General features: G+C 41.3%; 1 protein-coding gene across 7 annotated transcripts; it reads left to right on the top strand.

Annotated features, from left to right (window-relative positions):
• Positions 1-3,107: 3,107 nt before the first annotated feature.
• Positions 3,108-76,032, top strand: SNX10 (sorting nexin 10). Of its 7 annotated transcripts, none has more exons than XM_022584694.3 (7): positions 3,108-3,253; positions 50,152-50,198; positions 62,061-62,147; positions 65,955-66,055; positions 66,631-66,729; positions 73,497-73,709; positions 74,165-76,032. In XM_022584694.3, exons 2-7 carry the CDS (start codon positions 50,175-50,177, stop codon positions 74,244-74,246), a joined length of 606 nt encoding a protein of 201 aa, XP_022440402.1. In that variant the 5' UTR covers positions 3,108-3,253; positions 50,152-50,174; the 3' UTR covers positions 74,247-76,032. The 7 variants fall into 7 exon arrangements, with proteins under 7 accessions (XP_022440402.1, XP_022440427.1, XP_022440418.2 ...); XM_022584710.2 differs by lacking the exon at positions 3,108-3,253 and adding an exon at positions 3,289-3,379; XM_022584703.2 differs by lacking the exon at positions 3,108-3,253 and adding an exon at positions 18,691-18,849.
• Positions 76,033-121,896: the final 45,864 nt, after the last annotated feature.

Below are 121,896 nucleotides of genomic sequence, written 5' to 3'. Positions count from 1 at the left end.
AGGAGATGGATGAGAACTCAATGTCTTTTTATTGACTCTTGAGTTAGAGGCAGGGCACAAAGCTGGCTTTCCCTAATAGGTCTAACTAAGGGCACTTTACCTGGAGATGGAAGAGATTCAAGAAGAGGATCACGTTATAATAACAGGATTATAATGCTGTCAGAATCTTGGCTCCCTGTACACAGATGCCGAAATGAGATATGGAGACAGAGTTTTGGAGGAGAAAGAAAGGGTGGCTTCATTCTTTGCCAGGCAAAGAGGGGAACGCAGCAGGCTGGCATGTCAAGAACTGTGCTCCCCTGCCTGGGGAATAGGGAGAGGTCTTATAGTCAGGGCTTGTGGTCAGGGGTATGGGGTAAGGCTCAAGGCAGTAACAGTCCTGCATTCTTCTTTCTTCTGCAGTTTCAAAAGGGTGGGGTTGCTAACAAGATTAGGGGGTGTGCAGGGTCTCAGGTGGTCTCCTAATATTTTTTAATTAATTAATTAATTAATTATTTTTGGCTGCATTGGGTCTTTGTTGCTGTGTGCGGGCTTTCTCTAGTTGCAGCGAGCGGTGGCTACTCTTCCATGCAGTGTGTGGACTTCTCATTGTGGTGGCTTCTCTTGTTGCGGAGCATGGGCTCTAGGGGCGCGGGCTTCAGTAGTTGTGGCACACAGGCTTAGTTGCTCTACGGTATGTGGGATCTTCCCGGACCAGGGGACTAGGGCTCGAACCCATGTCTCCTGCATTGACAGGTGGATTCTTAAGCACTGTGCCACCAGGGAAGCCCCCAGTCTCCTAATCTTGATGAGCTTCTCTGGTCCCTTTAATCTTGTCTCAGATGGTTTCCTGGCTGCTCCTCCCTTGATTTGCAACTGTTGAATCTGCCCTTTGGACCTCAGGGAAGATCATGGAGGCTGGAGTCTTGCCTACAAGAAATGGGGGACAAAAAGGCCTCCGTACCTGGGAGCCCCATAGGGCCCCGCTTGGTTTCAATAATAATAAATAAAATTTATCGAGCACTTAAAATGTATCTAGCACAGTTCAGGAGCTTTACCGGATTATTTCACTCAACCCTCACAACAACCCTATGAGGGTGGTTCTATTATCATCATTATTATCATCTCCCCTTTATTATCATCTATTATTATTATTATTATCTCCCCTTTTCAGATGATAAAATGAGGCCCACAGAGTTATTTCCCCAGGATCACATAGTGAGAGGTAGTAAAGCTGGGGTTTGAATCAGTTAACCTGAACCTAGGGGCTACTGCAGAGGCAGGATTGGGGCAGGTAAGGGAATTTCTTCTTAAAAGCAATTTTATGGTGGTTTTATTAGCATGCTAGGATTTCTTAAGCACAAGAGAGTCCCAGTTTTTTACCTGCCCACTGATAGTATAACAAAAAGTCACAACCTAAAAAAATTGGTGGTCACTTAGCTCAGTCCCCTGGATTCAGGTTGCACAGTACAATTCTTAAACTAGAAACAGCACCTAGCAGCTACCCTGATGGAGTGGATTAAAATCCATTGCGTCATTCTATTCTTAATTCTTTTCATATTCTTCCTTTCTTTTAGGGCCATAATTCTAACAGATATTTAAATGACCTCCTATAGACTCTCTAAAGGTTTTTTTTTTTTGCTGCTCTGCCCACATTTGTAAGGGTGTGCTCTTGATGATAGTAATCCAGAAAGATTTTAATTTTGCAGAAGCTCTTAGGATCTTAGACACATATTGCATTTTGTTTTCCAGTCAATGCTTTTCTTTGTGGAGCATAGGGAAAAGAATTTGAAAAATACACTTTAATTCGATTTTCAGAAGTGATCATGTTTACAGTCACTTGTGTGTTATAACTGGGGTGCAATTTTAGGAAATTAAACACAGGTGATTCAAGATTCAGCGATGCAATGTCAGGATCCAAGATATTAAGACACAACGTTGTAGATTTAGAAGTCTTGTTGTTAAGCCAATTGGGGTATGGAGGATAGACGTGTACATTTTCAGGTGGGCCTGTAATGGCCCTGAATGGGCATCAGAGCTGGCTGTGTCTAATGGGAAAATTCATGCTTAAATAATGAAATGTTAGGCTCCTGTTAAAAAAAGAGACAATAGGCCCCAAATGGAGTCACTTATGCTAAGCACTTATGCGGAGACATCACCGAATGGGAACTTAGTACCTAACTTAATAGTAGTTTCAGCCTCTCCCAGTAAAGGAATGCAGTCAATCTGCAATTCCCTGGTCAGCACTGGCAAGGTGAATCTCCTTGATAGACCCCTGTCTTTTCCTAGAGAAAAGACATGACCTTGCCATGACCAATCTGCTTTTTGCTGTGATAACTTCCTTGTCTTGCCTCCTTATGTCTGTAAAAGTCTTTCATTTTGTACAGCTCCTTAGAGCTCCCTCCTATCTGCTGGATTGGATGCTGCCCTATCATGAATCACTGAATAAAGCCAATAAAATCTTTAAAATGTACTCAGTGGAATTTTTTTTTTTAAACACTACATTATTCTGCCATGTAGTCACCCATTAGCGGTTTAAGTGATTATTGCGGTTTTCCATGCAAACACGTGGGTCAGATGCAGCCCAAGGTGCCACCTGGAAAATGGTTTACTGATCCAGGCTCCTTGCCAGACCTCATTTCTTTCCCCCCAAAGTTTCCTTGTGAAAAATTTCAAACATACTGAAAAGTTGAAAGAATTTTTCAGTAAACATCCATACGCCCACCACCTACATTCTATCATTGACAGTCTACCGTTATCTACCATCCCTCTTCCTCATTCATCAATCCTCCCCTTAACTAAGGGGGCGGGGCGGGGTTAGCAAGCTGAAGGTGGCTTTCCAGTGGCGATTCCAAGGGCGCGACTCGCACCCCTTCAGCCTCAGCTTGGGGCCAAACACGGGTGCCTCCTCCGCAGCCCCGTTTCGCGGACGCGGGAAGGGGAAGCGGGCTCCGAGCGCGCTGCGCCCCCCGGCGGCCGCTCGGCTCTCCCTAGCCCCTGGGGCCGAGGGGCCGCCTCCAGGTCCGCGGCAGGGGGCGGGGCGGGCCGGCGCCCGGTAGCACCTGGGCTGGGCGGTGCGGTGGCCAGGGAAGCGGGAGGCGGGCGCGGAGCGCGGGCGCGGGCGCGGGGCCGCTACGTGCGCTGGGAGCGCGGGGCTGCGCTCTGTGCGCTCGCCGTCGCCTCCGACGCGCCTTTGAGTCAGCAAACTCCGCCGCCCGCCTGCCCGCCGGCCCGCCGGTCCTGCTGTGCCAGGCTCTGCCCGGAGGTGCAGCCCGTAAGTGACAGGAGACCTGCTGGGGAGGCCTCCCCTGCGCCGCCGGGGGGAGGATGCTGCTGGGAGCGAGCCGGCCGCCCTTTCCTTTCCTTTCCCGAGGCGTGGGGCCCTTCCTGCTGCGACCAGGTGCCACTCCCTGCGGGCTGGGAAGAGGTTTGGGTCTCCTGGGATTGGAGCCGGGCGCTGCCTTCTTTCCTGCCGGGGAGGAGAAATTGGTCGGCCTGTTTGCCAGGGGAGGGCAAGGATCGGATCGATCCGGCTAAAAAGACACCCCGGGGAGAGGGTGGGGCAGAGGTGGAATCCTGGATGCTAGGAAAAGTGCTGAGGCACCTTACACCAGGCCGGGTTGTGGGTGGGTATTTTTTAATCCACGAAAGGGTAGTTTTGAGTTTAGAAATTGGGAGGGGTACGCAGAGGGTTTTCGTGGGATTGTGGGATTGCGGGAAAAGGCCCGAGAGAAAATCCACGTTGACTGATTACTAGGTCTGGTGCCATGGGAAAGCAACAGCCTGTTTTTCAGTTCTGATGCATCATACTTCTTTTTTTAAAAAATTTAATTTAATTAATTTTTATACAGCAGATTCTTGTTCATTATCTATTTTATACATATTACTGTATATATGTCAATCAAAATCTCCCAATTCATCCCACCACCCCACCCCGCCGCTTTCCCCCCTTGGTGTCCATACGTTTGTTCTCTGATGCATTATACTTCTGTAAGACGGTCTGCAGGTGATTGAGGGGAATGGTCACGGGGACGTAGAGCCACACGTCCTGCTTGAAAGGAAGGGCTTCTATTTCTGCAAGGCACGTTTACGTGTAAGAATAATGGAATTAGAAAGCAGGAAGGAGGCTTTCATGTGATCTCCTTCAAACCTTTCATTTGAGGGATGGGAAACTAAGGTCTCAGGGAGGAGAGTCGTTCAGTTGTTCAGCTCAGCCGGGTGGGAGAAGAAACAGGCCTAGATTCTGGCGGACTTCTGACTCCAGCGTTCTCCCCACCCCTGGGGGCCTGAGGTGGGTGTAGGCTTGGAATACAGAAACAACCTCTTCTCCCCTGGGAGTGGGCTGGGTGAGTGAAGCCACTGGGGAGAACTGGCTGCTGCATCCTTGGACCAAACTCAGCTGGGGTGCCTCAGTCTGAGAATGGAGGTGAGTGAGGTGCTTCTCCTGCTTCTACCATCCCTTCCAGTGATGCCTAGTCCTAAGGCCTTTTTTTTTTTTTTTTTAAGGCATGGGAGATTTAAGGTTGCCTAATGGGACTGTTTTGAATAAAGATACAAAATAAAATACATCCAGAAGTAAATATATATAAGATGTGAAGTAAGGTGATTAGCACTGACCTATATTTCACTGGATCACCCTGTTTCGCCTGCCCGTCTATTTTATTCTCATTTCCGAGGTGACTATTGCACTAGGGAGGAAATTGGTGTTGAGAGTGGGGACTTCTTGCTCAGGTGACACTGCTTCTCACCAGATGTCTCTTGACTGACTGGCATTCTGCTTCTCCCCCCACCATACTGGGCTGTGGTAACTTCCTCTTGTTTTACTTAAGGGAAGGCCTCCCGGATCTTGGTATCCAAACATAGAAATAAACACCTTCATTCTTTCCCACATAGAAGTTTGTTGTTTAAAGACTAATGTTGTGTTCTACTGCAGCATTTCTACTTGATTTTGGAGCATTCTTTTTTCTTTTTTTTTTAACATCTTTATTGGAGTATAATTGCTTTACAATGGTGTGTTAGTTTCTGCTTTATAACAAAGTGAATCAGCTATACGTATACATATATCCCCATATCTCCTCCCTCTTGCGTCTCCCTCCCACCCTCCCTTGGAACATTCTTAATAATAGCTCCTCTCAGCCTTAGGATCTCTACTTTCATTTTAGAGGGCTCAGTTTTTTAGTTCAGCTCTTATGGGAAATGGCTTCTTTTTCCTCTTTTGGTGTCAGGGCTGTGGTTTAAGAACCACTTGCGAGGGGTTTAGAATTGACTGAGACCAGGTCCAGCCTTTGCAGTCTTCCATTTCTAAGAGTGGCAAAGGAGGGCTTTTGGCCAAAGTCATGGTTGACCTCAATGGAGAATACCCTGCATTTTGAACTGTTATCACCAACATCTTTTTTTTTTCTCTTAGAATCTAGTAGGTATGAATCAGCTTTTATGTTCTCTAAGCCCTGTTCAAACTAAGAGGTTATATGTGGTACTGGTTACAGCTTCTGGTTTCAGACTCATTAGTGTTGAAATCTGGGATAATCATTTGCTAACTGAGGTACTGTCAGCAGGGCACTTAACTCTCAAAGTCTGATTTATCCTTTATTCAGAGATTAAAAAAAAGGAACTGATAATCCTTGCCTCCCAGAATTGTTCATAACATTAGTTGACATTTAATGAGCACTGATTATGTGCTAGGCATTGGGAAAAGAGTTTTTATGTGGCAGGCTCATTAATCCTTACAACAAACTTCTTTTTTTTGTGTGTGAATGTTTGAAATTTATTTATTTTTTTATACAGCAGGTTCTTATTAGTTATCTATTTTATACATATTAGTGTATACATGTCAATCCCAATCTCCCAATTCATCCCCCCGCCGCTCTCCCCCCTTGGTGTCTATACATTTGAATCCTTACAACAAACTTCTGAAGCAGATTCTGTTTACATCTGGGAGAAAATGAGTTATCAAGATATCTATGGCTTTCCTAAACTCTTCAGCTCACAATCTTAACCACCCAGCAAATGCGTCCCAGATTTCTATAATATGGAATAGTTATTTAGGGCTTAGTGTGTGCCAGGCCTGGTTTAAAATACCATATGTATATTAACAATTCTTCAGATAGGTATTGTTTTAATCCTCGCCTCCTTTTTTCTTTTCTTTCCTTTTTTTTTAAAATAACAGAAGAAGGAACAGGCACAGAGCCTAAGTCAATTAGTAAATGATGGAGCCATGATTTGAATGAGGCAGCCTGGCTCTGGAATGGGTACTCTCCCTCAGCCACTCCTCTGTGAATGTAGGTAAAGGGCTTAGCCAGACCTCAATCAAGGGCAGCTCTTAATTGGCATTTTCATTTATTTTTCCCTAAGTAGCCACTTCCTCCTCCCAGTCTCTGCGGAGGAGATGCTTTTAGTTCTGGAAATGATTCAACTTCACTTAAGGTTTTGTGATTCTGCATACATTTCTGTTGTATTCTCTGTTATTTTTTAAAAGCTTATGATAGGTCTCAGTGATCTTGACCCTGGGAATACAGAGATAGGCTTTAGGGAGTCTGTGAACTCCCTGAAAATGTATGATTTCATACTCTTGTGCAAGAGTATATTATTCTGGGGGTGAGAATGCACAACTTACTTTAGATTCTTAAAGGGTCACCCATGGTAGAAAGAAAGGTTAGTAATGACTATTCTAGTCCAATATTCTCGTTTTACAAATGAGGCCCAGTGGAGAGGCAGCACAGTTTAATCTGAACTACGCAGCTAATTAGAAGTAGGAAGGGGACTAAAACTCAGGTCTCCTGACTTCCAGTCTCATATTCTTTCCATCACACCCCAATACCTCCTTTTGGAATGAGTGGTGGCAGGTGAATAAATTACGAAATGCCAAAAGACGCACAACTCTCCCACTAGGCTTCCCCACTGTGGGAGAGACCAGCAAAGCTTCCTGGAAGCGCTATCAAAATATATCATCCTTGGCATGCCATCTTGTTAGCTGAACCACTCTACAGTGATATAGGATGGGAATCTACAATGCTGAAAAATACAAGCCAAGAGGATAAAATTTGGGGAAAAGACTTGGAAAGAGTCAGAACGTGCATTGGTTGAGGCACAAGGAGGCCGTTTAGGCCTCTTCGTAGAATTGTAGTGTTGGAAAGTATTTGCTGAGAGATTTGTAAATTCAAGCAAAATTCCAGTAAGTCTGAGATTAAGGGTAGGGTGTGAATCACTGGGAAGCCAGGCCACCTCTTAGCCAAAGCTTGATGCCCCAGTGACTAAATAGGACTAATATTTAGTCTTATCAGAAAGGTTTAGTCCTAAACCTCATTAATATCAGGTAAGTGTGGATTAAAAGCAGCCATGGTGGGGCTTCCCTGGTGCCGCAATAGTTAAGACTCCGCACTTTCAGTGCAGCGGCCTGGGTTCGATCCCTGGTTAGGGAACTAGATCCTGCATGCCACAACTAAAGATCCCGCACGTGGCAATGAAGATCCCGTGTGCTGCAACTAAGATCTGGCTCAGCCAAATAAATTTTAAAAATTAAAAAAAAAAAGAAAGAAAAAAGCAACCATGGTGAGGGTATGGGAAAATAGATTGTCACCATATACTTCTCTGGGGAGTGTAAATTGGTACAACTTTTTGGAAAGGCACTTTGGCAGTATTTATAACATTTAAAACTTTGCATACTTTCTGATGTATCAGTTCCCCTTCTAGGACTTTATCCCTCAGAAATACTTGCCTCCTTGAACAAAGGAGGAAATTGCTATAAATGAGCTGATATGGAGAATGTCTATTATATATTAAGTAATGAAAGCAAAGTACAGAGCAGTAGGTATATTATGATCTCATTTTTTTGGGGAAAAAATAGTCTATAAGGATATGCCCCTAATCTGTAGACAGTGATTATGTTTGGGCAGTGGAATTGAAAGGGGTTAGTAGTATGGAGGATTTCATCAGTAGATTCCTATTTTTAAAAATCTAAATTTTGGGGCTTCCCTGGTGGCGCAGTGGTTGAGAGTCCGCCTGTCGATGCAGGGGACACGGGCTCGTGCCCCGGCCTGGGAAGATCCCACATGCCGCGGAGTGGCTGGGCCCGTGAGCCGTGGCCGCTGAGCCTGCGCGTCCGGAGCCTGTGCTCCACAACGGGAGAGGCCACAACAGTGAGAAGCCCGTGTACCGCCAAAAAAAAAAAAAAAAAAAAATCTTCTAATTTTGAAATGATTTTAACCTTACAGAACAATGACCAAAAGTAATAAATTTTTTTTTTTTTTGGCCTTTTTATGCTTCCCTGATTCCACTGAGGCTCCTGCAGCATTTGGCTAAAGTTCCCTGGGCATCAGAGAAAACATGGAAGGACGCACGCAACTCAAGCCTCGGGGGCCCAGAACCTTAAAGGGCTGTCATCAGTGTAGGGCACCTGTCCCTGCTGAACCAAGCAAGCTGGGGTGGATGTCCCTTCAGTCTTTTCAGTGCATTCCTCTGGTGCTTAGATGTTAAATAGTAAAATTAGACTATCTTTAGTTTTGGAGAAGAAAGACACATTCTCTTCTAACCTAGGTGTCATCTGAGGGCCTGCCAGTCCTTGTTCCTTAGAGAACCAATTAACCTTGGTGAGAACCCAGGAGCCCATGGCCCAGGGAATTCCAAAGGCCTCCCAGGTTTGCTGCTAATTCCCTGGGCTGTGTGTTGGGGGAGGGCTCACGTGTTCTTCCTGGTTTACCTTGGTCACAGCCCTGACATGTTGATGGAGAAATCCACCCCACCACGTGCTTTGCTGGTTCAGAGGACTTTGCTAAGCTAGTGGAGCAGTCACCTTGCGGGGCTCCTGAACTTCCACTTTCTCCTGGGTCCCTCTCTCGGTCTCTCAGCCCTGCCCCTCCCCCTCCTCCCTTTCCCATGAGCTCCAGGGTCTTTTCTCTTTATTTTGATGACTATGGATGCTCCCCAGTTCCTCTCAGACTTACAAACCCAAATGGTTCCAAGTGCGGAACAGAGCAGGGGGCATTGTATGTAGGGAAACTATGCTTCTTAGAAATGATAAACACAATACACAGGAAGGAGGTTTCTATTACTGATAATTATCCTCCCCTTTCTCACTGACACAGTGGCTCTGTTTGCTGTAGAGTGGCATTTGGGACAGCTGAGGAGAATGCAGGTGTTCCCACAGCCCTGGGTTCTGGTGTGTCAGAGCAGGAGACGTGGAGCCTTTCTGTGGGCTATCCCTGGGTGATCAGACCCCGAGAATCGGGACTCCTTCTGCCCAGGTGCACGTGAAAATTCCTACACCAGGAAATCAACTTAACCTTTTACAGGGAGGCACAGACTGGTCGCTGGCTTTTTGTAGCCAGCTCATTTCTCTGACGGTTGGGAAACCTTGAAAAAATGTGACCTCTGTTTTGAGAACTTTGCCAAACTGAGTCTGTGGACAGATATGAATCAGATGCCTAGGATTGCAGTCAGTGCTTCGGGCAGATAGTTTAAGGAATAATAAGTTTGGCATTTTACTCACTTTTAAAAGGACTTTCTCTCTGTCTTATCTCAGCCTTCTTGGGTCAAGGCCAGGCATTGGACACCCCTGGGTAAGTGTGTGCCGCAGGGAATGGCCAAGGTGTGTGCTTCACTGCGTGGGCTGTTTCAGAGCATATAGATTTAAAATATTCTGCTCCTGTAAATATTACTGTCCCACCTGACAAATCAGATACTTGAAGGGACATTTTTAAAAAGGCACAGTGCTCTGTGATCATCAGGAAGAGACCTCAGCATTTCCCCCTTCAAGGGTCTTGGAAGAATCTAGACAATAATGAGCAGTGACAGTAGCTGACACAGTGAGCTCCAGGTGCGTACCTCCACATTCGCTCATGTGATCTATCTTTACAGTGGATCCATGAAGCAGGCTCTTATCCTCATTTTACAGATGAGGAAGCTAAGGCACAGAGACATGAAAGAATTTCCCTGGGCAAGAGGCAGAATAAGAATTCGCAGCCAGGCTTTTTGGCATTCACTGTGCCCTTCCTACTCCTGTTAGGGGGACACTCCTTGCTCAAAAGTGAAATCTCCCTTCTTGCTGGCCCCTCAGATGACTTGCCAGTTCTTCCTATCTGGACTGATGTCACGTTGGGCAGAGTTGACTTGACCAGTAGATCACTACCCCTGGTGCTGCTGTCTTCGCATGTAATTGAACTTGCCTCCCCAGTGGCAGTTCTTTGTGACAGATGTGGCGAGCTTGGTGGGAAGACTATTTCCAGTGTGTTGCAGTGATTTCCTTTCTGAAAGAGAATTTATCACTCAGTGTAAAAGGGGAACATTTAATGCTGACTTTTGTCTCCAATTTGCATGCCTGTACCCTTTTCTTATCTCAGCCCCAAACTGTTCTCCAGGTGCCTGAAGACTGTTCCATGTGGATGTCCATCATCATCCTAGCTTGTTCCCAACTGAACTCAGCTTCTTTCTCTCTTACCTCTAAAAACAGACCTCCTTTCCAACTTCCCCATTGCCTATGACCCCAGCCTTCTTCCAGTCACCTGGCTGGTGAGTCATCCTTGACTCCCTTTCTTCCATCATGCTCTGTCTTCAAGTTATTCTTATTACGTACATCTTTTTCAATAAACTTGATTTTTTTTTTTGGCTGCACAGCTTGTGGGATCTTAGTTCCCCGACCAGGGATTGAACTGGGGCCCCCTGCAGTGGAAGCACAGAGTCCTAACCACTGGACCACCAGGGAAGTCCTTAATAGACTTGATTTTTTTTTTGGTTGTTATTTATTTATTTATTTTTAAATGACCATTTCGTATTTATTTATTTATTTATTTTTGGCTGCGTTGGGTCTTCATTGCTGCGCGCGGGCTTCCTCTAGTTGCTGCGAGAGGGGGCTACTCTTCGTTGTAGTGCACGGGCTTCTCATTGCGGTGGCTTCTCTTGTTACGGAGCATGGGCTCTAGGCGCACGGGCTTCAGTAGTTGTGGCATGTGGGCTCAGTAGTTGCGGCCCGTGGGCTCTAGAGCACAGGGTTAGTAGTTGTGGCGCACGGGCTTAGCTGTTACGCGGCATGTGGGATCTTCCTGGACCAGGGCTCGAACCCAAGTCCGTTGCATTGGCAGGCGGATTCTTAACCACTGCGCCACCAGGGAAGTCCCTAGACTTGATTTTTGAGAGCAGTTTTAGGTTCACAGCAAAACTGAGGGAAAATACAGAGACATCCTATGTCCTGCCTGCCTCCCCTCTCCCATTATCAACTTCAGCATCAGAGTGTACATATGTCATTACAGTCAATGAACCTGTACTGACACATCATTGTCACCCAAAGTCCACACTTTACATTAAGGTTCATTTAACTCATAGTGTTGTACACTCTGGATTTTGACAAGTATATGATGTGTCCACCATTATAGTATCACACGGAATGATTTCACTGCCCCCCAAATCCTCTGGGCTCTGCTTCTTGTTATTTTCAAATGCGCTTGGCCATCCCCCCTCCCACCTTGAGTTCATGATCTCTTCTGCTGGCCGCTGCATTCCAGCAGCCCTGTGATGAAGCTCACGGCCTATCAATCCATCTTCCACCCCATCCCCAGATGAGTCATCACCATCGTGGCAGGCTTCCGTGTACTACACCCCTGCCTTCTAACAGAAGTCAGCATTCCTCCTCTCATCATTCAGGACTTCCCCATCCTAGGATGCCCACTGAAGCTCTTCCAGACTTACCTCCTTGTGATATTCTGCCAACACAGTCCCTTCACTCTTGGTTGACTGGACCCCTAGGTATACTGAAAGTGGTGGTGCTGCTGCTTTTTTAAATTTTTGGACATGCCATGTGGCTTGTGGGATCTTAGTTCCCCAACCGGGGATCGAACCCGTGCCCCCTGCAATGGAAGCTCGGCGTCCTAACCACCGGACCGCCAGGGAAGTCCCATGTGGTGCTGCTTCTTAATCACCCCAGGCTGGTCCTGTTTTGTCTTCTTGTCCTCATGCAAGCATCGAGGCCTCATCAAGTGCTACGTTCTTCGTGAAGCTTCTCTCTCTCCACTGTCCTCCTTCCTGTAATCCTGTTACCAGTGCTATTTTTTTTGGCACATACAGTGAACTTTGCATTAGAAGCAAACTGTTTCATATCTGTGTCTGGACATCTTTAGGTCTTAGAACTCAGGGAGTGTGACTTAACCCTCGCCAGGACCAATCCTAGAACCATCACACAGTGGGCTCTCAGTGATTGCTCATTGAATTGGATTTTTGTTGTCCTCTAGTTATTCTTGGGGGTCGTCCTTTATAGCTAATGACCCTAAAGAGGTCATATGAAGGCACTACACTTCTCTCAACATTACCTCCTTTCTGAGGATGAAAAAGTCATTTCCAGATGTTTGGTTGTTGGCTTTCCCAGTTCATGTATAGACAGAACCCTGCCCCCAACCTGACATCCCTAAAGCATTTGAGACATTAATAACTCAATGTGTTGGTTGATATTCTCCACTCATTGCTATCTTTTAAGCATTTATCTCTAAGCATGTAGCTTGGATGCCGTGTTAGATGTAGGCAGGTACCGTGTCGTACCTAGCTGGGTTTGGACCCTGGCTCCTTCACTTACTAGCTGCGTGACCTTGGACGCTATTTCCATATTGGGGCTATTTTGAGGATGAGATGAGATCTTTCATGTTATAGTCTTTGTACAGTGTCTGGTGCCATAGTTAACAATCAGTTATTTTTTGTTGGGTTGCTGTTTTTGACTATGAATGGCGTATCTTTACCATCATTCTCCAGTCTCATCCTCCACAGCCTAGTGGAGTTAGGTCAGGAGGAAAGAGAGAAAACAATAGAGGACGGCACATGGCCTTCAAGACATTCCATCCTGGACTGTTGCTGGATAAATGCTTTCTTTTCTCCCAAGGTGAATGAGTAACCATGAGCAGAGGTGGGCTGCAGGAGGGGCCGGGAACGTGTTCTCTGTCCATCCTCCCAGCCCACGTGGTTGGACTGCTGAGAAACTTGATGGTGATGCAGAAAGGAAGAGAATTAGCTGGGCCTAATTCAATCAAACTTAATTGACCCTATTTTAAAAATTTTTTTTAATTTAATTTTTTTATACAGCAGGTTCTTATTCGTTATCAATTTAATACACATCAGTGTATACATGTCAATCCCAATCTCCCAATTCATCCCACCACGACCCCCACCACTCTGCCGCTTTCCCCCCTTAGTGTCCATACGTTTGTTCTCTACATCTGTGTCTCTATTTCTGCCCTGCAAACTGGTTCATCTGTACCATTTTTCTAGATTCCACATATATGCGTTAATATATGATATTTGTTTTTCTCTTTCTGACTTACTTCACTCTGTATGACAGTCTCTAGATCCATCCATGTCTCAGCAAATGACCCAATTTCGTTCCTTTTTATGACTGAGTAATATTCCATTGTATATATGTACAACATCTTCTTTATCCATTCGTCTGTCGATGGGCATTTAGGTTGCTTCCATGAGCTGGCTATTGTAAATAGTGCTGCAATGAACATTGGGGTGCATGTGTCTTTTTGAATTATGGTTTTCTCTGGGTATATGCCCAGTAGTGGGATTGCTGGATCATATGGTAGTTCTATTTTTAGTTTTTTAAGGAACCTCCATACTGTTCTCCACAGTGGCTGTATGAATTTACATTCCCACCAACAGTGCAAGAGGGTTCCCTTTTCTCCACACCCTTTCCAGCATTTGTTGGTTGTAGATTTTCCAATGATGCCCATTCTAACTGGTGTGAGGTGACACCTCATTGTAGTTCTGATTTGCATTTCTCTAATAATTAGTGATGTTGAGCAGCTTTTCATGTGCTTGTTGGCCATCTGTATGTCTTCTTTGGAGAAATGTCTATTTAGGTCTTCTGCCCATTTTTGGATTGGGTTGTTTGTTTTTTTAATATTGAGCTGTATGAGCTGTTTATATATTTTGGAGATTAATCCTTTGTCCGCTGATTTGTTTGCACATATTTTTTCCCATTCTGAGAGTTGTCTTTTCGTTTTGTTTATAGCCTCCTTTGCTGTGCAAAAGCTTTGAAGTTTCATTAGGTCCCATTTGTTTATTTTTGTTTTTATTTCCATGACTCTAGGAGGTGGATCAAAAAAGATCTTGCTGTGATTTATGTCAAAGAGTGTTCTTCCTATGTTTTCCTCTAAGGGTTTTATAGTGTCCAGTCTTACATTTAGATCTCTAACCCATTTTGAGTTTATTTTTGTGTATGGTGTTAGGGAGTGTTCTAATTTCATTCTTTTTTTTTTTTTTTTTTTTTGCGGTACACGGGCCTCTCACTATTGTGGCCTCTCCCGTTGCGGAGCACAGGCTCCAGATGCACAGGCTCAGCAGCCATGGCTCACGGGCCTAGCCGCTCCACGGCATGTGGGGTCTTCCTGGACCGGGGCACGAACCTGTGTCCCCTGCATCAGCAGGCGGACTCGCAACTACTGTGTCACCAGGGAAGCCCCTAATTTCATTCTTTTACATGTAGCTGTCTAGTTTTCCCAGCACCACTTATCGAAGAGACTGTCTTTTCTCCATTGTATATCCTTGCCTCCTTTGTCATAGGTTACTTGACCGTAGGTGTGTGGGTTTCTCTCTGGGCTTTCTATCTTGTCCATTGATCTATGTTTCTGTTTTTGTGCCAGTACCATATTGTCTTGATTACTGTAGCTTTATAGTATAGTCTGAAGTCAGGGAGTCTGATTCCTCCAGCTCCGTTTTTTTCCCTCAAGACTGCTTTGCCTATTCGGGGTCTTTTGTGTCTCCCTTCAAATTTTAAGATTTTTCGTTCTAGTTCCGTAAAAAATGCCATTGGTAATTTGATAGGGATTGCATTGAATCTGTAGATTGCTTTGGGTAGTATAGTCATTTTCACAATATTGATTCTTCCAATTCAAGAACATGGTATATCTCTCCATCTATTGGTATCATCTTTAATTTCTTTCATCAGTGTCTTATAGTTTTCTGCATACAGGTCTTTTGTCTCCCTAGGTAGGTTTATTCCTAGGTATTTTATTCTTTTTGTTGCAATGGTAAATGGGAGTGTTTCCTTAATTTCTCTTGCAGATTTTTCATTATTAGTGTAAAGGAATGCAAGATATTTCTGTGCATTAATTTTGTATCCTACAACTTTACTAAATTCATTGGTTAGCTCTAGTAGTTTTCTGGTGGCATCTTTAGGATTCTCTATGTATAGTATCATGTCATCTGCAAACAGTGACAGTTTTACTTCTTTTCCAATTTGTACTCCTTTAATTTCTTTTTCTTCTCTGATTGCCGTGGCTAGGACTTCCAAAACTGCTGAATAATAGTGGTGAGAGTGGACATCCTTATCTTGTTCCTGATCTTAGAGGAAATGCTTTTAGTTTTTCACCATTTAGAATGATGTTTGCTATGGTTTGTCGTATATGGACTTTATTATGTTGAGGTAGGTTCCCCCTATGCCCACTTTCTGGAGAGTTTTTATCATAAATGGGTGTTGAATTTTGTTGAAAGCTTTTTCTGCATCTATTGAGATGATCATATGGTTTTTATTCTTCAATTTGTTAATATGGTTTATCACATTGATTGATTTGCATATATTGAAGAATCCTTGCATCCCTGGGATAAATCCCACTTGATCATGGTGTATGATGCTTTTAATGTGTTGTTGGATTCTGTTTGCAAGTATTTTGTTGAGGATTTTTGCATCTATATTCATCAGTGATATTGCTCTGTAATTTTCTTTTTTTTGTAGTATGTTTGTCTGGTTTTGGTATCAGGTGATGGTGGCCTCATAGAATGAGTTTGGGAGTGTTCCTTCCTCTGCAATTTTTTGGAAGAGTTTGAGAACGATGGGTGTTAGCTGTTTTCTAAAAGTTTGATAGAATTCACCTGTGAAGCCATCTGGTCCTGGACTTTAGTTTCTTGGAAGATTTTGTTTATTTGTTTGTTTGTTTTTTAGCGGTACGTGGCCCTCTCACTGTTGTGGCCTCTACTGTTGCAGAGCACAGGCTCCGGACGTGCAGGCCCAGCGGCCATGGCTCACGGGCCCAGCCGCTCCACAGCATGTGGGATCTTCCCGGACTGGGGCACGAACCCGTGTCCCCTGCATCGGCAGGCGGACTCTCAACCACTGCGCCACCAAGGAAGCCCTCTTGAAAGATTTTTAATCACGATTTCAAATTCATTACTTGTGATTAGTGTTCATATTTTATGTTTCTTCCTGGTTCAGTCTTGGAAGGTTATACCTTTCTAAGAATTTGTCCATTTCTTCCAGGTTGTCGATTTTATTGGCATAGAGTTGCTTGTAGTAGTCTCTTAGGATGCTTTGTATTTCTGCAGCGTCTGTTGTAACTTCTCCTTTTTCATTTCTAATTTTATTGATTTGAGTCCTGTCCCTCTTTTTCTTGATGAGTCTGGTTAATGCTTTATCAAATTTGTTTATCCTCTCAAAGAACCAGCTTTTAGTTTTATTGATCTTTGCTATTGTTTTCTTTGTTTCTATTTCATTTATTTCTGCTCTGATCTTTATGATTTCTTTCCTTCTGCTAACTTTGGGTTTTGTTTGTTCTTCTTTCTTTAGTTCCTTTAGGTGTAAGGTTAGATTGTTTATTTGAGATTTTTCTTGTTTCTTGAGGGTGGCTTGTATAGCTATAAACTTCCCTCTTAGAATTGCTTTTGCTGCATCCCACAGGTTTTGGATTGTCATGTTTTGTCATTTGTCTCTAGGTATTTTTTTATTTCCTCTTTGATTTCTTCAGTGATCTCTTGGTTATTTAGTAATGTAGTGTTTAGCCTCCAAGTGTTTGTGCTTTTTACATTTTTTCCCCTGTAATTCATTTCTAATCTCATAGCATTGTGGTCAGAAAAGATGCTTGATATGATTTTAACTTTCTTAAATTTACTGAGGCTTGATTTGTGACCCAAGACGTGATCTATCCTGGAGAATGTTCCATGCACACTTGAGAAGAAAGTGTAATCTGCTGTTTTTGGATGGAATGTCCTATAAATATCAAGTAAATCTATCTGGTTTATTGTGCCATTTATAGCTTCTGTTTCCTTATTTATTTTCATTTTGGATGATCTGTCCATTGGTATAAGTGAGGTGTTAAAGTCCCCTACTATTATTGTGTTACTGTCGATTTCCTCTTTTACAGCTGTTAGCAGTTGCCTTATGTATTGAGGTGCTCCTATGTTGGGTGCATTTATATTTATAATTGTTATATCTTCTTCTTGGATTGATCCCTTGATCATTATGTAGTGTCCTTCCTTGTCTCTTGTAACATTCTTTATTTTAAAGTCTATTTTATCTGATATGAGTATTTCTGCTCCAGCTTTCTTTTGAGTTCCATTTGCATGGAATATCTTTTTCCATCCTCTCACTTTCAATCTGAGTGTGTCCCTAGGTCTGAAGTGGGTCTCTTGTAGACAGCATATATATGGGTCTTGTTTTTGTATCCATTCAGCAAGCCTGTGTCTTTTGCTTGGAGCATTTAATCCATTCACGTTTAACGTAATTATCGATATGTATGTTCCTGTGACTATTTTCTTAATTGTTTTGGGTTTGTTTTTGTAGGTCCTTTTCTTCTCTTGTGTTTCCCACTTAGAGAAGTTCCTTTAACATTTGTTGTAGAGCTGGTTTGGTGGTGCTGGATTCTCTTAGCTTTTGCTTGTCTGTAAAGCTTTTGATTCCTCCATCGAATCTGAATGAAATCCTTGACGGATAGAGTAATGTTGGTTGTAGGTTCTTCCCTTTCATCACTTTAAGTATATCATGCCATTCCCTTCTGGCTTGTAGAGTGTCTGCTGAGAAATCAGCTGTTAACCTTATGGGAGTTCCCTTGTATTTGTCGTTTTTCCCTTGCTGCTTTTAATAATTTTTCTTTGTCGTTAATTTTTGCCAATTTGATTACTATCTGTCTTGGCATGTTTCTTGTTGGGTTTATCCTGTATGGGACTCTCTGCTCTTCCTGGACTTGGGTGGCTATTTCCTTTCCCATGTTAGGGAAGTTTTCGACTATAATTTCTTCAAATATTTTCTTGGGTCCTTTCTCTCTCTCTTTTCCTTCCGGGACCCCTATAATGTGAATGTTGTTGTGTTTAATGTTGTTCCAGAGGTCTCTTAGGGCTGTCTTCGTTTCTTTTCATTCTTTTTTCTTTATTCTTTTCTGCAGCAGTGAATTTCACCATTCTGTCTTCCAGGTCACTTATCTGTTCTTCTGCCTCAGTTATTCTGCTATTGATTCCTTCTAGTGGAGTTTTCATTTCACTTATTGTATTGTTCATCTCTGTTTGTTTGTTCTTTAATTCTTGTAGGTCTCGTTAAAGATTTCTTGCATCTTCTCGATCTTTGCCTCCATTCTTTTTCCGAGGTCCTGGATCATCTTCACTATCATTATTCTGAATTATTTTCTGGAAGGTTGCCTATCTCCACTTCATTTAGTTGTTTTTCTGGAGTTTTATCTTGTTCCTTTATCTGGTACATAGCCCTCTGCCTTTTCATCTTGTCTATCTTTCTGTGAATGTGGTTTTTGTTCCACAGGCTGCAGGATTGTAGTTCTTTCTGCTTCTGCTCTGTGCCCTCTGGTGGATGAGTCTACCTAAAAGGCTTGTGCAAGTTTCCTGATGGGAGGGACTGGTGGTGGGTAGAGGTGACTGTTGCTCTGGTGGGCAGGGCTCAGTAAAACTTTAATCCACTTGACTGCTGATGGGTGGGGCTGGGTTTCCTCCCTGCTGGTTGTTTGGCCTGAGGCAACGCAACAGTGGAGCCTACCTGGGCTCTTTGGTGGGGCTAATGGCGGACTCTGGGGGGGCTCATGCCAAGGAGTACTTCCCAGAAATTCTGCTGCCAGTGTCCTTGTCCCCACGGTGAGACACAGTCACCCCCCACCTCTGCAGGAGACCCTCCAACACTAGCAGGTAGGTCTGGTTCAGTTTCTTATGGTATCACTGCTCCTTCCCCCTGGGTCCTGGTGTGCACCCTACTTTGTGTGTGCCCTCCAAGAGTGGAATCTCTGTTTCCCCCAGTCCTGTGGAAGTCCTGCAATCAAATCCCACTAGCCTTCAAGTTCTGACTCTCTAGGAATTCCTCCTCCTGTTGCTGGACCCCCAGGTTGGGAAGCCTGACGTGGGGCTCAGAACCTTCACTCCAGCAGGCGGACTTCTGTGGTATAAGTGTTCTCCAGATTGTGATTCACCCACCCAGTGGTTATGGGATTTGATTTTACTGTGATTGCGCCCCTCCTACCATCTTACTGTGGTTTCTCCTTTGTCTTTGGATGTGGGGTATCTTTTTTGGTGAGTTCCAGTGTCTCCCTGTCCATGATTGTCCAGCAGCTAGTTGTGATTCTCAATTGACCCATTTTTTATTGAGCTCTTACTATATGCCAATCATTCTGCTTAGTGCTAAGGTTATAAAGTGTGAATGATTTAGACCAGTCCCTGACCTCATGGCACTTCTGAGAGGACAGGCAATAAACAAGAAGGTAAATTAATTGATAAAAATAATACAGACTATGATACATTCTAGGGAAAAAAAAATAAAAGGATAGGGCATTACTGGGGAAATTTGCTTTAGTGGGTGGTCAGGCAAGGCTCCTCTGAGGAGGTGTCATTTAAACCAAGTAGCCACCTTGGTGGGTTGGGCCGGGGAGGTGGGGGGATGTCAGAGGGAACAAGAGGTGCAAAGGGCCTGAGGGGGGAGTTTCAGAAATTACCTGGTTAGGGTGAATTCAAAGTGTGATGGTGCAGAAGAGCTGGGGTTGGTTGGAGAACCAAAGGGTGTGGTGTATAGGGATTGTGCAGACACAGACCCTGTCCTCTGGACAGTGATTTTCAAAAATTTTCTACCATCAATATACTTGAAGGGGCATGCTATGCACTCCTGGGGTGGCACTGTTGGGGGTGGGTGATGGGGAATGCTGGGGTATGTGTGATTTGAAAAGAGCCCTCCATAATTTAAATATAACTCACCTTCTCCCCCTCCATAAATTGAGAAGCACTGCTCTTGATGAGCCACTCAGAAGCCTTGGGATCTGGGGACATTTACATCTCTTACTTTTCAATTAAATTTTGCAGGGTTATATAGGCACACTGTAGAAACACGGAATTCTGCCTGTTGCTGAGAACATTGGCACGGACGTTTGAGGATGAGTCACTGTTTAATTGGATCACTGTGTGGCCCATTTAAATAAATACTGTTTTTTGAAAAGAAAAGTTATTCACGTTCTTTGGACATTATTCGGAAATGCCTTTGGAGATGTCCTTTAAGATTTTAATGCATATGGATGTTGTCCTTTTGTGGAGAGAGGCAGTGGAGCAGAGAGGAGAGAACAGCTTCAGGAGTCCTCAGTGTGAGTCTGGACCACACGGTGCGGCTTTGGGTGGTCGTTTACCCTCTCTGGGTATTGGCTTGGGAAGTTCTCTTGTGCAAAATAAGACAGATAAGTCCTGTGCTACCTGTCTCACTGATTGTCATGGGACAATGTTTTAGAAACTGCAAAGTATCAGAAAAGAAAAGTTTCTGTATAAAAATTAAAATTTGTTTGCATATGTTATGGCCAGTAGCACATTATAACCAGGATGTAATCCAAGACCATAGAAAATAACTTTTCACTGCTCATAGTTGACTGGTCTCTAGAATAATCTAAAGGAGTATAATTTATAACTTTGCAGTAGGAATGGGCTTTCTAAGTATGGTACAAAACTTAGAAGACATAAGGAAAAGATTGATAAAATTCATTGCTTCAAAACAGTTGGCATAGCAAAACCCCTGTAAGCAAAACAAAAGACAGATTACAAATGGAAGAATATATTTGCGCTTCATGTTATGCATTTAGGGATTAATTTCCCTAATACGTAAAGAATTACAAATCAATAAGGAAAAGAACAGAACTCTATAGGAAAATGGTCAAAGGATATGAACAAATAATCCATATAAAATAAATTAGTGGCTCCTAAACACATGAAGAATGCTTGACCTCACACACAATTTAAAAAATACCAATTGAAGTGCATTGAAATATACTACATTTCACCTATCTGGGGTTGGCAAAAATAAAGGATTTTGATAACCATCCATGTTAGGGAAGATGTGGGAAAACAGAACTCATATATACACACTTGGCGAATGTGTATTAGTTCCCCACAGAGGGCATGTTGCCAGTATCAGAGTTAATAATTCACATGGCCTTGCTTGACTCAGACATTCCACTTATAGAAATGTATCCCTCAGACAAATTCACAGGTATTTGCTGAGCACTGTTTCTAACAGCAAAAGAGTATCTATCCGTGGGGGCTGGTGAAATGAATTATGCTGTGGCTGCACAGTGGACTAGTACACAAAAAGAGAACCAGGATGCTCTGTGGATAGCTGTGGAGCAGTCTATGTTGTTAAGTAAAGAGGGAGGCATGGGAAGGACTGTATGTGATGCTACCATTTACAGAAAAGAAGGCGGGGCAGGTAATAAATAGGAGTATATTCTACTTGCAGACGCATAAAATTTCCCTGGGAGGATACCAACGATGGCTAAGAGGCAGAAGAGAGAGAGTGAGAATGTTTATTCTTGACCCTTTTGCATTTTTTTTACATTTTGAAACAAAGGTTGTTTTCAAAAATAATAAAAGTAAAATACAAAGCAAAAAACAGAAAGTAGTGATGAGGTACGAATTGAACCGAGTGCAGTAGATTCATTAGCACTGTATTTGATCCTCAGATTATCAAACATCTTTATGTGTCCACCATGTACTATCACTATCACTGTTTGGGGATACTCCTTCAAAGAATTCTCAGTTGACTTGGGGGCACAGAACTAATGTCCACCTCAATCAGAGGCCAGTGAGAGGACCATATAATCAAGCCTTCAGGGGCTGGTGCAGCTGAAGTATGATGGGGACCATGGTGTTCAAGGTTTATGTACAACAATTGTAGGTAGAATAACGGCCTCCAAAGATGTTCACGTCCTAACCCCTGGAACCTGTGAATATTTTTCCTTGCATGGCAAAAGAAACTTTGTAGGTGTAATTAAGTTAAGGACCTTGATTGATGGGGAGATTATTCTGGGTTATGCAGGTGAGCCCAATCTGATCACGAGAGTCCTTAAAAGCAGAGAACCTTTCCTGGCTGTGCTCAGGGAGATGTGACCACAGAAGGGTCAAAGAGATGATGTGTCGCTGGCTTTGAAGATGGAGGAAGGGGCCATGAGCCAAGCCTCTGGAACCTAGAAAAAGCCAGGAAACAGGTTGTCCCTTAAAGTTGCCAGAAAGAACACAACGCTGCAGATGCCTTGATTTTGACCAAAAGAGATCTGTGTTGGATTTCTGACCCACGAAACTGTAAGATCATAAATTTGTGTGGTTTTAAGCCACTAAGTCAATGGCAATTTGTAACAGCAGCAACAGGAAACTAATACGAAGATGATGTAGAAATACCCCGAAGCTTTACTCGTGAGCTTTCTAATCTAGAAGGGGAGAGAAGACAAGAACCTAGCCAGTCCTCACGCCCAGCCAGTGTGGAAAGTGGTATGGAGATTTGCAAGGGGTCAGGGGAGGCCTGGGGAGAAGGTGGCAGTTGAGTTGTGCTGTGAGAGGCACTGCAGCTCCCTGCTTGGGGGCAGGGACTCTGGTGCTGCCTGCTGGCTCTGCCTCCTGCTAGCTATGGGGCCTTGAGACAGTCACGTAATCTCTCTGTGCCTCAGTTTTCTAATCTGTAAAGTGGGGATACTAATGATGCCTCCTGAAGGGGCTGTTGTGCAGAGGAAAGGAGTGGACGTGTGTAAAGTGCTTGGAGTAGTTCTTGGCCTCCCTAAGGGATGTGGGAGTGTTTGCAGTTGATGTTTTGCCCTCAGCTGGGGTGGGTAAGGCAGGGGCAGGCAGAGAGGGGAAGGGGGGCATCCAGGGATGCCAGGCCTCCTGCTGGGGAGAGGAGGAGGGGGGCGCTCGCCTCAGCGGCGGGAGCACTGGTGAGGAACATGGAGCCAGATGATGGCGGCCTTGGAAACTGGGCTGAGGCGCGTCCACTTAGTGCCTGGGGGGGTTCAGCAGGTAGAGTGACAATCAGTGCAGTTAGGGTGCTGGTCAGGTTTCTTTAAGTGGGGAGGCAGGCTTAGTTTCTGAGCCCTGACTCCAGAACCTGCTTCCCCCTCCCCTTGTCTTCTCTGTCTCCTTACCCTGAGTGGCCTGACCTCTAACCAAGATGATGACATCTCATCCTCCCTCTCTGCTCCCCGAGCCACCCTGGAGGTATGTCTGGATCAGGGGCCACCACCTAGTACCTGGTACTAGACCCCAGGGCTCAGTGTCTCTAGAGAGAGAACACTCTGGGGTCTATAATGGCTCTCCTGCATGGACACTCATGGTTACCTGCTTCTTCAAAGCCAGTTTTCTGCCTCTGCTCTGTCCCCGCAGAGAGAGGAGCAGAAACCCCAGCCCTGTGGCTTTGGCAGGTCCCCAGGGGCTGACGGCTGGGCCTGCCGTGTTGTCTTTCAGAAGCTGGCTTCCTTCCGGCCTCGGCCATTCTGGGCTTTGCCTCTCAGCACGTAGAGCTGCTGAGCCACCAGGCTGTTCGGGGTTCTTGGAGAGAATGGCCCTGGGGGAGGGGCACTTTAAGCAGAAATGGGAATCTGGATTTCCCAGACCCAGGGCCTCTTCCCTTTGTGTTCTCCCTCTGCCTTGTGGAAATTCCTCTTCTGCCACAGTTGCTCAGATTCCTCTTGCTGACTCTGGGCTGCCCAGGGCCCAGAGGTCAGGGATCCGTCCCGAAATAGGGCACCTACCTAGTGGCCGGTTCTGTGCCAAGTAGCTGGTTACAGCTAGTGATGAGACAGGCACAGCGCCTGCCCTGCTCTTGTGGGGACAGATAACAAACAGCAAATAAAAGCGTTATGTGATGTCAGCTTACAGGTAAACGGTAACGTCTATGACAGGGCCGAGTTGTGATTTGAAATGGTGGCCTTTGGTTGACCAGGACCTAGGCCTCCCCGTGAAGCAGTGGCCTGGCTGGTGGTCTCCTTGGTCCTGGGCGGTGGCGGGGCGACGGCTGAGAGCGCTGTGCTTTTCCTTTCCCTCAGCTGGTTTCCCCACCTGGAGCACAAGGTATCACATGGTACATCCTGCACCGTGCTGCCTCTCAGGAAAGAACCGAGGGGTCACATGAAACAAAAATGTGAAGTTAGCAAGGAAAAGGAGAGAGAAGCTAGGGGGTGTGTGTGTGTGTGTGTGTCAAAGAGGCATGAAGGGGTGTTTGTGTCAGCGGCATTTTAGGGATATTGGTGTTTCTCTCCCTTAGTCCTTCCTGAAGGGCTCCCTAGAAAACCACTTAGCAGATACCTGATTATTAAAAAAAAAAAAAAATTTTATCGTGGTAAGAACATTTAGCACGAGATCTACCCTCTTAGTAAAATTTTAAGTGAACAATACAGTATCATTAACGATAGGTACAAGGTTGTATAGCAGATCTCTAGAATGTATTCATCTAGCAGATACTTGATCTTGTTGGAACCCATAAATGGAATTCTTTCCTCCCCAAGGCCTCCCCAAGGTTTCACTCACCTGAGGCACTTTTCTTGGTCAGGAAGTTGCTTAACTGGGCTTTTCAAGATGGTTTTGTTTGTCTGGTGGGACCTGCTTTATCCGTAACTCTCTGAAAAGACTATGCAGAGGAATTATCTACCTATTAAAAAGGGGCAAATAGTTTAGGCCTTACGTGAGTTTGAGGCTCTGCCAAACCAGTGCAGCTAAGTTTGTTATTTCCCTGAACATTCATGTAGCAAAGCCCCACCTCCTACTTGTCTCTACTTTCTCTCTCCTCTTAAAGTTCGCTGTTCACTTGTGGCATAAAAATAAAAACATTATGAAATCGAGCCTGTCATCGTGATAATCAAATCATGAGACCCTAAGAACCTCACTTTTTGACAGGCAACACATATAATTTTCTTTTTCCTTTTTTTTTTTTTTTTTTTTTTTTGCAGTACGCGGGCCTCTCACTGTTGTGGCCTCTCCCATTGCGGAGCACAGGCTCTGGACGCGCAGGCTCAGCGGCCAGAGCTCACGGGCCCAGCCGCTCCGCGGCATGTGGGATCTTCCCAGACCGGGGCATGAACCTGCGTCCCCTGCATCGGCAGGCGGACTCTCAACCACTGCGCCACCAGGGAAGCCCCCTTTTTCCTTTTTTTTAAAAAATCTTTTTATACTAAAATAAGTTGCCTGTGGATGTGTTTTCAAAGGGTAGTCTATTCTCATAAAGGACTTAATCCTTCTTCTGGTTTAATATTTTTATACTAGGAGTGAGTATAATGTGGGATGGTGCTATGTGACTTGCTTAAAATATAGTGTTCTAAAACCCTTGGGCTTTCCTTATGATACTGACTTGTGAAGAAGCGCTGAGATTTGATAATGGTTTTTGTTTTTGTTTTTGCTGCGTTGGCTCTTCCTTGTGGTGCGCGGGCTTCTCATTGCAGTGGCTTCTCTTTTGGAGCATGGGCTCTAGGCACGCGGGCTTCAGTAGTTGCAGCAGGTTGGCTCAGTAGTTGTGGCACACGGGCTTAGTTGCTCCACAGCACGTGGGATCTTCCTGGACCAGGGATTGAACCTGTGTCCCCTACATTGGCAGGCTTATTCCTAACCACTGCACCACCAGGGAAGTCCCCTTGATAACTGTTTTTTGTTGTGTATATAGCTTCCTTTATTTCAATTGATTTCAGTTTTCTAGTTGTGTGTTAAGAACCTAGCCTGTGAATGGCATGTGATTCTGCTTAAAATATTTTAAGAAAAAAGGTATTCAAGGAAGGGACTAGAAAGCAGATTACAATAGCGGGAAAAGTAATCAAAAGAGAAATGAGCCATACGTAGTGAAAAGAATCAACCAAAATGAATCGAAAAGCGATTTATTGTTAACAGTGTATTAATTGGATTGATGAAGAGTCCATACCTCGCACTGCCCTCCTTCAAACGCGAAGATGCTGCTGTGTCCGTCTCACCACTGCAGCGCTTTGTACCTGAGATCCTTTTCCCGTTCCGAAAAAGACCTCTGCCTCAGCGTCATCCTGACCCTCCGAGTGAGCAGCTGGCGTGTGGTGCCTGCACACTGACGAACACTGGGCTGCCTGTGCTTCCTTAGTGCGTTGCCCAAGTGGCTGGGTGATTTCTGAGCACTGTTTTTTCCCTTTTATTTGTTCAATCAGTGTAAATGTGTGCAGAGGACCCATTAAGTGCCTGGTGCTGTGATAGAGGCCAGAGGCCCTAAATAAAGAACAGTGAGAGTTGTGTTGTCCCCAAGCCTGCAGTTTGCTGGGGAGACAGACATTAATTCAATACTTAAATGAATAAGGGTAAGACTATCGCTGAGATCAGAACTAGAGTTAGACCATGGTACAGCGGAAGTGTAACGAAGGGGATTTGCCTGTGCTGGAGGAAGTTAGGGCAAGCCCCCCTGAGTTAGTGAGAATGGAACCGAGATCTGAAAAGTCGGTAGCAGTTATCTAGTGACAGATGGGTCTGAATTCCAGCATTGCCCTTGAGCAAGTTGGTGACCTTGTGGTGGTGACCTTGAGCAAGTTACTTCCCCGGTCTAAGCCTTAGTGTCTTCATCTGTGAACTGGATGGTTGTGAGAATTAAATGACACAGTGCACAGCATATGCTCAGCATGGTGCCAGCATACAGTTGACGCTTGTAAATGGTAGCTGTTTTTTTTACTGTCTGTGCTTTCTGTTTATTTTGCTGGAAACTTTGAAAAGATACTTACTTAAATCTTTCCTTGTTCTGGTAGCAGGAGTCACTAAATAACTGAGAATAGTTTACTTGGAAAATGGAAGCTAAAGGGAGATTTAATGATGGTCTTCAAATAGGCCAAGTATCCTCAGCATCTAAGATGTGGGAAAGGGTCTTATAGAGCCTTTGGTGTGAAGTCACATTCATGATGGGGCTGCCTTGGAAGCAGTTGGAATATACTAGGATTTTAAGACACGAGTATTATTAGATCACATCTCCTACATTTCTCATGGCAGTCAATCATACGTAGCTAGGCTAATGTATATTTTCTGTTCTAACACCATATTCTATTTGCCCAGTGATTTTTGCTACAGTGTTTGTAGTTATGTATGGATATTTCTTATAGCTAAATGTGCAGGGGTCCCTGTGCATCCTTTGGGAAAGGCAAGTCTTGCTTTTCTCTCTTTGATCTGTGGAGATATACATGTATATGCATATATCCAGTCCAGCTTTTTACTGGATTGGATATGTAATTTTATGCATTTTCCATTGTCCTTACATTTTGAAAAGAAAGGTACCAGTGGTCAAACTTAATTTTTATTGCATGCTTGCCAAGTGCTTTAATTACTTACCTGATTTAGTTCTCACAGTAACCTTATGAAATAGGCACTATTAAGGATGCTTTCCCCCCCTACAAGAAAATGGAAGCTCAGAGAGGTTAAATAACTTGTTCAAGGTCACACAGCCATGAGTGGCATAGTTGGGATTGAACCCCGATGTGAGTGGCTCCAAACCTGAGCTCCAAACACTCTGATGCTGCCTTTCAAGCTAGTTTTTGAAGATTATCAAACCCCTGTGTCAGCAAGGTAGGTATGTGTCCAAAGATTTATTATACTTTTATATGGTCATGAGAAAGGCTTATGAAAAATGTTGGTGCCTCTGAAGAGCATGAGGAAGCTTATGGAATTTAGATTTATTCAGTGAATCAGAAGTGGACACTGTAGCAATGTCTTCTAGATGATTTTCCTGATTGTTATAAACCTTGGTTTTGCAGTACAGACCTTAAGGAACATTAGTGTATATCAAGCAAAAATTAAATATGCTTATGTGTGTTAAGGGTTTAAACTTAAAATAACATTTTAGTTTTTTCCTTATTCTTACCTCAATTCCTGTATTAATAGCTTTACCATCTTCAGGTCAACCATTGTTCGCTGCCTTGAATCTATTGGGGAACTACTTCACATTCATTTGGAAGCAAGGGGAGGATGCATTATAAATAAATAGTATATTCAGACATGGGTGCAGGCTCTGTGGGTGGAGTTGGAAAGGTATATCAATGAGACCTTCGGCCAAAAGAGCTGTTGGCTGTCAGTGCCTGATACTGCGGCAGACTGGCAGAGCTCACTTCTAAACCGATGTGCTCTGCACTTCTTGTTTTCTTTTCTGCTAATTCAAATCCTGCTTCAAAAAGTAAGTGTTCTTGATCAGAACTAAATAAAAATCCAACCTGACATGTCAGCTAAGGGAGGGAGAAATATCAAACAGCTGCTGGAGAGAGGGCTTGAGTGGTCCCTTCTCCAGCCTTGCTTTCTGTCCTAGTAATTGGTTTTTCCTGATTCAGCAAGAGGAATAAAGATGACTTGGGGGGGGTCTTGTTTATTTTATATATGTTATATGTACTTACATATTTATTTGATCTGTATTTTCAAATCACAAAGGTAATATATTAAAAGAAAAAGAAGTTAACAATCCAGGAGTGTATAAAGTAAAAAAAAAAAAAAGAAAGTCCCCTTCCCCTGCTCCAATTGCATTCATTTTTTTTTAAGTTAAAGATTTTTTTTTTATTGGAGTATAGTTGCTTTACAATATTGTGTTAATTTATACTGTACGACAAAGTCAGTCAGCTATACGTATACATATGTATACATATATTCCCTCTTTTTTGGATTTCCTTCCCATTTAGGTCACCACAGAGCATTGAGTAGAGTTCCCTGTGCCATACAGTAGGTTCTCATTAGTTATCTATTTTATAAATAGTATCAATAGTGTATATGTGTCAATCCCAATCTCCCAATTCATCCCACCCCCCACTTTCCCCCTTGGTATCCACACGTTTTTTCTCTACGTCTGTGTCTCTATTTCTGCTTTATAAATAAGGTCGTCTATACCAGTGTTTGCAGATTCCACATATATGTGTTATTATATTATATTTGTTTTTCTCTTTCTGACTTACTTCACTCTGTATGGCAGTCTCTAGGTCCATCCATGTCTCTACAAATGACCCAATTTCGTTCCTTTTTATGGCTGAGTAATATTCCATTGTATATATGTACCACATCTTTTATTTTTTTGAATTTTACTTTATTTATTTTTTATACAGCAGGTCCTTATTAGTTATCCATTTTATTTTACTTTTTTAATTTAAAATTTTTTTTATTTTTTAAATTTTATTCATTTATTTTTGGCTGTGTTGGGTCTTTGTTGCTGCATGTGGGCTTTCTCTAGTTGCGGTGAGTGGGGGCTACTCTTTGTTGCGGTGCACAGGCTTCTCATTGCGGTGGCTTCTCTTGTTGTGGAGCATGGGCTCTAGGCATGTGGGCTTCAGTAGTTGCGGCACACGGGCTCAGTAGTTGTGGCTCAAGGGCTCTAGAGCACAGGCTCAGTAGTTGTGGCACACAGGCTTAGTTGCTCCATGGCATGTGGGATCTTCCCAGACCAGGGCTCAAACCCACGTCCCCTGCATTGGCAGGTGGATTCTTAACCACTGCGCCGCCAGGGAAGTCCAGTTATCCATTTTATACATATTAGTGTATATACATCAATCCCAATCTCCCAATTCATCCCACCACCACCACCCCGCCGCTTTCCCCTCTTAGTGTCCATATGTTTGTTCTCTACATCTGTGTCTCTATTTCTGCCCTGCAAACTGGTTCATCTGTACCATTTTTCTAGGTTTCACATATATGTGTTAATATACGATATTTGTTTTTCTCTTTCTGACTTACTTCACTCTGTATGGCAGTCTCTAGGTCCATCCATGTCTCTACAAATGACCTAATTTCGTTCCTTTTTATGACTGAGTAATATTCCATTGTATATATGTACCACATCTTTTATGTTTTTGAATTTAAATTCTAAAATACTTTATTTTTTGAATTTAATTTTATTTTTTTATACAGCAGGTTCTTACTAGTCATCAATTTCATACACGTCAGTGTATACATGTCAATCCCATTTGCCCAATTCATCACACCACTACCACCACGCCCCCGCCACTTTCCCCCCTTAGTGTCCATATGTTTGTCCTCTACATCTGTGTCTCAGTTTCTGTCCTGCAAACCAGTTCATCTGTACCATTTTTCTAGGTTTCACATATATGCGTTAACATGCGATATTTGTTTTTCTCTTTCTGACTTACTTCACTCTGTATGACAGTCTCTAGATTCATCCACGCCTCTACAAATGACCCAGTTTCATTCCGTTTTATGGCTGAGTAATATTCCGTTGTATACATGTACCACATCTTCTTTATCCATTCGTCTGTCGATGGGCATTTAGGTTGCTTCCATGAGCTGGCTATTGTAAATAGTGCTGTAGTGAACATTGGGGTGCATGTGTCTTTTTTAATTCTTCTGGAATATTTTTCTCTGCATCTCCAAGCATATCAGTGTATACAAGTGTACGTACACACTGAAACAATGGGATCACACTGCATGTTGTTCTGCAATTTGTTGTTTCCACTTAATGCATCATGGGCATCCCCCCACCTCAGCACTTCCAGATTTCCCTCTTTTTTGAACAACGGCAAGGTATTCCGTGAATGCGGCTCCCTTTATTTAATCACTCCCTTAGGAATGGGCATTCGGTTGTCTCAACCTTTTTAGTTATAAACACGGCCACAGTGAGCAGCCTCACATGTGTGGCTTGGCGCCTGGGTGCTGATCTTTCTCGAGGGTCCCTTCCCAGAGGTGGGGCTGCCAGGTCGAAGGGTGTGTGAGCTCTAGACTTCGGAGCCAGTGACCCTGTGTTCCTGTCAGGGTGGAGGTGCGAGCTCTGGCCTGACTTGGATGAAATCCTGTCTTGGTTTCCATGAGGCGGGCAAAGCAGCGGCACCCGGAGCCCTGGGCCTGGACAGAGCTAGTTAATGGGTGTGATGCTTGTCCCAGCTGTTTCACCCTTTTCCAATTTACGAAGGTGACAAGTTTCAAATCTTGACTTTTGCTTCACTCCAGATGAATTCACAGAGAACTCCAGTATGCCAGGTCTGCTCCTAGAACAAGGCTGGTCTTGGTTTTCTTTCCCACTCCCCAGCCACCTGCATTTGTTTTCCTTCTTGGTATTTTGTTAACCGTTGGACTTTAAAATTGCTGACAAGATCACAAGATTAGCCTTCTTTGAAAATGACTCCCACTGGCTTAGTTTAATTTGGTCAGTTTTGTGACCCCTTTCCCCCTGAGCCCTTTCCTGGCCAGACTACCTTTGCCAAGGCTCCTTCCCAGGTGCACCGCAGCCCGGTGAGCTCATGGGTTCCGCACCGACAGCTTCCCACGGTTTCGGTGAGGCAGGCAATGAGTCACGCACCAGGAGGTAGCGAGGGAGGCTGGCTGACCGCCGTGCACCCTCGTGACTTCATTGTCCTCACTTCTCTGTGTTCAGCAACGACTTATGTTAAGGGGCTGAACAAGTCACTTAGATTTCTCACTTATAATTTTCCAAGTGGTTTTAATATTGGGCCCTGACATGTCTTAGGGGAGGGGTTATTTTTCTAGACGCATTGCTCATGCCACTCTCCCTCCACTGCATCTCCCATCTCCTGCCCACCCTCCTCCTCATCATGGCAGGCATCACTAGTTGATTGAATCATTGATTGATCCTGCCTCTTTCCCATAGAGCCAGAGGGCCTGGCACCCTAGGATTAGAGTTGGTACAACTGTGGGCTTAGTAAAACCTCCAAGGGCCACAGCTGAGAAGAAGGAGTGAGGGGAATGCAGAGATGAATGGTACCCAGATCTGTGGAATTCTTGGATTTTTAAAATGATAAAAGAAGGTTGAGGCCTAGCACAGGATCACTAACCTTTTTTTTTTAAAAATAAATTTATTTTATTTTTGGCTACTTTGGGTCTTCGTAGCTGCACGAGGGCTTTCTCTAGTTGCGGTAAGTGGGAGCTACTCCGTTGTGGTGCACGCGCTTCTCATTGCAGTGGCTTCTTTTGTTGCGGAGCATGGGCTCTAGGCACGTGGGCTTCAGTAGTTGCGGCACGCAGGCTCAGTAGCTGTGGCTCACGGGCTTAGTTGCTCTGCGGCATGTGGGATCTTCCCAGACAAGGGCTCGAACCCGTGTCCCTTGCATTGGCAGGCAGATTCTTAACCATTGAGCCATCAGGGAAGCCCCAGGATTGCTTACCTTTTGCTTTCCATATAAAGGGCATAAAAACCTCCTCACAACCTATTGGATACAATCCCTGTTGTTGTATAAAAGAATATTTTGATACCCCAAAAGTAGGAAAGGCATAATCTAAGAATAATGGAGAGTCCTTTAAATTGAAAGATTTTAGCTTTCTAAAAATTCAATGCATTGTCTTCTTTTCCCCATTTTACTGTGGACCGTTAAAAACTTGGTCATGGACCTAAATGCCATATAGGGACCCCTGTTATATATTTCAGACTGCTAGAAGTTTTTTCTTTATATTTTGGTGGGGGGGTCCTACAAAGCAAAAATTTAATTTCTTTAATCCAGGTGATATTGTTTATTGGTGTTGATGATGTGTTCTTGGATGAATATTTTGTTTCATTAATTTCATTATTTCCACATAATAGTACTGGTTGATCATTTTGCAGAATAACAAAAAGGGGTTTGTAGTACTTTGCTGATTGAATAAGGATCTGTTCTCACGGCAACTCTCCTGTCCAGAGTCGTTCACTCATTCTAGTTACTTGCTTTCCATCTGCTATTACGGGCTGGGCACTGGGGTGCAGCAGTGAACTGGGCAGAGTCTCTGCCCTCTTGGAGTCCACATCACAGGGGAAAAAAAAATACATATAAACAAATAATATAGATTCAGATTGTGTTGAGTGCCATAAGGAAAATAAAATAGTGTAACTGGAAAGAGGATGACTTTGGGAGGAAATTTTAGTTAAGGTATTGCAGCAAAGATGACTCTGGTGACATCTGAGTTGAGGACATAGTCAGAGAAGGTATAGAGAATAACATTCTAGAAAGAGGGACTAGTAAGTGCAGAGGCCCTGGGATGGAATGAAGTTGGTATATATGAGAGATGGAGAGAAGGCCAGAGGGGCAGAGAGTAAAGAAGAGAGGGGAAGCAGGCGAAGCAGGAATGTAGGCTGGGATCAGACCACATGGGGCGTATAAGACATGGCAAGGGCTTTGGAGTTTATTCTTATTGCAGTGGGCAGCCATGGGGGGACTTCAGGCAGGAGAGGCGTTTGATCTGAATTTTGTATTGAGAGGATCACTGCATGTGTGGCACATGGATTGTATGGGCAAGAATGCAAAGGCCACACACACACTGGAATGGGTCTGGGAACCCTTGATCAGGGAAGAATGAAGAAATTCGTTGGTCTAGAAGGGAACAGGGGACTCCCTTGTTCATAAAAAATAGAATTTTTGAAATTTCCTCCTAATTACTATTTTTTTGACTCTTCCTCACCTATACACTGGTCCTGTAAGTACCCCACAAATTCTTTTCCTTTAAAACTATCTTGAAGCCACCTAAATGTTCAACAATAGAGGAAAGGTAGCATCTACCCAGTGGAATGCTATGACTTATTATCTAGGAACATAGAATGCTATTTTTGTTGTAATGAAAATTGAAGAAAAGAATATATAGGTTTGTGAAAACACTTATGATGATAAAAAATATGCATGTGAGAAAAAGAAAGCAAAGAAATATACCAAAACTGTGGTGACGATTGTTTATAGCAGTGGATTATGCTAGGGTGACCAGAAATAACTTACCATTTAAACCACAGTACTTTTGAGCACTCTTAAAATGTGTGTGTATGTGTGTGTGTGCTATTAATAATTACAGTGTGATGAGTATAAACCAGGACTGTCCTGACTAACCCAGGGTATGTGGTCACCCTAATTATGGGTGGTAATTTTACTCCTCTGTTTTTCAAACTCCCTGAATTATACTACTTTAAATTTACTTTGAACTAAATTATGTAAAAATAATTACTTTGCTTTAGAATATTTACTCTCAGAGGTCAGAGACTATTTCTTTGGGCTCTTTTACTTGGTCTGTCCTCCTGACCATGTGGAATGATTATGTTGGTCTCCTTCAAGCTGGGAGGCTTCCCAGTTGTGATCATTTTTTCCCCCTAGATTTTCATGCAGGAAGGAACTAGAATAGCACTTGCAGATTCCAAGATGACCTTTTCCTGTGACTGATGAGATTATGACCCCAGTATGTTCAAAATGACCCAAGGGCTTGCTTAGATTACTTGGCAGATTAAATGTTAGTTTTGGGCATCTGCCTTTTAATTGCTTCTCCTAAAGTGTTCCTAATATAAATTTATATTTCACTGACTTTTATATAACCTTGTAGTAGTGAGCTGTAAAGATGGCAGTGTATTGGCTCACACTTATAGTACCAGGAAATAAAATCAGAGACAGATTTTTAAAGTATGTGTAATCTTTTCAAACTAAATCTGTATCAAGAATCAGTGCTGGGACTTCCCTGGTGGCATAGTGGATAGGAGTCCACCCGCCAATGCAGGGGACACGGGTTCAAGCCCTGGTCCGGGAAGTTCCCACATGCCGCGGAGCAGGTAAGCCCGTGAGCCACAACTACTGAGCCTGTGCTCTAGAGTCTGTGAGCCACAACTACTGAGCCCGCGTGCCACAGCTACTGAAGCCCACGTGGCTAGAGCCCATGCTCTGCCACAAGAGAAGCCACCGCAATGAGAAGCCCGCGCGCAGCAATGAAGACCCAATGCAGCCAAAAAAAAAGGATCAATGCCAAGGGATCATGGCACTGATATTTATCTGCATGGACTGTGGGGGAGAAGGTCGTACCGTCTAGTTAATGGTAAGACCAACAAATCAGTGATTCCTTTGCCTTTTAGCTTTTCCACCTTCAGATGCAAGAGAATGAAATACTTTGGTTAAGAAAACAGCGAACGTGCTCCTCCAACTGTTCACTACCTTGTGAAAGAGGGAGGAACTTTATATATCAAACAAGACAGGCCAAGGACCTGGGCCAGGTGACAGGAAGCCGCATGTCCCATCCCACCTTTGCCTGGAGTCTCACTTTCCACCACTCCCTGGAGCCCAGCCACAGCGAGCCACTTCCTGTTCCCCAAAGTGGCTTGCAACTTCTTGCCACCCTGGGGGTAAGCAGACTGTCCCCTTCACCTCGAACCCACCTCTGCCATCTTACCTCCATCCTTAGGGCAACACAATGGAAGCTTAAAGGGATGGCCAGCATGGGCACTGCAGCAGGACCGCCTGGGCTCAAATCTCAGTTCTGTCGCTTAGTAGCTGTATGACCTTTGACGAATGAATTGTTACCTTCTTGGTACTTCTGTTTTCTTAACTCTAAAAGGGGGATAATATTCATATCTGCTTCATAGGATTTTTATGAGGATATATGTAAAGTGCTTAGCATGGTGACTGTTGGTCAGAAGGACTCTCTGGGTGTTGGTTATTATTATTATCTTTTGAAGTCTGGCCTGTCCTATAAACCTGTGTCCACTAACCAACGTGGGATTTAGGGACTGCGGACCTAAGTTTGAGTCTGAACACTGCCCCGTATGTGTTGGGTGGCCTTGGATGGTTACTTAACTTCTTTGAATGTCGGTTTCCCCATCTGGAGCACAATATATCACATGGTTTCTGGGTGGGTCATGTGTGAACCATGTGTGAAGTGCCTGGCTTAGTACTTCACAACTGGAAGACAATCTATATGTGTTATTTTCCGTTCCCCTCCCCCCATAGCACTCTGTTTATCACCTGATGCCTTGTACCTGCTTGGTTGCATCTTCTCCATTAGACTATATATTCCTTAGTTTTCTTTGTTTCTACACAGCGTTCATTGATTCTTTTGTTTGATTTCCTCATTCATCTGTCCACTCAGTCATTTTCTTTATTCATGCATTCTCTCTCATTTGTTCAAAAATCATTTATGAGCAGTTGCTAAGTGCGTTGGGCCCAGGAATCTACCATGGTTCCAGCTCGGGTCCAAGAGAATAATGACAAGAGCCTGAATTAGGCCAGTGACATTGGGGGCTGTGAGAAGGGCATGGACTTAGCAGGCAGTTAGAGAGAGGATGGTCAGGGCTTGCTGACCAGCTGGATTTGGAAAGTAAGGGAAAGGAAGCAATCAAAGACAGCCTCTGGGATCTCACTTGAGTCAACGTGTGGGTACTGACACCACTAACTAAAATGGACGGCATAGGAGGTGGTAAATTGGCTGGTTTTGGAAGGGCCAGGAAGAGGTGCCATGTGACCACCAGCCTGGATTGGACACAGTCAGTTTGAGGTGCCTGAAGGATGTCCACTAGGAGGTTCTGATTGTGGACTCCTTTGCATGTGAGATGGGGGTGGTGGCCAAGATGGAGAACAAGTGTAGAGTGGAAGAGAAGAGGGCTGCCAGTGGCCCTTTGGGGCATTGCCCTGATTAAAGTGGAAGGTGACAGTGAGTCTGTGGCTTCTCCTGGGAAGCCATGTGTGGTTCCTCACCACAGAAACTGCTCATGTCCTCCTCCAACCACACACCGCTCACTGTCTGCCGGTCAAGACCAGCCTTTGGGGTGTCAGTGCGGAGGTGGGGAGAATGCTCTCTTCCCCACAGGGGGCCTCACTGTATCACCTGCAGGCCCTAAGCTGCAGCGAGTGTCTGTCTCCTTCCCCTGCAGCATGTCTCATAGAACCCTTCTTGAATAGATGCTGTGGTCCCTATCTCTTAGCAACTGTGGCACATCACTTTCTCTCTTGTCCAATTGGATATGCACAGATGAGGAAGCACACCAATAGCTACTTCCCCTCATACACACCTCTGCTGCTATTCCTGTGTCTGAGCCACCATCACCTCTGGTCTGCACCATGTCAGTAGCCTCCCAACGGGCCTCCCTGCTTCGGCTCTGGCCCCTGATAATCTATTCCCCACCCAGCAGCCAGAGGGATCCTGCTAACGCATAAGTCAGACTATGTCACTCACCTGCTAGAGATGCTCCCATGGCTTCCAGATTCCTCACTGTGGTCCACAGGGCACCTGCCTCCCTCTCTGAGCTCCTCTGTCTCATCCACCACACTCCGTCTGACCACATGGCATCCTTGGCTTCCCAGGTAGGCCAAGCTTGTTCCGCCTTGGGGCTTTGGCACGAGGTGATTGCTTCTCCTGGAGTGCTCTTTCCCCAGACTGCCTTGCACTGGCTCCCTCCTGCCTTTCAGGTTTCGGCTCAAATGTCACCTCCTCAGAGAAGCCTTCCCTGATGACCCGAATGTGAAGTCGTCCCCACCAAGTCCCCATAATGACTCTTGATCACATCATCCTATTCCATTTTCGTCATTAAGCTTGTTTATTATCTTTTTAAAAATTGAAGTACTGTTGATGTACAATATTATATGTTACAGGTGTACAATATAGTGATTCACAATTTTTAAAGGTCATGCTCCATTTTTAGTTATTATAAAACATTGATTACATTGCCCGTGTTATACAATATATCCTTGTACCTTATTTATTTTATACCTAATACTTTGTACCTCTTAATCCCCTACCCCTATATTGCCCCTCTCCCTTCCCTCTCCCCAATGGTAACCACTAATTTGTTCTTTATATCTGTGATTCTGTTTCTTTTTTGTTATATTCACTAGTTTTGTTGTATTTTTTCGATTCCACATATAAGTGATATCATATAGTATTTGTCTCTCTGTCTGACTTATTTCACTAAGCATAATACCTTCTGAGTCCATCCATGTTATTACAAATGGCAAAATTTCATTCTTTTTTTATGGCTGAGTTGTACATTTATTGGAGAACTTTCCTTCTCCTCCCACTCTGATGTAAGTGAAACCCGGGACCTGGGGTTGTCTTGTTTGTTGCCCCATCTCCAATGTCTGCGGCAGCGCCTGGTCTTTCATAGGTTGATGAATTAGGCAGGGCTGCCCATCTACACTGGGATGAGAAGAACCTGAGCTTGCTTGTTGGGGAAGGAGAAGGGACTAATGAAAAGAAAGAAGCTGTAGTTATTAAGGGGGTGGAATAATTGATGGGCTGAGGTCTTGGAGGAGGTCAGGGAGATAGGATCATGAAGACAGGAGAGAGCTTGATGCTTTTCTTTGAGACTAAGGGAAGTGGGTGAATATATGGGTAGATTTCAAGGGGGCAGAGGATCAAGATGAAGATTGTAAACCTGATGGTCTTACTATCTGATGAAGTGGGAGATACAGTTATCAGATGATAGAGGAGTAGACTGGGAGGAGGAAGGAGGCTGGGTATGAGAGATAATGGTCTGAAGCTGCTGGATGAGTGGAAAGACCCCTGAAACCTGGAGGGCCGCCCTTAGGCTGGAACTCAGAACCTGGTGATGGAGCCTGTCACAGAACGACTGGATTTTTCTTCAGTATTGGACAGGACAAGAGAGAAAGTGGAGGAGGCAGAGGCTATGTTGATCCATGTTTGGGAGACTGGCAGGTAGAAGGAGCTATGTGTCAATGGAGCAGGAAAGAAAGGATGCTGGAGGGGGGAGGATATTTGAATGGTAGAAGGAAGTGAAGTCCAGAGGGAGAATAAGAAGGGTAGGATCAAAAGTTCTGGTGGCTTTTCATTCAAGTGGAAGAGCAAATTGGGTGAGAATGAGGAAGTGAGAAAAGGAAGGGTGGGCAGGTGGTGGTCAGAGGGGACCTTTTAGTTTTCCATTCCTGGTTGGGATGTAGCCACATGGTAAATACATTGTTGGTAAACAAAGTGTTAGGTCACAGGAATGAAGGAGAACAGGCTAAGGTGAGACCAGGGAATGTTAGGTCACTCTGTGAATGAGGTCCTCCTTGGAGGGATCAGGAAAAAGTGGGGAGGAACACACAGAGGATGTCCCTAAAAATGTAGAAATGAAGAGCAGGAGCCTGGAGAGAAGGAATTGATGCTAGGAAGTGAGGAGAAGGGAGTTAGTTGGTCCTATGCCTAGGTTCTGGGTACTTCTTGGTAGGTTATTGTCTGGAAATAACAGTGACCAGGGAAATTTGGTTTCTCCTGGTCCTGAAAAACAGGAGTGTTGAGGAAATGAGCAGCTTTGACTTGGGAGGGTTATCATGGAAGGGGAGGGTGGAAGAACCAGGACCCAGCTAAGATAAAGCTGCTGAGATAAGTGCAAATGTGGAACATTTGCTGGCTCTAGACTGAGGGTTCCAGGGGCATATTGGAAGGCAGGGTTAGTAGAGATGGCAGAGGGACAGGAACCAGGTAGGGATGAGAGAACCCCAGGGGAGCGATGATGCCTGGAGGGCCTTCAGCTTGGCAGACGTTGTCGTTTGCAGGATGAGTGACACTAGGGCCACGAATGAAAGGTTTCAGATAGTACTTTACTTTTTTTTTTTTAAGTGGCTTTGTTGTGATATCTGCATACTATACAATTTCCCAATTGCAGTGTACAATTCAGTGGTTTTTAGCATATTCACAGATACTTGCAACCGTCATCACAGCCAATTTTAGAATATTTCACTACCTCATTTCACTGTCCTTTAGCTATCACCCTCTGTACCCCCAATCTCCACCCTTCCACCCAAGCCCCAAACAACCCGAATCTCTTTTCTGTCTCTATAGAGTTCCCTATTCTGGACTTTTCATGTGAATGGAAGTCATATAATACGTGGACTTTTGTGACTGGCTTCTCTCACTTACCATGGTGTTTTCAAGGTTTGTCTCTTGTTGTAGGATGTGTCAGTATTTCATTCTTTTTTATTGTTGGATAATACTCCATTGTATAGATATACCACACTTTGTCTATCCATTCGCCCATTACTGGACATTTGGGTTGTTTCCACTTTTTGACTCTTATGAATAATGCTGCTATTTATATACCAGTTCCTCTGTGGACGTATGTGTATATACCTAAGATAGAATTGCCGGGTCAAATGGTAAACTATGTTGAATTGTTTGAGAAAATGTGAGTGTTTTCCAAAGTGACCGCACCATTTTATATATCCACCAGCAATACGTGACAGTTCCAATTTCTCTACATTCTTGCCAACATTTGTTATTATCTGACTTTTTGATTCTAGCCAGCCTAGTGGAAGTGAAGTGGTATCTCATTGTGGTTGTGATTTGCTTTCCCCAATAGCTAATGACATCAAGCATCTTTTTATGTGCCTATTGTCCATTTGTATATCTTCCTTGGAAGAATGTCTATTCAGGATCCTTTGCCCATTTTTGAATTGTTAGTCTTTTTATTATTTTTTCCAGCTTTATTGAGGTACAGTTGACAAATTTGTGAGATATTTAAAGTGTACAACGTGATAATATGTGTATACGTTGTGAAAGGATTCCCCCACTGAGTTGATTAACACATCCACCACCTCACTTATTTACCTTTTCTTTTCTTTTTTGGTAAGAACATTTAAATGCTACTCTCTTAGAAAATTTCAGTTATACAATACAGTGTTATCAACCATAGTCACCATGTTATGCATTAGATCCTTAAGTCTTTTTATTACTGAGTTGGAAGATTTCTTTATATATTTTGGATAGTACAAGTTCCTTATTAGATAAATGATTTGCAGATATTTTCTCCCATTCTGTGCGTTGACTTTTCACTTTCTTGATGGTATCCTTTGAAGCTCAAAAGTTTTTAATTTTTGTGTAGTCGAATTTATCTGTTTTTTCTTTTATTGCTCATGCTTTTATTATCTCTAAGAATCCTTTGCTAAATCCAAGGCCATGAAGATTTACCTGTTTTCTCCTAAGTCTTAATAGTTTTTGCTCTTAACATTTAGGTCTTTGATCCATTTTGAGTTAATTTTTATATATGGCATAAAGTAGGGGTCCAACTTAATTCTTGGCTATCCTCTTGTCCCAGCACCGTTTATTTTTTATTTTTTTTACATCTTTATTGGAGTATAATTGCTTTACAATGGTGTGTTAGTTTCTGCTTTATAACAAAGTGTATCAGTTATACATATGCATATGTTCCCATATCTCTTCCCTCTTGCGTCTCCCTCCGAGGTGCTCCCTCGGTCACAAAGCACCGAGCTGATCTCCCTGTGCTATGCGACTGCTTCCCACTAGCTATCTATTTTACGTTTGGTAGTGTATATATGTCCATGCTACTCTCTTGCTTTGTCACAGCTTACCCTTCCCCCTCCCCATATCCTCAAGTCCATTCTCTAGTAGGTCTGTGTCTTTATTCCCATCTTACCCCTAGGTTCTTCATGACATTTTTTTTTCTTAAATTCCATATATATATGTGTTAGCATACGGTATTTGTCTCTCTCTTTCTGACTTACTTCACTCTGTATGACAGACTCTAGGTCCATCCACCTCATTACAAATAGCTCAATTTCGTTTCTTTTCATGGCTGAGTAATATTCCATTGTATATATGTGCCACATCTTCTTTATCCATTCATCTGATGATGGACACTTAGGTTGTTTCCATCTCTGGGCTATTGTAAATAGAGCTGCAATGAACATTTTGGTACATGACTCTTTTTGAATTATGGTTTTCTCAGGGTATATGCCCAGTAGTGGGATTGCTGGGTCATATGGTAGTTCTATTTGTAGTTTTTTAAGGAACCTCCATACTGTTCTCCATAGTGGCTGTACCAATTCACATTCCCACCAGCAGTGCAAGAGTGTTCCCTTTTCTCCGCACCCTCTCCAGCATTTATTGTTTCTAGATTTTTTGATGATGGCCATTCTGACTGGTGTGAGGTGATAGCTCATTGTAGTTTTGATTTGCATTTCTCTAATGATTAATGATGTTGAGCATTCTTTCATGTGTTTGTTGGCAGTCTGTATATCTTCTTTGGAGAAATGTCTATTTAGGTCTTCTGCCCATTTTTGGATTGGGTTGTTTGTTTTTTTGTTATTGAGCTGCATGAGCTGCTTATAAATTTTGGAGATTAATCCTTTGTCAGTTGCTTCATTTGCAAATATTTTCTCCCATTCTGAGGGTTGTCTTTTGCTCTTGTTTATGGTTTCCTTTGCTGTGCAAAGGCTTTGAAGTTTCATTAGGTCCCATTTGTTTATTTTTGTTTTTATTTCCATTTCTCTAGGAGCGGGGTCAAAAAGGATCTTGCTGTGATTTATGTCATAGAGTGTTCTGCCTCTGTTTTCCTCTAAGAGTTTGATAGTTTCTGGCCTTACATTTAGATCTTTAATCCATTTTGAGCTTATTTTTGTGTATGGTGTTAGGGAGTGTTCTAATTTCATTCTTTTACATGTAGCTGTCCAGTTTTCCCAGCACCACTTATTGAAGAGGCTGTCCTTTCTCCACTGTACATTCTAGCCTCCTTTATCAAATCCAGCACCATTTATTAAAAAGACTGTTCTTTCCCCATTGAATGGTTTTGGTACCCTTGATGAAAACAGTTGATCATAGAAATATGGGTTTATTTCTGGTCTGTCATTTCTATTCTGTTGGTCTATTTGTTTATCCTTGTGCCGGTCCCACACTGTCTTGAGTACTGTTGCTTTGTAGTGAGTTTTAAAATCAGGAAGTGAGAGTCCTCGTACTTTGTTCTTCTTTTTCAGGGTTGTTTTGGCTGTTTTGGGTCCCTTGCAATTAGATGTGAATTTTAGAATCTGTTTATCAATTTGTACAAACAATTCAGCTGGGATTCTGATTGATTGCACTGAATCTATAGATTATTTTGGGGAGAATTGCCATCTTAATAATGTTAAGTTTTCCAATCCATGAACAGGGGATGTTTTTCCATTTATTTAGATCTTCTTTAATTTCTTTCAACAGTGTTTTGTAGTTTTCAGAGTATACGTTTTGCACTTTTGGTACATTTAATCCTAGGTATTTTATTCTTTTGATGCTATTCTTCAGGTAGTGTTTTGATGGGAACTTTTGTGGTAATACTTTTGCAAAGTCTTCTTATCAGGTGAAGGGGTAGGGTGAGTGGAGAGTTAAAAAAAAATGTCTCTCCAACTGTTGGCCGGAGAGAGGAGCAGGGCATTTTCTATCATTCTTTAGGAGGCTGTGTGTTTAGGTCTTTCACGGTCCTGTGGCAGGGCACTGAGGGATACATCAGCCTGCAAAGAACTCCATAAACCCAAAAGCCGATGGTTTTGTGTGGTGGGCAAGGAGAGTGAGTAGCTGAAGATTGATCACTCTTGGTTAATAGGAATGCAATCCGTTTGGACTAATTCACATGAATATTTAAGTTACTAATACCCGTCCCCCAACTGCTGAGATTTGTCTGCTTTTCTAAAAGGGGAAAATGAGTAGCCCAGACGCATCAGTAATAGGAGAAACTTAGTAGCATAAAAAAAGGAAGGAGACTGTTTGGGAAGTGTGAAAAATATTTTTGGATTTGATCTGGGATGTTAAGGTTCTTGTGAGGAAACAGGATGTCACAGCACAAGTTGGGAAGTCCATTGTTACCTGCCTGTCTGCTCTAGCTGTCTGCTCCTCTCTCCTACATCTGCTTTTTATGGCTTTTTCCTTGCTCTGTTTATCCTAGTTGTGTTTTGCTCTCCCCTCAGTGGCTCTCCTTAGCATGTGTATGAAGGGAGGTGGAAGTCAGGCCCAACATGCACATGCCTGTGTCTGGAGCATCTGTAAATCTAAGGTAGCATTTTTCCTAAATGCCACCAAAATGGTTGTGATGCTAAAATTATATATATATATATATATATATATATATATATATATATATATACACGTACACTTTTTTTTTTCTTTTTCTTGTCTCTGGATTTCAAACCCTAAATTTGTCCTAGCATCATATTCATGACCATAAATGGAACCCATTGTAGAGATTATATCATAGAGATTAGCAAGTTAGTGGTTTCATTATTTTATGTGTTATGAACCAGTATTGTTTTAGACTGCTAACCCTCTTTAATATATTTTTGTGTATGTGTGATAAATGCTGGAAAAATTTAATGGTAATTTTATTTGTCTTTCCAACATTAACTGATTTTCAGATTTCTGCTTTTTTTTTCCATTTTGGTTTTGCCTTTTTAAAGTTCTAAGATCAGACTGAGGAAGAACAGCTTGGGCCTGATTTACACATGGTTCTGCACACCTTGCCGGCCCTCCTCAAAAGTGCATGGCTGCCCCACTTCAATCCATTCTCATGTTTTGGTGTAGCTCTTTTTTCTTTTTCTTTTTGGTTGAGCTCTTTTGATTGCACAAATTGGGATCTCCCTCAAACTACCTCGAGTACGGGGTTGCTTATTGTAAGGACACTGTGCATGGGAACCCAGGAGACTCTGGGCACTTAAGCCACTGGGGAAGTAAGAACTCTGGGTTACGGCGCTGGCACCAGGCAGCCCTGCGGACATCAGCAGCTGAAGCGGGCTTCTGTAATTCAACTTTTCTGGTGGCCAGTTTCTTTAGTATCTCAAGAGATCTTTTATTTACGTCATGGCTTCTGTTTAAGTATACGCTCTGGTCCCTTAGAACTCCAGTTAAGACATCGTTATCTCTCCCTTTTCTCATCATCATTTCCTAGCTTCAGGACCCAGAGAACTGCCTAGTCTTGGTGCTTCCTAGCCTAAATGCTGGGAGGGAGCTGGTGCCCAGCCCTCCCTGCTTTCCATGCCAGGCCATGCCTCAGGCACCTGGCTAACCTGTGCATGGGCCTCCCTGGAGTCTGATGCCCATCACTGATGCTGTTTCCTGTGTCTGAGGAGGGCCCCCCAGGTGCTAGAAAACAGGGCTACCTGTAGAACTACCCCTCCAGCAAGACCCTGGCCAAGAACTTCCCCCTAGGGGAGATTTGGGAGGGCTATACTGGCCCCCCCTGCCCCGCCCCTATCCCCACTACAGACCTGCAAAGGACATAGGTAGCACCGAGAGCAGGTCTGGGAAAAACTGGCAGTAAATTAAACTTTGAATTTTGAATAACCCCACTGATGTCATATCCTTGTACAGATGAAAGTAAGAAGCCAGTGATTTTTTAAATTTAAGTAGAAAAATTGCTGAACATTTAGGAGGAAATGAAACAAACACTGAAAGTGAAATTAACTATTGTTTTTATTGGAGGGGGGAATAATAAAAGTAATTGAATACATTGTTTACTATCTTTTAAAAAATATATGGTTTTCTGGGAGTTCCCTGGTGGTCCAGTGGTTAGGGCTTGGTGCTTCCACTGCCGTAGGCCTGGTTGGGGAACTAAGATCCTGCATGCCGAGCCATATGGCAAAAACCCCATATATATATAGTTTCCTTTTTCTTTTCCCACTTTCTTATTGGGATGTAGTTGATTTACAATATTTCAGGTGTACAAAGTGATTCAGTCATATATATATATATATATATATATATATATACACACACACACACACACACACACACACACACACACAGAGACATTTTCAGATTCTTTTCCATTATAGGTTATTACAAGATATTGATATAGTTTCCTGTGCTATACAGTATCCTTGTTGTCTACCTATTTCATATATAGTAGTGTGTGCCTGTTAATACCAAATTCCCAATTTATCCCTCCCCCCGCTTTGGTAACTGTAAGTTTGCTTTCTATGTCTGTGAGTCTATTTCTGTTTTGTAAATAAGTTCGTTTGTATCATCTTTTAAGATTCTGAATATAAGTGATATCATCATGGTTTTATTACTTTAACAAATGCATTGTAAACTTTTGGAAAAATACAGAAAAGAAGGAAATAAAACAGAAATGACCACTGTTGACTTGTCACATGTAGGCTTCGGTTCTTAAATAAATAAGTAAAGAAATAAAAACATATGTAAAAAGATCACCTAATACTTCTTGAACAGTCCCTATCATTTAGTATTCTTCTGTAACATAATTTGGAATGGCTACGAGGTGGCCTCTTATGCAGCCCTACCATAATTCACTTTTCCTAGTGTACTACTTATGGACATTTAGGTTTCTATTTTATTTGATTTTTTAAATGAAAAATACTGCATTGTGAACATTCATATAAAAATTATTTGCACATGTCTGACCAGTTTTTTTACGTTGAGATTCCAGATGTGGAATAATTGAGTCAAAGAACATAAGTAATTTAAAAATGCTTTCGGGACTTCCCTGGTGGCGCAGTGGCTGAGAGTCCGCCTGCCGATGCAGGGCACACGGGTTCGTGCCCCGGTCCGGGAAGACCCCACATGCCACGGAGCGGCTGGGCCCGTGAGCCATGGCCGCTGAGCCTGCGCGTCCGGAGCCTGTGTTCCGCAACGGGAGAGGCCACAACAGTGAGAGGCCCGCGTACTGCAAAAATAAATAAATAAATAAATAATGCTTTTGAAACATATGGCCAAATTGTCTTTGAGAAATATTGAAATAGCTCACATTCCTACCAGCAGCATTCAGTCTCATTTCCCATGATGCTTGCCAGCAATGGATATCATTGAAGAAACATTCTAATTTGATAGACAGAAATATGGCATCTCATTTTTATTTGCACTTACAGCACGGTTAAACATTCGAAATAGATTATTGACCTTTTTATAAAAAAAAAAATGTTACTTTTAATTGTGGTAAGAAACATAAAATTTACCATTTTGCCTGTTTTAAGCATACAATTCAATAGTGTTGAGTATATTCACATTGTTGTGTAACAAGTCTCCAGATCTTTTTCATCTGGCAAAACTGAAACCCTATACTCATTAAACAAGAACTCGCCATTTCCCCTTTCTCCCAGCCCTGGCAACCACCGTTCTACTTTCTGTTTCAAGGTTAGCTGGGGTCAGCTCTCCACACTGCTTCCTGTAAGTCTTTCAGTGAGGCAAGAATTCTCCATATCCATTATTTTGACAGGCATAGGGGCTAGCCTGGGGAATTTGGAAATCTAAACAAATGAAAAATTTTACAACCCACCAGGAGGGCATAGTTTATCAGGGGGCAGTTTCTGACTAGCGGCTTCTGTTTGCTAAATTATAGACATCTAACCTTTTCTCTCAAACCATTCTATGGTGCTATCATTTAATTTCCTTCCCCCCATCAGTAAATGCCATGGCAAGGTCCAGTACCTGATGACATTTTCTATTGAGTTATAAAGGTAGCATCTTTTCCTATGTTTGAATCTGCTGTTTATTTTACATGAAGTAAAAATCTTCCATAATTTATGTTTGAGTCATTATTTCTTCTGTTGAATAACAAAAATTCAACCAAGTAGATTTAAAGATCTAATTAACATTATTGAACGATTCATGGATTGGGCAGCATCCCATCTAGCAAGTAGAGGGGAGCTCCAGAGGGCTGCAGAGAGGGGGAGGTTTTCAAAGGCAAGACAAGCCATAAACAAACAAAAAGATTATTTCTGGCTTAAGTAACCTCCCTATGGGGGACAGAAGGAGTTACCTCATCTTCCTTTGGGGGGATCAAAAGAGTGACCTAATTGGTGCTGACTTGAAAATTTCACATTTTCTAGTTGGGATTACATTCCTGGGGAAGGTTGTAATGGCAGTTTGGTTAGGTATTAAGTCTTGGTTTTGGCATAGGTGTCTCCATTCTGGGCCTGTCATTTCTTTTTTAATAATTCTGATAGAATTATTGTGTTTATTTTTAAATGATAGTTACCTGAAAAAGTGTAAAATTAATTTGTGTTCACTGGAAAAATTCAAACAATGTGGAAGTGGATGGAGTGGAAAATGAAAGTCTTCTCCCCTCTAACCCCACCCCCATCCCTCTATCCCGCTTTAAAATATTAAAGCTTGACTGTGTTCTCTGTGATGTTTTGGAGCCAGTTTAAACTTTCAGCTTCCTATTTGTACAGTTTGACTTGGTCTCTAGCATCTCAGGTGGCCAATGCCCTGTGAGAACTGTTGAATCCGCCTGCCTTGGGTGGGGGTGGGTGAAAATCTCAAGTCCTTTGGGGAGAATTAAATTAAAGACCCCAAATGTGAACCATTTGTCCAGCCACACAGTCATGGAGGCAGCCTCAGGCAATGGGAAGACCTGGGCTGGGAAGCAGACTGCCTTGAGTTCACACTGGACTAATTGAGCTCTCTCCCTCCCTGTGTGACCTGGGGCAACCTGCTCCCTCCAGCCTTCTGTTTTCTTACCTGTAAAGTGACGACACTCAAATCTCCCTCACAGAATGGTTGTGAAGTTTACACAAGAAAATGCAGATGTACTTTGTTGGAGACATTCAGTCAACTGGGAGAAAGAGAATATACAAATATTATGATGCAAGTGAGGTTCATGCCAGCATGGACTTGCACAACACGCTGTGTAATGGGGGTGAAGAGCTGGGGCAGGAGCGGGGAAGGGGGTGGGAGTTGGCAGGACGATCTGGAAGGGGTGGAGGCTTGGGGTCAAGGACCCACCCGATCAGTGTTTCGGCAGAATCCCAAGATGGATGTCACCCATGGCCTAGCCTTCAGCCGATGCAGGGATTCCTTCAATAACCTGAACTCTCGAGCTGCTCCTCCTTCCAGCATCCGCCCCTTTGCACACGCCAGTCCCTCTGCTTAAAATGCCTTTCTCCTGTAGCCTTCCTGGCTAAATGACACCACCCTTTAGGCCTCAGCTTAAGTGCCACTTTCTCAGTACAGCCTTCCGAGGCGACACTCCCCCACCTCCCCATTTATTCTTTCCGTTCTTTCAAGAGGCTGTCCTTTCCTTTCCTTTCCTATCATTTCTATACTATATTTATGAAGTCATCTCATAAGCTCTGAGTCTGCTCTGCCCTCCACTGTGTGTCCCACTCCTACTCCAGCACGTGGCACATAAATACCGAGCGAGTGAGTGAGTGAATGAATGAATTCCCCCTTCCCCAGCTACGTTCCCAGCCTACCTTTCTAGTCTAATCCCCAGAGAGCCTCTCCGTATTAGTTTCCTGTGGCTGCCATAAGAAATTACCACAAACTTTGTGGCTTAAAACAACAGAAATTTATTCTCTTCACCATTCCTGAGGCCAGAAATTTGAAATCAAGGTGTTGGCAGGACTGTGCTGCCTCCGTAGGCTCTAGGAGAGAAGGCTTTCTTGTTCTTCCAGCTTCTGGTGACTCCAGGTGTCCTTGGCTTGTGGCTGCATCACTCCAGTCTCTGCCTCCATCTTCACATGGCCTTCTCCTCTGTGTGTGGATGATTTCTTCTCTTCTGTCTCTTATAAGAAGGACACTTGTCATTGGATTTGGGGCCCACCCACCTGCAAAGACACCTTTTCCAAATAAGATCACCTTCACAGGTTCCGGAGGTTAGGATGCAGACCTACCTTTTTGGCAGCTTCCCACCTCCCATGAAGCCTTTCCCTCAGCTGAACCGGCCTGGTCCCCATCTCTGGATTGTCCATCATGCTTTTCCCCCATCCTCTGTGTATGCCACTGTCACACCTCTTCCTCCTCTTTCCGTGAACGTTGAAATTCCCCTGTGGGTCCTCTTGCTCGCTCACTCACTCTGGCTGAAAGGACCTTCCTTCCCCTTGGAAGCACAGCCACTGCTCACGGTGCGGCTCGCTCACCTCCTTCGGGAGCTCTTTCCTCTGCCTGCTCTGGGTTCTCCTCCCCGACACCCACCATGTGGGAAGCACCCACGTACTTCCTCGTATTCCCTACAGTGCCAGGGATGTTCGTGGAGACTCAGGAAATACTTGTGGATGATAATAATCATCTGGAAAGTGGGGTCAGACTTACATTATCAAAATAAAGGCAAATCGTGACCATGCAGCCATAGCCACCTTTCTGTTGTAAAATACATGTGCATGCATATAGTGAGGGGATTAATTTTTTTTTTTTTTTTTTTGGCAGGGAGTAGGTGTTAAGTCCAACTAGCTAAGTGGGGTTTTAAGGAACAATAGACAGTCTTAGGAACATGCAGGGCCTGGAATCAGCCGAGTGGCTGACTGCACTGACTGGAGGCTCAGAATCAAGTTTCCCATCTTCATCCCTCTTGGGGCCACACCATCTCTTATCTGAACTCTGGAGTAGTTTAAATGTCACAGGAGTGACTTGTCCCTTGAAAGCTTGGGTTGCTGGTGAAACCGTCAGGGCTGTTCTCAGTGGTGGATCTCTGGGCACCTTTTCCATTCTCCTTACCTCACTGCCAACCAGCATCCCCTGCTGCCCCTCATGGCCCTCTGCTCCCCAACATCTCCAGCCTCCTCTGATTTCCCCAAGGCTCCAACTCCAGCCTGACCCTGCCTGGCCTTCAGTTTGAGGGCCGGTCATCATCTGGCTGTCTTGGCCTTGCTGTATCCTAAACTCCCAATTCCCAGGTGGACCGATGTTCCCCTTGGTTGGGTCAGCAGGAGACAGGGTTAGGGGAGAAGCACAGGTATACTTTTCAGAGACTGTGGGAGGGCAGGCTCTCAGGGGGGGTCTGGGTGGGAGGCCCTGAGAGGCATATCTGCTCCTGTATGTAGGTTCCAAATCACTGAGTGTTGGTATCTTATTTTTCAGATCGATTGTGTCCTGTGTTGAAGATGTTTCCAGAACAGCAGAAAGAGGTATGTCATCAGAAATCCCCAAATAGATAATCCACATGCTTTAACTCACTACAGTTTAGTTCTTCATTCTCTGACCATAAATCTGTAGAGGAGAGTCAAGATACCACAGGACGTCATAGAAGGGGGCTAATGAAAGAACAAAACAGCTGCCCTCCTGAACCTCCTGACCCCCACTCCCCAGCATCCGTGCAGTCTTCTTGGCCCTACCCAGTACGAAGACCAGGCATGCTTCTTCCTTGTCCCTGTGTTAAACAGTACTGGGACCAAGGTGCTTGCTTCAGGAAATGCCTTCTCTGTGAAGGTGGCCAAACTGCAAGCCTCCACACTGCCCTCACTTCTGATACCAATTTCAAATTTGGAGGTTCCCCAGACCATCTTCAGTTTTGATAATTCACAAGAAAGACTCACAGAACTCACTGAGAGCAGTTATACTCACTGTTATGGTTTATTACAGGGAAAGGATACCAGTTAGAACCAGCTGAAGGGAGAGATGCAGAGGGCCAGGTTGGGAAGGGGCCCAAATGCAGAGTTACTGCTTATTCTCTCCACAAGAAGTCAGTGTGTGATAATTTCCACAGGGAAGCTCCCCTGTGCCTTTGGTGTCCAGAGTTTTTATTGGGGCTCATCCTGCCTGCATGGCCGACCTTTTTGTCTGCTCCTCCTGGGATCAGGCTAATACCTTTAGTCTCTAGTTCCTCCAGAGGTCACAGCTGATACAGCGTGGCCCTAAGCCTCCATCATATTCACATTGTTAGACTGTCCAGTGGCCAAACCCAGGCAAACAAAGATACTCTTGTCAGGCAAGACATTCCAGGGGCCTAGAGATCACCTCCCAGAAGCCAAGGGCAGAGGACAGACCTCCTTTCAGGTAAGCTGAATGCTTCACTACACACCTGTATTGGCCTGAGAGCGGAGCTGTGCTGACAGCCGGCACTATTCCAGAGGCACATTTTAAAAATTGTTCTTGGGGGGAGAAAGCTCCCCATGAAAGCAACAAAGACGTTTTTCCAATGAGAAGCCTTTTTTTTTTTTTTTTTCTTGGCTGGTTTAATCACGATTTTTAAAGTTCATTTCAGTTAATAAAAACTAGACACAGACTTTAACCAACTGCATAAAGAAAGCATCATATTGACCTTACAAAGTCCTTTATTATAACTAATTATATAATAATATTATAACATTAAGCAGTTTTAAACTGGAAAGTCCTTCAATTGAAAAGGAAAATACCATTAAGTTGAGAAAGGGGTATAATGCCCAGAAATATACTTGAGTCTCTGTCAGCAAGAAATAAGCACAGCAAGACCAGATTCTGGATGTGCTGTAACATACTACTGTCCATCACATATCAATTCATTTTCTATGTGTGGCCAGAATTTCTTGGTTTCTCTCACGTTGCTCTTAGAACAAAGTCCACACTCCTCAGTGTGGTTTCCAAGGCTCTGTGTGATCCGACCCTGCTTCTTTCCCCAGGCTCGTCTCCTGCTTCTCCCTCCACCCAGTGCCCTTCTCACGCCTTATTCTGGAAACTTGATTGCTCTGTGTGCCCTGGGCCCCTGGGCTTTCACAGATGTTTTTCCCACTGCCTGGAATAATCTCTCTCCCCAGCCTTCACACCACCTTGACAGGCTGACGACTCCTTATCTTTCAGGCCTCAGCTTAGAAGTCAAGGAGAGGCTTTCCTAAAGCCTCAATTATCAAGATATTTTTATCTCAGCAGCTACCCCATCAGCACCCTGTAGTTAATGCCAGTTAGAAGTGGAGGAGGTTTTGGTTAAGCCTTTAAATATCCTAGTGGCTGGTGGTGGTTTAGTGGAAAAGAATTCAAGTCCCACCTAACTGCATATATAAGGGCTGAATGCAATATCACTGATTGTTCTAGAATCTAGACCAGGGGGGCAGTGTGTGTGTAAGCCCTTTGCATTTGGTGCCCACAGGAGACATTACTAATTAATCGTAAGGTTGACATGTGAATTGACACCCAGTTACCATCCTTGTTCAAGATGCAGATGGCCCAGGACTGACATCTTGGTTCTACCTAAGCTGGTAGTGCCAGTTTAGAAGTTTGGTAAAAAAAATTTTTTTTAAGATGGGGGGGGTAGAGTGGGGAGTCGATTGCAGTCTCTCTTGTTAAAATAGCTTTATTACCGCAATCAATCTAGAGAGAGGAGAACAGGGAGGGAGAGGCTCCCTTGTTAGCTAAACATGTTCCATTTGCACATTGGTTTGAATTCCCACGAGAGCAGTATCCGTGCATGGATCTTCCCCGTAAAAAGGGCTTGGCATCAGGCCATTGTAAAATTAAAATGAATTCAGATTCATTCATGCATGCAGCTTTAATTTACAATTAAAATATTATGGTTACATATTTTAATAAGAATAATTAGGTGGGCCCAACTGAATCAACTCTTCTGTTTAATGAGACAGAACCTGGAACCCTAATGAAAAGGCAGGTGGCTGTGACAGGAAATGCGTTTCAGACGGCATCTTGTGTGGAGCCAGGCGTTTTCGTTCTCTTTATATTCTAACACCCAGAATGAACAGGTTGATCTTCCTGCATCACTAAGGACCTTTGGCTTCAGCCACATTGAGCTCATCTTATGTGATATGTAAATAAGCAGGTTATGCTCTTTCATGGAGTCTGACATTCTGGCCCCTCCAAGGAACTGTGTTTGTGTCTCTGCCCAGCGCTGGCTTGGTGTAAGTGGGATAGTCCTACATATGTGATGTGACTGGAAGGGTGGGCTGAAACCTCTCTTCTCTCTGTGTGTGTGTGTGTGTGTGTGTGTGTGTGTGTGTGTGTGTGTATCTCCCCAGCTCTCCTGGATCATGATGGCTGAATTCTACCTTTAGAGATTCATACCTTTTGTATAAGAGTTTTTTCTCCTTCAAAATGTACATACTTTATATTGGATATAATGACAATTAGCATTTATTGACACTTGAGTGACAGTAGATCTACAGCTCCGTGGCAGGAGATACCTTGAGTGGAGCAGAACCAAGTGGGCCCGGGACAGTTCCAGGCACCGTGAGGACCCTGCCACAGGGAGAGATGGGAAGGATGTGTTGCTGTTTTGGACATGTTGGCTCTAAGCTTAACATTTAAGTGTTCAAGATCCACTTACACTGATTGATGGTAACATTTTGGGCTTGCTCTAGGAAAGCATGGTTTTAATATTGATTTCTGATTGGAAACTGACTGAGCTGGGACCAGTGAGTAACATCAAAGGATATCCCATAAGCAACACCTCCACCTGGTGTCCTGCGATGCTGGGGACTTTGAAGGGAAGTGACAAGACAAGACCCTTTCCCAATCCCCAAAACTCAATTTGTTCTTCCTTCCTCCTTTCCTCCCTGCCTATGTGACGTGATGTAATAATAGGGAAAACTGGGTATGGGATATATGGGAATTCTCTACTGTTTTTGAACAATTTTTCTGTATATTTAAAACTGCTCTAAAACAGTTAACTTTAAAACAGATAACATTGAATTATATGTGCTCGCACATAAAGATTTCTAAAAGACTGCAATGAATAAATCAAGGTACAAAACAGTATTTACAGTGTGCTCCCATTTGCATTAAAAAGTATATATACAGTATATACACACACATATATATACATATATGTGCCGATTATGTGTATAACAGAAGAAGTATATAAAAGTCCTAGATAGGCTGACAAGAAACTGGAAGTCCAGTAGGAGGGGGACTTCATTTTCATGGTGTTCTCATTTGTACTTGAAATGATCTCTCTCTTTCTTTAACCACGTACATATTTTATTTTTATAATAATGAAAAAATCTTATTTTTCAAAGGTAGATAAGTATTGGGACGTCATTATGTTAACGGTGTCAGTACCTGTTGAACTCATGGTTAATGCTTTCAGATTCATGTTTCTGACTTACTTTCGCTTTCAAGTGCCACATGTGTCTCTTTTCGTAGAGCAGTCCCCTTGAGATGACCTCTTCCCTTCTTCCCTTCCTCCCTTCCTTCTCTTCCTTTACTGGTTTTAACTTTTCATTATAAATTTTAAACATACACAAAGTAGAGAGACTAATGTAATGAGCCCTTATGTACCTGGGGGTTCAAGAGTTAACACGTTATTAATTCATGACCAAGCTATTGCCCCACCGCCACCCATTCCCTCCTGCTACCACACAGTGAATTATCTGAAACGAATTTTAGGCATAGTGTAATTTCATCTGTCAGTATTTTAGTATGCATTTATAACAAATGACCCTTCTTAGAAACAAACCACATTATCATACCTTAAATAATTAACATTAATTCCTTCATATCATCAAATAGTCAGTGTTCAAGTCTCCCTGATTATGTTGAAAAAAAAATTGTATATTTGGTTGTTCTAATCATGATCCAAATAGGAACTACACATTGCATTTGGTTAATATATTGCTTAAAACCTCTCATTCTGCCCATTTTCCCCCTTGTGCAATTTATTTGTTGAAGAAACTGCGTCTTTTGACCTATAGATGATTTCACATTCTGGATTTTGCTGATCGTGTCCTTGTGGTGTAGTTTAACACAGGTTGGTAATTATTTCTTGTTGTAAAAGATGAGTTTTTTCCACTAATGTATCATGAAATACAAAGGGGTAACTCTCCTTAATTCTGGACACTGCTTGTGTAAAGAAACTCATAACATCATGAATTATTATAAGTCATGTAAAAGGCAGGCCTAGTTGAATTTCACTCACAGCTATTTATCCCGACGTAATAAAAGCTTTCTTAAAAGTCATCGTTCAAAACTGCCAGGGAACGGCATTTAAACACACTCCAAGCTATAAAGTGACAAGTTACATTCCTTGGAGGATGTCTTTTAGGTTATTTGTCATAAATATTATTAGGAAATAAAGGAAGGTTGCTTGATACATTCCTTCTGCCTTTCAAGCATGTTATTTGTAGAGAATGTAGTGTGTGTGAAAGGGGCTAAATTTTAGTTTTGAGATTGTTATGTGGGAGCCCTGGATAGAACCCTGGTGAATAAGACATTGGTTAAATGTCAGTGCCTCGCTCAGAACCAGGACTCAATGCATTTTAATTGAATGAATGAGTCTCCAGTTCAAATACATAAACATATAAAATGGGTATATACTTTGGAATAGGATAAAAACGGCCTGAGAAAGTGAGCATAAAATGAAACAAGTTTTCATTTTTATGGTAGAAGATTCTCATCAAGGCTATGAAAAACTAATACTAACACCTAGAGATTCTTTGTTTGTTAGCTTTTGTCTGTACTCATCTTTTTGTAATAAGAATAAATATTTTTACAGTTAGCACACAGTTATGTTTACTGTACTATAAAAATAGTAGAAACTGTGATAGGTATGTAGTGACATATCATTGTGGTGTTAATTTGCATTTCCCCTAGTGGCTAATGATTTTGAACATCTTTTCACGTGCTTGTTTGCTATCTGTATGTCTTCCTTGGTGAAATGCCTTTTCATATGTTTTGCCTATTTTCTAATTGAATTCTTTGCTTTTTTTACACGTTGAGTTTTGAGAGTTCTTTATGTATTCTAGCTACAAGTCCTTTGAGGGATGAGTGATTTGCAGATATTTTCCAGCCTGTAATTTTTCTTTTCAACCTCTTCACAGGAGGTGCAGAGCAAAGATTTTTAGGTTTGGCGAGGTCTAATTTAGCTCTCTTTCCTTACGTGGATTATCATTTCGGTGTCAAGTCTAAGAACTCTCTCTAATCATAGGTCGCAAAGATTTTCTCCTATGTTTTTTTCTAAAAGTTTTATGGTTTTATGTTTCCATTTAAATCTACGGTCCATTTTGAGTTAATTTTTATGTAAGGGGCAAAGTTCAGGTCAAGGTTCATCTTTTGGCCTGGGGATGTCCAGTTGGTCCAGAGCCACTTGTTGAAAAGGCTATCTCTCCTCCATTGAATTGTTTTTACACCCTTGTCTAAAATCAGTTGGGCATACTTGCATAAGTCTATTTCTGGGTTTTCTATTCTGTTCCATTGACCTGTGCCCCTCTACCCGTACCACACTATCCTGATTACTATAACTGTATAGTAAGCCTTAACATCAGGAAGAAGGATTCCTCCCACTTTATTCTCTTTCAGAATTATTTTGACTATTCTAGGGTCTTTTCCTTTCCATGTAAATTTTAGAATAAGGTCAGCTGTGTCTTCAAAAATCTGGCTGGGATTTTTACAGGAATTGCATTAAACTTATAGATCAATTTGGGGAGCATTTATCTCTTTACTATGTTGACTCTTCCAATACATGAACACAGTATAGAATATACTTACACAGATATATACAAAGAAGTATATACTTCTTCGATTTCTTTCAATAGCATCTTATAGTTTTCAGCATACAGAACCTGTACATCCTTTGGTTTTGAATCTTCTTTATAATCAGTTGGTTAATTCTCAGACATTTCATGAGCACTTACTAATGAGTGCCAATACTGTGCTTGGTGCTAGAGATATAAAGATGAAATACAAGGCCTTTGAGAAGCTAGTGGGACAGAGTTTCAGAAGAACATGTTGTTTGAATTGATGTTTTAGCTAATAGCAAAGAAAATAATTTTTTCCCCTCCAAAATAATGCACTTTGGTGAAATTGGAAATGTAGTGAAATCGGAGATTTATTATTTATTGTTAAAGAAGCACCCAGTAGAACACATTTGAGAGCACAGGCTTTGGAGCAAGGCAGACCAGAGTTTGAAACCCAGCTCAGCCTGTTGGCCATTTGACTTTGGGCCAGTTGCTTAAGTTTAAGAAGCCTTATTTTTCTTATCTGTAAAAAGGGGGGTGATAATATTACTGACCTCTTAGGATTGTCATAAAGATTAAAGGAAAACATGTATAAAACACTTACCACAGTGCCTGGCACATGCACATGCCTTGTTCAGTATGGTTATTTTTATTGTTGATTTATTCTCATATATCAGGGCTAAGGAAAAAAAGACAAGGTAGATGGATAAATGGATAAAGGTTGAACCTGGGGTGGGAGTTGGGGAGGGAAGGGGGTACACTGAAATTGAAGAGTGATTATTACAAGACAACACAGGAATTAGACTTTCAAAGAGTGCAGTTCTCTTTCTTCAGAAGTTTGTTTTCACATGGAGAACCGTAGGGATCAGTTAGCTTAAGTTTTTAATTCTACCCTGCCTGATTTCTTCCTTCATACTAGATATAATCATTAGGCCCAAGAAGTCATTAAAGTGTTTAATAAGGTTATTAAATTGACTAACTGCTGCTACTGAAGCAATTTTCATAGGAAATCCATATGATCCTAGTTATGGAACTTGGAGCTGTCCTTTGTGGCTGACAGGCTGTCAACATTCCTTTGAAGGATGGTGGGCAGCATCATGAGGGATGCGTCTAATTAAGAGATTACAGGTGAACCTTGGCTTCCTGGGTGTGCTATTCGTAGCTGGAAGTATCGTGAAACTTCACTAATTCCTACTAATTGCAGATTGGGGGAGGGGGACCCATCTGAATTATAGAGTATTTTAAAATAAATGTACGTTTATTACTTTCAAGTACATATTTTAACTCCAACTACGCAAACAAATCGTCGTCTGGTACAAGTCTTAGGGGACTCAAGTTACTGGTGCTCTCAGAATGATTTTCAATCATTTCTATGTAAATAGGTGTTTCTGGAGTTCTTTAGGGCGCTTGAAACCAGTTGATTCTCATAGACCTTAAACATTGCTCTCGTAGCCACGTGCTGTTAATTGGCACACCCTTAGAGGAAGGGGTTTGTTAAATTAAGATAAACTTTAGACCAGCTGCTAAATAACATCATTAATTCATGGAGTCCAAGAACCCAAGTGGATGAGGTTTTTATTTCAGTTGAAGTTTGATCTCACCTTTTTTTTTTTCCTGAAGCCAGTTCATTTATTCCTGCAGACATGCATTTATTCATTAAATGATATTAATGGACTGCATTGGGTGTGCCAGGTGCTCAAGTCATGCTGGGCAGCCTGAGCTACCCTAAAGGAGCTTAGCGTCTAGTGGAGGAGGCCTGCAGGTCATTACAGTGCAGTAAGGCACGGTGAAGAGGGAGGATGCCCAAGGTCTGCCCAGAGACAGTAGGGGCTTGAAGTAGAGTCCAGTTAATCAGACTGGGTGAATCTGAGGATTTCCAGAGGAATTCCAGAAGGATTTCTAGAGACTGAGTTGCTTTTTGAAATGGATTGGAGTTAGCAGAAAATAAAAGAAAGAACCAGATGATGGCGATGAAGGAAAAAGCAGAAACTGGGGTGAGGACAGCAGTGCAGGCAGAGAGAACAGCATGTTCAAAGGCATGCAGGTGTGAAATTGCATGCTGTGTATGGGGATGTAAGCTTCGCCTTTGGAGATAAGGAGAGTGAAAATCAGGAAAGGCTATATTGTGCTAACTACAGAGTTTGAACTTGATCTTGAAGGTTATGGGGCAGGTTTTGTAGGATTTTCAGCAGGAAAATGACACCATCAGATGTGTGCTTTGGAGCCATTCTTGTTTTAGTGTGGGGGATGAATTACGGGCCCAGGGATCAATTAGCAGCCCCTGCATTAATGTTGGGCAAGCAGTCCTTGGCTCAAAGCACTCACAGAGGGAATAGAGTTGTGGGTGGGTCAAAGAAGGGTGAATCTGGAGGACGTGGTCAGTGAGTCAGATAGAGAAGTCTGGGGACTCTGGGTTTCTGGCTGGGGTTGCTGGGGATGAGATGAAGAGGAGGATGTGGGAAGGGTGTGGACTCTTTGTGCTCGTGGGATTTCCCAGTGAGCTCTCTAGGCAGGAGGCTGGATACGTGGGGAAATGCCTGGACTGGGATGGAGAGAGAATCATCAACTCACGCTGAGCACTTGAAACCATATGTTTGGATGAGGTCATCCTGGAATCCTAACAGGGTGTGAAGAACAGCAGCCTGGGATGGCTCTCAGGGCAACAGCAACGTTGAAGGGAACGAGAAGGAAGAAAGTTCGCCATTTAGCACTTCAACCAAGTTAAAGATTTTCAGGATTGAAAAAGCATTTGGAGCCTTAGCACCACAGTTAATTTTGAGTGTTCATTTAAAGTGCATTGCTGTGTTCTTAGGAGATTCTTTTTCCAGCATGGCTTTAGAATATGTTTTCAACATATCTTTCCTACATAAAGATTAGTCATAATGAGTAATAATAATGGTACAATCCAAGAATTACAATCCACTAAGATGAGGAAAGTAGATTCTTTACTGTAGAATCTACAGTGTTCATTGTGATGTTCATTCCTTTTACAAATATCATGAGGGTCATGAGGGGCCTGCTCCAAGCAATTTCTGTGAAATCTTTAGGTCACTCTGCCTTTCACTGAAAAATTACAGTATTAAAGTGTTTGCAACTAGGTTCTTAAATTAATAAATTTTTACTTAAAAAAAGGTATACATCTGGATTAGCTTTTCTGAATTGCTTATTGCCAAGGTCTATGGGAAGACCTCTGTGCTCTGGGTTTATAAGCATTTTCCTTTCTACGTAATAATAGTTGACTTTCATGTAGCACTTAATGAAAGTTTTCCCAGTGCTCTCACAGGTATTTTTTAATTTGATCCTCCTAACCAACAGTTGAGATGGGCCGGACAGGCATCATTCCTATTTTCCTGATGTAGAAGCGGAGGCTCAGTGAATAAGTTCATAATTTAGGAAGTAAGTGCATCAGAATTTACCCCTGGTCTTGTGACCACAATTTCAGTGCTCTTTCCATGAAAAGGGACATGTTACTCAAAGTGTAGATGTCAGTAGTTAGACAGTAGCGAACAAATACAGGGGAAAAAGTCCTGATTTTTTTGAGAACTATTTGTCATTACTACCATCTTCAATTAATAATATGTTGAGTGTTCAAGGGGTCTGTGATGCTGTGGTAATTGTGGACTTTATAATTTTAGTTCAGAAACCTTTTTTTAAATGACAGGTTTGTAGAAAATTGACAAATGCATTTCTTTGTCTTTTCATTTTTGTTTAACCTGAGTGGAGGCCCACTATTTCAGTAACAGGTGCATATCTTCTGTTAATATGGAACATTGAGCTGTTGGAAATATTTAATTTCCCCTGTGGGATATTCAAGAACTTCTGCCTCTCCAGTGGAAAAGTGGAGCTGCCAGCACCCTGTGAGGGAGTGTGGCTTACATGTGACCTGATGACTAGCAGCCTTCTCCCTTAGGCTGGCTTAACGGGGGTAGGATAACCTTGTCAACCCTTGTCAACATTCTCCCTTGCCCTGAGTGTGTTGGGGGCATTTGGAGGGTTAGATGTGGTCTACCCTGGATTCTGGTCTTCTCTCCTATTCCTGACCTATTTGTCCTTCTGTTCATTGATTCATTGGTGATTGATTCACTCCTTCTAAGAACTATGGATGTGTGAAAAGCACTCTGGGAAAATGAGTTACACACAGACACACACACACACACGCACACACACGCACTAAGGGCAGGGTGCCTGGGTTCTGTTTCATGTCCACCTCTGGGCAGGATCTACTTTACCCTGACCCAATCACACTATATGTAAGAGGGCTTCTTACTAACAATTGTCTTTATAGTCCCTCTTATAATTTAGAATACGCTTTTAAGAAAAAATGGCCAAAACGTTTAGAGTATTGTTATAGTGTTGTCTTGTTTTTATTGTCTGTCTTCTAAATGACTTTAAAAATACATAATGAAAAGATTTTAAAATAAGACTTTTTGGAACATTAACTCATCATCCCTGTATATATACTGAGGGCAAGCAGTGGGGCAGAAGTCTCCAATGCAAGAGCAAAGCATTACTTTAGAAGGTGAACTTGATAGGTGGCAAAAGCGATTTAAGGGAATGTGGACTATTTTTCTCCTTCTCTCTTAATAATCCTCTGTCCTGAAAAATTCTCATTTTATTATCTGCATAACAGAATGGAGGTGCTCTGTCCAGAAAACCTCATAATCTTTTTTCTTCTGCTCTAGAGCGCTGACGGCCTGCTTTTCAGATGTGCCAAAGCAAAGCAGTAAGGAATGCCTAAAATTTCAGCCCTGAAGTCTTTTTTCAAAACAAAAAGTTAAAATATTTAAAATGAAATTCAGTTAGCAATGAATTGTTGTGCCAAACATAACACTTTTTTTGTTGTACGTTTTCATATTTTAAAATTAAGCTGATTTAATGAAGAGCACTTTTTAAAAAAAATATTGTATTTTAAATTTTACCCCCTATTTCCTGTTCTTACTATCTTTAAAAAGGAACAAAATGATCTACTTTGTATTTTTTTTAACTTTTCTAATTCTTATCTATAACATGAGATTGTTATGAAGATGAAATGATTTACTACATGGGAAGGTATATTTTAAAAATAGAAGAGGGTGTCAAAGGTGCTCATCTTTCTGTTACTAAGTTAGTAGTGCTTATTCTCAGGAAGTTGGGGTGCACACACAACGTCATTTTCAGCTCTCCTTGCTTGCTTTTCACATGACCTTTGTCACTCTTTCTTGTGTTCTAGCAAGTGATTTATCAGGCAGGGCCTATAGTTTTAATTCAGAGAAATGAAGAAAGTAAGAAATGACCACTTTTACAACTTGATAAAAATGTGAACCTATTTTTCATGATGCAAAATTAAAAGTCAGTTTTAGAGTATCTGTTCTTATTGTCTTCACATAACCTGTAAAACTATCCAAAAGTGCACCCAGCTCGGTTTTGCGTTATTGTAAAAATTCCATTTGTGGCAACAGCATTTTTTAGACTTCCTGTGGTGCTTGATTCATTAACTTCTTGTTTTTTAAAGGATTACAACCACATCGGTTAAAGTTTATTTCAGTTTTGTTCTTGTACAGTCATTTCTCTCAGCCCTTCTTAGCCCTACTTGCAATTCTGAAACCTATTTCTTTGCTTGTGATGCCCTTACAGGAATTTGTAAGTGTTTGGGTTCGAGATCCTAGGATTCAGAAGGAAGACTTCTGGCATTCTTATATTGACTATGAGATATGTATTCATGTAAGTATGCCGTCAGTAGTCCATAGAAATCATAGTAATTTTTAGGTAGCATACATTTGATGGGATACTATGATATACTTATAATTGAAATTTATAAAAATTTTTCTAATTCAAAGAACTGAATTTGAATGATTACAATTAGTGCTTGTCTCTTAAATGAAGTAGTACGATGGTTCCTAAAGTTCTTTATTTGAATTCCTTAGTGTACCTTTGTTAATATTTTAATGTTTATTGCCTTCATGTATGAAGATGTGAATACATCTAAAATGCAGAAAGAGTTTTTATAGCTCATTAATGGTATTTCTTTATGATCTGTTATAGCATATTTCTGGAGACTATATTGCCTGATAAATCTTAGGTTTTGAGAGGATGTAGAGTTCTCTGGAAAAGAGATGTGCAGTGTTTTAGATGTAGAACAGGAAAGTAGGAAATGAATATATGGAATTATTTTGCCTTAGTCTCAATTCTGAGTAATTAAGTAAATAACTAGAAATGATTTACTTTACTTGGAAATAGTACTGTATCATAATCTCTTGAACAGTGTTGTGTGGTGTGTGGCCTCCTCTGATTATCTTGAATGAGGGTCAGCAATCTTTTTCTGGAAAAGACCAGGTAGTAAATATCTTTGGCTTTGTGGGCCATACAGACTCTCAAAATTACTCAGCTCTGTTGTTGTAGGGTGAAAGTAGCCATAAACAATACATAAATGAATGAGTGTAATTGTGTTCCAATAAAAATTTATTAGTGAAGACAGGTGGCGGCTGGATTTGGCCCACAGGTGTATATAGTTTATTGGCCCTTGATCATGAAGATAGTCACTTCTTTTGCCTAATTTAGTCCAGACTTTTCTTGAGAGCATAGAAATGGGCTCAGATTTTATCTGTGACTGTATAGAACAGGTGAGATAAAATTTAGCCATCCTTTGATCTTCACATTGTTAATAGCTACATTGGTATATTGGGTAACCAGATACGACCCACAAAACTTCTCTTTTTTCTCCTTTCTTCCTTTTTTTCTTTCAAAGCTCCCCAACTTGGAAAATAAAGTAAAAATTCAGAACTGCTTTCTTTGATGGTTGTGTTGAAGCCCATTGCCAGGGTATGCCTTGTATTTTGATTTTGTTTTCGTTTTACTCATGAGGTCACACCAGATATGCATTCTGTGTGGAAAATTATAACACAAGTATGTAAGACTAAGCATTTGAAAACGAAATGAAATTCTTTAGTTGCCTTTTGACTCCCTCTAAAAATTTTGTGGGTCCTTATGACACACTTTATAAGTAGGCATGAAATTTAATTAACTTCAGGGAGTTAATGAAAGTATAGATCCTTCTCTTCTACATAAATAACATGATGTGAATTCAGAAATGTCCATCTAAAACCAGAAATAGTGGGTTCCACGCATGTTATTTGGTGGCGGCTCTGGTGTTTCTCTGAGATGCTTATAAACTGACAATGAATAAATGTTCTTGGATTGATAGATAGCAGAAGCAAGCAACTAGATTTAGAGGAACTTGATAAATTAGTGATCTCAGTGTAGCCTGATCCTGAAGAGGCTTCTACCTATTGTTGTACGATTAGGAATGGGTGGGGAGACTGGAGAGTTCTTGTTACCCTCATTTAGATGCTGTACCCATAGAGCTTTGCAGGTAGAGAAGCTGGTGTTTAACGCACTTAAATTAACCTCAAGGGAAATGATACCAGGCAACTCCGAAGTTGTAGCATTTACTTGGAATTTTAAACTAGTGGACTGTCGAGGTGGGTAGTCCTTCATATATCCTCTCCTGAGCTTGTCCTGCAAATGAAGGACTTATAGATAGACCTTTGTCTGGTGTAAGCACCAGTCGGATCTCCAGTTATTGCATGCACAGTGATTCTGAGCAGAGAAATGAAAGGCAGTTGAACTGATCTCCACCTCTGCCTGAGGTTCAAGAGGCCCTGCAGTGGCCTGGTCCTCTCTGGGGAGAGAGCACTGAGAGGATACTCACCCAGGCCTTGTTAGGGCACGAATTCTGGAGTAAACGGCCTGCTGCCTGAGTCCCTAAGGGTCACGTTAGAGGGAGGCCCTGGTGTGCTTTGAAATCCACACACACAACATTATTATTTTTTTTTTATAAATTTATTTTACTTATTTATTTATGGCTGCGTTGGGTCTTCGTTGCTGTGTGCAGGCTTTCTCTGGTTGCGGGGAGCAGGGCCTACTCTTCGTTGCAGTGTGCAGGCTTCTCATTGCGGTGGCTTCTCTTGTTGCGGAGCACAGGCTCTAGGCACGCGGGCTTTGGTAGTTGTGGCACGCGGGCTCGGTAGTTGTGGCACGCGGGCTCGGTAGTTGTGGCTCGTGGGCTCTAGAGCACAGGCTCAGTAGTTGTGGCACACGGGCTTAGTTGCTCCGCGGCATGTGGGATCTTCCCGGACCAGGGCTCGAACCCGTGTCCCCTGCACTGGCAGGCGGATTCTCAACCGCTGCGCCACCAGGGAAGTCCCACAACGTTAGTATTGTGCCACAGACTCCACCCAGTGCGTTTGCTGCCATATCATCCATGGCAGGATTTAGGCCAATAAGTATTTTGGGGGCAAGTCTCTTAACCTCTGTGCATCCTGAGGTTCTTTGAATTTTAGGAAGTTCAGGAATACCAGGAACTGTGCCATACATTTCATGGGAACGGTTAGGAACTAATGTACACCATCCCTGACACTTTCCAAGGAAAACAGCGGCTGGGTGCTTATTAAGTGGTAGGTTGATAACAGTTTTTGAAATGATATAAATCTTGGGGGCAAAAAAATTTCCCATTTGGCAGTGTAAAGATTATAAAATAGAATTTTGAAATTAATAGGTAGAATAGAGATCTTCTTACAAAACCAACAGACAAATAAGCCAGTCTCTGGTTTTACAGAAAGGAGAAACACACATATTTACCAGCCTTGTGTTTACCCAAAGGAGAAGCATTGCTGTTTTGCTTTGGGTAGGGACTCTGAGGGTGGCTTTTTCTAAGTTTGCCTTAAGGTAGCTGGAAGGAAACCAATGTCCAGTAACTAATAATACTATTAAGAGATAACATTTGCCATGTGCATATTATCAATCCTAATAACAACAACCCTGTGAAATTGGGATGTACTATTTCATCCCCATTTTACCATTCAGGGAACTGGAGTTGAAGTGACTTGCCTTATAGCAGAGCCAGGACTGGAATTTGGGTCCTCCATGCACATACTCGTCCTGTGCACCACATGTCTCTTTTTACTTGATCACGCTTCCTTGCACATCTAAGTAGAGAAGGGAAATGCTGATCTCTTGTTTAAAAGTGATTTCAGGATTCTGGGTAATTTGTGTGATCTGTAGCGATGACCATATCAAGGACACAACAGCTTCTGCGATGTCATGTGAAGGACCAAGAGAAGGTGTTTCTAATCCCCAAAGGCTTCTCCACGGATGGATGGATGGGGCTGAATGCAGTGGATGACCCTGAGGTCTTATTGGTCATTTATTCTTCAGGATTTGTTTAATGTTTATGATTTGTCTCTGAAGGGAGTGCTAATAGGTGAGCAGGAAGCTACTTCAGGACTCAGGGAAGGGCAGGGTCATGCCTTGCCCCAGGACAACACTGCTCATTTATGTCACCCCAGCTGTCTCCATGGATGCTATATTGGTGGGTTATGTGCACTATTTGAGTCTTGCATAAATGCAAATGTATTTTTGATTTTTAAAATCCTACTTTAGATGAATATTGGGGGGCATATAGGGAGTTATAGATATAAGAAAAGCATTTTTTCCTCAAGTGAGGCTTATATTTTTTGTTTCTTTAAACAGACCAACAGCATGTGTTTTACAATGAAAACATCCTGTGTACGAAGAAGATATAGAGAATTTGTGTGGCTGAGGCAGAGACTCCAAAGTAATGCATTACTGGTGTAAGTGATTTAAAGAGTATATTGAGGAGACCTTATTGTTATATTCAATGTTTTAAAATTTGACATGCCACTATATATAAAATAAACAACAGTGGTTTACTGTATAGCACAGGGAACTATATTCAATATCTTGTAATAACCTATAATGGAAAACCATCTGAAAAACAATGGAAAACACCTGAAACTAACACAGTATTGTAAATCAACTATACTTCAATTAAATTATTGACATGTATTAAGATATATAAAATATGAAGGATTTCTTAGGCTTTCTTCTTGATTGCAATATATAGCTTTAGTTAGTTTTTTTTTGACTACTGCATCTGAATTCAAAATTTATCACTTGAATTATACCGACTTGTATGAGTATTGACCATGGAAGGCCTCAAAAATGTTTTTTTTTTGTTTAAGTTAATTGATTTTCTCACACCCTTATTATATCATGTAACCATATAACATGTATATAATAGTTGTGTGATAATTATCATGCACCATTTGCTTTCATCTTGAGGGATTTCTGTAACGAAACCACCTTAATTGGATGATTAAGAGCATTTTTTTTTCTTTCTCCTAAGACAACTGCCAGAACTTCCATCTAAAAACCTATTTTTCAACATGAACAATCGCCAGCATGTAGATCAACGCCGTCAGGGTTTGGAAGATTTCCTCCGAAAGTAAGTGTGCAGAAACGTTTGCAGCCAGACGGGAGATATGAGCACAGTGCTTTGCAAGAGTTGAGTGTCCTGCGATCAAGTCGGGGACAACGTTTCTGTTTCTAAAATGCTGGTGATCTGCTCTGGTGGGACTCTCAGTAGTTCATTTCCTATATTAGAGCACCATCTTGTGGCTCACATCACACAGTGCATATCCGGGACCAAACTTTTCCAGAAAGAAAACAATAAACTAATTGAATCAGATAATAAATATATACTCCCTTAAGCTATAAAACAGAGCCAAATTGCTTGGGAGTTTAGCTGACAAGAGTAAAATTTGCCAGGAAACAAATGTGCCTTATTAAAAAGGCACTTCTTAGAAATTCTCTTTATTTACAACATTAGGATCAACAGACCGAAATCAGCTGTACGATGGGCTGCTAATACCCTTCTGAGCTCCTCTAAATGAATAGCTTAATGATACTCTTTGGAGAGAATGTTTATAAGGGAGTATTAATTGGTGTTTGAATAGTCTCAGTGGGTTATTAACTCTGGGGTACTTGGTGATGGTTGGTACTGCAGTGAAAGTGACTTGAATTCACACTGCTATAATTCCCCTTTTTTTCCACTCTGGAATGCTGGAATACCTACCTATCCCACGGGACAACACAGTGGTTTGCACACAGACCCTATGGCCAGACTGCCTGAATTCAAATCCTGCTTCTCCTACTTATTAGCTGGGGACTTGGGCAAGTCTTTTACCTCCTCTGTGCCTGTGTTTGCCCATCTATAAAATGGGGTAATAATAGTATCTACTTCATAAGGTTGTCGAGAGGATTCAATCAGTTAACGAATGTAAAGCACTCACAACAGACTGACATATAATGTGTGGTATCCAAGTATCGGCCATTATTTTAATGCACTTAAATGAAATAGCTTTGAGCTAAGTTTTCTATTTTGCTATTTTGTAGATAAGGGAATAGGATGAGTCCTATGACCACTAGTTAGTGGCGGGGCCCAGTCTCCTGAACTGTCTTTTTCTACTAGCTTCAGGATCTGAAGCCGTCTCCTTTTGAGTTTCCTACACAGTAACTTTGAGCTAGCCTGAAATAATATACTGCCCTCTCCCCATATGGCTCACTCATCAAGGGTTTGGGTATTAAGTATCCACATGAATATTAACATTTATTTCTATTAGATTGATATCATGCTTTTCCTTTGAGGGGGTCATGGAGACATACAGAAACATCCAAGATTATAAATTGAGGGAGGGTCGGAAGAGAAAAAGAAGGCAGAGGAATAAAAATGACAAGAGACCAGAAGAATTGATTAACCGAGCCAAGTTCTCAGAAAACCTCACACTGGTGTTCTTTGGGGTATCATAGGCATGACAAAGACCCAGTCAAATTTCTTCTGCCCTTTCCCTTTGGGGATAGCTCCAATTTTAATTGTCTGTATGGGACCCAGGTGGCTAATGGCCTCTCCCTTAAGACGTGGTCCCCGCAGCCAAGTTTGCAGAGTGGCTTGTCGCTCCAGATGCTGCTCAGGGAAGCTGCAGACTGGCCATCGCCAGTGAGACCTGGACAGAGCTAGTCAAATCCTGCAGTCCCCAGAAGCGTTGGGGAGCTACATGTTTTTGGTAGAGAAATCTCCTTATTTGAGATCAAAGGCCAGTCTGTGTCTCTATATTTATGTTGCTGGTTAAGTGCAGGGCATGTGTTTTTCGACCAGGAATCACTTCATTGTTTTAAACATGACCTTTCCTTGCACAATTGGTCAACCAGATTCATGCCAGAGTGAGAGTCACTGGGCTGCAGAGGGGCTGTGCTTAGTTACTCTAGGTTGTTTGGGCGTGCCGTGTCGTTTGGCAGTTTGCTGGTGGAATCTGATGCAGAGGTCATGATGGAAAGTGTCGTGGGTCAGGGGCTTGAGGAACTGGGTTCCAGGTCTCCTGTGAATCTTGGCTCCTGAGTGTTTTCTGACTCTTCGACCTTGGAAAAGTCACCTCATTCCTGTGAGCCTTGGTTTGCTAGAAAGAATGCAATAATGTAACACATGTATTGCCGACCTCGTGGGTAGTTAAGTCATTCAGAGGATGGCTTGGAAAGGACTCTGCAAACCTATTTATTAAGTGACTGCTTTGGACCAGGCTGGGTACTGGGGATATAGGACTGCACAAGATGGACACATATCCTTGACCTCTTGAAGCTTCCATTCTAGTGGGAAGCGACTATATACATAGCAGGGATGGCTAGATTCATTAAAATTGGATCTGGATTACCATGCAGAAGTCAAATCATGAAACGGACACCAAGTTCTCTTGTGATGTTATTTGTTCCATTATGGTCTGTGAACATTAGTCTCCAAGTGATGAGTTTCACGTTAAAAATGAAAGCTGGTGCTTCCACGTGGTTTGAACCTGAAGGAAGTAAGGAGTCTAATACCACACGGTTGGATTCAGTCCTGACCTAAATGCCCTGAATACTGTCTGTGACCCTTCCAACCCTCGCCACCTTCTTTTCTGTGCCCCTCAGATTCTGATGCATAGTCTTCATGTTCTTTGTCTAGTTTGTGTAGAAATAGCGACCTCGCATGTCTTTGCCCCGGGTACACCCCCTCTGTCACCCCAGCCTAAGCCCACTTTGGCAAACTGGATGTGACATGCACCTCAGCCAGCCATCTGTGTCCTGACCCCACCTTGCTGTCCTCTGAGGCCCTGATGGTTACCCATTAAGTAGGGCCACCGTTAGTAGCCTGTACCTTGTTTGTAGAGCACTTTCGGAACTTGAGAGGGAAACACCACAGCATTAAAATGTGAAACATGCCTGTGTTGTAGATTTTTAGCAGGTACTTTTTAAACTTGGTTTTTAGGTAAGTTTTGAAGTTATGAACTAAGAGCGCTATATATGTTCAAACCCTTTGAAACCAAAATGCTGCTGTCTCTGTGCATAGGTGTATGTCTGTAATACAAATGTATATTTTTTCCATTTTAAGGTCATTTGTGAAGTAATGCATAATTAATAGCAAAGTACATATCCAGGCCACTCTTCATAGAGGAATTAGAAAGTTGTTTCTTTGCCAGGATATCAAATAAGAGTAATTTATACTATTTTATTGAACACTGGCTATGTTTAGCTTTTTACATATTTTATCTCAATACTTACCACGTTAGGAGTCAGGTTTCATCTCAGTTTTATAGACAAGGAAATTATAAGAAAGGTAGAGGCAGTATATTAATCCCAGGAACTGGCAGGTTTATAATTAGAACTCTTAAATGCTAGCTAAATTTGGTCAGTATGATTGTGAGATTTTTCAAATATATTCATTTTTCCTCAATCTTGGCTATACTCTCCCTTTTGGGTCTCCCCCCGCCCCCCGGTTACTTTTAAATTGTAAGTCACTTTTACTAACAGTTATGAAAAAAGAAGTTATAGACTAAATGATAAATTCTGTTGGTAAGTTTCTAACTATGAAATTGGCATTCCTACTAACTTTTTACATTTGATTGCTATCACAAATGGGAGCCAGCTTTCCTTCTTTACTGAATCCACCCCATTAATATAACTACATGTACCTTACAATGTAGACTTTTGTATTACAGTTTTGTATTTCTTAAAAGATTAAGGAATTGAATAAAAAATTTTTTTTTGCAAAAGGATACCATGGAAACACTACAGCTAGTTTTATACACACACACACACACACACACACAATTTTTATAAGTCTTTGTGTTCAGTAGAGGGCACCACAGCACAGATCATGAGTATCTTCAGTGAAGATTTGTAGGTTTTATTTTTTTCTCATGGTAAGAGGTAAACAGGCTGAATTAATTTTTTTTTCCTACATCAAACTGATAACCTTCCACACGCTATACAGATGTGTATACATATCATTATATGGGGTTCAGTAGACTCAGGGCATCCTTAGTTAGGTTTTGCATAGCTATATATATTCTCAGCTGAACCAATATATAACACACCTAATAAAATCACGTTGAGGAAAACCAGATTTTCAGCTGTGTTTAATTCAAGGAAAAACAGGTTTTGCTTCGTTTAATTTAAAAGTTGGTATGGAGAAAGGAATAACTTTTGACTTGTGTTGTAAATATCCTTTCAGAAATTCCTTTAAAATTCTAGAGGCTATTTATTGTTCCTTTTATAAAGGCTTGAAAATTGTATACATTTATTTTTATGGAGGCTTATAAAGATGACATTTTATTGACTGTTTTACTAAATACTCTTTATATTAAGTTTGAAGTTGATTTTCTGCTGTTAGATTTGTTGGTGGAAAATGTGGCACAAGTATGACGAAGGTAAAATAAGGTTTAATATTATGATGGCAGTCACAGCACTGTCTGATATATACTAAACCAGATATTACGTAAAATGAACTAATTATGCTCACTGAACCAGATGGGAAAACACTCTAAAAATTTGGTATTTTTAATTTTGGAATGAAATACTGGACTGAAAATAAAAATCCTAAATACAATAAAAAAGTATTTTTGCTTATTTAAAACTCATACCCATGGAGTACGGTGACATACATTTAGCCAATCAGACAGAAGCAATTCAAAAAACCTAGACTGTGCCTGGCACATGTTTCTGAACTCAGGGCCTGTGTGGGTGTTCAGATGTTCCCTGAACATCCTTCTCCCAGTTCAGGATTGTGAGCTGGGTGTGCCGGGCTCCCTCTGGCTGTTCACCTGTGTGTCCTCCAGATGGCAGTATTAAGCAGAAAAGAAAACACTGGGAAATGAGTCTAATGCACAGTAAAATTGGAAATTGAATTATAGCTCAAGAAAAAGGACAGTAGCCTTGAGGTGCAGATCAACCTGGACTCCGATCACTTTTGTTTGCTGTACCCATGTGTTAGGTTACTAGCAAGTTAATAACAGTGTGTGACCAGTTCAAGGCTCAGTAGAATTGCTTTAGACATGAAATAAAGCTAAAATGAATTTGTGTCCAATATCATTGGCATTAGTGCTCATTACTTTTGTGGTGTAATGCCTCAAACCATCTAAAATCAGTTTTAAAGATTACCCATTATTTTATAAAGAAAATACATTTCCAGCAGAAACAAAGCAGTAAGTATAATCCTATGAACAGTTACTTGTAACACTGCTGGCAGGAAACCACTGACAAAGGACACAGGAAACACTCCGTTCAAACTTCACAGCAAATGCAAGGTAATATTAATGGCTCGTTGCTATATAAATCTTCTCTTGATTTGAAGCATTCAAAACAAGAGTGGTAAACATTTATAAAGGTAGAAAATAAATCTCAAAGAGTAGTAAAAGGGATTTATTACTTTACTCCTTATACTTGGTAAATTAATCTTTGTCATGCGATATGGTCATCTTCTGAGGGCACCCAGGGCAGAGGACATGGGGGGAGTGTAAATACTTAACTGCTTTGCTTGAGACTTTGCCTTTTAAAAAGGTACGAAGGTTTTCCTTTTCCTTTTAGTAGGTCAGTAAAGAGTATTTCTCAAACTACATTTGTAAGCCTATTTGAAGCAAAGAGGACAGCTAGATTTTGGTTTTGATCCTGTGCATTTTTAGACGCTTGCCTTCTTGAAGAAATAATTCTGTTTTATATGGAAGAGAAGGAAATATTCCAGTGACCTTGGATTTTAAGTAAATTAATATGAATGGCCAAAAGAGATTTACTTATCTAATTACTTGTTTAAAAAATGCAGAATATAAAGTAAGTTTCGTTTGGTATGAAATACATACTCTGTTTTTCATAGATCTCTATATGAAAAAAATCCCATGTTGGACAGAATTATACTTGGGTTTCAGTGTTTCAGTTTTGTCTCCTATATCTGGTCTTAGTGTCTGTGTTATATCATTATCGAGCTATTAATAGAGACTAAATTATCCTACATCAAAATCTTTGCTAAAAAGAGAAAACCAGTTTTTATTTAAATATAAGGGTATTCTTTGACATGCATTTCAGAAAAAGACACATTCACTGCTAATACGAATTTGAGCGCGTGCAGATTCTGCTACAGGGCAGTTTTTCATCCTCCATGCAGTTCTGATGCACCTGCTGAAATTTGTATTCTCTTTGTAAACTTCGATCTTGCATGTGAGAAGGCTAGTAGGTACTTATTACAAAATTATCATACTTTAATTACATATATAGTAAAATTGGCTGGGAGCGATTTTATTTAGGGACTCATTTTAAAATAGATACGTAGTGCTGCTGAAGATTTTGTAGAAATTTCTAGTCAATCTTAAGTATTCAAAAAAGCCACCTCTCAACTGAGCCCTTGTGAACGTGTATATAAGCATCCTTGTAAAGTTTGAAAATGTAAGACATGCTGAGAAACCTATTGACTTTTCAATATAGTTTTTAATAGTTGTTGAAAGTTTTGATGTTTTATGACAGCCTAGCCAATAAAGATCACAGAATTGACATGCTGGTTGGCAGTAAATTTTTTAAAAGCAGAATAAATTTCTGTGACTATCTAAGCAAAATATTTCCATAATTAATCCACATGGTCATAACAGATGGTTAAATTCAAGAAATGTCCTTGAAGTTATTCTTTTAACAGATGTTCTTAACTATTAGCTTCATGTTTTTACTCACCTAAATTTCCAAATCATCGAATAGAAGTTAACATATGCTTTCATCCCTTTAATAGGCAGAGTCGTAATTGATGCCAAGTTTGCCATAGTAGAGAAATTACTTCAGTGGCACATTTCTAATGTTTTTCTCTTTCCCACCCTATAATTGTCCATCCCCGTCCACTGGTCATGTCTCCTTTTTTCTTTTACATAGGGTCCTACAGAATGCACTTCTGCTTTCAGATAGCAGCCTTCACCTCTTCCTGCAAAGCCATCTGAATTCAGAAGACATCGAGGCATGTGTTTCCGGGCAGACTAAGTACTCCGTAGAAGAAGCAATTCACAAGTTTGCCTTGATGAACAGACGTTTCCCTGAAGAAGAAGAAGAAGGAAAAAAAGAAAATGATATAGATTATGATTCAGAAAGGTATTTCCTTGCATTTCGATTTAATGTATACGTATTTATATAACACATTGTGCACATATGCGTGTGTATAGATATATACGCACACTCCACTTTTTTGTTGATGTAATACTAAGATAATGAAAAAATTAATTGACTGAGATTTTATTGAGCTGTGACAGCTCATCATAGTAGTCTTCACACACACCTCCACACTGAATTAATGAATGCAGTAGAAATTCAATTATCTGCATTCTGATTATGTGACTTTCATTTAGTCAGACTTGAATTATTCGCGTTTAAATTATCTAGCTAAAAAAATATCCAACTGCACTCCAAATGGCTAATTAAAAGTCCAAATTTCCTGTCTCTCTCTGTGACTGGAGATAATTAAAGTTCTCCTCTGTTACTCAGGCTTTGAGTGTGTTGTGAAAACCAATTTCCTCTTTTTATTATTTTCCCCCTCTCTTCTTTTCCAGTTCATCCTCCGGGGTTGGACATAGTAGTGATGACAGCAGTTCACACGGATGTAAAATGAGCACAGCTCTGCAGGAATCCTGAAAAATAATTCTAATGTTACCATTTTAGGAATAGCAAACTGTGTCCAGTCGTAGAGCAGAAAGCTTGCTAATAATATATTCTTAACTAAAGCTCACTGTCATATTAAGTATTTAAATTCGTAAAGATGTTGTGTTGTTTATTAGTGGTATTTTTATGTTGTCCTATTTTGGCTAAGCTTCTGTAAAAAGCTAAAAGCCAGTGAATGCAGTATTCTCCTTGATAGGCGCACGCTATTGGTAAAACAAGATCCTGCCCTCAAATGAAATGATTTATATGTTTAAAAAAACCTAGTTGGCTTTATTGTATTTTAAAAGATAGGTAAATAGGTAGCATTTGAAATCCAGATAGAGCATTCCTTCTTGTATCACTGGGGCAGTGTTAGCATAAACACAGCAGGTATGGTCTTAGCCGCTAGGAAGACTTTCAGCACAGACCAGAATGCCTCTCTCAGACAGGCGACTGGAATTCTGTGGGTACCTCCCCTGCACTGGGAAAACACTTACTTTTGGGGTGGTTGATTGAAATGTTTTAAGAGTGTTTAACCTTTCCAGTATTCTATTTCACACGTAAATGGAAAATGTATCTTATGAATAGAGAGACGTTAAAATTATGTTTACATCTTAGAGAAAAAGCCCAGAAATAGCACTAGTCATTTTGCTTATATTTGCAATATATAGATTCAGAAATACATTTTCATTGTCCAAAATCAGCTTTAACACATGGTTTCTGGAAACAAACCATTTGTTTTCATTATCTGTGTGTAATTAGAATTATAGGTTCATGATTTATTTTCTGACTTAATGTGCAATTTCTTATCACTAGATACCTTTCAGTGTCAGTGACAGTTGCTTGTTACTTTTTTAAGTTAAAAGTAGGATCTTATAAAAATTAATAAATTTTGCCAATAAATATTCCCATAATTTAGAAAAGGATATGAACTTGCTAATTTCAGAATTAATTATTCATTTTTAAAAAGTCCTTTCTTTTAAGGCATTTGCCTGAGCATCTATAAATGCTTATTTTATGAAGCAGTAATTAAATGTCTTTTTTTTTTCTTTTTTTAGTGGCCCAAAGGTTAAATGTCTTAGATAAAGTACATTGAACTTCAAAAAAAAAAAAAAAAAAAGTACATTGAACTTCAAATTTCAGATAAAGCAGCATTTTCTTGAGATAATTGTTCAAGTTTCTTCCTGGTTGAATGGTACAAAATATCTCTGAAATTAACAGGAAGATATTTTTACATAACTGGTATAACTTGTTGCTTTAATTAAATATTACCTCACCTCATTTTATTTTAACTAGGAGTTTAAAAGTATTATTTAAAGAGTCTTTGAAATGCTTGTAACTAAGAACCAACAGAAAAAATTAAATTTAGAATACGAATGATCTCCTTAATTTCGCCTTTTTGTTTGCTCTAAAACATTATTGAACTTTTCGTAAATATTTTGATTTAAGGTATCTTGGATCTTGTTACTTTGTCATCTAAGACTCATTATTTTAATACGGGGGAAAAAAAGATTTAGCAATTTCTTTTTATCTTGCCAACATGTAAAGTATGCCATCCAGTCATTTGAGTGTGATCCCTAGGTCCTTGGCAATACGTATTTGCATTCACGTTATTTCTGTTTTACTGCAGTTTTGAAAAGCATATAACGTGCCACCAATCGTCATGTGATTTTCAGATGATGTAACTATAGCTATCAAAATTGATATTAAGTAATGCCTAATACTGTGATATGTAAACTTCATGAGATCTTCATTTTCACATTAAACATGAAAAAATCAACTTCAGTTTGTTGGATCGCTTATTTTATACAAGAGAATATATTTCTTCTGTCTTAGATCTAAATTCAGTGTGTCTTGAATGATTAGTAATTTTTAATGAATAATTTTGGTAAAATTTGGTTTCATATTCACTGTAGTTGTGTACATTTAAGGTTTAGCCTTGGTTTGGTTGTTTTGATATCTAAGCACTGGCTTCTTTAAACTGATTTCCTGCAGCTGAAATATTTAAATGAACTTCAGCCCCCAATGGCTTTCTTGTTTTGTTCAAGTCTCTTATTTTTCTCCGCCATATTTTTATAAAGCCTTCTTTAGAAAAAGAAAACAATTACTTAAATAACTAAATAGCATAGATGTTTATTTAAAACTATTTTAAATGTAACAAATTTAAAGAATTCTAATCCTGGTTGCTTTATGATTTACATACAAAAAACTGTATTTCCCTGGCTAATTCTTAAAGGGCACACTTATTCACCTATAAAGATAGTTTATGTGTTCTGTTTGAGAACTGGTTTTATATATAACCCAAAGGTGTCAACAATGAAAGTCAATACCTGTTACTTAGGGCTTCTTTTAAAGTCTCACTTGGAAGAAAGTGATTTAAATTCTAGTTAAAATTTCAAGTTTTAAAAATTACTAAGGAAAAACAGAAATGTTAATCTTTAGTTATGTCCCTTAAGATATTAAATATCTTGCAGGAGCTTTTTAAGCCTAGTTCACATTTTACTAAGTAATTAAATACAAACAAGTGATACGCAATAACCTTACTATAGTCTGGTAAAAAAAATAAAATTTCTTTCATGGCTATTAAGAATTTAAACAAATTCATTTATCCTAGCCACAATTACCATTATATCCCAACAGTAAACTGAATGTTGTTTTGAACTCAGTTTATGTTTTTTGGTGCCTTAAGGAGTCATCATTATTGAGCTACTGTGGTACAAATAAGGTTTTCAGTATTTCAGCTATAAAGGAAGACCCTTTTCCATGAAAGGCCTCTAAAATTTTAAGATAAAAATAACAAAAGTTTATTCTATTTCTAAATAGTTTTCCTCTTAATATTTAAATCACTTAGTTGGTATCCTATGAATACAATGCAGCATCTTTTCAATGTAGGAACAATTTATTTCAATACAATTTTCTGCTTTTGTTTGGAATACAGACCTTTATTGTATATATAATATATACACATATTTTCAAATACACAAAGCTGTCTGAAATTAGTTATTGCAGTTTGACAGTCAAAGCATAGATACAATTTCCTTTGCACATAAAGGTCATAAGAAATGAATACATTTTAGTAGAATGGAGTTCAAAAAGTTTAGGACGTAAATAAGCAACAATTTCTTTAAGTTTGAAGTATTTACAAAGGATTTTGGCTCTATTCTTTGCCATATGCAGCTCACAAACGAGTCACCATTGTTCCTTTAAGTCAGGCACAATTGCTCTTCACTCTTGCTGGAAACTTTTCTAGATCATTGTTACGAACAGTGCATCGGACACTATTTTAGCTGCGCAAACTCTGGTAGTGACCCTTTTCTCTTTCTCCAAAATTCCAAAGGCTTGTTTTCAAAAGATAGGAAACGAGAAAAAAAATTAAGCTACAGTTTTCTAAGGAATTTAAACTCTGGTCTAAAGAGACTATGCAAATGGTTTATGCCAAAGAGGAAAATACCCTTTCTCCCCCGACGAGAAGTGTAGACGCATCCAAAGCCCCACACCGCTTGTCTTTGCCGCTAGAGGCACAGCACGGGCATAACTTGCGGTTGGTTTTGCTTGTTTCTTACCTCTGGGCCTTCTTTATAGCTCTGCCCCCCACCCCACCGGCGGCGGCGCTCCCGCGGCTGCACCCGGGCCGCCTGTTGGCTGCAGCGCCCGGCCGGCTCGCGCACACTCCCCGAGATGCGGCCCGCACACGCGCGCTCCCGCTGCCTCCCGCCCTGGCCGCTCAGCCTCCGGCGGCGGCGGCGACTGCGTGGCAGGTAGCGAGCCAGTCGGCCTCAGTCCGGTAACCCATGGCAACCGCCCTGGTAACCCATAGCAACTGCGCGGCGGAAAGAGGGGGGGAACCCGGGTGGAGGGGGGCAGCGGGTGGTGAGTGGGAACAACAACCGCGAAGAGACAGGATTTACAGCACCGACCTGCAGCGCTCCCTCCCCTGCCCACCTGCCTCGAACGTGGGCACCGCGAGGCCCCCTTCCCAGGGTTAGAGTGACAGCTTGGCGGCTTGAAAAAAATAAATAAAATAATGCAGAGGGGCCTGGGGTGGTGGGTTTGGTGCAGGAGGGAGCTTTGAATACCGATGACCCCCTGGGGCCTCCGGGTTCAGTCGTCTCCGGGTCCCCGCTGGTTTGGCAGCGCGCGTGGAGCCGGCCACCGCCGCTCGGGTGGGTTTCGGGCTTGGCTGGGTCAGGGCGGCCGGGCCGGGGAGACGGCGGCGGCCGTTCTCAGTCTAGGGCTGGACCCGAGTCTTTGTTCTGCAGATGCTCGCGCGGCACTGCGGCCTCCGCCCCGCCGCCCGGCCCGAGAAGGGGCGACGACGCGCCGCCGGCGCGGGTGTGGTTCAGGCCTAGAGCGGCCCCGGAGCGTCCCGGGGTCGCGGCGGGGCTGGGGCCAAGCCCACGCGTTGCGAAAGTTTTATCTGCGCACGCACCGCACACATTAGTCGACCCCTTTCTCCTCTAGTCTCCCCAGAACCCTAAATAAAACCTGCGGGTGGGCTCGCCGTCGCGTTAACCCGTTAATCTGTCTGGGAAGGGAGGGGACCGACGACGCTTGGTGTCGGGACTTGCTCGCCGGGGAAGAAGCGCTTGCCTCTGGGTTCAGAAACGGCCCTGGGTCAGGGTTTAATGTGTGTATGTGGGAGGGTGGGGGACGTATAGGGAGGGACTTGTCCCTCACCCCATCAGGCCTGGAGCCCAGAGGCCGAGCTTCCTTTACCCTGGAAAAAAGCGCGCGGCCAGTGGCGACCCGATGCAAGGCTGCGGGAGGACAGAGGGGGGCGCTGCTGGGCCAGCGCGGTGGCCCGGCGGTCCGCGGCAGAACGCGCCGCCTGGGGTCTGGCTAGCTGTCTGTGTGGTGGAGTGGTGTTAGGGCTCCCAAGTGGAAAGAACCCACGCCTCACACAGCTTTCCGTCGGTGCTTGGGAGCATCATCTGCTCGCCTGTGTATTCGCCGAACACCCAGCCCTCAAAAGGATGATGCAGGAAACACAACCGGAACAGGTTCCATTGGATACATTGGAGTACCTAGGTACTTAAAAAGTCCACTCCATCAGGAAATGTAGTGTGGTGAAGAGAGATGGCACTGGACGCCTATAGTTCTAGGTCTAAATCTAACTAGTTGTGATTCCAGGTGCATTTTGATGTTTTAAGAAGGATAAGGCCCGGATAATTTTTGAAGTCCTTTGAGATCTTAATCCTCAATTATTCTCCCTCCGTAGGTGTGTGCCAGTTACAAATACAAATAGCAAAGCCTACACAAAGACCTGCACAAGTATAACATATATTTGTACAATATATGGTCCTGAAAAGGTGAGTAGATCAACAGTGTTTTATATATCTAATACTTTTACTGGTAAACAAAAGGGAAACTGGCTAAAGAATCCTATTGTAATCCTTTCATAAGGAAAAGAATCTTCTGAATATATGCTTTTGTTGCCGCAGATCTTAGGGAAGCTTTGGTTTATTTGCACAAACGTGCACGTTCTGGGCTCCGCTGCCTACTGGGCACCAGGTACAAAGGAGACTGTAAACTCTCAGACCTGTGTAAATTGTAAAAGATAGCTTGCCTGCCCTGGGATCCATTCTGTACAATCCCAGCCCTCTGCATAGTGGTGTACTGGGAGCCCTGTGCTGTAGTTTAATTTTTTTTTTTTTTAACAAAAGCAATTACAGAAAAGTGCAAATTTAACGTGTGACATTTAACATTTTGCTGTGGCAGGCAGCCTCCACTTAAATGGGGCCTTTCTGCAGAACAACAGGAGCCAAAAGGCCTTGTGTCATGGAGTAATGTAAGACACAATCTGGGCTGCAAATGCACAATGAATCGGGAAGGATTTATGTAATTAATTGACCAGTCTTAACCTGTTATCGTGATGTAAGGAATTTGGAACTCATTAATTTGGGTTCTGACAGATTTCATATTAGAGCTGGCAAATATGGATTGAGCCTCTTATTCTTGTAGCAGCTGGAATTTCCATGACAGTGAGGATTAGTGAAGAAGACCTATTGCTGGAGTCAAACTGCCTCTTTGTAATCAGTAGCCCTGCTCTGTATTAAAAGGATAATGGGAAAAAAAAAAAAAAGTAAGAAAAAAAAAAAAGGAAAAAGCATATTACCTGGCTGAAGGAGCGGAAGGGGCTGGTGCTCACACTGCTGGTATGTGTATTGAGCGCAAGCACCTGCAGTTGAATGAAAACATTAATTTCAGTCATAAAGTTAGCTGGTTTCTCAAGCACCCTGAGAGCACGTGAAGGTAGAGAGGTCTCAGGGTCAGGTTTAGTATAGCTGTCCAAGTTAGAAGGGATTAAAAGATGGAGCCTTTGAATTTCCTCTATGTGCACACAGAAATGTATGAAGAAGGACATAGAAGTCTTATGAGGGGCAAATGGCATTTTCTGAATATCATATCCACAAAGGAGCGATTCAGAGCCCCGAAGGAGAAACTGGCTTTCTCAGGAGCCACTGACTGTCTCCTAGTCAGAGCTCCTTCGTGTACCTCATGAAACCCAGAATTCACATAATGAGCAGTTCGTCGATAATCTAATTTGTGTCCTTTTCACAGAATACGATGTTTAATGAATCACCCGTTTGGAACTCTCTAGTTTCTTCTTTGAGATTTTAAGAAAATCCAGTAAAAATCTAACTTTCATTTTTCACCCTCTTTGATAATCAGAAAAATGCTAGGTTGGAAAAAAGTTCCAAGATTAAACTAAATGCTTTTTCTTTTCCTTTCTTTCATAATAGGTTTCCCCAATTACTGTGCAACGTGATAAGGTTAATATAACAACTGCCATAAGGATCATTAATACAGGAAGATAAGCAAAGTTGCACGTTTAAAATATTTTCAGGGTATCATTTGCCTCCTTCTGCTAATGCAGAATACAAGCACTGCATATTTAACTTTTTAGACATAAAGCCCAGTTGACCTTTTCTAGTGTGTTATTCATACTAGAATATTCATAAATACTATTCAAAGTTGGATACTGACTGCTCTTGAAATGTGTTTTTAAATTTGTATATTACTTTAAAAATTTTCCAAACAACTTTAATTTTAATATAAGAAATATTGTTACAATGTGAATCTTTGCAAAAATAAAAGGATTTCCAATCTCCTCTCCCCACTTTTTTTGCTGTCTTGATTCCAACCAAATTCCAAAGTAAAGAATTTTTTTTTTTTTTTTAGTGATAATGGAATATGATCTAGCAATGAAGTGCTTGGTACAAAGATTTGTTTTGTGATTATCTTGTTAAGGTGTGATTTCTTCAGCTTTGGTTCCATTTAAGTGCATGCATAAACACTGGAAATTTGCATCAGTATATTAATGTTATCCTTCACGTTGAGAGCAAAAAAAGAGCTAGTAGTTGTTATTGGTATTATTATTTCAGTGGGAAGTCTGTGAAGATAAACAATTGATATCAGCAAGACTTGGATAACTAGTATAAACCTTGACAAGGGCGATTAATAGTGTATATAAACACACTTCAAATTTGTATACACTATCTCAGCTCTCACCTAGGGATTTCTTTGTATTCTTTTAAAAGGGTAATTTGTAAGTTGACAATTACAAGGTTATCAGCTTATGTGCTGTATGTACTGTTTATATATTGGAGGTATGGAATGGACACTTTGAAGTGTGATTTAGCCTAGAGGGTGTTGACAGGAAGGAAGTCTAGTGAACGGGGTTCTGGCTCTGCCACTAACATATACCCAAAGGCAGCTCCCACCCTCTGTAGACTGCAGTTTCCTCATCACTACAGTAAGAAGACAATACAGAATGTCTTTAATATTCTGTGTTAATAAGGGTTATAGAAAGAAAGAAAGAAAGAAAGAAAGGAAAGAAAGAAAGAAAGGAAAGAAAGAAAGAAAGAAAAAGAAAGGAAAAGAAAGAAAGAAAGAAAGAAAGAAAGAAAGAAAGAAAGAAAAAGAAAGAAAGAAAGGAAGAAGGAAGGAAGGAAGAAAGAGAGGGCGGAGGTTTTCATGGTCTATTACATTATTTCTGCAGGACTTCTCAGTGCCTTTCATATGTTGATATACAGTGAGTGAGAGAGAGAGAGAGTGTGTGTGTGTGTGTGTGTGTGTGTGTGAGATGCTGTTTTTTAAAACCATATCCAAGAAGACAATAAAAATTTTATGATCTTTTGAATCTATAATACTTTGGATTCCTTCCCAGAATGGTTAAGGGACACTTGTGTTCATCCTAAGTGTTCCTGAGGCCAAGGTGTGAGGGATGTGTGGACATCACCAAATGAGAAGGAATCCCCTTCTGAGACTAGGTTCTGTAAAGCGTCAGGGAGTATGGTGCTAAGTTTAAATCTTAGGCTCACTGCCTAAAGATGAGTGACTTGGGGCAGGTCCCTTAACTTTTGGAGTTTGTTTCTTCATTTACCACATGAAGATAATAATACAACCTGAGGGCAGGTGTGAGGTGCTGATGAAATCACTGCGTGTTCCCGGTACTTGGAAGGGTCTTTTCATTTCCCCTCCTATGCCTTCTTGCTTGGCTAATTTCTCCTTTTCAGGACTCTGATGAAATGCCTCCCGGTGCAGATGTCCACTCTGACAACACCCTCTACAGGGCAGGGACACTTGCAGTGTTTTCTGGGCAGGACCTGCCTCATATTCGCACATGCCTTTCTGGAAGCACCCATCCCCCTGTGCTGCATCGTTGTCCACCCACCTTCTCTTCAGGCAGTAGTCCCCGGAGGGCGAGGACTGCATTTTATCTCTGACCCGCCCCGCCCTCCCAGCGCCAGCCACAGTTTAATAAGGACCACGTTCCAGAGTCAGGGATGAATTACTGTCCTATGTAGGCCCCTTCTTTTTTTTTTTAAAATTAATTTTATTTATTTATTTGTTTGTTACATCTTTATTGGAGTATAATGCCTTTACAATGGTGTGTTAGTTTCTGCTTTATAACAAAGTGAATCAGCTATACATATACATATATCCCCATATCTCCTCCCTCTTGTGTCTCCCTCCCATCCTCCCTATCCCACCCCTCTAGGTGGTTACAAAGGACCGAGCTGATCTCCCTGTGCCATGCAGCTGCTTCCCACTAGCTGTCTATTTTACATTAGGTAGTGTATATATGTCCATGCCACTCTCTCACTTCGTCCCAGCTTACCCTTCCCCCTCCCCATGTCCTCAAGTCCATTCTCTGCTTCTGTGTCTTTATACCTGTCCTGCCCCTAGGTTCTTCAGAATCATTTTTTTTTTTGCATACAGTATTTGTTTTTCTCTTTATGACTTACTTCACTCTGTATGACAGTTTCTAGGTCCACCATCCACCTCACTACAGTAACTCAATTCTGTTTCTTTTTCTGGCTGAGCAATATTCCATTGTATATATGTGCCACATCTTCTTTATCCATTCATCTGTTGATGGACACTTAGGTTGCTTCCATGTCCTGGCTATTGTAAATAGAGCTGCAATGAACATTGTGGTACATGACTCTTTTTGAATTATGGTTTTCTCAGGGTATATGCCCAGTAGTGGGATTGCTGGGTTGTATGGTAGTTCTGTTTTTAGTTTTTTAAGGAACCTCCATACTGTTCTCCATAGTGGCTGTATCGATTTACATTCCCACCAACAGTGCAAGAGGGTTCCCCTTTCTCCACACCCTCTCCAGCATTTATTGTTTATAGACCTTTTGATGATGGTCATTCTGACTGGTGTGAGGTGATACCTCATTGTAGTTTTGATTTGCATTTCTCTAATGATTAGTGATGTTGAGCATCCTTTCATGTGTTTGTTGGCAATCTGTATATATTCATTGGAGAAATGTGTATTTAGGTCTTCTGCCCATTTTTGGATTGGGTTGTTTGGTTTTTTTTGATATTGAGCTTCATGAGCTGCTTGTAAATTTTAGAGATTAATCCTTTGTCAGTTGCTTCATTTGCAAATATTTTCTCCCATTCTGAGGGTTGTCTTTTCGTCTTGTTTATGTTTTCCTTTGCTGTGCAAAAGCTTTGAAGTTTCATTTGGTCCCATTTGTTTATTTTTGTTTTTATTTCCATTTCTTTAGCAGGTGGGTAAAAAGGATCTGGTTGTGATTTATGTCATAGAGTGTTCTGCCTGTGTTTTCCTCTAAGAGTTTTATAGTGTCTGGCCTTACATTTAGGTGTTTAATCCATTTTGAGCTTATTTTTGTGTATGGCGTTAGGGAGTGTTCTAATTTCATTCTTTTACATGTAGCTGTCCAGTTTTTGCAGCACCACTTGTTGAAGAGGCTGTCTTTTCTCCACCATATATTCTTGCTTCCTTTATCAAAAATAAGATGACTACATGTGCGTGGGTTTATCTCTGGGCTTTCTATCCTGTTCCATTGATCTGTATTTCTGTTTTTGTGCCAGTACCATAGTGTCTTGATTACTGTATCTTTGTAGTATAGTCTGAAGTCCGGAGCCTGATTCCTCCAGCTCCGTTTTTCTTTCTCAATATTGCTTTGGCTATTCGGGGTCTTTTGTGTTTCCATACAAATTGAAATTTTTTTCTAGATCTGTGAAAAATGCCATTGGTAGTTTGATAGGGATTGCACTGAATCTGTAGATTGCTTTGGGTAGTATAGTCATTTTCACAATGTTGATTCTTCCAATCCAAGAACATGGTATATCTCTCCATCTGTTAGTATCGTCTTCAATTTCTTTCATCAGTGTTTTATAGTTTTCTGCATACAGGTCTTTTGTCTCCTAAGGTAGGTTTATTCCTAGGTATTTAATTCTTTTTGTTGCAGTGGTAAATGGGAGTGTTTCCTTAATTTCTCTTGCAGAGTTTTCATCATTAGTATATAGGAATGCAAGAGATTTCTGTGCATTAATTTTGTATCCTGCTACTCTATCAAATTCATTGATTAGCTTTAGTAGTTTTCTGGTAGCATCTTTAGGATTCTCTATATATGGTATCATGTCATCTGCAAACAGTGACAGTTTTACTTTCTCTTTTCTGATTCGGATTCCTTTTTCTTCTCTGATCGCTGTGGCTAAAACTTCCAAAACTATGTTGAATAATAGAGGTGAGAGTGGACAGCCTTGTCTTGTTCCTGACCTTAGAGGAAATGGTTTCAGTTTTTCACCATTGAGAACAATGTTGGCTCTGGGTTTGTCATATATGGCCTTTATTATGTTGAGGTAAGTTCCCTCCATGCCTACTTTCTGGAAGGTTTTCATCATAAATGGGTGTTGAATTTTGTTGAAAGCTTTCTCTGCATCTACTGAGATGATCGTATGGTTTTTCTCCTTCAATTTGTTAATATGCTGTATCACGTTGATTGATTTGCGTATATTGAAGAATCCTTGCGTTCCTGGAATAAACCCCCCTTGATCATGGTGTATGATCCGTTTAATGTGCTGTTGGATTCTGTTTGCTAGTATTTTGTTGAGGATTTTTGCATCTATGTTCATCAGTGATATTGGCCTGTAGTTTTCTTTCTTTGTGACATCTTTGTCTGGTTTGGTATCAGGGTGATGGTGGCCTCATAGAATGAGTTGGGCAGTGTTCCTCCCTCTGCTATATTTTGGAAGAGTTTGAGAAGGATGGGTGTTAGCTCTTCTCTAAATGTTTGATAGAATTCGCCTGTGAAGCCATCTGGTCCTGGGCTTTTGTTTGTTGGAATATTTTTAATCACAGTTTCAATTTCAGTGCTTGTGATTGGTCTGTTTATATTTTCTATTTCTTCCTGGTTCAGTCTTGGAAGGTGGTGCTTTTGTAAGAATTTGTCCATTTCTTCCAGGTTGTCCATTTTATTGGCATATAGTTGCTTGTGGTAATCTCTCACGATCCTTTGTATTTCTGCAGTGTCAGTTGTTACTTCTCCTTTTTCATTTTAATTCTATTGATTTGAGTCTTCTCCCTTTTTTTCTTGATGAGTCTGGCTAATGGTTTATCAATTTTGTTTATCTTCTCAAAGAACTAGCTTTTAGGTTTATTGATCTTTGCTATTGTTTCCTTCATTTCTCTTTCATTTATATCTAATGTAATCTTTATGATTCCTTTCCTTGTGCTAACTTTGGGGTTTTATTAAATTCTTCTTTCTCTGCCTTAGGTGTAAGTTTAGGTTGTTTATTTGAGATGTTTCTTGTTTCTTGAGGTAGGACTGTATTGCTATAAACTTCCCTCTTAGAACTGCTCTTGCTGCATCCCATAGGTTTTTGGTCATCGTGTCTTCATTGTCATTTGTTTCTACGTATTGTTTGATTTCCTCTTTTGATTTCTTCAGTGATCTCTTGGTTATTTAGTAGTGTATTGTTTAGCCTCCATGTATATGTAGTTTTTACAGATCTTTTCCTGTAATTGATATTTAGTCTCATAGCATTGTGGTCAGAAAAGATACTTGATACGATTTCAATTTTCTTAAATTTACCAAGGCTTGATTTGTGACCCAAGATATGGTCTATCCTGGAGAATTTTCCATGAGCACTTGCGAAGAAAGTGTATTCTGTTGTGTTTGGCTGGAATGTGCTATAAATATCATTTAAGTCCATCCTGCTTAATGTATCATTTAAAGCTTGTGTTTCCTTATTTATTTCCATTTTGGATGATCTGTCCATTGGTGAAAGTGGGGTGTTAAAGTCCTCTACTATGATTGTGTTACTGTCGATTTCCCCTTTTATGATTGTTAGCATTTGCCTTATGTATTGAGGTGCTCCTTTGTTGGGTGCATAAATATTTATAATTGTTATGTCTTCTTCTTGGATTGATCCCTTGATCATTATGTAGTGTCTTTCTTTGTCTCTTGTAATAGTCTTTATTTTAAAGTCTATTTTGTCTGATATGAGAATTGCTATTCCAGCTTTCTTTTGATTTCCATTTGCATGGAATATCTTTTTCCATCCCCTCACTTTCAGTCTGTATGTGTCCCTATGTCTGAAGTGGGTCTCTTGTAGACAACATATATACAGATCTTCTTTTTGCATCCATTCAGCCAGTCGATGTCTTTTGGTCGGAGTATTTAATCCATTTACATTTAAGGTCATAATTGATATGTATGTTCCTATTACCATTTTCTTAATTGTTTTGGGTTTGTTATTGTAGGTCTTTTCCTTCTCTTGTGTTTCCTGCCTAAAGAAGTTCCTTTAGCATTTGTTGTAAAGCTGGTTTGGTGCTGCTGAACTCTCTTAGCTTTTGCTTGTCTGTAAAAGTTTTAATTTCTCCGTGGAATCTGAACGAGATCCTTGCTGGGTAGAGTAATCTTGGTTGTAGGTTTTTCCCTTTCATCACTTTAAATATGTCCTGCCACTCCCTTCTGGCTTTCAGAGTTTCTACTGAAAGATCAGCTGTTAACCTTATGGGGATTCCCTTACATGTTATTTGTTGTTTTTCCCTTGCTGCTTTTAATATTTTTTCTTTGTTTTTAATTTTTGATAGTTTGATTAATATGTGTCTTGGCATGTTTCTCCTTGGATTTATCCTGTATGGGGCTGTCTGTGCTTCGTGGACTTGATTGACTATTTCCTTTCCCATATTAGGGAAGTGTTCAACTATAATCTCTTCAAATAGTTTCTCAGTCCTTTTTTCTTTTTTCTCTTCTTCTTCTGGGACCCCTATAATTCGAATGTTGGTGCGCTTAATGTTGTCCCAGAGGTCTCTGAGACTGCCCTCAATTCTTTTCATTCTTTTTTCTTTATTCTGCTCTGTGGTAGTTATTTCCACTATTTTATCTTCCAGGTCACTTATTTTTCTGCCTTAGTTATTCTGCTATTGATTCTTTCTAGAGAATTTTTAATTTCATTTATTGGGTTGTTCATCATTTGTTTGCTCTTTAGTTCTTCTAGGTCCTTGTTAAACGTTTCTTGTATTTTCTCCATTCTGTTTCCAAGATTTTGGATCACCTTTACTATCATTACTCTGAATTCTTTTTCAGGTAGACTGCCTATTTCCTCTTCATTTGTTAGGTCTGGTGGGTTTTTACCTTGCTCCTTCATCTGCTGTGTGTTTTTCTGTCTTCTCATTTTGCTTATCTTACTGTGTTTGGGGTCTCCTTTTCACAGCCTGCAGGTTGGTAGTGCCCATTGTTTTTGGTGTCTGCCCCCAGTGGCTAAGGTTGTTTCAGTGGACTGTGTAGGCTTCCTGGTGGAGGGGACTGGTGCCTGTGTTCTGGTGGATGAGACTGGATCTTGTCTTTCTGGTGGGCAGGACTCCGTCCGGTGGTGTGTTTTGGGGTGTCTGTGACCTTATGATTTTAGGCAGCCTCTCTGCTAATGGGTGGGTTTGTGTTCCTGTTTTGCTAGTTGTTTGGCATAGGGTGTCCAGCACTATAGTTTGCTGGTCGCTGAGTGGAGCTGGGTCTTAGCATTGAGATGGAGATCTCTGGGAGATTTTTACCATTTGATATTACATGGAGCCAGGAGGTCTCTGGTGGCCCAATATCCTGAACTCCGGTCTCCCACCTCAGAGGTACAGGCCTGACACCTGGTCGGAGCACAAAGACCCTGTCAGCCACCCATTTCAGAAGAAAAGCGAGAAAAAAAGCAATAAAGAAAGGAAGGAAGGAAATAAAATAAAGTTATTAAAATAAAAAAGTAATAAAAAATTAAAAAAATAGAGAGCAACCAAACCAAAAAACAAATCCACCAATGATAACAAGTGCTAAAACCTATACTAAAAGAAAAAAGAAAGAAATATCAACCAAACTGAAAAACAAATGCACCAATGATAACAAGCGCTAAAAACTATACTTAAAAAAAAAAAAAAGGACAGACAGAACCCTAGAACAAATGGTAAAAGCAAAGCCATACAGACAAAATCACACAAAGAGGCATACACATACACACTCACAAAAAGAGAAAAAGGAAAAATATATATACATCTATATATATAAAAATAAAAAAGGAAGAGAGCAACCAAATCAATAAACAAATCTAATGATAAACTCTACATACTAAACTAAGATAAACATAAGACCAGAAACAAATTAGATGCAGAAAGCAAACCCCAAGTCTACAATTGCTCCCAAAGTCCACCACCTCAATTTGGGATGATTTGTTGTCTATTCAGGTATTCCACAGATGCAGGGTACATCAAGTTGATTGTGGAGATTTAATCCGCTGCTCCTGAGGCTGCTGGGAGAGATTTCCCTTTCTCTTCTTTGTTCGCACAGCTCCCGGGGTTCATCTTTGCATTTGGCCCCGCCTCTGCGTGTAGGTCGCAGGAGGGCGTCTGTTCTTCGCTCAGACAGCACGGGGTTAAAGGAGTGGCTTATTAGGGGGCTCTGGCTCACTCAGGCTGGGTAGAGGGCAGGTTACGGAATGCAGGGCGAGCCTGCGGCGGCAGAGGCCGGCGTGACGTTGCACCAGCCTGAGGCGTGCCGTGTGTTCTTCCAGGGAAGTTGTCTCTGGACCACGGGACCCTGGCCGTGGCGGGCTGCACAGGCTCCCAGGAGAGTAGGTGTGGATGGTGACCTGTGCTCGCACACAGGCTTCTTGGTGGCGGCAGCAGTAGCCTTAGCATCTCATGCCTGTCTTTGGGGTCCGTGCTGATAGCCACGGCTCACGCCCATCTCTGGAGCTTGTTTAGGCAGTGCTCTGAATCCCCTCTCCTCGCGCACCCCAAAACAATGGTCTCTTGCCTCTTAGGCAGTTCCAGACTTTTTCCCGGACTCCCTCCCGGCTAGCTGTGGCGCACTAGCCCCTTCAGGCTGTGTTCATGCAGCCAACCCCAGTCCTCCCCCTGGGATCTGACCTCCGAAGCTCGAGCCTCAGCTCGCAGCCCCGCCCGCCCCGGCGGGTGAGCAGACAAGCCTCTCGTGTTTGTGAGTGCCGGTCAACACCGATCCTCTGTGCGGGAATCTCTCCGCTTTGCCTTCCGCACCCCTGTGGCTGCGCTCTCCTCCGCGGCTCCGAAGCTTCCCCCCTCCGCCACCCCCAGCCTCCGCCTGCGAAGGGGCTTCCTAGTGTGTGGAAACCTTTCCTCCTTCACAGCTCCCTCCCACTGGTGCAGGTCCCGTCCCTACTCTTTTGTCTCTGTTTTTTCTTTTTTCTTTTGCCCTATGCAGGTACGTGGGGAGTTTCTTGCCTTTTGGGAAGTCAGAGGTCTTCTGCCAGCGTTCAGTAGGTGTTCTGTAGGAGTTGTTCCACATTTATTTCTGTTGTATTTCTGATGTATTTGTCAGGAGGAAGGTGATCTCCACGTCTTACTCCTCCGCCATCTTGAAGGTCTCCTCTACGTAGGACCCTTCTTAAAGCCCCTTTCCTGTGGCAGAACCAGCAAAAGTAGTAGAAGAAGAACTTCAGGAATGGTAGTAGGTAATTCAGAGATGTCTGCCTCCTTGAACTTGAAAATGTTGGTCGTCGTGAGGGTGTAGGAGAACCCTCTGTTACAGTGCCTCATTTCCCATTTCTCTCCAGCAGTAGACCTTGAAATGGTGATGTAGTTGTCCATTCGTGAGGTCTACGTGGCAGTCAATCAATGCTCTGCTCAAGATTCCTCTTTTCTTTGATCAAAGCGACCATTTGATGAAATACTTTGGTGAAATATTTCATTTGGTCGCCTCGTTTCTAAGGCATTGTGCCTAGCGCAGTGTGTACATTACTAGATTGACGTTCAATAAATGGTTGATGATTAAGTTGAAATACTTGACTATATGGACAGACTAGCATGTTCTCCAAATGTATGCTGCTATGTCATATAACCCCATAAAGCTGAAACCCAGTCTGGCTTTCAAAAAGCAATTGAAAAATAATTTAAAGCTTTACTAAGTTCTCCTTAAAAAACACTGAAGGATTCTAATATTAACATCCAAAACTTTCTTAAAAGCCCCAGTCCCGCTTCCCTCTCTATCTCTAGATAGATATAGGTCTATCTATGTACACCTCACATTCCTTGTCAGTTTTTTTCAAACTCCTGACAACTGTAGCCTCTTTCCAAACTTCCAGATCCCAGCCCACACTGGCTCTTGTCTTTCTCCTCCTTTTCTCTAAACTCCTTTGCACTTCTCCCAGTAGCTCTTGGTGTAAACCCAATCCTCTCGATTCCTGCCCACACTAATTCCAACCTGTGCAGCCATAGCTCAGGAACTAGTCTGGCAAAGACAGAATTCTCCTGAAGGGTGGGGGCAGGAGGGCTGGGAGTGGAGTGTGGAGTGTGCTGGGGGGCAGAGGGTGGGAACAGGTCAGCTATACTCACAGCCGATTATTTTTTTTCCCTGTGAGCGAAAGTGGGCAAAGTGAAACCTGCAGTCTAACCCTGCAAAGAGAACTTCCCGAAACTCCTCATTTTGTTTAGTTTCAGTGAATAACAAACATTAGTTTGCATCTCATTTTTGCTTTCCTCTTTGTTGGTTTACCTACCAAGTTCACCCTCTGACCTTCACAGGACCTCCCCTAAAAGCCATTGTGTGAAAAATCTACCTTATTTCTAAGGACTATTGGAGAAAGAGTCTGTGACCTTCTTAGGCAATTTATTACAAGGATTAACGACTCCTTTTAGAAAATTATTTTAACTCACACGCCTCATGCTACATGTTAAGCCCAATCTATGGTCAGGGTCAGTGTGGAAGAGGCTGCTGTGAGGCCACAGGGAAGGGCAGAAACTCTTCTGGACTGGAGAGCATCTTCCCTGTACACACACTGAAATTTAAAAGTCCTAAAAGCACTGTGCTGGGCTGTGCCAGCCCTGGAGAGGGAGAGACAAACACTGATGGGCCAGATGCAGCCTAAATGGTGGTTTAGAATACAACCATATTTTGTGTGGAGAAAATTAAATTTTTTCTTAACCTTTTATTGTCTAGTTGAAATGTTTTCAACATTACTATTTCGTACTAAGTTTTGCTGTAATAATGTAGGGTTCTTCTTTTGAATAAAGTTCGTCAATAGCTATATTAAATAGTAGACTTTCAAACTCAAAAGTGACACTTTTGTAAGGGTTTTGACAGTGAGTTGGATTGTGAGCAATTTAATTTAAGTTGGTCTTAGTGCAATCTAGGTGTTTGTGTGGCTTGTGGTTCTGCCTGATCTCCAGAGGAACAAAAAATGTAACCATAATAAAGGTTGATTGAGTTCTAACACTGCCAACCTATAAGAGAGCCAGAGAAAAGTAAAGGAATGGGGAAAGCAGGTGAGATTCTACTTTCTGTTAGAGTAAAGGAGACTTTGGAAACAGAATGTAAGTAAATAGGGAGCTGGGTTATGTAGAGAACTCTGTAGCTGTAACAAAGAGACCCCACAATGCAATGGCTCAAATGAGCAAGAAATCAATTTCTCTTTCAGTAAGTCTCCAAGGCAGGTGGGTAAGCCCTGCTCCAGGAAGTCAGTCAGGGACCCAGTCTGGTGGGGTGGCTCTGCCATCCTCCACAGGTGCTTTCCAAGGTCACTCCAGTCATTTCTATTTCCAGCCAGTAAGAAGGAAAGGGGACAACACATCTGGCGCAAGCACCTTTGAATTTATTTTTCAATAGAAAATTCCAAACATATCCATATAAAGGTAGGGATAATGTAGTATAATACATCCCCATGTGCCCATCACTCAGCTTCAAGTTATCTTCACATGGTCGGACTTGTACCATTATATCCCCCAGATGTGTCCTCCTTTGCTGGATTATTTGAAATCAAATCCCAGACATCTTTAAGCAGATGATCTGGAAGTTGTACACATCGCTACATCACTTGGTAGGAACTCAGTCACATGGCCACGTCTAGCTACAAGCAAGGCTGGGCAGAGTCTCTAGCTGGGCAGCTGTAAACCCAGGAAGAAGGAATGAAGGCCGTACTTGAGATTATAGGCTTTGAGGGGAGTCCTTGAGAAAGGCCAGAAATGGAAATTAAATGACTCAAGGAAAGAGTAAGGACATTTCTACACCACAGTAAAATCCAAATGATGACAACTGCATACTAACACCTTGTGAAAGGACACAGAGTTGTAGACACTTGAATTTTCAGTAAATACAGCATTTGCTGAACAAAAACAGAACAGCAAAATGAAATGATTTAGAAAGGCACCGCAGAAGCTTGCTTTTTCTCACCTGTGTAAAGTTAGCTGAGGGAATGATTTTACAGGACAGTCAATATATGTGTAAATTATGAACATAGGATATTTGCTTCTGCTGTTGAAATCCTGTCTCTGATGGTGTTAAAAGGTTTATGTGTGTGTGAGATTTTATGTATATCCATGTAGTAAAAAGAACAAGGCACCACAGAACTTAAAATGAGCAAAAGATGAACTGGTTTAAACTAGTTTAATGAAACAATAATGTCTAGAAATATTTACTGAGCATACACTATATTCGGAGGATTGTCCTGGGTCCTCCAGGAGATACAGTGATAACAAATACATAGTCCAGATACATAGTTCTCAGGGGCTCTCAATCCGAGGGCAGATACACATGAAAACATCTAACCATAATGCCAGACAGAATGAATCAGAGGCAGTAGCTGAGGGACAACTAGTAGACATAGTAAACATCCATCGTTTCACCTGCCCACTGTCCCTTCTCTTCTCACAAGTTGCTTGGTTTTCTTTGGGCCACCCCTTTCACTCTCAGTTCACAGTGGAGCTGATTCAACCTCCACGTCCAGGTTTCTTTACCCTGTAAAATGGGTATACTGACCCTACCTCGAAGCATAATTTTGAGGATGAATGGAATTACTGTCTGTGAAAAGCATGTATATATGAGTTATTACCATTATTTCTGATTTGCAGTGAGTAAAATAAATATATAAGAATAAAGAAAGTCATGACATTTTCTACTACCAATATTGTTTGGGAATAATTGATTTCAAGACAAACCAAAATACAGGATGATTTTTGCTGTCATTTTCAAACACCATGTATACATTCATTTGAAAGTGAACACTTTGTATTTACGAATTTGAATTTGGGGCATTTTCTGCATCCTGCCTCTTTCTGGTTTCCCATGCCCCTTCTTGCCCAGGCCATTTATGCACATGCACCGCCCTGAAGCCAGGAGGCAACCCTTCAGTCCTCTGTCAGTTGGGCTGGAGAGCCGCTTGCAACCGTTCCCTTCCCTTGCCTGCTCGCAGGGCATCTTGTTCTTCTGCCCTCTGTAGCCAGGAGGTTGCATATCTTGTGTCTTTCTAGAAAATCATTGATTATATTTATGCATTGGCTTTTTATATAGTAGGTTTTGAGTTAGATTTAGTCCCAGTGGCTGAAAGTTCAATGTCTCCGAGTATCTTCCTCCAAATCCACAACCATATTTGGCAGTGAAGAAGCTGAGGGATGAATAGGCTTCCATGTTGCTTGGTTATAGATAGGGAGATGCTGGCAGAAATTTGCAAGCATTTGCATATATACAATTGTCTGTCTGATGTTTGCTTGCATGCTTGCTCTCCTCCTCTGCCCCCTGTTCTCTTCGTGCAGTGAATTACTAATACAAATACAGATGATGAAATTTCTGATCCCAGCTTGCAAAGTGGGTGCACATTTTGGAAGGTATCTGGGGAAAATGGATAGATTCTCTTGATCTTTTTGCTTTATCCAGACAAGGAAACGAAGGGGAGAAAGTAATTACAGGGACTTGTCTTTGAAAGCAGAATGAGTGGCACTGACACGGTTTCTTTTCAGAGAATCTTGTAGAGATGCTATTTTCTTGTTAATACCAATAGGTATTTCCCTGGAAATAGAGTTTCCTTATTAAAATGTGTGTTCAGCAGATGGGATGCTGTCCACAGGAAGCAGGACAAGTTCCATGCTTGTGGCTCCAGAACAGAGCGGGTCTAGGAGCAGATGAAATGTGCCTCCACAATGGAGGTACTCCCCAGGGAAGCCATTATAGAGCAAATCCTAGAGGCACGGAGGAAAGCAAATTTGCATCTTTTGGTAAACCACTGCTCCTGCACACTCAGGAATCACAAGTTCCTTAAAGCATAAGCCTGACTTTGCTGGGCAATTGTAGGTAGTGGCTCAGTGGCCCTGATTAGGTGGCAGTAATATCAAGAAATCTCCAGAATACATTCCTATTAGCTATTAGAAAGTTCCGTGGAGAAAGAAGCTGAAAAGCAACTTTAATTGGGAACTTTTCAGGGTAATAAGAATTTTCTTATACCTATCCCTGCAGTGAACGAAAAGTTAATATCTGGTAAGTAAGCAACTAAAATCAAGCCCCACATTTTCTTAAACAATCAAATGAATAAACAATGAAGTTTTAATTGTCAGTTTACTATATAAGTTATGGCATAATGTGATCAACTTTGGTTCCACAAATGCATGTCAACTCTATTTCTTTTTCAGTAATCTTTGATTTTACCTGTTGTTGACCTTTTACCGTATGTCATGTAGTAAATGCCAATTCTGTTTGTCTGAACAGGTTTCTAAACAACCCAAGTTTGTGCTGACAGCTTGTATGAAAAGAACAAATATTTGCTTTATATTTCATGTAAATGCTTGCATGCTGTCAAACAAGACGGGCTTAAAGAGGCTAAGATTTTGTCTTTCATGGCTCACTAAGGGACAGCTAATCTATATCAGAAATAATTTTAGATGTAGAACTGCAGTGCAGAAAATATAGATCTCCCACTGGTTGAAATGACATTAATAGGGAAAAAATTTAGCTGAAAAAGGTTATGAAATGTTTATTTTGTCATACACCTTAAAATATGTTGGGAATAAAATAAAAAAAGAGAGAAATAGTTTAGAAGCCTGTTTTAACAGCTATTACCCTATTGGAAATAGTTTAATGGTATTATAACACTTTAAGTAGACATATAGGAAATGATATAACTTTACATTAGAACAGGGTTAAGTAAAAAACAGAGATGCATTATTTTAGATAAAGTAGATGGATTCCTTAAAATTACTGGTATTAAAGAAGTCATTGGGCAATAGTTGGGCTCCTTGCTTTCTTTCAGTTCTTTCGTGGCATAGCCTTTATAGTCCATAATGAGGTCGGTAGAGGTACACTGTTAGAGCTGCAGTTTCGTAGCGGAGAGTGAATGAAAGAAAATTTCTCTTAAAACTAAAAACAGTGTTCATCCTAATGGTGATGTGGAGGTTTCAGCTGGTGTATGAAATTTGTTTGCAGATATAATGGATACCAATCTGAATATGAAATATTCATTATGTACCATATTATTTCTGTTAGGATTCATGCTGTCTGCCATCTTGGGTGGGATTGTGGACCGATTTTCCCCTTTGACTCATTTCCTGTTTCACGATGCCTACTGTGCAATATTACTGGGATATGTCTGCCATGAGCTACCTTACTGGTGTGACTGTTGTTCCCACTTTCCTTTATACAACAAAGAATGAACTGTTCGCCTACTGCCATCTGCCTTAAACAACACACTTCATAACACAGAACAAGAATTTTAACAAGACCTCCAAGGGGTCTGCTGCCATTTTTAGAGGGAAGGTTTCCTACAAAGGAAGTGCATGGAAACTCCCAAGAGAAAGCTGTTGAAAACACCCCCGGTGAGAGGAACCGGTGTCATCCCATCTTATTGTCTACCTGTCACCACAGTCTTCTCGCGTGATTCTGACAGGCTGCTCTTTTCTCTTGTAGCCGGTGCTGCTTGATGTCATTTTCTTGGTTGAACATCTTTATATTTCTGACTTGTTACAAACCATTAACTAGTTTCTAGGTTTCAGTGTCCTGGCTACTTTTGACTAGTAAGTCATTTAGCATAATAAGGTTTCCCTTTATCTTCTTGCTAAGGAAAATCTCTACATGAAATGATCAATGTTCCAATTTTTATGAATCCTAGCAGATAGGAAGTGCCTGTCATCGGATGCAAGGCATCTTTCTGAAAGCATATTCTAGTTCACATAATAGAACTTGACAGACACACTAGGTAACCATTACACTGAAGTTTGTAGAAGGCTTCAAACAATTTAGGTGAAAAGCAGAAAATTGTATAAATTATACTTGTGGTGGTTTCAAATAAATATAACCTTGTTTTTAATTAGATTTCCTAGATGAAATGTTTTCAAACATAAAATTCTTTGAATATATTTTGAAAAACATTCAGTGGTTTAACAGTTGTCAATCTCTATAAACATCCTTAGTTATGGGTAGCACTGCTAGAATGAAGACTGGCTGCTTTGGACATGGATGTTAAAAATAGTGTATACAGACAGGTGGCTTGATGACATATTGCTAAACCGTTAGAAACAACTTCGGCGTTAGTCTGCTTTTGCAGAAAGCTACTCACATATGAAATTAATGTAACTAAAACCTTACATAATCTTTTTCCTAAATTTCTCCCTATTCTTAAACTTTTAAAAGTATGTTTTTAAAAAATACACTTAAATATTATGAGCACATCTATTAATGAAATGTTATAATATTTAAATCCTAAATGGTAATATTTATTGATTCTCACCTAACTGACCGGTTAAGGGGATTTAAACAATCAGTTACTGACCTAGCAATTCCACTTCCAGGACGCTGTCTTAGTGAAATAGTTAAGCAAGTGCATAGTATGTTCAGTGTATGTGGCATTGTTCTTTAATTGTGAAAAACCTGAGACAGCTTAACAATCTATTAATAAAGTGATGGATAAATGAGCCATGGTACCTCTATAAAATAGAACACTATATTGTTGTTTAAAAACTGAACTACAAATGTATGTGCTGATATGGGGAATGTCTTTGATATATTGTTGAGTGAAAAAAGCAAATTGCAGCGCAGTATGTAGAGTGTGATACCATTTTTGAGGGTAGGGGAAACTATCCCTACCTCCACGATCTTTGTGTGAGCATAGAACACAGTCTGAAAGGATCCACACCAGACAAACTCTGAGTGTGAAGGAATGTGGGAAGTAAGAAGACCTGACCTTTTGCTTTCTACACCTCCATATTGCTTGAATGTAGATTCTCTAATGTTTACAGACACCATGAGTTCACTTGGAAATCTGATTAAATAATTTAAAAAGGAAATTTCATGACATGTAAAGGATAGGATGAAAAGAGATAAATGTAGCTACTTGAGATTTCTAACAAAGAAGCATGGCTTCCTTCCATTCACTTAGCTCTGGCACTTAGAGCACTTGTGTCTCTCTACGTATTTTAACAACAGAACCTCAAAATCCGGGTGCACGTGCTGTCAAAACCGAGTATATGTCATTCCAGGCAGCGGCAGTGGTCCTCAGTTGGTTTCTTGGTGCTGTATTTCAAGTCAGCTCATAAATTATTAATAGTACATGTGTAGGTCAGAGACACACTAACCCTGACAATCATTCTATAATATTCTCTCTTTAGCATTAGAAGAGAAGAGAAGGGAGTAATCAATATGCAACATCAGAGGTACATTGCACACAGATATGGTATATGCACTTAGAAAAAAAGAGTCAGATCTTTACAAAAACCTGTCAGCCTGACATTCATCTTGTATTATGAATAATGTGGCTATCTATGAATCTTTAATATTTTTTAAATGATGAAATTGTATGGTATGCTCTACCAAAGCAAATCTGATAAAATGTGAGAATAGTTTGATCAGTGAAGATGTTGATATACGTGAATTAAAAAATTTAAACCTAGCTCATTAAAGCAGAAAAAGTAACAGCTATACTTTGATCTCAGGGTAAATTTTCAGCCGCAATAAATTTAGTTCTACTATTTTCCAGAATGCCTAGAAATTTTTCTTTAAACAAGTTATATAATTATTGTGTGATTAAACCCATCATCCCATAAGACAAGAAGCTCTGGTAATATACTACTAAGAACCAATATGGTGCTGGTTCCTAGTTTATAATAAAAGCTATATTTGAAAATTCCTTTTCAAATTCTTTTAAAACACACAGATTAATGTTTCGTATATAAGATACAGCAGGGCTTGAGAAAGATTATGGATCCAATGGCTTGTTAGAAATACTATTGTATTCATTTTTTTTCATGAAGTAATCCTGGAATAATTTGGTCCAGGTTTAATTTTCAGTGAAAGTACGAAAAGTAGATCAAGAACTTTGCTTATGAAATTTGCCTAATGAAGACATTTTAATCAGTGCTTGTTGAACTGAAAATAAAAATATAGTTTATTTCTACAGATTTGAGGAGAATTAACATGTATTTGATTGTTAATATTTGATTCTTGTTCAATTATTTATGATATCAAGGAATGAATCTGTCAAGTAAATAATGAAATGCGTACATGTAGCATATGTAATTAGGTTAGGTGCATAAATCCTAAGTGTTCACTTTATAGTTGTCAGTGTAAAATTTATTAATAATGAGAAATGTTAAGTGAAGAAAATTCTTAGCACAGTCTACCTCATTACTGTGGATTTTAGCAATTGCTGCTCAAAGAAGAAGAGGCGGAGGAAGCGGCTTCATTCTCTAGTTGTGCTTTAATTGTTAAAGATATTAGAGGGTTAGAGCGCGTTTTCCTTTCTCCTGTTTAGAAGTATACGATTTGAACAAATTAGTTGTGGGCTTAAATAAATGATGCAAATGGAATAATTCCATATTGGAAAAATACGGGCCCCAGGGTTTCTAAATCCAGATAATTATTTAAGGGGGAAAATTCAACTAACATTTGAGAACGAAAAACCTACTTATATGATTGAGCTGTCAGATTCTAATCTTAAAATTCACTGCGATGGTGAGAAGATGGAGAGCAATGCATCATCAACTGCATTCTTCCATTTTCCCCTTTCCTCACTAGCTAAACAGGCGTGGAAGAGAGAAGCACCTTATCAAGTACGCTTCTTGTACCCTGGTTTTGCCTGGGCTGCTGGGACATGTAATAAAACAGGGATTTGAGGAGACCTTGAGGAGATCTTACCTGTGAGTGGGGCTTGATGGTACGTAGTGCTAGGTGGGACCTCTGGATATGATGGGCTGGAGGTAGACGACAAGCTCCCTGCCCCTGAGGATATAATGGGAACCCTGACCCTGCAGGGACTAGGCTGAGTGGGTGCCACCAACTCCATAATAAGGAATTTGACTTGATAACCTGGTTAAACTTAGTTCTGTACTAAAGGTTAATCATGAATAGTATTATGTGGTGTAAAGGGCAGTCAACCAGGAAAGAAGATAATGAGATCTCACACTACCACTAACTAGCCTGGAAACTTCCAGAAAATTCTTTAGGCTCTTTCTTCACTCATCAAATGAGAGGGCTGTAATTCTGGCTGTAATGGTCTACGATTCACAGAGGTGATGTTGAAATACATCCAATTTTGTGCAAGCAGTGCCATGAGCTTCTTGGGAAAAAAGGGGTGAGAGGTAGCATTAATATATGAACGTTCATCATCTGACTACCTATTGTTATAGAGGCAGCTATACATTTATAAGAAGATGGAAGATATAATCACAAAAGGAAGTCCATGTATTGTTTTAGTAAATGATACAAATCTAACTATAGCCACCACTTAAACTTTTTTTTAACCTCAGGTACGTAAAAGTTAAAAGAGAACTAGGGGCTTCCCTGGTGGTGCAGTGGTTAAGAATCCGTCTGCCAATGCAGGGGACACGGGTTTGAGCCCTGGTCCAGGAAGATCTCACATGCCGCGAAGCAGCTAAGCCCGTGCGCCACAACTACTGAGCCTGCGCTCTAGAGCCCATGAGCCACAACTACTGAAGCCTGCCTGCCACAACTACTGAAGCCCACGCGCCTAGAGCCCGTGCTCTGCAACAAGAGAAGCCACTGCAATAAGAAGCCCGCGCAATGCAACGAAGAGTAGCCCCCGCTCGCAGCAACTAGAGAAAGCCGGTGCGTGGCAACGAAGACCCAATGCAGCCAAAAATAAATAAATAAATAAGTTTATAAAAAAAGAGAACTAGAAGGCCTATTTAGGATAAGGAAGTGACACTACAAAACAAAGAATGTATGTTGCATTTTCCTACCTGCCCTGATGAAAGAGGGAGATGGTTATTTAATAATTTAATCTTCCAAAGCTTCTGTGATTTACTGATTTTCAAAAGGGTAATAGTCTGAGGGTGAGCAATTCAGTTATCAAATTATTTGCTAAGTCAAAGGAATTATTTGCTATCCTCCTGATCTAAATTCTTAGATGTCTGCAAACTAAAGACTTTAGGGCAAAAATGACTTAGTTCAGTCAAGCATTATTATTGAAAAGGAATACTCCTATGTGGAGTCCATTATATGGCTAGTTATTTTGGAGAGAAAACAAAGCAAAAGAGTAAAAATGATTTTACCACCCTCTAAGAAAATTACGAGTTGAATTCAGCCAATTTACTATTGGCTAAATCAATATACACCATTTTTAGAACACATTTTGTGGAAAAGACCAATACAAGAATAATTTAAATATGACTATCTTTGACTTTCAGATGATAAACCATCATAAGTTGCAGAGAGACACTTTTAGCTACCAACCCAATAATCTTCCTTTCTTCCTTGGTAATCACTTCCGTCTCCCCAGCACAGATTCTTGAGAAAGATAGATAATTTTTTTAAGCCAACAAGCTTTGCAATAGTTTGTACGCAGGAATAGGTGGCTGGGAGACACACTAAAATTCAGCTTTCGTTTTATTATTGCCTGTCTTATTTGATTAATTATCAATGATGATAATCTCATCTCCCTTGCTAGTGAAAGTTTAGAGATAGGCATGTGACCCAGTTCTGGCCAAAGAAATATGAGCAAAGATCTTCCGAGGGGGCTTTTGGTATAACTTCCCCACTCTTTTTTTTTTTTTTTATAACATCTTTATTGGAGTATAATTGCTTTACAATGGTGTGTTAGTTTCTGCTGTATAATAAAGTGAATCAGCTATATGTATACATATATTCCCGTATCCCCTCCCTCTTGCATCTCCCTCCCACCCTCCCTATCTCACCCCACTAGGTGGTCAAAAAGCACCGAGCTGATCTCCCTGTGCTATGCGGCTGATTCCCACTAGCTATTTTATATTTGGTAGTGTATATATGTCAACGCTACTCTCTCACTTCGTCCCAGCATACTCTTCCCCCTCCCCGTGTCCCCAAGTCCATTTTCTATGTCTGCTTCTTTATTCCTGTCCTACCCCTAGGTTCTTCACAACCATTTTTTTTTTATTCCATATATATGTGTTAGCATATGGTACTTGCTTTTCTCTTTCTGACTTACTTCACTCTGTATGACAGTCTCTAGGTCCATCCACCTCACTGCAAATAACTCAATTTCGTTTCTTTTTATGGCTGTGTAATATATTTCATTGTATATATGTGCCACATCTTCTTTATCCATTCATCTGTTGATGGACACTTAGGTTACTCCCATGTCCTGGCTACTGTAAATAGTGCTGCAGTGAACATTGTGGTACATGACTCTTTTTGAATTATGGTTTTCTCAGGGTATATGCCCAGTAGTGGGATTGCTGAGTCATATGGTAGTTCTATTTTTAGTTTTTAAAGGAACCTCAGTATGGTTCTCCGTAGTGGCTGTATCAATTTACATGCCCACCAACAGTGCAAGAGGGTTCCCTTTTCTCCACACCGTCTCCAGCATTTATTGTTTGTAGATTTTTTGATGATGGCCATTCTGACTGGTGTGAGGTGATATCTCATTGTAGTTTTGATTTGCATTTCTCTAATGATTAGTGATGTTGAGAATCCTTTCATGTGTTTTTTGGCCATCTGTATGTCTTCTCTGGAGAAATGTCTATTTAGGTCTTCTGCCCATTTTTGGATTGGGTTTTTTGTTTTTTTGATACTGAGCTGCATGAGCTGCTTGTATATTTTGGAGATTAATCCTTTGTCAGTAGCTTCATCTGCAAATATTTTCTCCCATTCTGAGGGTTGTCTTTTCGTCTTGTTTATATTTTCCTTTGCTGTGCAAAAGCTTTGAAGTTTCATTAGGTCCCATTTGTTTATTTTTGTTTTTATTTCCATTTCTCTAGGCGGTGGGTCCAAAAGGATCTTGCTGTGATTTATGTCACAGAGTGTTCTGCCTATGTTGTCCTCTAAGAGTTTGATAGTGTCTGGCCTTACCTTTAGGTGTTTAATCCATTTTGAGTTTATTTTTGTGTATGGTGTTAGGGAATGTTCTAATTTCATTCTTTTACATGTAGCTGTCCAGTTTTCCCAGTACCACTTATTGAAGAGGCTGTCTTTTCTCCAGTGTATATTCTTGCCTACTTTATCAAAGATAAAGTGACCATATATGCGTGGGTTTACCTCTGGGCTTTCTATCCTGTTCCATTGATCTATATTTCTGTTTTTGTGCCAGTACCATTCTGTCTTGATTACTGTAGCTTTGTAGTATAGTCTGAAGTCAAGGAGCCTGATTCCTCCAGCTCCATTTTCCTTTCTCAAGATTGCTTTGGCTATTTGGGTCTTTTGTGTTTCCATACAAACTGTGAAATTTTTTGTTCTAGTTCTGTGAAAAATGCCATTGGTAGTTTGATAGGGATTGCATTGAATCTGTAGATTGCTTTGGGTAGTAGAGTCATTTTCACAATATTGATTCTTCCAATCCAAGAACATGGTATATCTCTCCATCTGTTTGTATCATCTTTAATTTCTTTCATCAGTGTCTTATAGTTTTCTGCATACAGGTCTTTTGTCTCCTAAGGTAGGTTTATTCCTAGGTATTTTATTCTTTTGTTGCAGTGGTAAATGGGAGTGTTTCCTTAATTTCTATTGCAGATTTTTCATCATTAGTGTATAGGAATGCAAGTGATTTCTGTGCATTAATTTTGTATCCTGTTACTTTACCAAATTCATTGATTAGCTCTAGTAGTTTTCTGGTAGCATCTTTAGGATTCTCTGTGTATAGTATCATATCATCTGCAAACAGTGACAGTTTTACTTTCTCTTTTCCAATTTGGATTCCTTTTATTACTTTTTCTTCTCTGATTGCTGTGGCTAAAACTTCTAAAACTATGTTGAATAATAGTGGTGAGAGTGGGCAACCTTGTCTTGTTCCTGATCTTCGTGGAAATGCTTTCAGTTTTTCACCATTGAGAATGACATTGGCTGTGGATTTGTCATATATGGCCTTTATTATGTTGAGGTAAGTTCCTTCCATGCCTACTTTCTGGAGAATTTTTATCATAAATCAGTGTTGGATTTTGTTGAAAGCTTTTTCTGCATCTATTGAGATGATCGTATGGTTTTTATCCTTCACTTTGTTAATATGCTGTATCACATTGCTTGATTTGCATACATTGAAGAATCCTTGCATTCCTGGGATAAACCCCACTTGATCATGGTGTATGATCCCTTTAATGTGCTTTTGGATTCTGTTTGCTTGTATTTTGTTAAGGATTTTTGCATCTATGTTCATCAGTGATATTGGCCTGTAGTTTTCTTTTTTTGTGACATCTTTGTCTGGTTTTGTTATCAGGGTGATGGTGGCCTCATAGAATGAGTTGGGGAGTGTTCCTCCCTCTGCTATATTTTGGAAGAGTTTGAGAAGGATAGGTGTTAGCTCTTCTCTAAATGTTTGATAGAATTCGCCTGTGAAATCATCTGGTCCTGGGCTTTTGTTTGTTGGAAGATTTTTAATCACAGTCTCAAATTCAGTGTTTGTGATTGGTCTGTTTATATTTTCTATTTCTTCCTGGCTCAGTCTCGGAAGGTTGTGCTTTTCTAAGAATTTGTCCATTTCTTCCAGGTTGTCCATTTTATTGGCGTATAGTTGCTTGTAGTAATCTCTCATGATCCTTTGTATTTCTGCAGTGTCAGTTGTTCCTTCTCCTTTTTCATTTCTAATTCTATTGATTTGAGTCTTCTCCCTTTTTTTCTTGATGAGTCTGGCTAATGGTTTATCAATTTTGTTTATCTTTTCAAAGAACCAGCTTTTAGTTTTATTGATCTTTGCTATTGTTTCCTTCATTTGTTTTTCATTTATTTCTGATCTGATCTTTATGATTTCTTTCCTTCGGCTAATTTTGGGGATTTTTTGTTATTCTTTCTCTAATTGCTTTAGGTGTAAGGTTAGGTTGTTTGTCTGAGATGTTTCTTGTTCTTGCTGTAGGATTGTATTGCTATAAAGTTCCCTCTTAGAACTGCTTTTGCTGCATCCCATAGGTTTGGGTCATCGTGTTTTCATTGTCATTTGTTTCTAGGTATGTTTTGATTTCCTCTTTGATTTCTTCAGTGATCTCTTGGTTATTTAGTAGTGTATTGTTTAGCCTCCATGTGTTCATTTCTTTTACAGATTTTTTCCTGTAATTGATATCTAGTCCCATGGCATTGTGGTCAGAAAAGATACTTGATACGATTTCAATTTTCTTAAATTTACCAAGGCTTGATTTGTGACCCAAGATATGATCTATACTGGAGAACGTTCCATGAGCACTTGAGAAGAAAGTGTATTCTGTTGTGTTTGGCTGGAGTGTCCTATAAATATCATTTAAGTCCATCTTGCTTAATGTATCATTTAAAGTTTGTGTTTACTTATTTACTTTCATTTTGGATGATCTGTCCATTGGTGAAGGTGGGGTGTTAAAGTCCCCTACTATTATTGTGTTACTGTCGATTTCCCCTTTTATGATTGTTAGCATTTGCCTTATATGTTGAGGTGCTCCTATGTTGGGTGCCTAAATATTTACAATTGTTATATCTTCTTGGATTGATCCCTTGATCATTATGTAGTGTCCTTCTTTGTCTCTTGTAATGGTCTTTATTTTAAAGTCCATTTTGTCTGATATGAGAATTGCTATACCAGCTTTCTTTTGATTTCCATTTGCATGGAGTATCTTTTTCCATACCCTCACTTTCAGTCTGATGTGTCCCTAGGTCTGACTTGGGTCTCTTTTAGACAGCATATATACGGGTCTTGTTTTTGTATCCATTCAGCCAGTTGATGTCTTTTGGTTGGAGCATTTAATGCATTTACGTTTAAGGTAGTTATAGATACGCATGTTCCTAATACCATTTTCTTAATTGTTTTGGGTTTGTTATTGTAGGCCTTTTCCTTCTCTTGTGTTTCCTGCCTAAAGAAGTTCCTTTAGCATTTGTTGTAAAGCTGGTTTGGTGGTGCTGAACTCTCTTAGCTTTTGCTTGTCTGTAAAGGTTTTAATTTCTCTGTTGAATCTGAATGAGATCCTTCCTGGGTAGAGTAATCTTGGTTGTAGGCTTTTCCCTTTCATCACTTTAAATATGTCCTGCCACTCCCTTCTGGCTTTCAGAGTTTCTATTGAAAGATCAGCTGTTAACCTTATGGGGATTCCCTTGTATGTTATTTGTTGCTCTTCCCTTGTTGTTTTTAATATTTTCCCTTTGTATTTAATTTTTGATAGTTTGATTAATATGTGTCTTGGTGTGTTTCTCCTTGGATTTACCCTGTATGGGACTCTCTGTGCTTTCTGGACTTGATTGACTATTTCCTTTCCCATATTAGGGAAGTGTTCAACTATAATCTCTTCAAATATTTTCTCAGTCCCTTTTTTTTCTCTTCTTCTTCTGGGACCCCTATAATTTGAATGTTGGTGTGCTTAATATTGTCCCAGAGGTCTCTGAGACTGCCCTCAATTCTTTTCATTCTTTTTTCTTTATTCTGCTCTGTGGTAGTTATTTCCACTATTTTATCTTCCAGGTCACTTTTCTGTTCTTCTGCCTCAGTTATTCTGCTATTGATTTCTTCTAGAGAATTTTTAATTTCATTTATTGGGTTGTTCATCATTATTTGTTTGCTCTTTAGTTCTTCTAGGTCCTTGTTAAACCTTTCTTGTATTTTCTGCATTCTATTTCCAAGATTTTGGATCATCTTTACTATCATTACTCTGAACTCTTTTTCAGGTAGCCTTCCTATTTCCTCTTTATTTGTTTGGTCTGGTGGGTTTTTACCTTGCTCCTAATTGCTGTGTATTTCTCTGTCTTCTCAGTTTGTTTAACTTTGTTTGGGGTCTCCTTTTTGCAGGCTGCAGGTTCCCATTGTTTTTGGTGTCTGCCCCAGTGGGGAAAGTTGGTTCAGTGGGCTGTGTAGGCTTCCTGGTGGAGGGGACTGGTTCCTGTGTTCTGGAGGATGAGACTGGATCTTGTCTTTCTGGTGGGCAGCACTGCGTCTGGTGGTGTGTTTTGGGGCGTCTGTGACCTTATTATGATTTTAGGCAGCCTCGCTGCTAATGGGTGGGTTTGTGTTCCTGTCTTGCTACTTGTTTGGTATAGGGTGTCCAGCACTGTAGCTTGCTGGTTGTTGAGTGGAGCTGGGTCTTAGCGTTGAGATGGAGATCTCTGGGAGAGCTTTCGCCATTTGATATTATGTGGGGCCGGGAGGTCTGTGGTGGACTAATGTCCTGAACTCGGCTCTCCCACCTGAGAGGCCAGGCCAGACACTGGCAGAGCACCAAGACCCTGTCAGCCACTCGGCTCAGAAGAAAAGGGAGAAAAAGAAAGAAAGAAAAAAAGAAAGAAAGAAAGAAAGAAAGAAAGAAAGAAAGAAAGAAAGAAAGAAAATAAAAAGCTATTAAAATAAAAAATAAAAATATTATTAAAAATAAAAAAGTAATAAAAAAAGGAAAGAAAGAACAACCAAACCAAAATACAAATCCACCAATGAAAACAAGCACTAAAAACTATCAAAAAAAAAAAAAAAAACCAGACAGAGAAAATCCTAGGACAAATGGTAAAAGCAAAGCTATACAGACAAAATCACACAATGAAGCATATTCATACACACTCACAAAAAGAGAAAAAGGAAAAAACATATATATATATATATATATATATAAAGGAAGAGAGCAACCAAATCAATAAACAAATCTACCAATGATAATAACCTCTAAATACTAAACTAAGATAAACATAAAACCAGAAACAAATTAGATGCAGAAAGCAAACCCCACGTCTACAGTTGTTCCCAAAGTCCACCACCTCAATTTTGGGATGATTCGTTGTCTATTCAGATATTCCACAGATGCAGGGTACATCAAGTTGATTGTGGAGATTTAATCCGCTGCTCCTGAGGCTGCTGGGAGAGATTTCCCTTTCTCTTCTTTGTTCGCACAGCTCCTGGGGTTCAGCTTTGGATTTGCTACCCCCACCCCCGCCCCACTGTGTGTAGGTCGCCTGAGAGTGTCTTTTGGGAAGTCTGAGGTCTTCTGCCAGCCTTCAGTAGGTGTTCTGTAGGAGTTGTTCCACATGTAGATGTATTTTTGATGTATTTGTGGGAAGGAAGGTGATCTCCACGTCTTACTCTTTCACCATCTTGAAGGTCCCTCTCCACAATACCTTCTCGCCAGTGGCCAGGGGAGTGGAGGGCACCGGCAGGTACTGCTTTCGTGGGACTGGAGCTTCTGTGGGAAACTTCCCCGAGCTCAGGGGCAAACTCTCGTGGACTCTGCCTGCTGTGGGCCGCAGGGTGGGCAGGAGTGTGGTGCAGGAGCTGGGGCAGCACTGAGCCCTGCACTTGCCCTCATCCTTTGCCCGACCTAGGCTCCTGGCTGCTCCCACTCCTGCCACCGCCCTGCCCCCAACTTCCCCACTCTTAAGAAGCAATTTAAAGTAAGACTAGCCCCACTTTTTTTGGCTGGACTTTACCATTTCTTCAAGTGATGCCTGGAACTATGGCAGCTATTTTGAGACCCTGAGGAGAACTAGCTAAGGACAAGGTCAATAATCTGAGGATGGAGGAGTGGAAAGATGAGAAGAACCTGGGTCCTTGACAACACTAAACATGAATTAATCAACCTCAGCACCTGCTACCTGAGACTTCCTACAGGAGATATTACATTTTCCTTGTTGTTTAAGCTAGTAGAGACAGGTTTCCTATTTTATTTATATCAAAGTTATTTCGTCAAAAACGAGAGGTGAAAGAAGCTTTATTTTATTGTCTTTAAGAGAACAGCTCATCCTTAAGCTGGGAGTGAGCTGTATATACATTCTGCTGATAATATTTATAACCCATTTTACTTGTTTGCATAATAATATTTAAGTCCTCTGCTATTTGGACATGTGCATTATTTCTAGAATACTGGGTGTCAATAAACACAAAACATATGCCAAATATTACTGAGAACAAATACTAGACAACTCAATATTTTGTGTCGCTAAATGTGAGGAATGGGAAAGGCTTCTTGCAAAAGGTGGTATTTAATCTGGACTTGGAAAATTTGGAGGTGAGGTTCAAGGGCATTCTAGACAATGTGGGCCCCCAACCTGCTGAACTGTATGTCATGGGAGAGGAAGTGCAACAGTATGATTTGGGGGTATATAACGGTAGACAGATAAGGCTGGAGCTGGTTAGGTACAGATTGTGGGTTGTCCTGAATGTCTTGCTAAGGAGTTTGGGTTTCCTTTCCTAGGTGGTGGGAAACATTAGAGATGTTTGAGCTGGTCATCACTTATTGATTCTGGATGAATTGTTAAAGCATATAGTATATATTAATATTTTACATAGGTTTTTGGGCATATTTTAATAAGTGTGCATGACTTTAATGAAACAATAAAAATCAATTTTCCATTCTAATTTGGATTCTATGTTTTAAAGCAATTGCCAAGGGAAACAAGTAAGTGACTGGTTAAGTAGCCATTGTTTTCCAAACGTTCAAAACCAGACGCAAGTTCTCCAGAGAGACTACTTAAAGGCCAGTAAACAACATTTCAAAGGCAGTTAAGTTCAGACAACTGGATGTGCGCATGCAGGACAGTTAGAGGGTCTGATGCCCTGGGAGGGAAGGGATGCCTTGCCTGTGTAGGCAAAGAGATGTCTTGACGGAAAAGGGAGTCGAGGAAAAGCTGCTTAGAGCCTTGAGACTGAATGAGGTTGGTGCCCAGTAAAAGAAGTTGGAATTGTGAGGTTCCCTTTGCCCAGGAGCAGAAGCTCTTCAGTCATTTTACTGATGAAGAAACGGAAACAGAGTGGGGAACAGACATGACGAAATTTCTCAAGTTTTCATTTGTTAACTTCTTTACATTTTCTCTTGTTCCAAAAAGGAATCAACCTTAAATATAGTCCTGAATAATCATGAAGCAGCATGATTTCCTAAACTTCAGCCCTCGCATGAATCGTACTAAATCTTGCAAATCTGTCTCCGTAGAGTACCTTTGCTGCTGGTTACCAGGTAGTGGACACCGCCCAAATAGGCACAGGGCTAAGATACCATGTGGCAAGGAAGCATTTCCCAGAACCCCCCCGCAGATGTCCCCCCTACCTGGCGTTGGCCAGGACTGGTCACGTGCTCTTTTCTGTACCAAGGCCTGGACAAAAGAAGGGGTTGATCTGATTGATTTATACTATTTAGGATTCACCCTTCAGTCGCAAGGGATGAATGGCTTGGGGGGCTGGGGGACGTAGGGGAGAAGGAAGAGGGTATGGGACAGCAGCCTGAGCTGCAAGAAAAGCCCTGAAAATTGCGGAGTGGTTGAGAGCACAGGCTCTGGAGGGAGGGAGGCCTGCTTTCTCACCTGTGCTCCACGCCTTCCTAGCTGGGTTACCCTGGGCTCCTTGCAAGGCTTGGCTAAACCCCAGTTTCCAGGAGAGCACTAGGGTCATTGTGGCAAAAATAAAATAATCTCGGTAAAGCAGTGGGCATAATGTTTTGTGCATAATAAACCTTCAGTAGATGTTTATTATTATTGTTATTGCTATTTTTATTATTAATAAAAATGACCTCGCTCCTGCTTCCCAGAAGTTCACAAGGAGTCCACACGGAATAACCGCAGCTGTCTGTCGCAAGGCAGGAGGTGACTTCTTGCCAGGAGTCGGTCCTCCCCTTTTTCTCTATGCCAAAGGAAGGAGAGAGGCTCTGGAAACAGCCTTTCCTTCTGCACACGACTTGCCCCCATTCCCATATGGACTGCTCAACTAGGCTGGGGGTTTGGGAAGGGGTTCTGCACGGTGACGCAGCAACGTCCTGGTGGCGGCAGGACCCTAAGGTCTGAAGAACAGGGAGTAGCACACCCCCTCACCTGCTTGCTCAGTGGGTGAAGATGGGGTGCTGGGGATGCTTTCGTCCAACTTAATCACCACGGAAGTGGTGGTCGGGAACCAGTGGGGTCCAACCTCTTCTATCAGGGTTCAAGATTAGGAATCCTACGCACAGAGTACTCTCTTTTTCTGGCATTTCCATACGTTAATTCGATGACAGTTAAGAGGCAGGGCATTTTCTTAACATTCACGAGCAAATCTTAGTAGATTAGCAATTCCCAGTCGCCCACACCCCGTGGCGTCCCTAGCCGGGCTCGCCGGCGGGGCGGCGGCGGCGGCGCGGAGAGGGGGCGGCACTGCGCGGTGCCCTGGGGGAAGGGGGGCGCTGCACGGGGTGTGCGGAGGAGGCGGTGCTGTGCGGGGCCCCGCCTGAAGCCGGCTGCCTCTGAGGCAGGCGGCGAGACGGACGCGCCGTTTGCATTCGCCCGCAGTCATTTTTACCCGCGGAGGTAATGAAGTTGTCAGCAGCACCCCGAGCGTGGCAGAGCCTTATATTCAAATAGGCCTGCCGGGCCCCGGCCTTCGCCTTTCCCCCCGCCCCCTGCGTCCCGCGAGTACCCGGATGAGCGCGGCGCCGCGTCTCCCCTGCCAGCCTCAGGCTTTGTCTGTGGCTCGGCACGCACCCGCGCCCGTTCCCGCTCTCCCTGTCTTCTCCCTCTCCTTGCACCCCCGCCCCCTTTGTGCCCCTGGGAAGACTCAGCCTCAGACCCCAGCCACCCCACCTGGGCTGACCCGCGTGACCCCGCAAGCCCGGCTGACGGCACGTTTGGGGGGGTTAGTGGCAGGGAGGCCGTCACCCTCACACTGGGCGCCGTCCCCGCTCCTTTTCCCTTCCCCCAGCAGCCCCTCGCTCTCCTCTTCAGCTCCATCTCCAAGAAAGAGGACTTGACACTGACAGTATCACTTTGGCCTAAAGTTTTCTTCCCTTTCTGAAGGCTTATTTGTGGTCCTTTTTAGGGTTACAAGGCCCCAAACAGACCTACCCGCTGAGGCGGCTGAGAAAAGGCGGTTCGGCAGGTGCAGCGCTGTCAGGAGATGAGACGGCAAGCTAGACACACACCTGCTTTGAGACAGGTAGTTGACGGGGCACAGTGAATGTTTAAGCTGCTGGGATTCGTTTCCCTAGGCCCCTGCAGCTGTGCGGTCCCCTGGGGCAGCCACTGGACACGTGTGGCTCTTGAGCACTTGAAATTTGGCTGATCCAAATGGAGATGTGCTGTAAGTGTGAAATACAGGCTGGATTGCGAAAACTGAAAAAAAGAATGTGAACTGTCTCATTAATCATTTTAAAGGATTGATGGGTTATTGAAATGATAATGTTTTGGATATAATGGGTGAAATAAGATATATTATTAAAAATCTATTGTCTGTTTCTTTATACCTTTTAAAAAATGTGGCCACAAAGAACATTTAAAATGACATACATGGCTCACATTATATTTCTATTGGACAATGCTGGTCTAGAGGCTTAATTAAGACCCAAGGCCCTTCCCTCTCACCTTACTCTGCACGTTCTTTGGAACAGGGCATGGAGAGAGAGAAGGTTCTTAGATCTTAAGCATCAAATGCCCAGGCAGATAATTAGGAAGTAATCAGATTATTGAAAACCTTGACAACACAAGAGTAGAAGCAGTGACTTAGGTTGCATGAACTGGCCGTTCCTTTCCCTTTGTTCACTGTAAAGAAAGACCCACGCTCTCGCCACAGTCTTGCCGCGATTCCCTGGACTAACCGTGATTCCCTGGACTAACCGTGATTCCCTGGACTAACCATCCGTGTGCAAAGTTGGGCCTCTAAGAGTGCTTTGTGCCTTTTAGGAGTTATTTGTTGCACACTAAACTTGCTGGCATTCCATTTAGAAGAATGAATACTGTGTATGCACTGTAACAACTATTTCATAAGTATTTTTGGTGTACATTGTTCCTCAGCACGCACAGGGCTCCCGAAGTATGCATTGACACGATGCGCTGCCAGTGATGCGGGCCTGGGGGAGTCCCTCAGTGTGCATCGACTCCACACACGGCCACGGCTCCTACAGGGCTTTTATGGCGCAGCTTGCCAATGATCCGTGCATTAAAGACTCCCGGAATATACATTGACATGGTAGACTGGAGTTGTTTGGGTCTACCATGCCGATGATCCGGGGATAATTGCGGTGTGTTATGTACTTTCACTGAGATTGGAGTGTGCGTGGTCCTAATGGCAGAACCAGAACTGCCCCAGTTAAGCCCTGCTGTGACTCCCTGTGTCGGGTGCATGGACCTTTGACCTCCTGCGTCATGACACTGTGGCATTGCTAATGTTTGCGGATGTTTTAACTGACTCAATTGAGTTAGCATTTTTTTTCCCAAAAGTACTTTCTGTAATTCGGTACCTGGATTGGGGGTCCATGTACTGATGGTTTCATCTGGTTAATCGTAAGCTAAAGATCTTGGAAAGGTCATATTTAAAGCAGAAAAAGTGGTTTAGAGAGAATAAGTTTGGGAGATGTGTATGAGTTTGAGAGGGTTAATATGGAATAAATAACCTAGTCTTGAGAAAACCTAGTTGCTTAAACTGAAATAGATAAAACAAGGAGGTGATAAGACGATGGAAGAAATCATAAAATATATTCAATAGAAAAATAATTCAAACACTGCAGAAGTGTATCAAATAAAAAAATTGTCCTCCCGTCCCTTTCTTTCTTCTATACCATCCACTGTTACAATCTCTGTTAATATTTTTTGTATATTTTTAGTAATTTTTATACATATACGAATAAGTGTATCTATTCTTTGTTTACACAAGTGGGGTATTACCAAACCTTAACTCTCCAGTGCCTTGTTTTGAACTAATAATATATTGAACATCTCTCCTTCTCAGTGCATTTAGATCTGTTGCATCCTTTGTAATGATTGCATGGAATTCCAGTATATGGATGTAACAAAAAATTTATGCTACTTCAACCATCACTGCAGTGAATATCCTTATACATTTGCAGATTTGTGCAAACATGTTCACGGGATAAATTTTTAGCAGCAGAAATGCTGGGACTAAGAGATGTACATTTAAAATGGTGATAAATATCGCCAAGTCAATAACCAGAATGATTGTACTTCTTTATACTGCAACTAGCAGTATGTGTGCCTATTTCCCCACTCCAGGTCAACGCATAGTTTTTTCATGGGAGACACTTCTAATGTGTGTGAATGAATTTTCCCATGGTGTTCTCTGTACAGCTTTATGGTGAGAGCCCAGCACTGGGGGCTGTGATAAATGCAATGAAGTGAGGAAATGAGGACCACAAAGTAGGAAGTCTCGTTAATCAAGATAAAAAACGATGGCTCCACAAAACACACTGAGATCGGTTGAATTTTGGTAATAGCTTATCGACATGGGAGAATTGGAATTAGATCACGTTAATTCGTCACTCAGCAGATATTTGTTGAGAAGTTATAAGTGAATTCTCCATTGGATTGTAAGCCCCTTGAGAGCAAAACTGTTGTCCTTTTAATCTCTGTGGCTTCAACAGAATTATGGAATGGGGCCGGGCCTAAATTTTTTTCAAATCGCTGTTGTTGTCGATTTGCTTGTTTTAATTTGGCCATTTATTGTCACCATATACCTGGTTCTACCTGAAGTTGGAGTTTCAAGATGGCTGACATTTTATCCTTGCTCCCAGCAGCTCACAGTGGAAGAGACAGCGGGATGTAAACCAGTCTGAAAATTCACATAGTATGGACAAAGTGAACATGAGCAGCTAACTGGGGTGGAGTAAATAGTTTCCCCGAAATCTGATATTTGAGCTGGATCCTGGAAGAGACCAACAAGGAAGGACCTCTAGACAGAGGAAGCCACAATAAAGGGATGGAGCTTTGTGGGAATGCTGGTGTGAATGGCTCACAGGGAGTGTGTTGGGAAGAAGGGGACCTGAAGGGGAGGCACCGCCTACTTACAAGGAAGCATTGAGTCAGGCATCCTGGAGCATCAAGAAAATGACATATAGAGAGGGAGTGGGCTTCTCATTCAGGCTTTATCTCTGAATTGTAGTGGGGCATTTGGAAGTCCTGAGAATCCTGTAGCTTTAAAGTGCCTCATTCGTAATATGAGGCTAGATAATTTCTAATATTTTTATCAGCTCTAAAATCCAGTGGCCTTTGAGCTATAGGACTTGAACTTGCCTGCAAAGACTTTATCTTCTGTGTGTGATATCTTGGGGTGTTCCTTTAAGATGGTAGTAAATGGCTGGCTGTAATTTGCTGGAACTAACTACCGTGGACATGTACCGTGATCTCAAAGTCTGCATACAGTTTTGCCCCCACCCCAAAAAAGGGTTACCAATGAGAATGAAGAAGAAAACACAACAATAGCAGGCAGTATAAGTCTTTTGAAAATTACTCTTCATATGCCACTAAATCCTATCTTCACTGAAAATTGAACAGACACCGCTGAAAAGGTTCCTCTGAAGTGTATTGCAGAATTGGACGTCAAGTGTCCCGTTTCTTGGGATTCATATGCTGCATGCATTTCATCGGATTTGATAAGCATGCCATCCATGTCCTTGTCTGTGGCATTTTGATTGAGACAATGTCTAAGGACAGAAAGAACGCTGTGCCCTATTGATTAGAGACCTTCCTCCAAGCTGACACCTTGAGAATTATTACCCAGCCCATCTTGCCCCAAAGAACGAGGGACTCGCTTAAAGTCTGTGCTGACTTCCAGATGAACTTTGCGTAATTCCCCCAATTTTTAGGCTCAGGGTTTTCCAAGTTGTATTGGAGGCTATCTAGAAGCAAATAAACACAAGCAGACTGCCCATGGGACCAAACACATGGCATGATAACAACTCTGTGACCAGTGACTCGTCTAAGATATGGGAGTTTGGTGAAATTATTGAATTATTGAAGAAGGATGTTTTGCCAGTCCTGTTGGGCACTGTTCAGAGTCTTGAATTCTACAAATGCAAGCAAGAGATCAGAGAGGCTTTGCTGAAACCTCACAGAGTCAAAGCCTCTGCCCCACACGTTGATACTGGGGATTTCCAAAATAGCTTCCTGTGAGGTCATCTTATGTGTGGAATCCGTGGCAATGACTTCCAAGGGAGACTCCTGACTGATCCCAATTTGATGCTTTCTTTGGCATGGAGCAAGGCCTGGGCACTGAGAGTAAATTTTTAATTTTCTCAGAAATCAAACAGCAGTACAAGGGTGTTGAGACATGAAGAGAGAAATTTTTACTGCCTGGGTGAGCAGGTGCCAATCCCAAATCATTATCAGGAATTTGGAGACAAGCAATCCCTGTTCAGACAGCAGTCTTTTATCAGTGATCCACTCCCAGATTCAAGATAACGGGTAAAGATTGTTTTGGAAGAATGGTAATTGTGAAGGAGTGTGTCCCTCAACCAGTATGACGTAGAGCAACTGGCAGAGCATGTCATATATATCATCGGGTGGTAGAATGCTTAGGTATTTCTATACTAGTGAAGACCAGGAGATCCAAAAGTGCCCAACTGGGGGCCATGAGCACCAGATGAAAGTAATGCTAGTTGTTAGTCCCTGACTGGTAAGACATCACGCTAAAATTTTTTCATGGCCATTTACCAAGATTAGGTAACCTCATGGTAGTTGTAGAGCTGATATTTCTGGAGCTATGTTGTGATTGTGGAGTTTGGCTCCTTTCTGGGGAAGCATAGGGAAGAACAAAATTACATCACTCGCAATTAGTTTCCAAAATTCGTATGTGCTTATGATCTAGCAAGGTAATTAGACTGTATCTTGGTGCTCAATAAGAACTGATCAAACAATGATTGAAGAAGGAAGGAAGGAATGATCTAATGTTAGATAAACAATAAAAAGGTAACAGTTGTTTTTATCTAGTACAATAATACGTATGTATGAGGAGAGAAATGACTGCAAGCTTAAACGTGTGGGTTATAGGACCCAACTACTTTTCACTAAAAGTTGAAAGAAGAGAAAAAACAATTAGAAAAAATGATCCATTTTTAAGGCCTTCACATCCTTTGAAAAACCAATTATAGGAAGCTGTCTCAAAGTAGACTACATTTAAGTCTAGACATGTCATCAATTGACTTGAAATCTTAAGTTTCTAATCTAACAAGATAGTTTTGAATAAGTCACACATAACTAGCGAACTGTACTAGTGTCTCAATACTTCAAGCCTGTGAAGCTCCTAATATTGAAGTGAAAACTGAGGAGGGAAAGAGGAGCCAATAGAACCTTATAAGGATCATTCCAAGTTTATGAAAAAATCTGATTGTCAGGATGAAGCAGGAAAATTCCAATAAAGAAGCAGAATTTTTTCACCTTAGAAAATATGTGTAGCATCTCCACTAAATGAAATTCATACTGCACACAGAAGATTGAATTCCTGTAAGAGGCATTTAACTGGGGGAAGACAGACCTCACATACTTCACACCATGGAGCTGCAGAGAATTTAGTGTCATACCCCAGAATTGTTTTCCTGGCATAAAATGTAAGCCATCTTGAGGATAAAACCTAGACAATAAGTTTCATTTGGCACCAGCATTTTAACATCAGGTCTTAAGGGGCCACCAAAGCTACAAGACAGAAAGCAATTCTTCAATGGCCAATGTAGCTGTTTTAAGAAGCACTGGATATTTTTACATCTCCTAGTAAATATGGAGATAGTCTCTCAGTGTACTTTTTTTCAGGTTAAAATGTTGTCTGACTGGATATGGTATTATAGTTTTCAAAGTGAGGTTAGCAGGCAAGACACATTAAGATGCTTGTTAAATTTTAAAGGCAAATTCCTCTACCCCTGAAATCAGCAATAAAACCTTCCTGGGTGATTCTTTTTTTTTTTTTTTAATAAATTTATTTATTTTTGGCTGCATTGAGTCTTTGTTGCTGCGCGGGCTTTCTATAATTGCAGTGAGTGGGGGCTACTCTTTGTTGTGGTGCTCAGGCTTCTCATTGCAGTGGCTTCTCTTGTTGCGGAGCATGCGCTCTAGGCACACGGGCTTCAGTAGTTGGGGCACACAGGCTCAGTAGTTGTGGCTCGCAGGCTCTAGAGCGCAGGCTCAGTAGTTGTGGCACACGGGCTTAGTTGCTCTGCGGCATGTGGGATCTTCCCAGACCAGGGATCGAACCCGTGTACCCTGCATTGGCAGGCAGATTCTTAACCACTGAGCCACCAGGGAAGCCCCTGGGTGATTCTTAGGAACATCCAGCTTTGAGACCCCCTGTGGTTAGAGTTGCAATGGTGTGATCTAAAGTTATTGGTTGGTTCCTTTAAATATTGGAAGTTATACAATGGAGGAAAGAGGCATGGTTAAACAAATAACTTCTTTAAAAATAAAAATAGCTTTGTTATTTTCTTCACTAGAAAAAAATGGTGTATGCTCATTGTAATAAATCAAGCAATGTTGGAAAATACAGTATTTTATACACTCTTTTTAGATTAGTGATATTAACTCTAAAAGTTGTATTTGTTGCAAATTTTTCTGTTTCTCATTTGTCTTTTTTAAGTTATAGGGATTTTACTTTTTTTTTTTAACACGTTTTCAGTTCGTGTGCACAATTATTACCAATCTTTTTTCCTTAAGGGATTGTAGAATTCTCTTCAATTATAACATTATGATGTAGCTTTAAACAGAACATAAAATAATTTTTTTAATTTTTAATTTTATTTTTTTTTTATACAGCAGGTCCTTATTAGTCATCAGTTTTATACACATCAGTGTATACATGTCAATCGCAATTGCCCAATTCATCCCACCACCACCCCCTCCCCAGCCGCTTTCCCCCCTTGGTGTCCATACATTTGTTCTCTACATCTGTGTCTCAATTTCTGCCCTGAAAACCAGTTCATCTGTACCATTTTTCTAGATTCCACATATATGCATTAATATACGATATTTGTTTTTCTCTTTCTGACTTATTTCACTCTGTGTGACAGTCAGTAGATCCATCCACGTCTCAACAAATAACCCAATTTCGTTCCTTTCTATGGCTGAGTAATATTCCATTGTATATATGTACCACATCTTCTTTATCCATTCGTCTGTCGAGGGGCATTTAGGTTGCTTCCATGACCTGGCTATTGTAAATAGTGCTGCAACGAACATTGGGGTGCATGTGTCTTTTTGAATTATGGTTTTCTCTGGGTATATGCCCAGTAGTGGGATTGCTGGATCATATAGTAATTCTATTTTTAGTTTTTTAAGGAAACTCCGTACTGTTCTCCATAGTGGCTGTATCAATTTACATTCCCACCAACAGTACAAGAGGGTTCCCTTTTCTCCACACCCTCTCCAGCATTTGTTGTGTGTAGATTTTCTGATGATGCCCATTCTAACTGGTGTGAGGTGACACCTCATTGTAGTTTTGATTTGCATTTCTCTAATAATTAGTGATGTTGAGCAGATTTCATGTGCTTCTTGGCCATCTGTATGTCTTCTCTGGAGAAATGTCTGTTTAGGTCTTCTGCCCATTTTTGGATTGGGTTTTTGTTTTTTTTAAATTGAGCTGCATGAGCTGTTTATATATTTTGGAGATTAATCCTTTGTCCATTGATTCGTTTGCAAATATTTTCTCCTATTTTGAGGGTTATCTTTTTGTCTTGTTTATAGTTTCCTTTGCTGTGCAAAAGCTAAGTTTCATTAGGTCCCATTTGTTTATTTTTGTTTTTATTTCCATTACTCTATGAGGTGGATCAAAAAAGATCTTGCTGTGATTTATGTCAAAGAGTGTTCTTCCTATGTTTTCCTCTAAGAGTTGTATAGTGTCTGGCCTTACATTTAGGTCTCTAATCCATTTTGAGCTTATTTTTGTGTATGGTGTTAGGGAGTGTTCTGATTTCATTTTTTTACATGTAGCTGACTAGTTTTCCCAGTACCACTTACTGAAGAGACTGTCTTTTCTCCATTGTATATCCTTGCCTCCTTTGTCATAGATTTGTTGACCGTAGGTGTGTGGGTTTATCTCTGGGCTTTCTGTCTTGTTCCACTGATCTATATTTCTGTTTTTGTGCCAGTACCATATTGTCTTGATTACTGTAGCTGAGTAATATAGTCTGAAGTCAGGGAGTCTGATTCCTCCAGCTCTGTTTTTTTCCCTCAAGACTGCTTTGGCTATTTGGGGTCTTTTGTGTCTCCATACAGATTTTAAGATTTTTTTTTTCTAGCTCCATAAAAAATGCCATTGATAATTTGATAGGGATTGAATTGAATCTGTAGATTGCTTTGGGTAGTGTAGTCATTTTCACAATATTGATTCTTCCAATCCAAGCACATGGTATATCTCTCCATCTGTTTGTATCATCTTTAATTTTTTTCATCAGTGTTTTATAGTTTTCTGCATACAGCTCTTTTGTCTCCTAAGGTAGGTTTATTCCTAGGTATTTAATTCTTTTTTGTTGCAGTGGTAAGTGGGAGTGTTTCCTTAATTTCTCTTTCAGATTTTTCATCATTAGTATATAGGAATGGAAGAGATTTCTGTGCATTAATTTTGTATCCTGCAACTTTACCAAATTCATTGATTTGCTCTAGTAGTTTTCTGGTGACATCTTTAGGATTCTCTATGTATAGTATCATGTCATCTGCAAACAGTGACAGTTTTACTTCTTTCTTTCCAATTTGTATTCCTTTATTTCTTTTTCTTCTCTGATGGCTGTGGCTAGGACTTCCAAAACTATGTTGAATAACAGTGGTGAGAGTGAACATCCTTGTCTTGTTCCTGACCTTAGAGGAAATGCTTTCAGTTTTTCACCATTGAGAATGATGTTTTCTGTGGGTTTCTCGTATATGGCCTTTATTATGTTGAGGCAGGTTCCCTCTATGCCCACTTTCTGGAGAGTTTTTATCATAAATGGGTGTTGAATTTTGTTGAAAGCTTTTTCTGCATCTATTGAGATGATCATATGGTTTTTATTCTTTAGTTTGTTAATATGGTGTATCTCATTGATTGATTTGCATATATTGAAGAATCCTTGCACCCCTGGGATAAATCCCACTTGATCATGGTATATGACGCTTGTAATGTGTTGTTGGATTCTGTTTGCTAGTATTTTGTTGAGGATTTTTGCATCTATATTCATCAGTGATATTGGTTGATAATTTTCTTTTTTTGTAGTATCTTTGTCTGGTTTTGGTATCAGGGTGATGGTGGCCTTGTAGAATGATTTTGGCAGTGTTCCTTCCTGTGCAATTTTTTAGAGGAGTTTGAGAAGGGTGGGTGTTAGCTCTTCTCTAAATGTTTGATAGAATTCACCTGTGGAGCCATCTGGTCCTGGATTTTGTTTGTTGGAAGATTTTTAATCACAGTTTCAATTTCATTACTTGTGATTGGTCTGTTCATATTTTCTATTTCTTTCTCATTCAGTCTTGGAAGGTTATACCTCTCTAAGAATTTGTCCATTTCTTCCAGGTTGTGCATTTTATTGGCATAGAGTTGCTTGTAGTAGTCTCTTAGGATGCTTTGTATTTCTGCGGTGTCTGTTGTAACTTCTCCTTTTTCATTTCTAATTTTATTGATTTGAGTCCTCTCCCTCTTTTTCTTGATGAGTCTGGCTAATGGTTTGTCAATTCTGTTTATCTCCTCAAAGAACCAACTTTTAGTTTTATTGATCTTTGCTATTGTTTTCTTTGTTTCTATTTCATTTATTTCTGCTCTGATCTTTATGATTTCTTTCCTTCTGCTAACTTTGGGTTTTGTTTGTTCTTCTTTCTCTAGTTCCTTTAGGTATAAGGTTAGGTTGTTTATTTGAGATTTTTCTTGTTTCTTGAGGTAGCCTTGTATAGCTATAAACTTCCCTCTTAGAACTGCTTTTGCCTCATCCCATAGGTTTTGGATTGTCTTGTTTTCATTGTAATTTGTCTCTAAGTATTTTTTGATTTCCTCTTTGACTTCTTCAGTGATCTCTTAGTTATTTAGTAATTTAGTAATGTATTGTTTAGCCTCCATGTGTGTTTTTTTT

Source organism: Delphinapterus leucas, chromosome 9, assembly GCF_059928025.1.
Source record: "Delphinapterus leucas isolate spDelLeu-1000000601 "Yukka" chromosome 9, BTC_Dleu_Yukka2, whole genome shotgun sequence".
NCBI classification, from domain to species: Eukaryota; Metazoa; Chordata; class Mammalia; order Artiodactyla; family Monodontidae; genus Delphinapterus; species Delphinapterus leucas.
The sequence above is the reverse complement of the archived record's forward strand: the minus strand, read 5'-3'. Positions and strand labels throughout refer to the sequence as shown.

Bases quoted from the DNA above. Each gene is read 5' to 3' on its own strand.
- SNX10 (XM_022584703.2), top strand. From the start codon at position 18,747: ATGCCAAGGAGTACTTCCCAGAAATTCTGCTGCCAGTGTCCTTGTCCC. The intron at 18,850-50,151 runs GTAGGTCTGGTT...CTTATTTTTCAG, and splicing joins AGACCCTCCAACACTAGCAG to ATCGATTGTGTCCTGTGTTG. The intron at 66,056-66,630 runs GTAAGTGATTTA...CTTTCTCCTAAG, and splicing joins CAAAGTAATGCATTACTGGT to ACAACTGCCAGAACTTCCAT.